Source organism: Aquarana catesbeiana, linkage group LG09 (genome assembly GCF_042186555.1).
Source record: "Aquarana catesbeiana isolate 2022-GZ linkage group LG09, ASM4218655v1, whole genome shotgun sequence".
Taxonomy (NCBI): Eukaryota; Metazoa; Chordata; class Amphibia; order Anura; family Ranidae; genus Aquarana; species Aquarana catesbeiana.
In genome coordinates, this window is record NC_133332.1 from 98,925,731 (window position 1) to 99,069,909 (window position 144,179).

General features: G+C 43.0%; 1 protein-coding gene across 1 annotated transcript; it reads left to right on the forward strand.

Annotated features, from left to right (window-relative positions):
* Positions 1 to 70,138: 70,138 nt before the first annotated feature.
* On the forward strand, positions 70,139 to 119,343 carry LOC141107959 (sphingolipid delta(4)-desaturase/C4-monooxygenase DES2-like). Its single transcript, XM_073599060.1, has 4 exons — positions 70,139 to 70,284; positions 75,301 to 75,425; positions 109,335 to 110,077; positions 115,122 to 119,343. Exons 2-4 carry the CDS (start codon positions 75,344 to 75,346, stop codon positions 115,263 to 115,265), a joined length of 969 nt encoding a protein of 322 aa, XP_073455161.1. The 5' UTR covers positions 70,139 to 70,284; positions 75,301 to 75,343; the 3' UTR covers positions 115,266 to 119,343.
* The last annotated feature ends 24,836 nt before the right edge of the window (positions 119,344 to 144,179 follow it).

Genomic DNA, 144,179 nt, shown 5'->3' on the forward strand with positions numbered 1-144,179 from the left:
CACACTAAATGTAGTGACAGATTTTCTGAGCAGGAGACGGATTCAGGAGGCAGAATGGAGCTTGAATCCAGAAGTTTTTGCAATGGTCACCAGAGCCTGGGGCCATCTACAGGTGGACCTGTTTGTGTCAGAAGAAAATGCACAGCTCCCACTTTTCTTTTCCATACACAGAAACGACAGTTCGCAGGGGATAGATGCCTTGGCACATCCTTGGAACTTTGATCTGGGTTATGCCTTTCCCCCGTTCCAGCTAATTCCGTTTAGTATTGAGGAAAATACAAAAGGAAAAGGTGTCCGTAATCCTGATTGCTCCATTCTGGCCAAAAAGAGCTTGGTTTACCACCGTTCTGCAGATGGCAGTCAAACCATGTTGGCAGCTACCTCTCTGACAAGATTTACTTCTGCTGGATCCAATTCATCACCCGGGTGTGGCCAGACTAAGCCTCACTGCCAGGTATCTGAGTAGCAGTTGTTAAGGGGCAAAGCTCTGTCCGAACCCTTAGTAACCACTTTACTTTCCAGTAGAAAAACAGTAACTAGAAACAATTACGCTAAATAGTGGAAGATCTACAACTCTTGGTGTCTCGTTCGACAAATAGAACTGTAGAACATTTGGTGTCAGTATTAGAATTCCTACAAAATGGCGCAGACAAAGGCCTTGCAATCGGCACACTTAAGGTGCAAGTGGCCGCATTGGGAGTTTTTCTGGAGAGACCAGTCTCTTCAGAGCCCTTGGTCACGAGATTTTTTTAAGGCACTTACTAGATCTAGACCAGCTCCAGCTAAGCATTTTTCCAAATAGGATCCATCAGTAGTCCTACAAGCCTTCACAAAGGAACCTTTTGAACCATTACAAGCGGTATCTCTAAGAAATCTAACCTTTTAAGACTTTATTTCTAGTTGCAATCACATCGGCAAGGAGAATTGGTGAACTGCACGCCCTATCGGTTAAAGAACCTTTATTATCCATCTGCATAGATAGGAATATACTTAAATCAGATCCGGGGTTTTTACCAAACGTAGCGTCAGTTCACAACAGGCTGCAGGAGATCATCCTACCAACCTTTTGCTCAAACCCATCGGGGGGGGGGGGGAGAAAGCCAATTCCACAATTTGGATGTTAGAAGAACTCAATTACATTACCTTGAAGTAACAAAGGATTTTAGGTCTTCGGTCTTTTTCAGGCAAAAAGAAGCAAGCATCAAAGGGGTCAATTGCTAGATGGCTTAAATCTGCTATTCTGGCAGCCTACAGTACTCTCAGTCGGGGCTATCACCCCCGCCGGGAATTCGAGCACATTCTACCAGGGCTCAGGCCACTACATGGGCAGAAAAAGCCGGTGCCACCCCAGATCAAGTTTGTAAGGTGGCTACGCGGTCAAGTTACTTAACGTTTGTCCGTCATTACAGACTGGATCTTCTGTAAGCAAATGATCAGGCTTTTGGCAGGAAGGTCCTGCAGGCTGTGGTCCCTCCCTAATTGGTAAGTCTTGTTTATCCTCTCAGGTGCTGTCCTGAAAGACTGTAAAGGAAAATTCAAGTTAGACTTAACAGTAACTTGTTTTCCAGGAGGCTTTCAGGACAGCAACAACCCACCCTTATTGTTTGTTTTTTTTGCTGTGACTAACCATATTCTAATTGTGTTCTGGCTCGGCCCGGAGGTTCACTACTACTACTACTACTACTACTACTACGTGGAAAGGAGCCTCCTTTTAAAGTTTGGTGGAGGTGTGTTTCCTGACAAGTGGGAGGAGCCACTCTCTCAGGTGCTGTCCTGAAAGACTCCTGGAAAACAAGTTACCAGCAAGTCTAACTTGAATTTTCAAATTGGTGCGGCACCACAAAGTCGGCGTCACACCAATTTGAACGGTATTATTGCCAACAATAGGGTGCAACTTGTCATGCGATTTGGACCTGTCAAATCGCACAACAAGTCGCACCAGCGTGAACGGGGCTTAAAGTACTTTTTACTACGTCAAAATATGTAAATATTTTAATGGGTACAGGTTCACTTTAAGAGTGTGATGAAACAGAAAAATAGCTCTGTCCATGGTTTTCTCAGTTATTGTCCATATGCTGATTTGTGAAAAATACACAAATCAGCTTTTTTTCATGTTTATTAACCACTTCAATTCTTATAACCCCCTTCCTGCCCAGACCAATTTTCAGCTTTCCGCGCTCTCACACTTTGAATGACAATTACTCAGTCATGCAACACTGCACCTAAACAACATTTTTATAATTTTTTCTTTTAGTGGTATTTAATCACCACAGGGTTTTTCTTTATCGTACATCATAGGACACAGAGCCTCAAGTAATTACTTAGTGGGTTATGGGCCTACCTTCAGGTGTTGACACTGGTATAACCAATACAGGAAGTTGACTCCCCTATATAACCCCTCCTCCTTCCAGGAGTCCTCAGTTTTTTCGCCAGTGTCTAAGGTGTTGGTCACAAGTGAAGATGTGCTCTGAGAAGCTCTAGGGAGGGATCCATGCTGGATTTAAAAAACCTCCACAACTGGATCCATCCTCGCCACTGAGGCCATAGGATGGTACCTGGGCCTCGCATTGAAGAATAAGGTTTTGCCTGTAAGCTTCTCTTTGAGAGCTGGACCCTAGGAACTAGGACTCTTTTTGGTTTTTCATATTACCTAAAGTTGTTCCTGAGGGGTGCTATAGGTCCAAAGGAGCGGAACCCCTATTAAAAAGGGCCCCAGTCTTTGAAGGTTTAACTACGCTGCCCGCCGTGATGGGTGATAGTTGGATCAGTCTGTTAAATCAGCAGTATCCTGCAGCGAGGGGAGAAGCCTAGGAACTGTAAAGTCCACCTATGCCTTTTTCTCCTCTATCTATCTATATATATATATATATATATATATATATATATATATATATATATATATATAGATAGATAGATAGATAGATAGATAGAGATATATATAGATATATAGATATATATATATATATATAGATATATAGATTAGTTTATGAACATACAAAACCAGCCATTTGCATTTTTTTGTATAAAGTGAAGTCTTCCTTTAAAACTAGGAGCCTAACAAACACTGCTGATAAAAATTCCCCTCCCCCTCCTCCTGGAGAGGTGCGGTAACAGCTGACACTTATGTGTAATCAGGTTCTCACCTGAGGCTTAACACAGACGCTCTCAGTTCATATGCTGAAGACAGAAGTCTGTCACGCTAAGAGACACAGGAACGCTGGGCATGTAAAGGTGTGTAAACGGGCATTTCCAGCACAGGAAATATTATGGTACTCAGCATCAAAGGCTGATCCTTATGGTGACATTGTTTTCTTTTGCTAAAACTATTGTTCAGCAAATACCATAATTTGTTAAAGTGCCTTTGCTGTTGTGCTTAGCACATTTGATTTCCAGTGTACCACAAAGGTACCAACGATTCCACCCCCAGGCGCTGTGAACTCCAGTCATGCCTCCACACTGTCATCCTCTCCGGAGATACCTGACATGGCAAGCCAGGGTGAGTCATTGGAAGCAATTGGTGGTGCAACTGCTTCTCACACTTCAGCCCCTGTGTATGTGACTGAAGATGCATTCTCCTCTGCCCTGTTGGGCTTAGAAGGAATATTAGCGGCTTTAATTGTATTCTCTATCCAAGAGGATAGGAAGCATACTAGATCCCCCTCCCCCACCTCAAACCCCTTTTTCCAAGGGAACAGTGGGCACAGGATGAGGTGTTATCCTCAGGTGATCACGGGGAAAAACAAGCCAAATTTTCCTCTGCGGAGGAAACAGTTGATGAATCTTATGCAACCTCATAATCTGACAGATTGATGGTACAAACTCTTACAGAGAGAGTTCATTCCACTTTTTATACTACTTCTAACAGAGTAAGCTGAAAGTCCCGGTCCCTTCTTTGGTTTTGAAAAAAAAAAAAAAAACAACCCTTTTTACAGAGCTTATTTATGCTGAATGGGATCATCTGTATAAGCATTTTTTCCCTCCAAAGAGTTTCTCAGTTCTCCTTTATGGAGGAAAAATTCACAAAGGTTGGAAAGTACCAGCAGTAGACGCTGGGGTTTCCAGCATCAATAAAGATGCATAATTGCAATGGCGCTATGTTATGCCATAGATGCCATAAAAGACCCTATCCACCAGGTGTCTCGCCTTGCGCTTGTGCTAAAGCACATGCTTGGGACCCTGTGGTTAAAAGGGTTGGTCAGCCGAAGCATCTTGCAAAAAGGTGTCTGACTAGTTTCCCTTTTCATTGGAGAAGGTTTGGTGAAATATATCCAAATGATTTCTAGCAGTAAAGCTCTTTTGTCCAAAAGAAGGTATAAATGTGCTTTTATTTAAAGTGAAGCCACAACAGCTCACAGGTTAAGTACTCTGACGGCCAGTGCAGCCATGGGAGACTTCCTGACAGACATGGGTTCAGATCCACATGTCGGCGTTCACTAGTGAAGGAAAATCACAGTAAAATCACGCAACTTTGGGGTTGCAATAGTGGAAAATGAGCCTAAGGGGAGAAAATATTCAGCCCCTGTATACATGATTGAAAATGCGTTTTTCCTCCGCCCTGCAGGGCCTAGAAGGAAAATTAGCGACTTTAATCGCATCCGCTACCCAAGGATTGGAAGCGTGTTGGATCCCCCACCCCCACCTGAGATCCCTTATCAAGAGAACAGTGGGTAGAGGATGAAGGATTACCCCCAGGTAATCGGGAAGAAAGGCAAACCGAGTACTCTCTGCAGAGGAGACAACTAGAGTTGAACTTTTTTTTTCAGCCTCGCAATCTGAGAAATTGCTGGTACAAACCTCTTACAGAGATGATTTGTGCCTCTTTCAGGCTACCTCTAGTAGAGTCAGCTGATAGTTCTGTTTTTTCTTAGGTTCCTTGGAACCTTCACTGCCTTTTTCATGCGTTTCCTGTACATGTAAAGAGCCACACAGAAATTCAACAGATCCATTCTAGATCTAAAAGAATCTAAATCAGTTCCTGAAGATCTGCTCCTTTCTATAGAGTCGATCAAGTCAGTAGTTTGTATCCTGCAAGGAGGAAAACTTCTGGCGCCTATTGGCATCAGGGATGCATATCTGCATGTCCATATATTTCCCGCTCACCAAAGGTTTCTGCGGTTCGAAGTAGAACAGCAGCATTTCAGTTTATAGCCTTGCTCTTCGGGCTAGCTACAGCACCTCAAGTGTTCACAAAAGTGCTAGCCCCACCTGTAGCCAGGTCAAGGGCACAGTTAAACAGTCTTGGCATACCTAGACGATCTATTGCTAATAGACCAATCGCTGTTCGGAGTAAGTTGTACGCATTACAACCAGTTACCTGGAAAGGTCTGGGTTGCGTACTCAACCTAGTAAAGTATGCAATAAAATCGCTAAAAAAGGGGTGCAGTATTTGGGTCTGATCATAGATACATCCCAGAAAAAGGGTCTTCTTGCCCAGAGAAAAAAAAAAAAAAACACAACTCCATAAAAGAGTTGGTGCTGATGGTCAGGTCAAAAGGAGGTCCCTCCATTTGCCTTTGCATGAGGTTGTTAGAAAGGATGGTGGCTTCATTCGAAGCAGTTCCCTTTGCCAAGTTCCATTCGAGACTGTTGCAAAACAGTATTCTATTTGCTTGGAACAAAACGATCCAAGCTTTGGACTTGCCAATGCGGCTGTCCCCAAGGGTGTCCCAAAGCCTCAATTGGTGGTTACTAAAGAATCTCCTAAAGGGTAAATCCTTCAGACCACTTATCAGGAAATTGGTAATGACAGAGAAGACAACTGTCCAAGGACAGTGTTCAAGAACCGAAAGAGCCTTGCCCATCAACATCCTAGAGATTCGGGCAGTGCGTCTGGCTCTAAAAGCCTGGACTTCCAGGTTAAGGGATTGTCCCAACAGGATCCAATCCGTCAATGCCACGGCTGTGGCCTATATCAATCACCAAAAGGGGCACCAAGAATCTCTCAGTGCAGAGAGAAGTGAACCATATTTTAACTTGGGCAGAAAGAAATATTCCGTGCCCATGGGCAGTCTTCATTCCGGGCATAGAGAATTGGCACGCGCACTACATGTGCCACCAGCAGATTATTCCTAGAAGAATGGTCTATTCACCCCAACATGTTTCGGGCTGTTTGTCAAGGATGGGGGACTCTGGATATAGATCTTCTAGCATCCAGTGCAACATAAAGTTAGTCAACTTTGTGTCCACAACAAAGGATCCATTCGCATGCAGAACAGATGCGTTGATACTGTGGGATCAGCTTTTACTGATCTATGCATTTCCCCCTATTCAGTTGCTGCCTCGACTTCTTTGCAGGATCAAGCTGTTAGGAAAACCAGTAATTCTGGCAGCACCAGAATGGCCCAGAAGGTCATGGTATGCAGAGGTCGTAAAGATGGCAGTGGTGGATCTGTGGTCCCTTCCACTAAGGCCAGACCTGCTCTCACAGGGGCCGATATTCCATCCTACTTTATGAATGCTAAATTTAACGGCCTGGCTATTGAGATCCACGTTCTGAAAAGACGTGGGCTTTCCAGGGCAGTTATTTCTACTTTAATGCTAGGAAGCCAGCTTCTAGAGCTATATATTATGGAGTCTGGAAAGCTTATGTTTCCTGGTGTGAATCCAAGGGTTGGCACCCTCGGAGATATATTAGAGGCAGAATTCTTGCCTTTCTACAAGTAGGCGTAGAGATGAAGTTGGCCCTGAGTACTATTAACCTCCCTGGCGGTATGATTATTTCGGATTTTAGGTGCTGAAAGCGGTACAATTAATTTGCATGGAAATTTGGCATTTTATATTGTAGGCCTGTAATTCTTAACAATAACACACTTAAATCTGTCCAAACAAGAGTCTAGTAGATATCACGGGTATGATGCAGTTTGAAACACAAAAACATAAATTATAATATAATAAATAAATATAAATAATTAAAAAACAAAAAAATATAATAATAATAAAATAAATTTCCCCACGATTCACTATCGCTCAATTCTGCAAGTGTTCTAATTTACTATCAATGTTTTCTAGCTGGTCTAAAGCCACTTTTGACATAAAGGGATACTTTTTGGTTGCTATGGACAATCTCCAGTTTCCAAGCAGAAAGAACAGTATATATAACATAAAACTGCATGCAGGGCATGGGCCAAAGCACTGGGGACAAAAGTGATGTGAAATAATTTCATACAGTACTGTAATCTGTAAGATTACAGTACTGTATGTGTTATGATTTTTACATTTTTTTTGAATTTGCAGCCAGGCTCTGCCCCGTGCGACGCTCGCAGGGAACGGAGCCTGGTACGGAGAGGCTTCAGAGGAGACGGAGCCCGCAGACACAGCGGGGGACATCGCAGGATCCTGGGGACAAGGTAAGTAACACCGCACCAGGATCCTGCAATGTAATCCAGAGTGTGGCTCGGGGTTACCGCTAATGGGACTGAAATTTAACCCAGAGCCACACTTGGGATTACAGCCACACTTGGGATTACCATCAGGGAGGCTACGGGCCAAGTCTCAGCCTTATCAATTTTATTTCAAAGACCACTTGCTACGCATTCTTTAGTCCGGGGTTTCATGCAAGGAGTGATGCGGATTATTCCGCCAGTTAAATCACCCTTAAGCCCTTGGGACTTGAATTTAGTTTTGTCAGTGTTACAAAAACCGCCATTCGAACCATTACAGCATGTTCCCTTAGTCCTTCTGACTAAGAAGCTGATATTTTTGGTTGCTATATCCTCAGCAAGGAGGGTTTCAGAGCTGGCTGCTCTTTCCTGTAAAGAGCCATATTTGGTTATTCATGAGGACAGAGTGGTGTTACGCCCTCGTCCAGGCTTTTTGCCAAAAGTGGTTTCAGGCTTTCATCTGAATGAAGACATTGTCCTGCCATCGTTTTTTCCAAAACCATGTTCCAAGGAAGAAAAGTCACTACGTTGTCTTGATGTGGTGAGAGCAGTGAAGATCTATTTAAAGAAAACTGCTCAGATTCGTAAGACTGATATCTTATTTATTCTGCCAGATGGTCCTAAAGGACAGGCAGCATCAAAATCCACTGTGGCTAGGTGGATTCGGCAAGTTATAATTCGAACTTGTGATTTAAAGGGAAAGATTCCCCCTTTTCAAGTTAAGGCGCACTCTACCAGAGCTGTTGGTGCTTCTTGGGCAGTGCGTCACCAGGCCTCCAGATCTGCAAGGCCGCGACTTGGTCTTCAGTGCATACATTTACAAAAGTTTATCAAGTAGATGTAAAATGGAATGAGGATATCGCTTTCGGGCGCAGTGTGCTGCAAGCAGCAGTATAATTCCTCAAGGTCTGGGGGTGCCCTACGGGTTGTGTCTCCCTCCCCTCAAGTAGCATTGCTATGGGACGTCCTACTAAGTAATTACTTGAGGCCCTGTGTCCTATGATGTACAATAAAGAAAATAGGATTTTTAAAACAGATTACCTGTAAAATCCTTTTCTTGGAGTACATCATAGGACACAGAGCTCCCGCCCTTCTGTTTTATGGGGTGAGAGTATATTGCTTATATTGCTTGGCTACAAAAACTGAGGACTCCTGGAAGGAGGAGGGGTTATATAGGGGAGTCAACTTCCTGTATTGGTTATACCAGCGTCAACACCTGAAGGTAGGCCCATAACCCACTAAGTAATTACTTGAGGCTCTGTGTCCTATGATGTACTCCAAGAAAAGGATTTTACAGGTAAGCTATTTTAAAAATCCTATTTTTATTCTTTGCGATTAAAAAGTAAAGTAAAAAAAAAATAGTGAAAATTTTGAAAAAAAAAACACTTTTTTTGTTTCTATTATAACATTTGGCAAATAAGTAATTTCTGTTCATAAATTTGGGCCAAAATTTATACTGCTACATACCTTTGGTAAAAATAACCCAAATTCATGTATATTATTTGGTCTGTGTGAAAGTTAGAGTCTACAAGCTATGGTGCTAATCATTAAGAATTGATCACACCTGATGTACTGACGGCCTATCTCATTTTGTGAACCCCTGAAATGTCAGGACAGTACAACTACCCCCCAATTTTTGGAAAGTAGACAGTCCAAGGTATTTAGTAAGGGGCATGGTGCGTTTTTTTGAAGTTTGTATTTTTTTTTCCCCACAATTCTTTGGAAAATTTTAAGAATTTTTTTTTTTCTTTACACAAAATTGTCATGTTATTTCTCACACACAGCATAAGCATACTTCCAATTACACCCCAAAATACTTTCTGCTACTCCTGAGTATGGCGATACCACATGTGTGAGACTTTTTCACAGCCTGGCCACATACAGCATGCAGGGAGCACCATCAGGTGTTCTAGGAGCATAAATTACACATCTAATTTCATTCCTACCTATCACACTTTTGAAGGTCCTGGGGCACCAGGACGGTGGAATTACCCACAGAATTGCCCCATTTTGGAAAGCAAATGCCCCAAGGTATATTCTTTTTAGGCATAATAAGTCTTTTTTGAACATGTCTTTTTCTAAAAGTTTTTGGAAAACGTGGAAAGTAAATGAAAACTTATTTTTTATTTATTTTTTTACACAAAGTTGTCAATTTTTATAAGATTTTTCTAACACATAGCATGTACATAGCAAAAGTTACACCCCAAAATACATTCTGCTACTTGTCCTGAGTATGGCGATACCACTGTGAGACTTTTACACAGCCTAGCTACAATAGAAAGGCCCAACATGCAGGGAGCACCATCAGGAGTTCTAGGAGCATAAATTAGGCTTTTCGTTTCCTGACAACCTATCACACCTTTGAAGGTCCTGGAGCACCAGGAAAATGGAAACACTCACAAAATAACCCCATTTAGAAAAGCAAACACCCCAGCGAATATTCTGTGAGGCATGGGCTGGTGACAGGTACTCGGGTACCCTGATGGGCCCACGGGGGTCCGCAGCAGCGGCGAGAACCGGAGGACATCTTTTGACATCCACTCGGAGAGAGGAGGTGTTCAAGCTGGTGTCATATTACTATGGCCTGGTATGGAAGTGGTTAAAGTAGAAGTAAAGGCTGAACCTTCTTCCTTTTTTATTTTGGATCGCGAAAGGAACGATTATGCCATCTGTGTACCGTTGTATAGATTTTACTTCACTTCCTGTCCCATTGCCAAAACAGGAAGGAAGATGAAATCCCTCTAAAGTGAAAAAATCCCTGGTTGACACCAGATCTAGTGTCACCCATGGAAGTTTTCCCCGCTATTTTGGCGACAGCCCAACATTTGTGATTTTCTTTAACTTTCAGTGATATTGGTCACCAGGACATAGAAAAGGTGAAATTCCCTAACGAAGGGCATAGATCGCAATAAAATCTGGCAGAATGTTCTAATCCCACCCCACTCTATCCAAAAGTTGTTTGCCTTATGCTTTAACCACTTGCCTACTGGGCAGTTTCTCCCCCTTCCTGCCCAGGTCAATTTTCAGCTTTCAGCGCTGTTGCACTTTGAATGACTATTGCACAGTCATGCAACACTGTACCCATATGAAATTTTTATATTTTTTTTTCGACACAAATGGAGCTTTCTTTTGGTGGTATTTATTCACCGCTGGAGGTTTTATTTTTTGCTAAACAAACGAAAAAAGACAAACCATTTTGACAAAAAAAATTTTTCCTTACTGTTATAAAATTTTGCAAATAAGTAATTTTTCTCCTTCACCGATGTGTGCTGATGAGGTGGCACCGTTGGGGCTGCACTGATAATCAGGACACCAATTATCAGTGCCCTGATTATCAGTTCGATGTCCCCTGTCACACTTGCTGGTTATCGGCTCTTTTCTCCTCTCCTCACGCTGATTCAGATTCTGTGATTGGCGCTTTACCCCGATCTGTTATCAGCTGTGTCCAAAGTACACAGCGATCAAAGCACGCCGGATGGGTACTGCACCAGGCATGGGGGGGGGGTGTGATTCTAGGAGGATATAAATAGACACCCTCCCAAAACTGGACGACCGCGTTGTAGCCGTCATTTGGTTATATAGCGTGGTTAAATCAGGGGTGTTTCTCTTTTTTTTTTTTTTTTTTAAATGCGTTTACACTTATCGAACACATGCAGCCTGAAGGAACAGTTTGACAATGTCTCTTTACTGGACTTTCATACGTTTTAACTTCTCAAAGGAAAATCTCCCACTCTTCCCAGTCACGCCTTATTCATGTCATCAGTTTTCAGCAGCACCTACTATATATTTGTGAGCAACTTTCTTCAAGGATGAAGCACCGGAAGGGCAAAATTAGGACCAAAATAGCTAAAAAGCACCTTAACCACTTCAGCTCTGGAAGGTTTTACCCCCTTAACCACTTGCCGACCGCCGCACGACTATATACGTCGACAGAGCGGCACGGGCAGGCAAAAGGACGTATATGTACGTCCTTGCCTGCCCGCGGGTGGGGGGTCCGATCGGACCCCCCCCCGGTGCCTGCGGCGGTCGGCAAATCTCCCCCGGCGATCGGAGGTGAGGGGGAGGCCATCCATTCGTGGCCCCCCCCTCGCGATCGCTCTCAGCCAATGGGATCATTTCCCTGCCTCTGTATTGTACACAGAGGCAGAGGAAATGATGTCATCTCTCCTCGGCTCGGTATTTTCCGTTCCGGGCCGAGGAGAGAAGACTGCAATGTAAGTGCACCAACACTACACACACAGTAGAACATGCCAGGCACACTAAACACCCCGATCCCCCCCCCGATCGCCCCCCGATCCCCCCCCAATCGCCCCCCCCCCCCCCCTGTCACAAACTGACACCAGCAGTTTTTTTTTTTTTTTTTTTTTTTTTCTGATTACTGTATTGGTGTCAGTTTGTGACAGTTACAGTGTCAGGGCAGTGAGTGTTAGGCCCCCTGTAGGTCTAGGGTACCCCCCTAACCCCCCCTAATAAAGTTTTAACCCCTTGATCACCCCCTGTCACCAGTGTCGCTAAGCGATCATTTTTCTGATCGCTGTATTAGTGTCGCTGGTGATGCTAGTTAGGGACGTAAATATTTAGGTTCGCCGTCAGAGTTTTATAGCGACAGGGACCCCCATATACTATCTAATAAATGTTTTAACCCCTTGATTGCCCCCTAGTTAACCCTTTCACCACTGATCACTGTATAACCGTTACGGGTGACGCTGGTTAGTTTGTTTATTTTTTATAGTGTCAGGGAACCCGCAGTTTATTACCGAATAAAGATTTAGCCCCCTGATCGCCCGGCGGTGATATGCGTCGCCCCAGGCAGGGTCAGATTAGCGCCAGTACCGCTAACACCCACGCACGCAGCATACGCCTCCCTTAGTGGTATAGTATCTGATCGCATCAATATCTGATCCGATCAGATCTATACTGGCGTCCCCAGCAGTTTAGGGTTCCCAAAAACACAGTGTTAGCGGGATCAGCCCAGATACCTGCTAGCACCTGCGTTTTGCCCCTCCGCCCAGCTCGGCCCAGCCCACCCAAGTGCAGTATCGATCGATCACTGTCACTTACAAAACACTAAACGCATAACTGCAGCGTTCGCTGAGTCAGGCCTGATCCCTGCGATGGCTAACAGTTTTTTTGGTAGCATTTTGGTGAAATGGCAAGCACCAGCCCCAGGCAGCGTCAGGTTAGTGCCAGTACCGCTAACACCCACGCACCGTACACCTCCCTTAGTGGTATAGTATCTGAACGCATCAATATCTGATCCGATCAGATCTATACTAGCGTCCCCAGCAGTTTAGGGTTCCCACAAACGCAGTGTTAGCGGGATCAGCCCAGATACCTGCTAGCAACTGCGTTTTACCCCTCCGCCCGGCCCAGCCCAGCCCACCCAAGTGCAGTATCGATCGATCACTGTCACTTACAAAACACTAAACGCATAACTGCAGCGTTCGCAGAGTCAGGCCTGATCCCTGCGATCGCTAACAGTTTTTTTTGTAGCGTTTTGGTGAACTGGCAAGCACCAGCCCCAGGCAGCGTCAGGTTAGTGCCAGTAGCGCTAACACCCACGCACGCACTGTACACCTCCCTTAGTGGTATAGTATCTGAACTGATCAATATCTGATCCGATCAGATCTATACTGGCGTCCCCAGCAGTTTAGGGTTCCCAAAAACGCAGTGTTAGCGGGATCAGCCCAGATACCTGCTAGCACCTGCGTTTTGCCCCTCCGCCCGGCCCAGCCCAGCCCACCCAAGTGCAGTATCGATCGATCACTGTCACTTACAAAACACTAAATGCATAACTGCAGCGTTCGCAGAGTCAGGCCTGATCCCTGCGATCGTTAACAGTTTTTTTGGTAGCGTTTTGGTGAACTGGCAAGCGCCAGCGGCCTAGTACACCCCGGTCGTAGTCAAACCAGCACTGCAGTAACACTTGGTGACGTGGCGAGTCCCATAAGTGCAGTTCAAGCTGGTGAGGTGGCAAGCACAAGTAGTGTCCCGCTGCCACCAAAAAGACAAACACAGGCCCGTCGTGCCCATAATGCCCTTCCTGCTGCATTCGCCAATCCTAATTGGGAACCTACCGCTTCTGCAGCGCCCGTACTTCCCCCATTCACATCCCCAACCAAATGCAGTCGGCTGCATGAGAGGCATTTTTATGTCCTCCCGAGTACCCCTACCCAACGAACCCCCCCCAAAAAGATGTGTCTGCAGCAAGCGCGGATATAGGCATGACACCCGCTATTATTGTCCCTCCTGTCCTGACAATCCTGGTCTTTGCATTGGTGAATGTTTTGAACGCTACCATTCACTAGCTGAGTATTAGCGTAGGGTACAGCATTGCACAGACTAGGACACACTTTCACAGGGTCTCCCAAGATGCCATCGCATTTTGAGAGACCCGAACCTGGAACCGGTTACAGTTATAAAAGTTACAGTTACAAAAAAAGTGAAAAAAAAAAATAAAAAAACACAAACAAAAATATAAAATAAAAAATAATAGTTGTCGTTTTATTGTTCTCTCTCTATTCTCTCTCTCTCTATTCTCTCTATTGTTCTGCTCTTTTTTACTGTATTCTATTCTGCAATGTTTTATTGTTATTATGTTTTATCATGTTTGCTTTTCAGGTCTGCAATTTTTTATACTTTACCGTTTACTGTGCTTTATTGTTAACCATATTTTTGTCTGAGTACAGCATTCACGACTTTGAGTGGTTATACCAGAATGATGCTTGCAGGTTTAGGTATCATCTTGGTATCATTCTTTTCAGCCAGCGGTCGGCTTTCATGTAGAAGCAATCCTAGCGGCTAATTAGCCTCTAGACTGCTTTTACAAGCAGTGGGAGAGAATGCCCCCCCCCCCCCCACCGTCTTCCGTGTTTTTCTCTGGCTCTCCTGTCTCAACAGGGAACCTGAGAATGCAGCCGGTGATTCAGCCAGCTGACCATAGACCTGATCAGAGACCAGAGTGGCTCCAAACATCTCTATGGCCTAAGAAACCGGAAGCTACGAGCATTTTATGACTTAGATTTCGCCGGATGTAAATAGCGCCATTGGGAAATTGGGGAAGCATTTTATCACACCGATCTTGGTGTGGTCAGATGCTTTGAGGGCAGAGGAGAAATCTAGGGTCTAATAGACCCCAATTTTTTCAAAAAAGAGTACCTGTCACTACCTATTGCTATCATAGGGGATATTTACATTCCCTGAGATAACAATAAAAATGATTAAAAAAAAAAAAAAATGAAAGGAACAGTTTTAAAATAAGATAAAAAAGCAAAAAAATAATAAAGAAAAAAAAAAAAAAAAAAAAAAAGCACCCCTGTCCCCCCTGCTCTCGCGCTAAGGCGAACGCAAGCGTCGGTCTGGCGTCAAATGTAAACAGCAATTGCACCATGCATGTGAGGTATCACCGCGACGGTCAGATCGAGGGCAGTAATTTTAGCAGTAGACCTCCTCTGTAAATCTAAAGTGGTAACCTGTAAAGGCTTTTAAAGGCTTTTAAAAATGTATTTATTTTGTTGTCACTGCACGTTTGTGCACAGTTGTAAAGCATGTCATGTTTGGTATCCATGTACTCGGCCTAAGATCATCTTTTTTATTTCATCAAACATTTGGGCAATATAGTGTGTTTTAGTGCATTAAAATGTAAAAAAGTGTGTTTTTTCCCCAAAAAATGCGTTTGAAAAATCGCTGCGCAAATACTGTGTGAAAAAAAAAAATTAAACACCCACCATTTTAATCTGTAGGGCATTTGCTTTAAAAAAATATATAATGTGTGGGGGTTCAAAGTAATTTTCTTGCAAAAAAAAATAATTTTTTCATGTAATCAAAAAGTGTCAGAAAGGGCTTTGTCTTCAAGTGGTTAGAAGAGTGGGTGATGTGTGACATAAGCTTCTAAATGTTGTGCATAAAATGCCAGGACAGTTCAAACCCCCCCAAATGACCCCATTTTGGAAAGTAGACACCCCAAGCTATTTGCTGAGAGGCATGTCGAGTCCATGGAATATTTTATATTGTGACACAAGTTGCGGGAAAGAGACAAATTATTATTATTTTTTTTTTTTTTTGCACAAAGTTGTCACTAAATGATATATTGCTCAAACATGCCATGGGAATATGTGAAATTACACCCCAAAATACATTCTGTTGCTTCTCCTGAGTACGGGGATACCACATGTGTGAGACTTTTTGGGAGCCTAGCCACGTATGGGACCCTGAAAACCAAGCACCGCCTTCAGGCTTTCTAAGGGCGTAAATTTTTGATTTCACTCTTCACTGCCTATCACAGTCTCGGAGGCCATGGAATGCCCAGGTGGCACAAACCCCCCCCCCAAATGACCCCATTTTGGAAAGTAGACACCCCAAGCTATTTGCTGAGAGGTATAGTGAGTATTTTGCAGACCTCACTTTTTGTCACAAAGTTTTGAAAATTAAAAAAAGAAAAAAAAAATTTTTTTTTTTGTCTTTCTTCATTTTCAAAAACAAATGAGAGCTGCAAAATACTCACCATGCCTCTCAGCAAATAGCTTGGGGTGTCTACTTTCCAAAATGGGGTCATTTGGGGGGGTTTTGTGCCACCTGGGCATTCCATGGCCTCCGAAACTGTGATAGGCAGTGAAGAGTGAAATCAAAAATGTACACCCTTAGAAATCCTGAAGGCGGTGATTGGTTTTCGGGGTCCCGTACGCGGCTAGGCTCCTAAAAAGTCCCACACATGTGGTATCCCCGTACTCAAGAGAAGCAGCAGAATGTATTTTGGGGTGCAATTCCACATATGCCCATGACCTGTGTGAGCAATATATCATTTAGTGACAACTTTGTGCAAAAAAAAAAAAAATAAATAAATAAATTGTCACTTTCCCGCAACTTGTGTCAAAATATAAAATATTCCATGGACTCAACATGCCTCTCAGCAAATAGCTTGGGGTGTCTACTTTCCAAAATGGGGTCATTTGGGGGGGGTTTGTGCCATCTGGGCATTTTATGGCCTTCAAAACTGTGATAGGTAGTGAGGAGTAAAATCAAAAATGTACGCCCTTAGAAATCCTGAAGGCAGTGATTGGTTTTCGGGGCCCCGTATGCGGCTAGGCTCCCAAAAAGTCCCACACATGTGGTATCCCCATACTCAGGAGAAGCAGCTAAATGTATTTTGGGGTGCAATTCCACATAGGCCCATGGCCTGTGTGAGCAATATATCATTTAGTGACAACTTTTTGTAATTTTGTTTTTTTTTTTTTTTTTTTTTCATTATTCAATCACTTGGGACAAAAAAAATGAATATTCAATGGGCTCAACATGCCTCTCAGCAATTTCCTTGGGGTGTCTACTTTCCAAAATGGGGTCATTTGTGGGGGTTTTGTACTGCCCTGTCATTTTAGCACCTCAAGAAATGACATAGGCAGTCATAAATTAAAGACTGTGTAAATTCCAGAAAATGTACCCTAGTTTGTAGGCGCTATAACTTTTGCGCAAACCAATAAATATACACTTATTGACATTTTTTTTACCAAAGACATGTGGCCAAATACATTTTGGCCTAAATGTATGACTAAAATTGAGTTTATTGGATTTTTTTTAGAACAAAAAGTAGAAAATATCATTTTTTTTCAAAATTTTCGGTCTTTTTCCGTGTATAGCGCAAAAAATAAAAACGGCAGAGGTGATCAAATACCATCAAAAGAAAGCTCTATTTGTGGGAAGAAAAGGACGCAAATTTCGTTTGGTTACAGCATTGCATGACCGCGCAATTAGCAGTTAAAGCGACGCAGTGCCAAATTGTAAAAAGTGCTCTGGTCAGGAAGGGGGTAAATCCTTCCGGGGCTGAAGTGGTTAATGACCAAAGCACTTTTTTCAATTAAGCACTGCACTGCTTTAACTGGTAATTGCGTGGTCATGCAATGCTGTGCACAAACAAAATTTGCGTCCTTTTTTTCCCACAAATAGAGCTTTCTTTTGGTGGTATTTGATCACCTCCTGCGATTTTTATTTTTTGCGATTTTAAACTAAAAAAGACCAAACATTTTGAAACAAAATTATATTTTCTACTTTTTTGTTGTAAAAAAAAAAAATCCAATAAACAAAATTTTAGTCATACAAAAAAAAATTCAATAAGCGTATATTTATTGGTTTGCGCAAAATTTATAGCATCACACCGCATTGGGACGCGTCCAAGATGCACCTACCTTGGGACACTTTGACATTTTTTCGTCTGTCACTGAGCCCATATTTCAAGCTCCAACAACAGCTTGTGCCACATACCTCGGTCTTCTTTTCCTGATGCCGTATACGCATTTAAAAATTTGGTTCATCATTATAGTCTGGCGCTCTGCAACACCTGATTAAATTTATTCACCTCTAGTGCTTCCTCAACATGGAACCATTCCAGTGGAATCAATATCTTTGTAGATACATCCAAATCTCATACCCTGATGAAGGTATCTGAATAGTGAATACGGGAAACGCGTCTGGCTTCAGGGCACACAACCCCTCTGAGTATTTAGGATGAATTGTATTTGTGCATATTTCTTCTTGTTTTCTATGTGGTGCATTGTATGTATCTTTGTTATATGTTAATGACACATGTTTTTTTTTTACTCTATATCATTAAAAGATATGTTTTATTATTGAGTTGGTGGCCGTGACCACTATAGATCGCTTTACCAATGCATGGAGTTTATGTTACAATTTCCTTTGGAGTGTTTTTTTTTTTTTTTTTGGCCTGCTTTTTTTACACATGTGAGTGCAATGGTGTGCGATGGTTTGAATTCTTAATAAATTTGCTGCACTTTATCACACTATTTGGAGCATTTTTTCATTTTCATGTGGAGCAATCACTTCTTGAGGAAAAGGATTTGTTGCATTTACGCTCACTATTTGGAGATCACGTTTTGGAATCTGGAGATCACATTTTAACCCCCAATAAGTGTGGGTTGAGGCGAGTTATGCCAAACACGAGAGTGGGAGGCAATTGTAGCTGGTGAGTGCAAATCTTTAAGTGGTAGTGGAAGCATAAACACTGAGGTGCGGTGGAAGATCACAAATAACAACCAAGAATTTTCATTTTAAAGATTTTTTTTTAGACCATTCATCGGAATATTCATAATTTATGAACTTTGTCAACGCTTTATTCATTATTTTCACATATGTCACAGGGTGTGTTGTTTTCATTATGTGATATGATGTGTTTGCTCACAGTGTTCACCAATAACTTTTTTTGTTAGAATATATTCACATGATATGAACTTTAAGTTTTAGATTTCATTTATCATTTTCACATCTGCCACAGGGTGTGTTGCTTTGAACATTATGTGATAGGATGTGTTTGCTCACAGTGTTCACCAATAACGTTTTTTGTCAGATCACATTCATATTGGGTTTTCAATGAGGGTATTATTGTCAATATTCACACATATACTTTTACTGTTCATTTAGAATGATCATTGCTTTCATTAGCACATTTTTATTTTTCATTTTTATTTTTTTTTATTTATTTGAGCGCTACTATTTATTCCACTTATCTCTAGAGGTTTAAATTCAGTCACATATTTGTTACATATTAAGTGGCAGCTATAGTTTATTTAAATTATACTTTTTTTTAATTATTCAGAAGCGCAGTGGAGGTATCACAGGGTGTAGGGCATTAGCTTGTGAACTATCTGAGGTCGTCTACTGCTAGAATTACTGCACTCGATCTGACGTTCGCGGTGATGCCTCACATGCATGGTGCAATTGCTATTTGTCTATGACATTAGACAGATGCTTGCGTTCGCCTTTGCGCGCAAGCACAGTGGGGAACAGTGGTGCTTTAAATTTTTTTTTTTTTTTTTAAATCATTTTTATTGTTATCACATGGAATGTAAATATCCCCTATGATAGCAATGGGTAGTGAGGTACAACTTCCATTTTTTTTTTTTCAAATTTGGGGTGTATTAGACCCTAGATCTCTCCTCTGCCCTTAAAGCATCTGACCACACCAAGATCGGTGTGATAAGATGCTTTCCCAATGGCGCTGTTTATATCCGGTGAAACTGAAGTCACGAAATGCTTGTAGCTTCCTGTTTCTTAGGCCATAGAGAGGATTAGAGCCATTCTGGGCTCCGATCAGCTCTATGGTCAGCTGGCAGAACCACCGGCTGCATTCTCTGGTTTCCTGGTGGGACAGGAGAGCCTGAGAAAACCATGGAAGACGGCTTGTAAAAAGACTGCTTGTAAAAGCAGTCTAGTGGCTCATTAGCCAATAGGGTTGCTTTTACATGAAAGCCAACCGCCGGTGGAAAAGAACGATACCAAGATGATACCTAAACCTGCAGGCATCATTCCGGTATAACCATTCAAAGTCCAGCAACATACCAGTGGTCAATCTGTGGTATGTCCACTATTAGAATACCGCCCTGCATCCACCCATGTCTAATGATGGGCATACATGCACAGGAACCTAACAAATTCCTCCATTCACATCGATCGAAGTGGATGAAGAAATCTCTGCCAAGAAAAGTAAATAAAAATATATGCCAAAGCATAGGGGCAATCCGCCCCTATGTCCACCCCAGCCCCTATGCTTTGGCATATATGCTCTTTTTTTTTAACTGTTGTGGTAAAATCACCTCCTACAGCGCTGGAGTTACTGATTTGCCTATCATGAGAGCAAACCCTGTTGCTGTCAAAATAAATAAATCCATGCTGCAGCTGAATGGCATACCTGCAAAGAAAAGTATGGCTAACAATAAAACACAGTAAAGTTTAAGAGTAAATTTTATTATATGCAGCTGCTGTAATTCCTCGGAATGGCACTTGTTGCCCGTTCCGATATTCAGTCTCATCAGGGATGCCGAGTCCTCCAAAGGACTTATTTCACAAAGTTATGCCATGCTTCTACAGTCCTACCTGAGTCGGCATCCCTTGAGAGTGATGGATCGTTGGGAAAGGGATGTTGGTCATTTGGAGGGTGAACAATGGGAGGAAGCCTTTTAGGCTGTGGTCACGTGCTCATTAAATGTTTTTCGCAAAGGTTAACTCAACTGTATCTCCTTCTAAGGGTGTATTATACTCCTCATAGACTCTACTTGATGGGCCTGAGATCGGATTCTACTTGCACAAGGTGAAGAGGGACCATGGTGACCTAATACACCTTTTGTGGCGGTGTCCGAAACTCCATTCCTACTGGGCAGGGGTGATACGCGGGATCAATTCTGTGTTCCAGGTGGTCCTTCCTAGTGACCCAAAAGCCTGCTTACTGGGTGTATTGGAAGAGTACGACTGGGAAGTGTATACTAGGGGGCTACCCTCAGAGTTTTGTTCCAGGCACGCAAACTGGTTAAGGTACACTGGAAGTCGGAGGCTCCCCCTACTGTGAGGAAATGGATCAAGACTATTGGTGAGTTGTTAAGAATGGAAAAGCTTACATACCAACATAGGGGAAATGAGCATAAATTTGAGAGGATATGGGCACTGTGGTTGGATGTTCTGAGGCTTGCTCAGGAGGATTTGACCATGGATAGGCTACTTCAACTCAATGTTGGCTAATTAGGTATATTCCTGCAAAGTATATTATTAGACTGCTAGAGTGGGGATTTTTAGTATGGTATAAAACTTATTGCAGTTTGGTTCCTCTGGTCAGGCAAGTTGCATTGTTTTACTGTATTATCGGGCTTATTGGATTGTTAACATTGACCTTGGGGGTGGGTGTATCTCCAATGGGCTTTACATGGATATGTACAATTGGCAATGTATGTTGATGTATCTTCAATAAAAATCTGTTGGATTTAAAAAAATATATATATAACTGTAGAATGACATGCCTGGAAAGCAAACACGACAAAACGCAGTAACAATAAAAGATTATTTCTTAATTTTTTTTTTTTAATTTTACACTTTTATTTGTGACTGTAAAGGTTCCAGGTTTGGGTCTCTCAAAATGCGATGACCATCTCATCTTTCAAGACTGTATGAATATGTGCCCTAGGACTGTGCCGTGCTGTACCCTATGCTAACATTACAATAACATAACATTACAATACAGTAGTGTACAGTAAAATGGCGTCTCTGCAAAGCAAACAATGGTTAACAAAAAAACACAGTAACAATAAAACATTACAGCATAGTATAAAGTACAGTAAAACAGAACATTTCTCAATAAAACGACAACTATTGTTGGCTTTTTAATTTTTATTTATTTATTTATTTTACACTTTTATTGTAACTATAAACGTTCCATGTGTGGGCCTCTAAAAATGCGATGACCATCTGACATCTTTCGAGACCCTGTGTGAAAGTGTGCCCTAGAACTGTGCCGTGCTGTACCCTATACTAATACGCCACTCGTGTGTGTGTATGTGGTAGCGACAGTCCCCGATGCAGAGACTAGGTTGATCAGGACAGGAGGGTAAAAAATAGCAGGTGTCACGCTTAAGTCCGCGTTTTCTACAGACACGACATCTTCTTTGGGGGTGATCTTTTGGTAGGGTTACCAGGGAAGACATTTGGAAAATGCTTCTCATGCAGCCGGCTCACTGCATTTGCATTGTGAAGTTGGGCCACAGCATCGTCTGAAAAAGGGCTGTGATCTCTTCCTGGAATTTTAGGAAGGACCCAGTTCGTCCAGACACTTTGTATAGCACATGAGCATTGAACAGAGCCGATTGAAATAAGTACAGACACCTCTTTGTACCAGCGTCTGGCCTTACGGGCAATTAAATACAACGCAATCATCTGGTCATTGTCAACCCCTCCCATTTTAAGGTTGTATTTGTGGACACAGAGGGGCTTCTCCACACCAGTCGCCCAAGTAATTTGGACTGTCGTGTCTGTGTGAATGGAGGACAGAATGGAAACGTTACGGTTGTCCTTCCATCTCACGGCAAGCAATTCCTCTGACCTCAAGCAGGCTCCCCCCCCCCCCCGTCTAAGTCGGGTATCTACAAGCTGTTGGGGGAAGCCCTGGCGATCAGCTCTCACGGTGCCACATGCGCCAATTTGTAATTGAAAGAGGTGTCTAAAAAGTGTCACACTTGTATAAAAGTTGTCCACGTATAAATGGTACCCCTTTTTGAACAAGGGTGACACCAAGACTCAAACCATCTTGCTGCTGCTCCCTATGTAGTCTGGGCAGTTGGGGGGGGGGGGGGCGACACACTCCTATCTTTTCCCAGGAAACAATATGTATAGCCTGTTGTCCTGTCACAGAGCTTATACATCTTGAACCCATATCTGGCAGGCTTGCTGGCAAGAAACTGTTTCAACACAAGGCATCCAGAAAATTTAATCAGGGACTCATTAACGCAGACTTCTTGATCGAGAGGAAACAAGGCTGCAAACTGTTGGTTGAAGTAGTTTTCGAGGGGCTGAATTTTGTGTAGCCGACGACAGCATTGTCATTGAAGTGCATGAACTGCAAGATTTGCTCTAGCCCTGGCCATGCAAGCAGAGAACATGGGCATATGGTCAATTGGGAGAAAAACAAGATGCGCCAAAAACTGCAGCAGGAGTTGCAACGAATTGTATATGTAATTAAAATCAGCCAAGTGGCTACTCACACAAATATAAAGATCAATAGGCATATAACAGTATAATACTGTAGTCACTCAGCGGGTCCCTGGTGGATGGTGGTGTGTAGATGTTAACACGAGAGGAGAGGAACAACCGGCCGGACATCCGTCTTGTCTCAGAACACGCTCAGAGTCGCATCGAAAGTGACGTCAAAACATGGAGATAGCGTTTTAAAGCACCCGCTTCTTCATCAGATCTAAAGACTATTGATCAATAGTAGCGAATGTGAGTAGCCATTTGGCTGATTTTAATCAAATATACCATTCGTTGCATCTCCTGCAGCACTACAGTTTTTGGTGCACCTTGTTTTTCTCCCATTGTTCCTCAAGAGACTGCTTCGCTCTCAGGGGAGCTGCCACTAATGCTAGATATGTATACTTGTGACGAACGTGGGTGTCAGATCCCTGCCCTCCTCGCTAACTCATGATGAATGACCAGCCAACCTCACACCATGCTGTCACTTGCGTAACAATGCCACTCTCAGCTGCGCCCAGCACAAAGATCACAATCTAGGTGCCAGCAGCCTAATGCCGCGTACACATGGTCGGACTTTTCAGCTACAAAAGTCCGACAGCCCGTCCGACAGACTTTTGGCGGACTTTCAACAGACTTTCTAACGACCGTACTTGCCTACACACGATCACACCAAAGTCCGACGGATTTGTACGTGATGACGTACATCGGACTAAAATAAGGAAGTTGATAGCCAGTAGCCAATAGCTGCCCTAGCGTGGGTTTTTGGCCATCGGACTAGCATACAGACGAGCGGATTTCTGGGTCCGGCGGAGTTACGACGTAAAGATTTGAAGCATGTTCCAAATCTAAAGTCCGTCAGATTTGTGACTGGAAAAGTCAGCTGAAGGTCCGGTGAAGCCCACACACGATCGAATTGTCTGCCGGATTTGGTCCGTCGGACAAGTCCGGTCAAAGTCCGACCGTGTGTAAGCGGCATAAGAGCGATTGTCGCTGGGCTAATTATGCAATTAACCCTTTAACCACTTAAGCCCCAGACCATTTGGCTGCCTAAAGACCAGAGGACTTTTTACAATTTGGCACTGCACTGCTTTAACTGGTAATTGCGCAGTTATACAATGTTGTATCAAAACGAAATTTGTGTCCTTTTTTTTCCCACAAATAGAGCTTTCTTTTGATGGTATTTGATTGCCTCTGCTACTTTCATTTTTTGCGATCTAAACGGAAAAAGACTGAAAATTTTGAAAAAAAATGATATTTTCTATTTGTTATAAGAAAAATCCAATAAACTCAATTTTAGTCATACATTTAGGCCAAAATGTATTCAGCCACATGTCTTTGGTAAAAAAATAAATAAATAAGCGTATATTGGTTTGCGCAAAAGTTATAGCGTCTACAAACTAGGGTACATTTTCTGGAATTTACACAGCTTTTAGTTTGACTGCCTATCTCAATTCTTGAGGTGCTAAAATGGCGGGGCAGTACAACCCCCCCCCCCCCCCCCAAATGACCCCATTTTGGAAAGTAGACACCCCAAGGAAATTGGTGAGGCATGTTGAGCCTATTGAATATTTTTTTTTTTTTTTTTTTGTCCCGAGTGATTAAATAATGACAAAAATAAAAAAAAAATTTGTTTACAAAAATTTGTCACTAAATGATATATTGCTCACACATGCCATAGTTATATTTGGAATTGAACCTCTAAATACATTTTGCTGCTTCTCCTGAGTACGGGGATACCACATGTGTGGGACTTTTTGAGAGCTTAGCCGTGTACAGGGCCCCGAAAACCAAGCACCGCCTTCAGGATTTCTAAGGGCATACATTTTTGATTTCACTCCTCACTACCTATCACAGTTTTTGAAGGCCATAAAATGTCAAGATGGCACAACCCCCCCAAACCAAATGACCCCATTTTGGAAAGTAGACACCCCAAGCTATTTGCTGAAAGGCATGTTGAGTCCATGAAATTTTATATTTTGTCACAAGTTGCAGGAAAATGACAAATTTTTTTTTTAATTTTTTTTTTGCACAAAGTTGTCACTAAATGATATATTGCTCAAACATGCCATGGGCATATGTGGAATTACACCCCAAAATACATTCTGCTGCTTCTCCTGAGTACGGGAATACCACATGTGTGGGACTTTTTGAGAGCCTAGCCGCATACGGGGCCCCGAAAACCAATTATTTCACTCCTCGCTACCTATCACAGTTTCAAAGGCCATAAAATGCCAAGGTAGCACAAAAACCCCCTAAATGACCCCATTTTGGAAAGTAGACACCCCAAGCTATTTGCTGAGAGGCATGGTGAGTATTTTGCAGCTCTCATTTGTTTTTGAAAATGAAGAAAGAAAAGAAAAATGTATTTTGTTTTAAATTTTTATAACTTTATGACAAAAAGCGAGATCTGCAAAATACTCACCATACCTCTCAGCAAGTAGCTTGTGGTGCCTACTTTCCAAAACGGGGTCAGGGGGGACGCGGGGTTGTGCCATCTGGGCATTCCATGGCCTCCGAAACTGTGATAGGCTGTGAGGAGTAAAATCAAAAATTTACACCCTTAGAAAGCCTGAAGGCGGTGCTTGGCTTTTGGGGTCCCGTACGCGGCTAGGCTCCCAAAAAGTCTCACACGTGGTATCCCCGTACTCAGGAGAAGCAACAGAATGTATTTTGGGGTGTAATTTCACATATGCCCATGGCACGTTTGAGCAATATATCATTTAGTGATAACTTTGTGCAAAAAAAAAAAGATTTGTCTTTTTCCCGCAACTTGTGTCAAAATATAAAATAATCCATGGACTCGACATGCCTCTCAGCAAATAGCTTGGGATGTCTACTTTCCAAAATGGGGTCATTTGGGGGGGTTTGAACTGTCCTGGCATTTTATGCACAACATTTAGAAGCTTATGTCACACATCACCCACTCTTCTAACCACTTGAAGACAAAGCCCTTTTTGACACTTTTTGTTTACATGACAAAATAATTTTTTTTTTTTTGCAATAAAATTACTTTGAACCCCCAAACATTATATATTTTTTTTAAAGCAAAGGCCGTACAGATTAAAATGGTGGGTGTTTCATTTTTTTTTCACACAGTATTTGCGCAGCGATTTTTCAAATGCATTTTTTTGGGAAAAAACACACTTTTAATTGTAATGCACTAAAACACACTATATTGCCAAAATGTTTGATGAAATAAAAAAGATGATCTTAGGACAAGTACATGGATACCAAACATGACATGCTTTAAAATTGCGCACAAACGTGCAGCAGTGACAAACTACATACATTTTTAAAGGCCTTTACAGGTTACCACTTTAGATTTACAGGAGAGGTCTACTGCTAAAATTACTGCCCTCGACCTTCGCGGTGATACCTCACATGCATGGTGCAATTGCTGTTTACATATGACACCAGACCGATGCTTGCGTTCGCCTTTGTGCGAGAGCAGCGGGGGAAGGGGTGCTTTTTTTTTTTTTTTACCTGTCACAATAGACAGTGACAGGTACTCCTTTTTTATTTTTTTTTTTATTTATTTTTTTTTAAAATTGGGGTCTATTAGACCCTAGATTTCTCCTCTGCCCTCAAAGCATCTGACCACACCAAGATCGGTGTGATAAAATGCTTTCCCAATGGCGCTGTTTATATCCGGCGAAACCTAAATCATGAAATGCTCATAGCTTCCAGTTTCTTAGGCCATAGAGATGATTGGAGCCATTCTGGTCTCTGATCAGCTCTATGGTCAGCTGGCTGAACCACTGGCTGCATTCTCAGGTTCTCATGGAAGACGGGGGTAAAAGCAGACTAGAGGATAATTAGCCGGTAGGATTGCTTTTATATGAAAGCCGACTGCTGGCTGAAAAGAATGATACCAAGATGATACCTAAACCCGCAGGCATCATTCTGGTATAACCACTCAAAGTCCAGCAACATACCAGTACGTTGCTGGTCCTTGTTGGGCATATATTGTATTTTTTTTTTTTTTTTTTTTTCATGCAGCCTGTTGGCTGAACGAAAAAAAAAAAATTGATCGGTGGGTATGCCCACCATTAGAATACCTCCCTTCATCCACCCACTTCTAATGGTGGGCATACATGCACCATTTTGTTTTTAACTATGGTGGTGAAATCATCTTCTACAGAGCTGGAGTCACGGCTTTATGTATCGTGGGAGCTAACGTTGTTTGCTGAATGGCGTACCTGAAAACAAAAAAAATGGTTAACAATAAAACACAATAAAACATTGCAGAATAGAATACAGTAAAAAAAGAGCAGAACAATAGAGAGAATAGAGAGAGAGAAACCAATAAAACAACTATTTTTTTTTTTTTTACACTTTTATTTTGTAACGGTTCGGTTCCAGGTTTGAGTCTCTCAAATGCGATTGCATCTTGGGAGACCCTGTGAAAGTGTGTCCTAGTCTATGCAGTGCTGTACCCTACGCTAAAACCCCACTAGTGTATGGTAGCGTTCAAAACATTCATCAATGCAAAGACCAGGATTGTCAGGACAGGAGGGACAATAATAGCGGGTGTCACGCCTATATCCGCGCTTTCTACAGACACAACATTTTCTTTGGGGGGCTTGTTGGGTAGGAGTACTAAGGAGGACATACGGAAAACGCCTCTCATGCAGCCGGCTTACTGCATCTGAACTGGGAAGGTGAGGTGGAACACCGTCTGGAAACAGAAGGGCTCTGACGATCTCTTCCTGGAATTTAAGGAAGGATCCAGTCCGTCCTAAAGCTCTGTATAGCGCATGAGTGTTCAGCAAAGCCAATTGAAATAAGTATACAGACACTTTTTTTGTACCAGTGTCTTGCCTTACGGGCAATTAGGTACGGCGCCAACAACTGGTCTTAGAGGTCCACCCCTCCCATATTTTAGTTATATTCGTGGACACAGAGGGGTTTCTCCACAACACCAGTCGCCATAGGAATTTGGACCGTCGTGTCTGCCTGAAGGGAGGACAGAACGAAAATATTCTTATTATCCCTCCACTTCACAGCGAGCAAATTATTACACTTGAAGCAGGCTCTCTCCCCCAGCCTAAGATGGGAATCTACAAGCTGCTGGGGTAAGCCTCGGCGATTAGGTTGCACGGTGCCACATGCGCCAATCTGATGATCAAACAAGTGACTAAAAAATGGCAAGCTCGTGTAATAATTGTCCACATACAAATGGTACCCCTTTCCGAATAAGGGTGATACCAAGTCCCACAAATTTTGCCAGCGCTCCCTATGTATTCTGGGCAGTTCTCTGGCTTTACATGACTATCTCTTCTAGGGATGAGCTTCGAGTTCGAGTCGAACTCGTGTTCTACTTGAACATTGGCTGTTCGCTGAACAGCGAACAATTTGGGGTGTTCGCGGCAAATTCGAATGCCGCGGAACACCCTTTAAAAGTCTATGGGAGAAATAAAAAGTGCTAATTTTAAAGGCTTATATGCAAGTTATTGTCATAAAAAGTGTTTGGGGACCTGGGTCCTGCCCCAGGGGACATGGATCAATGCAAAAAAAAGTTTTAAAAACGGCAGTTTTTTCAGGAGCAGTGATTTTAATAATGCTTAAAGTCAAACAATAAAAGTGTAATATCTCTTTAAATTTCGTAGCTGGGGGGTGTCTATAGTATGCCTGTAAAGGGGCGCATGTTTCCCGTGTTTAGAACAGTCTGACAGCAAAATGATATTTCAAAAGGAAAAAAGTCATTTAAAACTACTCGCGGCTATTGCATTGCCGGTCCGACAATACACATAGAAGTTCATTGATAAAAACGGCATGGGAATTCCCCACAGGGGAACTCCGAACCAAAATTAAAAAAAAAAAATGATGTGGGGGTCCCCTTAAATTCCATACCAGGCCCTTCAGGTCTGGTATGGATATTAAGGGGAACCCCGACCAAAATTAAAAAAAAAAAAAAAAAAAGACGTGGGGGTCCCCCTAAATTCCATACAAGACCCTTATCCAAGCACGCAACCCGGCAGGCCGCAGGAAAAGAGGGGGGGACGAGAGAGCCCCCCCCTCCTGAACCGTACCAGGCCACATGCCCTCAACATTGTGGGAGGGTGCTTTGGGGTAGCCCCCAAAACACCTTGTCCCCATGTTGATGAGGACAAGGACCTCATCCCCACAACCCTGCCGGGGGGTTGTGGGGGTCTGCGGGCGGGGGGCTTATCGGAATCTGGAAGCCCCCTTTAACAAGGGGACCCCCAGATCCTGCCCCCCCCCCCTGTGTGAAATGGTAAGGGGGTACAAAAGTACCCCTACCATTTCACTAAAAAACTGTTAAAAATGACAAGAGAGTTTTTGACAATTCCTTTATTTAAATGCTTCTTCTTTCTTCTATCTTCCTTCATCTTCTTCTTCTGGTTCTTCCTCCGGTGTTCTCGTCCAGCATCTCCGCAGCGTCTTCTACCTTCTTCTTCTCGGGCCGCTCCGCACCCATGGCATGGGGGGAGGCTCCCGCTCTTCTCGTCATCTTCTTCTCTTCTTCATCTTCTTATCCGGGCCGCTCCGCACCCATGCTGGCATGGTGGGAGGCTCCCGCTGTGTGACGCGTCTCCTCTTCTGATGGTTCTTAAATAACGGGGGCGGGGCCACCCGGTGACCCCGCCCCCTCTGACGCACGGGACATGATGGGACTTCCCTGTGGCATTCCCCGTGACGTCACAGGGAAGTCCCGTCAAGTCACCGTGTGTGAGAGGGGGGCGGGGTCACCTGGTGGCCCCACCCCCGTTATTTAAGAAGGGTCAGAAGAGGAGACGTGTCACACAGCGGGAGCCTCCCACCATGCCAGCATGGGTGCGGAGTGGCCCGGAGAAGAAGATGAAGAGAAGAGCGGGAGCCTCCCTCCATGCCATGGGTGCGGAGCGGCCCGAGGAGAAGCGGATAGAAGACGCCGCGGAGGAGATGCTGGACGAGAACACCGGAGGAAGAACCAGAAGAAGAAGAAGATGAAGGAAGATAGAAGAAAGAAGGAGCATTTAAATAAAGGAATTGTCAAAAACTGTCTCTTGTCATTTTTAACATTTTTGACCGTTTTTTTTAGTGAAATGGTAGGGGTACTTTTGTACCCCCTTACCATTTCACACGGGGGGGCCGGGATCTGGGGGTCCCCTTGTTAAAGGGGGCTTCCAGATTCCGATAAGCCCCCCTGCCCGCAGACCCCCACAACCACCGGCCAGGGTTGTGGGGATGAGGCCCTTGTCCTCATCAACATGGGGACAAGGTGTTTTGGGGGGCTACCCCAAAGCACCCTCCCAGTGTTGAGGGCATGTGGCCTGGTACGGTTCAGGAGGGAGGGGGGCGCTCTCTCGTCCCCCCCTCTTTTCCTGCGGCCTGCCAGGTTGCGTGATCGGATAAGGGTCTGGTATGGATTTTTGGGGGGACCCCATGCCTTTTTTTTTTTTTTTTTTTTTAATTTTGGCGCGGGGTTCTCCTTAAAATCCATACCAGACCTGAAGGGTCTGGTATGGAATTTTAGGGGGACCCCCACGTCGTCTCTTTTTTTTTTTTTTTTTTTTTAATTTTGATTCGGGGTTCCCCTGTGGGGAATTCCCATGCTGTTTTTATCAATGAACTTTTATGTGTATTGTCGGACCGGCAATGCAATAGCCGCGAGTAGTTTTAAATGACTTTTTTCCTTTTGAAATGTCATTTTGCTGTCAGACTGTTCTAAACACGGGAAACATGCACCCCTTTACAGGCATACTATAGACACCCCCCAGCTATGAAATTTAAAGGAATATTACACTTTTATTGTTTGACTTTAAGCATTATTAAAATCACTGCTCCTGAAAAAACGTCCGTTTTTTAAAACTTGATCCATGTCCCCTGGGGCAGGACCCAGGTCCCCAAACATTTTTTATGACAATAACTTGCATACAAGCCTTTAAAATTAGCACTTTTGATTATTCATGTTCGTGCCCCATAGACTTTAACGGTGTTCGCATGTTCAAACAAACTTTTTTCCTGTTCGCATGTTCTGGTGCGAACCGATCAGGGGGGTGTTCGGCTCATCCCTAATCTCTTCCCTCATAAACCATAAAACTATATGTATAGCCTGTGGCCCTGTCACAGAGCTTACACATCTTGACCCCATATCTGGCACGCTTACTGGGAAGATACTGTTTGAAAGACAAGCGGCCAGAAAATTTAATCAGGGACTCATCAACGCAGACAACTTGATGGGGAGTAAACAGGGCTGATTAAACGTTAGTTGAAGTGGTTTATGAGGGGCCAAGTTTTGTAGAGCCGATCGTATCCAGGGTCTCCACGAGGACGACAGAGTTCATTGTTGCCGAAGTGATGAACCGCAAGATCTGCTTGTATCGCACCCTGGCCATTGAGGCAGAGAACAGGGGCATATGGTAAATTGGGTCAGTGAAACAATATGACCACAACGTACTGATTTTAACTATGCCCATGTCGAGGGATAGGCCCAGAAAGGTCTTAAATTCAATCTCTGGCAACGAAGGACTGGGGATTAGGGGCGATGAATTGATCAGCATACAAATTACATTGGTCCACAATAGATCTATAGCGATCTTCCGTGAAAAACAGTGAATAAAAATCAAGTGACGTAAAATCAACTGCTTGCACCTGAATTCTGGGTTGGCCAGTGACTGGGGGAAGTACGGGTGCTGCAGAAGTGGTGGGCTCCCAATCAGGATTGATGCATTCTGCAGGAAGGACACTATGGGCACGATGGGCCTGTCTTTGTCTTCTTGGTGGCAGTGGGATACTACTTGTGCTTGCCACCTTGCCAGCTTGAACTGCTCTTATGGGACTCGCCACATCACCACGTGATACTGCAGTGCTGGACGTACGACCAGGGTGTACTAGGCCGCTGGTGCTTGCCAGTTCACCAGAAGGATGAGCGGCACTAGTTACTCTCTGCTCCATACGAGAGCCCTGCGGTTTTTGCACCTCAACAGCAGAAGAACGGGGTCTGGTATGCCTGACCCTGGCAGGGACCACAACTCTGTCGTCGGTGCTATCTGTCAGGGAGCCGCTGTCGTCTACAGGATTGTATTCTGAGCCTAAATCTGACAGATGAGTGGCTTCCTCTTCACTATCTGTCATGCTCAGAAACGTGTAGGCCTCTTCACTGCTGTACCTTAGATTTGCCATTTTGGGCTCTAAATTTACTGGTACAGTAGTGAGACTCACAGGGAAAAAAGCTCCTAGGCTGTCAGCAACTGTATCAAATGCTACCAAAAAACTGTTAGCGATCGCAGGGATCAGGCCTGACTCTGCGAACGTTGCAGTTATGCGTTTTAGTGTTTTGTAAGTGACAGTGATCGATCGATACTGCACTTGGGTGGGCTGGGCTGGGTGGAGGAGCAAAATGCATGTGCTAGAAGGTATCTGGACTGATCCCGCTAACGCTGCGTTTTTGAGAACCCTTAACTGCTGGGGACACTAATATAATTCTGATCAGATCAGATATTGATCCGTTCAGACACTACCACTAAGGGAGGTGTATGCTGCGTGCAAGGGGGTTTGCGATATGGCACTAATCTGATGCTGCCTGGGGCGACACAGACCCTAACTGACCCTAAAACCTAACTGATATCACCCGCCAGGCGATCAGGAGGTTAAACCTTTATTTGGTAATAAACGGCGGCTATAAAAGACAAACTAACCAGCGTCACCCGTAACACTTATATGGTGATCACTGGTGAAAGGGTTAACTAGGGGGCAATCAGGGGGTTAAAACCTTTATTAGGTAGTAAGCTGACGGTGAACCTAAATAACTAACAGGCTAACTAGCATCACCCGTGACACTTATACGGCGATCAGAAAAATGATTGATTAGTGACACTGGTGAAAGGGTTAACGGGGGGCAATCAAGGGGTTAAACCTTGGTTGGGGGGTACTATAGACCTAAAGGGGCCTGCCACTAATTGCCCTAACACTTATAACAGTCACAAAATGACACCAATGCAGTGATCAGTAAAAAAATGAAAACTGCTATTGGTGTCACTGTGGCAGGGGGGTGATCGGGGAGTGATTTGTGTGCCTACCTGTACTGGTGTTAGTGTGCTGTTGGTGCAAACTCACAGCGATGTCTTCTCTCCTCGGTCGCCGGAACGAAAAGGCTGTGTGAGGAGAGATGACATCACTTCCTCTGCCTCTGTTTACAGTTTTAGAAGCAGAAGAAGCTTCTCATTCGTCAGGAGCGATCGCGAGGGGATGGCCATGAATTGGTGGCCTCCCCCTCAGCAGGGATCGCTCCTGAAACGAAGCCGACCGCCGCAGGAATGGGGCGGCCCGAGCGGGTCTGCTGCCCAGTGGGAGGCAGGGACGTACAGGTATGCCCATATGCCTGCCAGTGCCATTCTGTCAACTTGTATCATCGTGCAGCGGTCGGCAGGTGGTTAACTGCCACCACTGACGTTCGTTTAGGAAGGGTCAGGACTTCCATCAATTTAGCAATACCAATTATGATTTCAGAATAAGCGTCTGTAACACACACTGCCACCACAGACAGGTCTGCTCAGAGGCCTTACTCTAAAACCGTAGCACTCTTCAAGAGGTGGGTTCATTTATAGCTTGCATTAAGAGCTTTAGAGACCAGGTTAACACTTTTCAACATAAGGGTTTAATATGAAAAGGTAAAAGTTGGTGCAAATAAAACATTTACAGAAAAAAGTTGTTTTAAAGAGATAACGACAATATACAGCCACAAAGAAAATAAGGTAGAATCGGAGAAGCAGAATACTTGCAATTAATGTCCGAGGGTTGATCAGAGTTCGATCGATGAGCTGGGTAATCGTTTCTCAAACTTGGCAGATGTTCTAGTTTACCTAGGAGGAATAAGGGGTACCAGTGGTTTCCCATATGATCTGACATAGGGGTGTCTGGGCTTGAAATGTTACAAATCATCTGAGGAAATATGTCCATATTATGGCCTATGCTATTATTACTTTGGAAGTTATGAAACATGCTGAAATTTCATACTTATTCCACTGTTTAAACTTTATGTGCACTAAGGTATTTACGACCGGTATCTGCTGGTTCTCTGAATTGAGAGGGTGACAGTTTTACGATGGGACTGGACATGCTGCCAGGTCAACATTAGCTGTTTTTACAGTCCTAGCTTGGTTCTGCTTTCTCTGTTGATAACAGCTCCTTTTGAAGGATAAAGCCTATAAATTCCTGAATGTTCTCAAACAACATGGCCACTAGCTACAGCTTTTCATGTGTTCAGTACGTGATATCATTACAATACTTCCTGGACTTTATAGACTTATGTGTTATCAGTGTGTTTCGGTACCCTCTCGTGCGCCATTCTGTTTTTGTCATATGGTGAATTGGGTCAGTGGACCAAAATGACCTCAATTCACTCTTTTTAGTAATGCCCATGAGGAGGGATTTGCCCAGAAAAAGGTTTTAAATTTGGGAACTGTAATAGGTTTCCAGGCAAATCCTCTGGCAAGGGTCAAATTTGGGTTGCGGCGATTAAATTGACCAGCATATAAATTGCTTTGGTCCACAACAGATCTGTACAGATCTTCCATGAAAAACAGCTCATAAAAATCAAGGTAAGTAAAATTTGTTGTTTCCACCTGAATTCCGGGGTTGCCAGTGAATGGGGGAAGTACTATGGGCTCTACGGGCCTGTGTTTGTTTGAACTCTTGGTGGCTGCGGGACACTACACTGCACCAACTTGAATAGCACTTATGGAACTCGCCACATCACCAAGTGATGCTGCAGTGTTAGTTTGTCTACGACCAGGATGTACTAGGCTGCTGGTGCTTGGCAGTTCACCAGAAGGTTGAGCGTTACTAGTACTAGTACTGGCTCTCTGCTGCATGTGAGGACCCTGCGGAGTCAGGTACACCTGACATTAGCAGGGACCACTACTCTGTGGTCAGAGCTGTTTGTCAGGGTGCCGCTGGTCTCTATAGGTTCCTATAGTGAGCCTGAATCAGATTGTGATTCTGATAGTGAGGCTTCCCCTTCGCGCTCATCCGTCATGCTCAGTATCCTGTAGGACTCTTCACTAGTGTACCTTTCGTTAGACATTTTGGCCACTAAATTTATAGGTACAAGTAGTGCAGCTCACAGGTAAAAAAAAAGCACCTGGTTGTCAGACTGCTTCAATTGCTACCAAAAAAAAATTAACTGTTAGGTCCCTTTCACACTTCAAAGTCACGTGATTTTGCAGCAAAATCGACTGTGGATCTGACTTTGCCCTGCGACTTGAAGTCCGACCTCAATGAACAGGGATCCGACTTTGATCCCAGACCAATATGGTATGAATCTTTAGGGAGAACTCCACGCCACTTAAAATAAAAAAACGGCATGGGTTACCCCTCCAAGAGCATGCCATGCCTTTCGATCTGGCATGGATTTTAAGGGAAACCCCCACGCCAAAACGGTGTGGGGGTCCCCCCCAATCCATACCAGACCCTTATCCGAGCACACAGCGCGGCAGGTCAGGAAAGGGGGTACTGGGTCTTCTCCGCTGTCTTCTCCCTCTGTTCTTCTTCCGATGTTGACTCAACACCCTCTCCCGCTCTAATGCTGGGTGTACAGTGTGCCACTACTTATACTGGCATGGGGCGGGGTCACGTGTGAGGTTATCAGGAGGCCCCACCCCCTCATGTCACTGCTCAGGGCATGATGGGCGGTGACATCACAAGGGGCGGGCCTCTGGTGACCACGCCCCATGCCAATATAAGTAGTTGCACACCGCGCTCCAGGCATTCGAGCGGGAGAGAGCATCGAGTCAGCATCGGGAGAAGACAGCAGAGAAGACCCAGCAAAAGAGCGACAAGATAGCGGAGAAGACCCAGCAGAGGCAGAAGACAGCGGACAGAGGGAGAAGAACTGTAGAGGGCTAGAAGACATCAGCGGAGAAGACCTGGAGAGGGGAGAAGAACCAGCAGAGGCAGAAGATGTCAGCGGAGGAGGCAGAAGACGTTGCCAGAAGAAGTGGGAAGGGTCCCCGGAGCTGCCTAATAAAACACAGAACACATGTTTTTTAAAGTAATTTATTATTTTAAATCAAATCCTTTTTATTAGTTATATGAAAACAACATTGACACAATACAGACAAAACCATAAAAATAGAAATCACACCAAACCAAAACCAAAAAAAAAAAAACGCTCGCATCCTCATCCAAAGTAATTTATTATTGACACTTTTTTTTTTTTTTTTTTTTTAGGTGAATAGGTAGGGGTACAATATACCCGATACTCATTCACATATGGTGGGGGGGCCAGGATCTGGGGGCCCCCTTGTTAAAGGGGGGCTTCCAGATTCCGATAAGTACCCCGCCCGCAGACCCTGACAACCGACGGCCAGGGTTGTCGGAAAAGGACCTTATCGTCATCAATGTGGGGATATGGTGCTTTGGGGGTGGGGGGAGCAGAGCCCCCCCTGCCCCAAAGCACCCACCCCCCCATGTTAAGGGCATGCGACCTGGTACGGTTTGGGGGGGGGGGGGTGCTCACTCGTCCCCACCACCGTTTTTTTCAGCGTGGGGGTTCCCCTTAAAATCTATGCCAGACCGAAGGGCCTGGTATGCTCTTGGAGGGGGTACCCATGCCATTTTTTTTTTTTTTTAAATTGGCGTGGCATTCCCCTTCAAGATCTTCAGAGCACAAGTCCCATGCCAAAGTCGGATCAGTTAAGATTGCGATCCGACTTTGATCCTACTTCATCCCATTGAATATGACTGAAGTCGAACCAAAGTTGGACCAAAGTAGTGCAGGGACTACTTTTTAAGTCGGCATGACTTGAAGTTGTACTAATATAAATGGTACTTATTGGAAATCATGGGGAACGACTTGTCCTACGATTTGAGACTGCAAAGTCGTATGACAAGTCCTACAAGTGTGAAAGGGGCTTTAGCATTAGCATGGATCAGGCGTGACTATGCTAATACAAAAAAGAAGGGGATATTTGCACTAACCAATCAATGTATACAAAAAATATATCTGCACAAGTGATGAAACTAAATAAAGCGTGATTAAATGATGCACCTCTATAGGTCAAATACCAAAACCTAAAACCAATATTAACCACTTCCCTACCCGGCCATAGTATTATGACATCCACAGATGGGATCTCCCATCCTGGGTGGACGTCATATGACGACCTGGGCTTCCCGGCCGTCTAGGGGGCGCGCGCCCGCCGCGTTGCTCGGGACCCGGTGCGTGTGCCCGGCGGCCGCGATGTCCGCTGGGTACCCGCGATTGCCCGTTAACCGGGCCGGACCGTGGATCTGTGTGTGTAAATACACGGATCCACGTCCTGTCAGTTGAGAGGAGACCGATCTGTGTTCCCAGTACAGAGGAACACTGATCGGTCTCCTCCCCTTGTGCGTCCCCTCCCACTACAGTTAGAATCACTCCCCTAGGAAACATTTAACCCCTCGTCTCCCCCTAGTGGTTAACCCCTTCCCTGCCTGTCACATTTATACAGTAATCAATGCAAATTTATAGCATTGATCGCTGTATAAATGTGAATGGTCCCAAAAACTGTGTCAAAAGTGTCCGATGTGTCCGCCATAATGTCGCAGTCACGAAAAAAAATCGCGATCGCCGCTATTACTAGTAAAATAAATAAATATTTTTTAAAAATGCCATAAATCTATCCCGTATTTTGTAGACGCTATAACTTTTGCGCAAACCAATCAATATACGCTTATTGCGATTTTTTTTTTTTTTTTTTTTTTTTTTTTTTTTTTTACCAAAAATATGTAGAAGAATACGTATCGGCTGAAACTGAGGAAAAAATTTGTTTTAAAAAAAAAAAAAAATTGGGATATTTATTATAGCAACAAGTAAAAAATATTGTTTTTTTTTTTCAAAATTGTCGCTATTCTTTTGTTTATAGCGCAAAAAATAAAAACCGCAGAGGTGATCAAATACCACCAAAAGAAAGCTCTATTTGTGGGGAAAAAAGGACGTCAATTTTGTTTGGGTACAACATCGCAGGACCGCGCAATTGTCGTTTAAAGTGCGATAGCGCTGAAAACTAAAAATTGGTCTGGGAAGGAAGGGGGTGAAAATGTCCTGTATTGAACCGGTTAAAAAAGGAAAAAGATGCACAAAGAAACCACTACAAATAACAATAAATATTGCTGTGAACAAATTCTCTAAAACATGATAATATGAAAAATTGAGTGGTGTATCAAAAAGCAAATAGTCCATGTGATTAAAAAAATAAATGAATAAAACCAAAAGTGAATTATCAAAAACAGAATATCCCAAAATTATCCTTCAAAATTTAGGAGATGCAAAAGTTCTTCACTTAATCTCGAAAAGCAGGATATTCATTCGAATCATCTGGAATACGGAGCATAAAATGCAAATACAAACTGCTTACCAGATCGTTGGATCTCAAATGATAGAGATCAGAAGCGCTTGTGCATTAGCCTGCCGGCAGGTGAACTCCACAGTTATTGAAAGCAGAGAGGAATCCACCTGTTTATCCAGAAATCAGCAAGGACAAAACTTCACTCTCCGGGACACTCTCGTAAAAGCCAGGATCTGGGTATTCTCATGTAAGGAGGAATACAAGAGGGCTTCATGGTGCAGTATGTTCCAGCAAAGGTATTTATTTAAAAAACAAATCATACAAAGTCCATAAATTCAAGCGGGTAAGAAAAGCAGGTTTGAATCAGCCGCAGTGTCTAACAGTCAGCTGTTCAGCGTGGTGATGTCACAGGCTCATGCTCCATCCAACATGTTTCCCCTTAACAGGCATCCACTGGGAACGGAGATCACTTTTGGTTTTATTCATTTATTTTTTTATATCACATGGACAATTTGTTTTTTTGATACATCACTCAATTTTTCATATCATGTTTTAGTGACTATGCTAATGCTGCAGTTTTGTGTGCTGTGTTTTGTAAGAGACAGTGATTTATTGATACTGCACTTGGGTGGGCTGGACTGGACAGCGGGGCTAAACGCAGGTGCTGGCAGGTGCGTGGGCTGATCCTGCTAACGCCACTTTTTTGGGAACACTATACTACTGGGGACGCTAGTATAGATCTGGTCAGATCAAAGATATTTATCCGCTCAAACACTATACTAGTAATGGAGCTATATAGTGTGTGTGTGTGTGTGTGTGTGTACCTGGCACAAATCTGATGCTGCCTGGGATTTACACTCTCACAATCTGATGCTAAAACCTAACTGATGTCACACGTGACACTAATACGGTGATCAGAAAAGAGATCTGTACACTATACTAGTGACCCTGTGACAGAGTGAAAGGGTTTACTGGGGGGTGATCAGAGCGTTAAACCTTTTATTAGGGGGTTAATGGGGGGTACCCTAAACCTATCTGGTCCCACCACTAACTTCCCTAACGCTGTTAAGTGACACCAGTACAGCAATCAGTGAAAAATCTGAAGACTGCACTTGGTGACAGGGAGTGGAAGAGTCAGCTGGGGGGGGGGCACGATCAAGGGGTGATCAAAGGGTTAAAAGTGTGCCTACGTGTACTGGTGTCAGTGTAGTGTTGGTGTACCCACAATAGATGTCTTCTCTCAAGTTGGAACTGAAAAGGGCTCCATGAGGGGAGATTACATAATTTCCTCTGCCTGTGTGAACATTACACAGGAGGAGGACAGTTTTTCTCATTGGCCAGAACCGATCAGCAGGTCCAGGCCAGAAATCATTGGCCTGGGCCTGTAGACTGATTGGTTCTGTAACAAATCTGATCACGGGGGGGGCACGAGCGCCATAACGGTATAGCGATTTGCACAGCCCAGCCCCCTTGCCGCAGTATATCTGCGGCGGGTGGTCGGTAACTGGTTAAGAATGAATTGTGAATTGCTACTACATCCACCAAACCAGATATCGATATTAGTTTATCAAAAACTGTGTCAAATGTTGCACTATTTTTATGTTGCCCTTTTTTTACAATAAAAAAAGTTGCTAAAAATTAAATTTTATTACTCAGACAGGTACGTTATCTATATCTGTGATCATAACTTATCTGCCTGACTTTTTCGGCTCATCGGCTATCCTTTATTGTTTGTGTATTTTATATGCGGCCCAATACAATTAATCTTCAATGTGGCCCAGGAAAGTCAGAAGGTTGGACACCTCGGCTCATTCCCCCTTCTCCCAGATCTTCAGAGTGAGTTACTGGCATGTACCTGTAGGCTCATGAGACCTGTTTCTGTGGGAACATTCTCCTGGAAGTCAAGGGAGGGGACATGCAGTTTATTTACTTTACATTAAACTTGTAAGTCGAAACTATGGTTGCTTGGTTTGGGCAAGGAAGCTGGTCAGCCAAGATTCAGGAGTATCACCAAATTGGGCCAATCTAGGTCAAATCTCAATTTACCTATTTTCATATGTGTGCAATACAATAACGATGCAGGCTGTGCTCTGGATATGGAAATGCCCTGTAACACTTGCTTGACTGCGGTGCCTTCTGCTGGCCTTCATGTGTCACTGTTGTTGCAGTAATCCTGATAATTTCTAAGCTTTGAACAGGAAGTCCCTTTTAGCAGCGTTTGTTATTTTTTCATTTAAAAACTATATTTTTACAATTTAACAGCTTTTCTGCACAACAAGGTATAGCAAAATGATCTGTAATACTTTATAAAGCATATTTTATATAGGATTGCAGCTTGATTTATGAATTAAATCATTTGATAACTCAAAAGTAACATTACACCATTAATTACTTCTTAGGTACAGTATATTTATTTTAGGCGGCAGACTGGTAGATCTGGCATAGTTGTTTTAACCACTTCAGCCCCAGGAGAATTGGCCCCTTAATAACTAGAGCAGTTTTTACAATTTGGCACTGCGCTGCTTTAACTGGTAATTGCGCGGTCATGCAATGCTGTACCCAAACAAAATTTGTGTCCTCCCCCCCCCCACAAATAGAGCTTTCTTTTGATGGTAATTGATTGCCTCTGCGAAAATTTTGGAAAAAAAAAAAGATATTTTCTACTTTTTGTTCTAAAAAAAAAAATTATCCAACAAACTCAATTTTAGTCATACGTTTATGCCAAAATGTATATTTATTGGCTTGCGCAAAAGTTATAGCGTCTACAAACTAGGGTACACAGCCCACCTTTAACTAAAGCTCGCCGACGCCCCCGCCCCCCCCCCCCTTCACAGCTCACACTTCTCCCTATCCACAGCTCACCCCCCCCCCCCACCATCCACAGCTCACCCTCTCCTCACCCCCCCCCCCCAATCAACAGCTCACCCTCTCAACCCCCATCTGCAGCTCACTGTCCCCCATCCACAGCTTACCCTCTCCCCCTTGTCCACAACTCACCCCCCCCATCCTCAGCCCTCCCTCTGCCCACGGCCTCCCCATCCACGGCTCACCCTCTCTCCTGTCCACAGCTCACACACCCCCTCTCCTCACCTCATTCCACAGTTCAACTTCACATGCGCCTCCCCCCTCCTTTTTTACCCTCTGTCAGCATGTCACCTCCCCCGCCGTTCACCTCTTCACCCCCAGCTCCCCTACAGCACTCCTAAGTCTGTACAACCCCCCCCCCCCTACCCACAGCTCTTGCTTTGAACAATCTAGCCTCCCCCCCAGCTCTGACCTCTGGAGAACATCCACAGCTGCCTCTCTGCACAATCGTCCTCCCCTCTTCCCTCAGCAGCTCTCGCCTCTTTACAGTTTTAGCAGTGCAGCCGGCTCCCCTCTATTAGGCAGGGTGGGCTTTTTTTTTCAGCCTAGTGCAGTCTCTGCTTTGCAGCTCCGCCTTTCAGATCTGTGTAGCACAGAGCCGAGGAGGCGTGTCAGATCGATTTCATTTGGCTCGGTGCTACACAGATCTGACACACAGCGGGAAGGGACTGCAGCTTCCTCCGGAATCCCTATTAAAACAATGCTGGCAGTTACAGCGTTTGGACTCCGAGCACCCATCAACATATGTGGGGCAGGTGCCCTGGGTACCAGTGCTAGCACACAGAATGTCGGTGGAGGAAGTGCAGTAGAACTTCCTCTACTGGTTTCTGTGTTATGTGAGAGGGGTGGCGAAACGGCATTCCGCCACGTTCATAGTTACATAGTCGGGTTGAAAAAAAGACACATCTAGTTCAACCAATAAAAAAAAAAAAAAAATCATACTATCCCATATATCCAATCACCCACAGCTGATCTACAGGAAGGCGAAAAACCCCAGCAAAACATAATCAAATTTGCTCCAGCAGGGGAAAAAATTTCTTTCTGACCCCTGAGAAGCAATCAGATTTTCCCTGGATCAACACTTTACATATAAATGTTAGTACCCAGTTCTATCAGTGGTGACCTGTCCATAGGTGTGCACGTTTTTTTATATATTAAACATTCAATTCAATGCAAGCCCCGCCCACTTTGCACCCCATGTTGCTGAAGTTTAAAAACACGCCATTCCTTTGTGCTGGTTTGTGCCGCAAAAATAAACGTTTGTGCCGATTTGGTTTAGAAAATATTGTGCGTTTTTATAGTTGCTGAAATCCCGCCCACTTTGCACCCATGTTGTTGAATTTTAAAAACAAACACGCCATTCATTTGTGCCGCGCTTGTGCCACAAAAATAACCGTTTGTGCCGCTTTGGACACTAGGCAAGAGACATCCCTCTGCGATACGTCTCTTCAGTTGAGTTTTGCATGTCTCGGATATAACAAGTATGCCTCTGTCATCAATCCCTTTTCGATTTGCTAAATGCAACAACTGAAATTGAATGAATGAGCTTCCTTGCATCATCCAGTGAATTTGATTGGAGAAGTTGTGCCATTGCTCTGAGGTAGAATTCTCTCACTTTGTTTCCTTTTTTTTCATTAGGCATTCCCATCGGCTAATGAGCTTATTACAGTGTGCAACATGAATTCTTTTCAATCTTATTTTATTGAAAGGTGAGAGAAGAACAAATGTAATAATCACGTTACAGTAAATTATAGATATGTAGCTTGCATAGTGCAGTGACATTAACATATACAAAGTATGTGCAATATGAGACTTCCTGTCTTCAGTATTCTCAAGGGAGTAGTAATGAAGCACATTATAGTCGCACATCACGCGAATGATAATATATGGGCAGATTCCAACATAAAGTTTAGCTCCAACTATGAGAAGAATTCAAATATAAAGTGGTCCAATCAAAGCGGGATGGGATGCTCTAAGGATTTCTCATTATGCTAAGATATAAAGCTAGTTCATGGATCCAAATTTCACATAGGACCGCAGTCAGATGTTCGGGTATTTGCGTCAAGGTGGGAAGGAGAATATTTAGGGAAAAGGAAAGAAAAATGCCACCAAAAGAAAAGAATGAGGGTGAGGGGTCACTCCAGCATGACTATCTAGTAGATGAGGTTGAGTTATCTTCAGCCCATATGGTAAAGTCTTCGGAGTAACCAAATACTGACCATGAAGACCAAGTGATGGAAAACTGTTCCTCCTTTCCAGTTTCCTGGACCAACAGATGCTCCAGATCTCTTATCCAATCTACTTCAGTAGCCCAATTCCCAGGGAAGGAATGTCCGTCGATCTCCAATGATGAGGAATCACCATCCTAGCTGCGGCGAGGAAGTGTCGCGGGATATCTTTTTTAATTGACTTGAGGGGCCCTGGGATCATAGATAAGAGGGCTACCTCTGGTGTGGGCTTAGTTGAGGTCGCCATCAGCCTGCAGTATAAGTCTAAGACTCTTTGCCAGAATTTCCGGATAGGAGGGCATTCCCACCAAATGTGGAGCATAGTACTTCTAGAGGACAGACATCACCAGCAGGCATCTGGCAAAGAAGGGTTAAAGTGTTGTATAGTCACAGGGCATCTGTACCATCTTGTCAACAGTTTAAACCCTTTTTCTTGAGTCTTAGTTGCTAGAGAAATCTTGTGCGTCAGGATGAAGCTTTTTTGCTAATCAGCAGGTGAGATAGTGTTGTAGGTCTGCTTCCCATTTCTGCATGTATAGTGGAAGGTCAGGGGTAGAAACGTTGAGTAGTAGGTAGTACAGTTGGGACACTACATGCGTCAGCGGATGGGGCTGTAAAAGCATCTCGTCGAAGCTTGATGGGTCAGATAGGATATCTGATAAGGAAGAAAAGGTATGGAGGGGTGTCCGTTCTTAAAGCTAGGTCCACACGAAGGACCTGAGCCAGGTGTCTATGGTCCTCCCCTATTTTAGGGTCCGAATCTCTTCCCACTTGCAGCTGGAGGGAAAGCCGGGGGCCCAAAGAAAGGCGTCATAGGACTCTGTGGTTTAGATATACTACCAGATGAGACCAAACGGTCCCACAACTGAAGTGTCTGACGAGTAAGATCAGTAGACAGCGTGGCTTCTTTACGTTGAGCCATAGGGGTCCATGGCAAAGCACAGAGATCAATCTTATTTGACACTCTAGTTGAACTCAATCTATGATACGAGTGAGTACCGCCGCCTTGTAGTATACAGAAGCATCTGGGACCCCAGCTCCTCCCCGGGCCTTCGGAAAAATCATAGTATCATATCTTATCCTGGGACAGTCCACCTTCCATATAAATTTGGAGAAAATCTGACGAAGTTTCCTAGAGAACGAAGTGGGATTATAGATCGGGATGGTTTGAAAGAGGTATAAGAACCGAGGGAGAACGTCAATTTTCAAAGCATTCACCTCATCCCAACCAAGAGAGTCGTTTGGAATGCGTAGGTTGTTAGATCCCCTTGTGTTCTGAGAAGCAGAGAGGTAAAGTTACTGGAAAAGAGCTGAGATGCATCTGTAGGAATGTGAATTCCTAGATAACGAATAGCAGTGGAACCTGTCTTGAAGGGAAAGGAGGACGAAAGTTGTTGAAGGGCCCCGTTTGAAAGTGAAATATTGAGGATTTCCGACTTACTTTGGTTAACGTTGAAGTAAGTTACTTCTCCAAATCTCCGAAACTCCTGTACAATTGAGGGCAGGGATACTTGCGGTTGGGTCACGAACATTAGCAAGTCATCCGCAAAGAGGGCGATTTTAGTATGAACAGGACCCACGTTAATACCGTGAATGGCTGGGTTGTTCTTAAGGGTGATGGGCAGATGTTCCATGACGAGAACGTAAAGGGGGGACAAGGGGCATCCCTGTCGAGTTCCATTATGGATAGTAAACATTGGGGATGGTGATCCATTTAGTCTAATTCTAGCAGTGGAAGAAGAATAGAGGGGCCTTTTTCTGGTGATCATATTGTGGCTCAATCCTATCTGCTGCAGAGACAAGCGGAGGAATTGCCAGTGGACGCGGCCGTAGGCCTTCTCTGCGTCAACTGAGAAGGCACAAAGGGATATCGCGGGTGCAGGCATAGTCAGTGAGGAGAAGTGTTTTCAGAGTATTGTCTCGTGCTTCTCGTCTGCTCACAAAGCCAACCTGATCCAAATGTATTAGGCGGGGCAACAATGGCTGCATTCTATTAGCCAACACCTTAGCAAACGCCTTCAAATATACTTCTATCAACGATATAGGCCGATCGTTCGCACGTAATGTCGGGTCTTTGTCCGGCTTTGAGATGAGAGAGATATGCGCTTGGGATGAGAAGAGGGGCAAATTGTAGAATTTTGGAGTAAAGCCTTCAGGGCCCGGACTTTTGCCAGATGGGGTAACAGCGATGGCGCAAGCAACTTCATCTTCCGAGAACGATGTTTCAAGATCCTCATTAGTTTTGTCATCTAGTGTAGGTAATGCGGTTTGTGAAATATAGGAGGCCTTAGCTTCTTCCGTGGTGGAGGTAGAGTCAATAGGGCTTGCAGCAGGTATGTTATACAGGGATTGATATAAATCCCTGAATATCTGGGCTAGCTTAGAAGGTGAGGAAACGGTTTCCCCAGATTTGTCCTGGATGTGGGATATAAAAGTGCAAGGTTGTTTCGTATGTAGGGTACGGGCTAACTATCTACCACATTTGTCCTGAAATTGATATTGATGGAAGTTAAGTTTATCCGCAAACGTACAATTCCCTAAGCTGGGTGTGAGCGGAAGAAACCTCTAAGCGTTTCCACCATTGGAGAGCGCTTGTGTGTAGTCTCTAGTGTCCTAAGCTTATGAACTGTGGCATCTATTGCAGCTGAGCGTTTTTTCTTCAGATGAGCTCCCATTTGGATGAAGCTGCCCTGCAAAACCTGATGTGATCCGCAAAAAAATGAGATATGGTCTCCAAGATCCGCGTGACGCACTCTAGGTCCGTGACTAGTGAGTCGTTTAACCGCCATGTCCATTATTTCACTGGAGTGGAAGGGATCAAGAATGTCAGATATATGGGAGAATGGTCGGACTAAACCATAGGATCAATTTCACATTCCGGGGACCAGTCTAGACAGCTATGGTCGATTAGGAAATACCGTATTTGTCGGCGTATAAGACGCACTTTTTCCCCCTTTTAAAATCGGGGGAAAATCATGTGTGCGTGTTATACGCCGATATAGGCTGCCACCGAGGGGAAGGAGGGGACGAGAGCTGCCTAAATAGAGCCGGATCTCCTGTGTACTCAGCTTGGCTCGCAGTCACACTGTGTCCTGCCCCCTGGACGGCTCCTAGCATGGATGTCCCGGGATTGGACCGGCGTTATGTCCATCATAGGATCCGGGCCAAGGGGCGGGACTGGGCATGACGAGTACACAGGAGATCCGGCTCTATTTCGGCAGCGCTCGTCCCCACCTATCCCTCAATGGCAGCATATATAACGGCAGTGCTGCAGGTGGGCACTGATTAGGATGCAGATGGGCTCTAATCGGGCTGCATTGATGCTCACTGACCATTATTTTGCTTCAAAGTGGTTTATGTTAAAGGATTTGAGGCTTGTCTCTGTGCTGTTTGGCGTATTGTAAGCGGGATACTTTGAGGCATTTGTGTAGTGATGGCTTTCTTCTGGCGACTCGACCATGCAGCCCATCTTTCTTCAAGTGCCTCCTTATTGTGCATCTTGAAACAGCCACACCACATGTTTTTCAGAGAGTCCTGTATGTCACCTGAAGTTATTTGTGGGTTTTTCTTTGCATCCCAAACAATTTTTCCTGGCAGTTGTGGCTGAAATTTTAGTTGGTCTACCTGACCGTGGTTTGGCTTCAACAGAACCACTCATTTTCCACTTCTTGATTAGAGTTTGAACACTGCTGATTGGCATTCTCAATTCCTTGGATATCTTTTTATATCCCTTTCCTGTTTTTTATACAGTTCAACTACCTTTTTCCCGTAGATCCTTTGACAATTCTTTTGCTTTCCCCATGACTCAGAATCCAGAAAAGTCAGTGCAGCACTGGATGAAAGCTGCAAGGGTCTGTCAGGAGTCCAGAAACTCATTGACATATATATATTTATATTATATATTATTACACACACACCAAACAGATTGCAGGTGAGGATGGTTACCTTTTTTTAATGGCCATTCAAACCCTTTTGGCTCAACTTGTGTGCATGTTATCAGGCCAAAATCACCAGGGTATGTAAACTTTTGATCAGGGTTATTTGGGTAGTTTCTGTTGTGATTATGATTTAAAAAGAGTAAACACAGTTGATTGATAATAAATGGATTCAGCCAAACACTAACCATGAGTAAAAAAAGTTTTTTAGTTATCCATTCATATTCTCTGAAAAATGGCCAAGAAATCATAAATTCTGCCAGAGTATGTAAACTTATGAGCACAACTGTATAACGCACAATATCTCCGAAACCGAACCGGCACAAACACTCATTTTTGCGGCGCAAACGAATGGTATATTTTTATTCAGGTTTTACAAACATGAAGTGCCAACTTCACACAGCTGCAATCTGCACTTCTATACTGTCTTTTTGGGGGTCATTACTAAAGCCATCTAGATTTTTATTTATTACAGGTACATACTGTATATAGCGCCAGCAATTTACCCAGCGATTGTACATTCACTTCAGTCCCTGCCCTCAAGGAGCTTACAATCTAAGGTCATACATACACACACTAGGGCCACTTTAGAATGGAGTCAAGTAACCGACCAGCATGTCTTCGGAGGAAACACACGCACGCACAGGGAGAACATGCAAACTCCAGACAGGTAGTGCTGCGGTTTGGATTCAAACCAAAATCATTTTCTTTGCTGCTTCTGGAAGCACAGGTAATTGGAACAGGTCACTTGATGTAGATTTATGTTACAGCTAGACTTCACAGTACTCTCAAAATTCTGCACCCAGTGGAGCATGTGACCCAAAAACAAACTGTTAGCAAAGGAAATGATATATAATTCCCATCCATATGTATTACATATATGTTTGTGGTGCCAGCAGTCGGGTATGTGCAATGTTACATTAGCCACTCAGGGCTGTACACATGCTGCGTTTGCAACGTTTTGCTTCATGGCTGCAGTAAAAAGTAAAGTGGTTCTAAAGCCTAAACATATTTTGTCCGTAAATGCATTCCTTGCATTAAGGTAAAAAATGTTTAAGCATCAGCATTCCCCCTCACCCCCCCCTCCTTTACTTACTTGAGCCCTCATTCGATCCAGCGCTGTATGCGTCTGCAGCTCTTCTCACTTCCGGGTCCTGCTGGCTTTGCTGGGGCACCAGGAGCCATTGGCTCCCAGTGCTGTCAATCAAAGCCAGTGACGAGGGAGCTGGGAGTAGGGGCCGAGTCTTGCTGTCTGTGTCAATGGACGCAGTAGCGGGGCTTGGAAGCAAGCATGTACGAGTGCTTACCATGGGGGTACTGGACAGAGGAGGAGCCAGGAGCGCCAACAGGGGACCTGAAAAGAGGAGGTTCGTGTCCGCTCTGTGCAATGCCATTCCACAGAGCAGGAAAGTGCTGTCTAGACAAATTTGTAATTTGTAGTTTTTACCTTTTTTTACAATCGTTTTTAAACATGTCTCATACACATTAAGCGTATGGGGCCAGGCTGGACCCACCCTGCAACCACATCTAATCCACACAGTTGCAGGGTGGTGATGCAGCATTTACAGGGTTAAGAGAGGCAGTGAGGAGGTGACATCTAGCCCCAGCTAGCCTGTCAAACACCACTGAAATGTGATCCACTGAAGATCACTTTTCAGAGGGACAGTAAGGGCTGCCACACATTTGTACAAGCCTGAAGAAATAAAATTGCATTAATGTGAGGTTTTCGTGGTTACTGTTCTTGGATAGGTGTTTTAACGGTAAACAGAATGAGATACATAAAGATTGCTCCAAGATAGGAGTACATACTTGTCTGAAATATTTGTTTAACGGATAAGGCATAATAGAAAGGAAGTACAAGGTAAAACAAGCTCTGAAATCAAAGAAAAGCTTGTTTTGTGTTTGAGCTGGGATTTGAGTGCCACTCAGATGAGCAGTGCCAAATCTTACAACACTGGCTGCAAAATTATTTTACTCCTAAGCTTTGCATCCCTTGGCCAAAACCTCACTAAGGTAAATAATTGCACAGTAAACACACTGAGCATTAAGCACACAATGCACAGTGGTTGGTAAAATAGTTCTCAAAAGTTGACCGCATAAGAGCAGCATTGTCTTCCCTTTTTTTTTTTTTTTCTTATTTATTTATTTATTTTTTCTAACACTTCAACCAAAGAAAGATTACTTTGTTGTCTATTTTATACTATTCAATAAACCTGAAGCCCTCGTTGAATGTGGCTTTGAAATCGTGCAACTTCAACTGAAGTTGAAGCACGATTTCAAAGCCGCATGTCAGTGCGCCTTCAGGTGCGACTTGGTAGACATCCGTGCAGCTTCATGCACAAATGTCTTTACAAGTCGCACCCAAAATCACCGAAAGTAGTGCAGAAACTACTTTTTCAAATCGATGCGGCACCGCAAAGTCAGCTTCGCACCGATTTGAACAGTGCCATTGCAGACAATAGGGTGCGACTTGTCATGCGATTTAGTCAAATCGCATGAAAAGTCGTCTCCGTGTAAATGGGGGGGGGCTAAAGACCTTTTTTTAACATGGAACTGGAGCCAAAACATTTTATTGTTTGGATAGAGCAGAGTAGGGTTGAAGCCTGTTAGCAACACAACCTATCTGTGTCCACATATTCTATATCCTGTCCTGGAGACAGTTGTCTTACAGACCGGAACTGGGTGGTATTCAACCCCATGGAGACAATATTGACAGATTCTAATCCTCCTTCACTCTATCCTCCATTATTATTCCTTTTTTTTAATTTCACTAAAGCTGGATACACACTATACAATGTTTGTTGTTTGATTTCCTTTAGATTTACCAAACCATGTAGTGCAAGGGCCTGCCTGATTGCATACAAATTGAAAGTGTTTTAGGTTTGACCTCATATTATATGGTTTTGGTAAATCTAAAGGAAAAAATCTAAAGAAAATGTTAGTGTGTATGACCCTTTACCCAAGTACTTTTTTTTTCTTGGGTCGGGGGAGAAGAGTTGTAGAACTTTTAGGTAGCCAATTGCAGATTTGTTCTGCTCAGTATATCCATATGTTTCTAGATTGTAAGCTCTAACGAGCAGGGCCCTCTGATCTCTCCTGTATTGATTTGTATTGTAAGTGTACTGTCTGCCCCATGTTGTAAAGCGCTGCGCAAACTGTTGGCGCTATATAAATCCTGTATAATAATAATAATAATTCCTTTCTCCTTTGACATGTCATAGTACATTTTTGGTACTTTTTAAGGCAACACTGTTTCATCTTTTAGGCTAAATTCACACATAAGTGCTTCTTTACCATTCTTTTGGAGTTGAATTGCAAGTCTCAGAGCTTTGAGCTACAAGCTAAAACCCTCAAGTGTCAACGGGGGCTTATAGTTATTGAAAACATAGAATTTAAAATGAGTTTTTGAGCACTAAGAGTTTTTCTTTTTGTTTTGTTTATTCACAGAAAAATTGTTTTGGGCTTTTTTTTTTTTTTAACTTGAGCTTCAGGAGGTTTTACCCTCTTCATGACCCCGACATTTTTTGCTGTTTAGCACTGCATTATTCTAGCTGGCAATTGCGCGGTCATGCAACACTGTACCCAAATTACATTTTTATCATTTTTTTTCCCACACAAATAGCACTTGCTTTTGGTGATATTTAATCACCACCGGTGTTTATTTTTTTGCAATTAAATTTTTTAATATTTTGAATAAAAAAAACATATTTTCTACTTTGTTATAAAAAAATACGCAATCAAATTTCTTCATAAATTTAGGCCAAAATGTATTCTGCTACATGTCTTTGGTAAAAAGAAAAAATCCCAATAAGTTTTATATTGATTGGTTTGTGCAAAAACAATGGTGTATGTATGTATATATACTGGAATTTTACGAAGCTCTGACACTCTGCTGGTAATGGCTGTGATCAATGACTTATAGTGGGACTGGGACTGTGATAGTGTAGTGGGCAATCTGGCGCTAGCTGTCATTGGGTGGGGGTGGGGGGGATACAAACTAACACTGACCTCAATAGTGACACTAATATAGTGATCAGTGATAATACTGTCACTGTACTAATGAATAAAAGAAAAAAATTACTGCGCTATCAAAAAAACAAAAAAGAAGCTACATACGAATGTGACAAAAATTCATAAATGGAAGTGGGTAAAACAAATAATGCTATAAATCTATGCAGACATATGAAATACATATATATAATGCTATATAGGTGTAAAAAAATCCCAATAATAAACAATACAAATCAATAATGAATCCAAAATAGGTCAATCCCAAAGGGTGATAGGTACACCACAAGAGAAGGAATGTTCATGTAGGGAGTCAAGGGCACCACAAATGGGGATTTTCTTCTTGTAAGGAGTCAGGAACATCAGGTATGATATTATCGGCAAATACCACAGAAGAAAGTAAATGGGTACTCTTACCGGAACCAGTGGACCTGGATGTCGGCGACACCAGGTCAAACAGGCATGGATAACTGACGTCTCAGTGTAACAGGAGCGATCCAAAGGAATCCTGCAGTATCCGGCAAGGGGAGTGGAACAGACACCAATGTCCACAGTGATCAGGTATTCTCCCAATATAATTAGAACGACAGAGCTGAACCATGGATGGCCAAATGAGTGCATCAGGCAGACTCATGATGGATAGGATATATAAAAAGAAAAAAGGGCTCAATGGTGCAGATCAAAAAACAAATTGGATATTTATTTTCATAAAACCAGCATACAATTAAAAATGTGATCACAAATAAAACAAAGCAATGTGGAGAGCGGAAAAACCAAACATTCCTTCACTTGTGGTGTACCTATCACCCTTTGGGATTGACCTATTTTGGATTCATTATTGATTTGTATTGTTTATTATTGGGACTTATTTACACCTATATAGCATTATATACATATATATGTATTTCATATGTCTGCACAGGTTTTTTAGCATTATTTGTTCACCAGCGCTACATTTTTACCCACTTCCACTGTGCTAATGACACTGGCTGGGAAAGAGTTAACATCTTGGGGCAATCAAAGGGTTACCTGTGTGCCTAACAATGTGTAATGCCTGCACTTTTTTTGATTCGGCACTGCGTCGCTTTAACTGACAATTGCGCGGTCGTGTGACGTGGCTCCCAAACAAAATTGGTGTCCTTTTTTTCCCCACAAATAGAACTTTCTTTTGGTGGTATTTGATCACCTCTGCGTTTTTTTTTTTTGCCCTATAAACAAAAAAGGAGCGACAATTTTGAAAAAAAATGCATTATTTTTTGCTATAATAAATATCCCTAAAATATATATAAAAAACGTTTTTTTTTTCCTCAGTTTAGGCCGATACGTATTATTCTTCTACATATTTTTGGTAAAAAAAATAGCAATAAGCGTTTATTGATTGGTTTGCGCAAAAGTTATAGCGTCTACAAAATAGTTTTGTGGCATGTTTATTAATATTTTTTTTTTTTTACTAGTGTTTTTTTTACTAATGGCGGCAATCAGCGATTTTTATCGTGATTGCGACATTATGGCGGATAGATCGGACACTTTTGGCGCTATTTTGGGACCATTCACATTTATACAGTGATCAGTGCGATTAAAAATGCATTGATTACTGTGTAAATGTGACTGGCAGTGAAGGGGTTAAACAGGAGGGGGCACTGCAGGGGTTAAGTGTGTCCTAGAGAGTGATTCCAACTGTGGGGGGGGGGCAACGTGTGACACGACACTGATCACCGTTCCCGATTACAGGGAGCGGTGATCAGTGTCAGTGTCACTAGGCAGAATGGGGAAATGCGTGTTTACATCAGCATTTTCCCGTTCTTCCTTTCCCGTTCTTCCTCTCTGTGAGACAATCGCGGGTATCCCCGCGGACATAGAGTCTGCGGGACCCGCGATCACACTCATGGAGTTCGCGGCAGGGTCGCGTGCACGTTGGCGCGCATGTAACCACACGGCGGCAAATTTACAGGGATGTACCTGTACGCCCATTTGCCTGTCCGTGCCATTCTGCCGACGCATATGTACATGCGGCGGTCGGCAAGTGGTTAAGGCAGACTAAGGACTAGTAGAAAAGTAAAACAAAAAGTGTATAGATCAACGACCAAAGTTTTATTCGTATACTATCTAAAACAATAACCATCCGGTCAGTATCGAATCACAAGATAAAAAGCTTGACATGATGACATAGACCTTTTTTTTATAGAAGAAAGCATCCTAAAACTTGTATATGCTGGAGCACCAAAATGGCCTATATGAAGTAAAAGGCCAGTCCTAGGAGGTGTTCACAAAACAATCCAACGCATTTCGGAAATAAATGTATTTTCCTTCAGGGGGAGAGAAGGGTGCAAAGATCTACAATATAATAGTACAATAATTAAAATCAAGTATATGGTTATTGCAATAAATAGGCAAGTCCTAATATGGCAGGCAAATGCTACATACTTACAAAAAGTCATCATAGATAAGGAGACCGTATGTATAACAATGGAGTGTTGCAGTAAATGCAAAGAGCACCCGCACGTACAGGGACCGTATATCACAGTAGGTGCGTTTCACCCACTTTGGAAAGTCTGCGGGTGAATATAAATATCAAAGTTAAGCCGTGCTGGAAAAAAAAGATTGAAATAAACTGGAGCACTGCAGGGAGGGAGGTAAGGCATTTACTGTGCCCACAGGGGTCTGTTCTACTGTATGTGAACTCAGATTCTGCCAGCAGAAAAAAAAACCATTTAGAAAGGAGTCATAATGAAAGCCACACTGCCTTACACACAGTCATGGGGGTTTGTCAGGATTACACACAAATAGTGACAACTAAGTGTGGCCTCTTTTCCTGGAACTTACTAAAGCATCTTATGATTCTGTCTGTGTCCTCCCCACCTTCGTTAAGTGATATTTCAGATGCAGTCAAATATATTCTGGTTGGTAAATAGGAAGGAAGCTTAGAGCAAAGGTAAGTGTGTCTCTTCATTATGAATCGCGAGTGAATTAGGTTTTCAGGGTCCATGCCCACTGGGCTTAAAAAAAATGTCAGTTCTTTTGGCAGAAAAAAACGCTTATATAGAGTGTTGTTAAGGCATTTAGGAGCATTTTGCATTTTTTTTTTTTTTTTTTTGTTTCTGCCAGAAAACACCTCTCAAAAACACAAAGCAGAAGTTTTTTTTTTTTTATTCTGCCTCTAAATGCTGAGCTTAAAATATACCGCTAAATGTCCTAATGTGCACACATAGGACAACATTCTGCTTCTACAGGCAACACAACTCTTGTAGAAGCAACATTTTTAACACCTTCCTGCCTGGCCTATAGCAAAATGATGGCCAGGGGGTGGGGGTTGGTGGTGGGTTTCATTGTTCTGACTGGTAATTATATGACGTCCTCCAGAACAAGCTGCTTGGACACATTGCATCTCCAATCGCGGTAAAGAGCCTATGATGTAGGCTCTTTACCATGTGATCAGCTGTGTCCAATCAGCGCGTGAGTAGAGGAGAGCTGATAAGCAGCTCTCCTGACAGGGGGGGGGGGGGGGTCTGCGTGAGAATCAGTGCATTGATTATCAGTGCAGTCCCATCAGCGATGCCCGTCAGTGCCACCTATCGGTGCTCCATAATAGTGCCGCCTATCAGTGCCCGTCAGTGCAGCCTCATTAGCACACATCAGTGCAGGAGAAAAATTACTTACAACATTTTTTTTTTTCCTGTAAATTTTCAGTAATTTTTCATTGGTTTAGCAAAAAATAAAAACCTCAATGGTGATTAAATACCACCAAAATAAAGCTCTGTCTGTCTCAAAACAAAGTGATAAAAATGTTTTTGGGTACAACGATGCATGACCGCAAAATTGTCAAAAGTGCGACAGCGCTGAAAGTTGAAAACTGGCCTGAGCAGGAAGGGGGTGAAAGTGCCCAGTATTGAATTGGTTAAGCCCAGTGCGCATGGACCCTAAAACTGGACTGAACCGAAAATTGTTGGTGTTATAGGACAGGTTTTTCTGGTACCAGAACAGCGAAAACGGCATTTGCTGTTATAACTATGAATCCCATATATCAAGTGTGTCTAAGGGCAACTGTGTTTCCAGGAGCAAACATTTAGATTCCTCACATTATTTTCCAGCCTGCACTAGAAGTGTGATAGCCATAAGCTCTTATGCAGCAAGAGCAGCCTGAAGCCTGACATGTGGAGAGCGCCTGCCAGGTCTGTATAGCCTACACGGGCAGGCTATGTCTGAGCTAAGCAGATGGCAGTCTGTATGTGTGTAGACAGCAGGTCCAGTCTGGATATTGAAGGAGGAAAGCTGAGACTGAGGCAGCTCTGTCCTAAGAAGCAATAGGCAGAGTTGTGTGACAAAATAGTTGGGTGGCTGAAATACGTGTTATGCTAAACAACCCTTCAGAACACTGTGTTTGGATGGAGAAACGCCCTAAGGGCTCTTTCACACACTGATGTCCGTTTTCAGACTCCGCTTGCTCAGCAGGGCTCAACCTGTTGAGCCCTGCTGAGCCGAAGGATGACAGGTCTGTCTCTGCTCACTGTGCAGGGATGGACCTGTCAGAGCCCTGCTGTACTCTATAGGGGATCGGATGAAAACGGTCCGATAACTGACAGGTCGGCATGTGTAAAAGGACCCTAAATCTCACCCACACTTCTCACATAAATTTTCAATGTATGCAAACTCTATCGCAATTTTTTTATATATACAAGCACACTTTATTTCCTCTAAATCACCAATATATGTATAACAACCTAGTATCATGTTTATATTTTATCCCAGTCTTGGCACTTGAATATTGGTAAAGGCATGTTAACAGAATATTGATCCATTCAGATTTAATCCCATTCTGGGCACATCAGGAATTGCCATGTATGATGAATGAACACATCCACTTGTGATATACAGGATATACAATCCCTTTTGTATTCCAGTCTGGGCACCTGAATATTTAGCACAGGTCTATAAACAGGACATTGGTCCACTTAGTATTCACAGTCCTATGCACTTCCAATCTGAGTGGACTGGTAGTTGTCGAGGTATTCACTGAAAATTAGATACCTTGGTATGTGGATACCAATACCATTTCATATACATTCAAAGTTGAAGGAAATCTATTCTGTCTATTCAGAGTTCTGTCTGTCGGATGCTTTGCGGCTTCTTTTCTGCTCATTCCTTTGATTTACTTTTGATTTCCAAGGACTACATATCCCATGATACATTGCTGCCTGCAAGCAATAAATACTGTACTGACACCTCCTAAAAACACTTCCTCTCAGCACCTCTGTAGTTCAGAAAGCAGGCTCTGTGAAATGTCACACAGTAGTGCCTACTCACAAATCATAGTAAATATGTGTCACTGAATTCAAGGAAGAAAATGTTTGAGGATCTTCACAAAGTTAAAGTGGTTGTATACCCTTTATTTATTTTTACCTACAGGTAAGCCTATAATAAGTCTTACCTGTAGGTAAAATTAATATCTCCTGAACCTGTATGGTTTAGGAGATATTTACCTTGCATGCAGCTGCTGACGTCAGCGGCGCATGCGATGTGAAGGTTCGGCAGACGCTTCCCCTTGCCGGGAAGAAGACTCCTGCGCACATTCCTAAAGTGAAAAAAAAAAAAAAATTAGAGAGCGTGATATGTAGATGGGGCTTAGGACTATTTCACACCTTGTGCGGAGACTTGTGTTTAATCTGCACAGATCAATGCAGGCTTGCTGCTAGGGCTCATAGAAAAGAATTATATTCTGCGTGCTTTGTTTACACTACACCACTGCCCTGAGGGTTGTAGTGCGTTGAGTAAAAATGCAGACATGCTGCATTTTTTCCACAGGGCATTAAACCCACATCATGTCACCACGGCACTGCTGCATTGTATGGAATGAATGAAATGGCATTTGGCACATTAAAGTAAAAAAAAAAAGGTAAATTGTGCTTTGCATTGTAAAAATGCAGGGCACTGCCTGTACACAAGATACCAGGCTGCACATTAAATTGGTATGAAAGAGCACATATAGGAACAAAAAAACTTTGTTTCATTTATCAAAGCAGAATTTTACCCATAACTAGTGGCAGCTGGTGGTATATTTTCTGTGGGTGGCGGCAAAAAAATATGGGCTTCACGGTGGCTTCCCCTGCGTCTCTTCCCTTCTCCTCGGCGGCCAATAGGATCGCTTCTCCTCTCGGCCAATCGGGTGACGGGTCTCAGGACCAGTTTCCTGATTGGCTGGGAGGAGACTCAGGAAGACGAGCAAATATTAATTTGCTATTGTCATACAACTGGATGGGTTCAGGGTGCAGTGCTCTGCGCCCCAAGCCCACCCTTTTTTGAAGCCAATTAGAGCCTCAGATTCGAATCGTGCTTCTAAAAAAATATAGAAAAACCATTGAAATCCATGCATCCGGCACCCTTCATGTAGATTAGGGGCCAGGCGCATAGATTAGGGGGGCAGCGCCCCCCCTGCACCCGGTATGGCCGGCCTGCCAATGCCCATAACAAAAAAATACAATTCTTTAGCTAGGAACATACATTCCACATTAATAATTATGCTAACAAAATTGGTGTGTGCTGTAAATTACCCCCAGCATTGCTCCTGTTTTTTTTTTCTTGCTGGAGGCTGCCATTTTCCTGAAACCCAAAGCCCCTGAACAGCAGAAAATCATAAAGCGGAACCAAACCCATCATTTTAACAGTTTCATAACCGTTCCATTCCTGAAATGCCGAGATTGCTAACTGTCAATTTGCTTGTTTCTTCAAACTGTCAAACCATCAAAGGCTGGTTTCATGACTGGTCACATGTGCAGCACCTTGGCTGTAAAGGATAGGAGGGTTTCGTTCTGCTTTAAGGCTGTCAGCATATCGGCCTCTACAAATTCGTCAGTGCCTAAAAATGGAGAGCAACTGAGCATGTGCAGAGCAGGGTGAGACGGTGTATTACTGGATTTTAAACAATATAGGTGCTTATTTTAAATATTTTACATACAGTGGGGACAGAAAGTATTCAGACCCCCTTAAATTTTTCACTCTTTGTTATATTGCAGCCATTTGCTAAAATCATTTAAGTTCATTTTTTTTCCTCATTAATGTACACACAGCACCCCATATTGACAGAAAAACACAGAATTGTTGACATTGCAGATTTATTTTTAAAAAAAAACTGAAATATAAGTATACAGACCCTTTGCTGTGACACTCATATATTTAACTTGGTGAGAGAGGTAAAGAAGAACCCAGAGATCACTGTGGCTGAGCTCCAGAGATGCAGTCGGGAGATAGGAGAAAGTTGTAGAAAGTCAACCATCACTGCAGCCCTCCACCAGTCGGCAGAGTGGCCCCACGGAAGCCTCTCCTCAGTGCAAAACACATGAAAGCCCGCATGGAGTTTGCTAAAAAAACACCTGAAGGACTCCAAGGTGGTGAGAAATAAATTTTTTTGGTCTGATGAGACCAAGATAGAACTTTTTGGCCTTAATTCTAAGCGGTATGTGTGGAGAAAACCAGGCACTGCTCATCACCTGTCCAATACAGTCCCAACAGTGAAGCATGGTGGTGGCAGCATCATGCTGTGGGGGTGTTTTTCAGCTGCAGGGACAGGACGACTGGTTGCAATCGAGGGAAAGATGAATGCGGCCAAGTACAGGGATATTCTGGATGAAAACCTTCTCCAGATTGCTCAGGACCTCAGACTGGGCCGAAGGTTTACCTTCCAACAAGACAATGACCCTAAACACACAGCTACAATATTGAAGGGGTGGCTTCACAACAACTCAGTGACTGTTCTTGAACAGCCCTGACTTAAACCCAATTGAGCATCTCTGGAGAGACCTAAAAATGGCTGTCCACCAACGTTTACCATCCAACCTGACAGAACTGGAGAGGATCTGCAAGGAGGAATGGCAGAGGATCCCCAAATCCAGGTGTGAAAAACGTGTTGCATCTTTCCCAAAAAGACTCATGGCTGTATTCGATCAAAAGGGTGCTTCTACTAAATACTGAGCAAAGGGTCTGAATACTTAGGACCATGTGATATTTCAGTTTTTCTTTTTTAATAAATCTGCAAAAATGTCAACAATTGTGTTTTTCTGTCAATATGGAGTGTTGTGTATACAATGAGGAAAAAAATTTACTTAAATGATTTTAGCAAATGGCTGCAATATAACAAAGAGTGAAAAATTTAAGGGGGGTCTGAATACTTTCCATCCCCACTGTAGCTATACCTGCAAAAGGGACCATCTTTAACTGCACTTAACTGATTACTTTGAACGACAGTTGTAATTTTAATACATTCGACAGTTGGGTTACTGTTCATTTTTGACTCCCACTCTTTAAATTCAATAGGTAGGATAATCCGCACTTAAAATATACAAGTTACCAGATGCATAGGATGAACCTTTTGAAGTATTCGGATAGTCTTTGATGCGCCCACCTGCTTGTTCGCAAAGGAATAATGGGCTAGGTTGAATTTTAATGGATAATCCTCAATGTTTCTTACATAGTTACATAGTAGGTGAGGTTGAAAAAAGACACAAGTCCATCAAGTCCAACCTATGTGTGTGATTATGTGTCAGTATTGCATTGTATATCCCTGTATGTTGTGGTCATTCAGGTGCTTATCTAATAGTTTCTTGAAGCTATCAATGCTCCCCGCTGAGACCACCACCTGTGGAAGGGAATTCCACATCCTTGCCGCTCTTACAGTAAAGAACCCTCTACGTAGTTTAAGATTAAACCTCTTTTCTTCTAATTTTAATGAGTGGCCACAAGTCTTGGTAAACTCTCTTCTGCGAAAAAGTTTTATCCCTATTGAGAGGTCACCAGTCCGGTATTTGTAAATTGAAATCATATCCCCTCTCAAGCGTCTCTTCTCCAGAGAGAATAAGTTCAGTGCTCGCAACCTTTCCTCATAACTAATATCCTCCAGACCCTTTATTAGCTTTGTTGCCCTTCTTTGTACTCGCTCCATTTCCAGTACATCCTTCCTGAGGACTGGTGCCCAGAACTGGACCGCATACTCTAGGTGCGGCCGGACCAGAGTCTTGTAGAGCGGGAGAATTATCGTTTTATCTCTGGAGTTGATCCCCCTTTTAATGCATGCCAATATTCTGTTTGCTTTGTTAGCAGCAGCTTGGCATTGCCTGCCATTGCTGAGCCTATCATCTACTAGGACCCCCAGGTCTTTTTCCATCCTAGATTCCCCCAGAGGTTCTCCCCCCCCGTGTGTAGATTGCATTCATATTTTTGCCACCCAAATGCATTATTTTACATTTTTCTACATTGAACCTCATTTGCCATGTAGTCGCCCACCCCATTAATTTGTTCAGGTCTTTTTGCAAGGTTTCCACGTCCTGCGGAGAAGTTATTGCCCTGCTTAGCTTAGTATCGTCTGCAAATACAGAGATTGAACTGTTTATCCCATCCTCCAGATCGTTTATGAACAAATTAAATAGGATTGGTCCCAGCACAGAATCTTGGGGAACCCCACTACCCACCCCTGACCATTCTGAGTACTCCCCATTTATCACCACCCTCTGAACTCGCCCTTGTAGCCAGTTTTCAATCCATGTACTCACCCTATGGTCCATGCCAACCGACCTTATTTTGTACAGTAAACGTTTATGTGGAACTGTGTCAAATGCTTTTGCAAAATCCAGATACACCACGTCTACAGGCCTTCCTTTATCTAGATGGCAACTCACCTCCTCATAGAAGGTTAATAGATTGGTTTGGCAAGAACGATTCTTCATGAATCCATGCTGATTACTGCTAATGATATCGTTTGTATTACTGAAATCCTGTATATAGTCCCTTATGATCCCCTCCAAGAGTTTACATACTATCGATGTTAGGCTAACTGGTCTGTAATTCCCAGGGATGTATTTTGGGCCCTTTTTAAATATAGGAGCTACATTGGCTTTTCTCCAATCAGCTGGTACCATTCCAGTCAGACTATCTGTAAAAATTAGGAACAACGGTCTGGCAATCACTTGACTGAGTTCCCTAAGTACCCTCGGATGCAAGCCATCTGGTCCCGGTGATTTATTAATGTTAAGTTTCTCAAGTCTAATTTTAATTCCGTCCTCTGTTAACCATGGAGGTGCTTCCTGTGTTGCGTTATGAGGATAAACACTGCAGTTTTGGTTACTGAAGCCCCCCGATTCACTCGTGAAGACTGAGGAGAAGAATAAATTCAATACCTTCGCCATCTCCCCATCCTTTGTAACCAGATGTCCTTCCTCATTCTTTATGGGGCCAATATGGTCTGTCCTCCCTTTTTTACTGTTTACATACTTAAAGAATTTCTTGGGATTTTTTTTGCTCTCCTCCGCTATGTGTCTTTCATGTTCTATCTTAGCTGTCCTAATTGCACCTTTACATATCCTGTTGCATTCTTTATAAAGTCTGAATGCTGAGGATGATCCCTCAACCTTGTATTTTTTGAAGGCCTTCTCCTTTGCTTTTATATGCATTTTTACATTGGAGTTAAGCCATCCAGGACTTTTGTTCACTCTTTTAAATTTATTACCCAATGGGATACATTGGCTAATGCCCTTATTTAATATGCTCTTAAAGCAAACCCATCTCTCCTCCGTATTCTTTGTTTCTAATATTTTATCCCAGTTTATGCCTTTTAGCAAGGTTTGTAGTTTAGGGAAGTTGGCTCTTTTGAAATTCAGTGTCTTTGTATTACCTTTATGTTTCCTATTTGTGTGATTTATACTGAAACTAATTGACCTGTGATCGCTGTTACCTAAATTGCCCCGTATTTCCACATCCGTGATCAGGTCTGTATTGTTGGTAATCAGTAGATCCAGTAATGTTTTATTTCTAGTTGGTGCGTCTACCATCTGACCCATAAAATTGTCCTGCAAGACATTAAGGAACTGGCGAGCCTTAATTGAATGCGCGGTTCCCTCCGCCCAATCTATGTCTGGATAATTAAAATCCCCCATTATGACAACACTTTCTTGACTAAATAGAGTTTTGAATGAACTGTGGGAGTCTCATATTACTTCCTAAAGAGCAAAAGTTATCAGTGACAGCCTGGATGAGTAAGAGTCAGTGACACATGTATGTAGAAGACAATCCCATGACTTCATACACTACGTGCTGAAATTCCTTCAGCATTGATTCGGCCTACGTGCACTGCTATACTGATGTGAAGCACAGCAAACATCTCTAACAACCCATACAAGTATAGTATCTAGTTCAGTGTTTCCTAACCACACTCACAAAGTACACATTGCATTGACCAACAGCAACCTTTACACATATACAATAGCAAGACTATGCCCAGCTAGGCAACACAAATCTGTAATAAAATAAAGGTATAAAACATTTCCTATCTAAACTTCTTTTGCCATCTGTTAATAATTTGCTTACACATCCCCATTGCTTTTATAAAGTGATCTGAAAAAGAGCGAGTCAGTTTTTTAAAGAAAGACATTTGAGGTATTACAGAAAATTAAAGGAAGGTTCAAGTGACTTAAACCAAACCTATTTTAACGCCCAACTCCGGGCAAATACAAAATGATCCCTTGCAGTGGGGCAGATCCACTGCAAGATCATGGGGGAGTGGAAGATCAGGTAAGTATAACTGATTCTCCTCCTGCCTAGACAAAATGAGCCATTAACTCTTCCAGTCCAGGCACAACCCCACTGCAAGGGATCATTTTTTATCTGCCCAGATTCGGGCTTTAATGATATGACAGTATTACAAAAAATTAAAGCTCCACTCTAGCCAAAGGTTTAATAGTTTTAAAACGAGTGTGGAAGAGTCTCTGTACTTACATATTTATTGTCTTTTACCTTTTTGATGGGTGTCAGACACAACAAGATGAAGGGGACGTAACCCACAAGAGAAGAGCTATTGTGTTCTCCCGGGGGCGTGGGGGGGGGTGCCCATACATGGTTCGAATATCAGACGGTCCCTGCTGAACCAGCCAAGATTTGAACCGTCTATGACCAGCTTAAGCCCTTCAAAAAAAAAACATTAAAGTATATGTAAACCCTAACATTTTAGCTTCTCTTATTTGCTCTTTTTAGGTCAGTTAACTATACCATTTGAATGTGTTTTTTTTTTTATTATACGCCGGCTAGATTGGCCCTTTTTTTCACAACTTACTCTCCTCTCTGTTTTCGGGGATGTTCACAAGAAGGTTTCATAGCACATATTTGGTGATCATGCCTGAAGGCATGCAGGTTATGAGTCAGAATTTATACCCTTCTTCGTAACTTATTTCATGTTGACCTCAAACGGGACAGCTATGAAGCCCTTACTGGCAAACCAATTGTTGAATTGCTACGCCCAGGACGGCAATAGGCCCTACATCTCTTTACTACAACTAAACTAACCATTGCAAGGGCAAGGAAAACTCCCATGCTTAGCTTTGGGGCTGTCAAAAAATGGATGAATGATGTCATGGTTAACTAGATGTTGACGGCCATCCTCTCAGATACACATGACAAATTTCTTTGAGTTTGGCAATCGTGGATTACTTATTCTCAGCCCTCTCGGTTTGACAGTACGGAGAGGAGAGCAGGCTGAGTTTTCAGCATAGCTACAAAACTGACCACGGTGTGCTCTCCTGCTTGACTGGCAGGGACTCCAGGGATTTCACACAAAGGAAGCAATACAGAGAGAACGGGATACTTTCTCGTACACGTACATGGTACAGTAGGCTCATATCAGGAATATAAAATGTTGGGGTAACAAGGGCTTTAATCCCATTTGTTTTGCTGTTGGTATTATTGTCTATTTTGTATATTATCTTTTCCTGGTTGCAGAAAATAAAATCTCACTGGAATGTTTGTGTGTGTGTTGTCTCATACTGTTGGGGACTCCTTGCTGCGTCGTTTGGGGTGTGACTGTATTCCATTGTTCTATTGTGTCAGTCTGCCTTGGGTATTATGGGATGTGTATGTAGATTAGCTGTCAGAGCGGAGGGGGGGAATTCCTCCAACAGCTCTCCCCGCTGATTGGACAGTCTACTGATAAGAAGTTTGAATATCTCTGTGTACCTGTGTTTCAATAAACAGTTCATGTTAAGCAACCAAAATTAGTACTGCCTAGTTATTGGTTGTCAGTGGTTTGGAATATCTGATTTCCTATATTCAGACTGGAGAAAGCGGTATATGACGAAAGCACTCAGAGTGTGGGACGTTTCGTTACACTGGTGGCAAGCAGTGGGACGCTTCCTGAAGTCTTGGACATCCAAACTTCCACTGGGATCCAAGATCAGGTTGGCAGACTTCGGTCACCCCAGCGGAGATATGGACCTGGCATCAGAGTTCCTGGGGCTGCTGCGGATCATCCTTTCAGCATATTAAAGGACTGTGTCTGAGGATGAATACCTGGAGCTCAGGCAGCTGATTCGGGTAGGACTCTGGATTGGAGCCCTCCAGGTCACTGGTATTACACAGGGCAAGTGCTTTCCAACCCCAGAGCACTGGGCCAGTGACCACCGGGCTTAGCGGATGACATTCCTGGGAAAGCGGCCCCAGGAGCAATGGGTGACTGAGTTGGACAGGCTGGTCCAGCAGGAGATAGAGCTGGACAATCGTTATCGGGCTCTGTTGGCTCAGCACCAACAGCAGCATCTGTGGAGTTACCACAAACGTCTTCACTAGCTGAAGTGCTGACAACTGGACAGAGGGTCCCAAGACCTCTGCCCTACACTTGCGGCAGTTCCGGAGACCCAGGGTGAGAAGGAGATGTTCACTTCCCAGCAGCAGATTAGGAGAAGGGAGAGGAGGTGTTCATCCTCCCTTCCCAACAGTTGGCAAGGGTGGAGGCAGCAATCTTTCCTCCCCAGCAAAGATCAGTGCACCTGGGAGACAGTACCAGAGTCATGTCGTTCCAGCAGACAGGTAAAGGAGATGGAGCACCCGGCTCCCCTTCCCAGCAGCAGACGGCACCCCAGAAGGATGCCACCAACCCGGCAGAAGAGCTGGCAACAGAGCAGAGTGCTGCTGACCTCTGCCCTCAATTAACAAAAGATGCAGTATCCACTTGTATACTCCAGGGATGCTGGGCAGTCATTCTAGATCCCCAACAGCATGATGAAGTGAGCCCAGCCACCCTGTCTTCTTTCCAGCGGCTGAAAGGACTCCAGGGAGAAGGGCCAATCAGCACTTCTCTCCAGCGGCGGGTATGTTTTCTGAGAGAGGCTGAGGTTGGCTGGGTGAGTAATGCTATGTTTGGGGTACAGTGTGGATACCGGCAATGGGGGACTGGAACTACTGACTAACTTCAGAGTCAACCCATCTGGGGTCTCCTCCTTAGTCCCCTGCCGCAAGGGGAGATGTGTGACGGGAGTCACTTTGGGCGAGGGGCACGTGGAACCCAGAATCCCTTGGAGAGGTTGGGAAACCCTTGCTTCAGCTCCCCTATGCACCTCCTATGTCTAAGTTACCCTGTGTTGATTAGGGGCACAGGGTGACTGAGAACCCCAGTCTGATCTGTACTAATCGGACTTACTGTATGACCACATTGGAATGGTGTGTGTGTGTGTGTGTGTGTGTGTGTGTGTGTGTATGTGTATATATATATATATATATATATATATATATATATATATATATATATATATATATATATATATATATATATATATATATATATAGTGTGTATGTAATATATATATATATATATATATATATATATATATATATATATATGAGTGTGTGTGTGTGTGTATATATATATATATATATATATATATATATATATATATATATATATATATATATATATATATATTATAGTTATAGGTGAAAAGCAAAGGTGCGGTTTATTTATACTATATGCAGTGAAAAATATAGCAGCAAAACAATAAGAAACATGAAAAGAAATCCTGGTCAACTGAACCGCTTTTTTTTTATAGGTCTTAATGAGCCCACTTACTTCAGCTGGGCTCATTAACTCTTCCCCTGCAGGCCTCCCAGTACTCCCCCTAGTGGTATAAGTCGGCATAAAGGCTGAATCTAGGGCATACATATTTTCCATCCTGGATGCAACCAGGTGATTTTACCTGCCTGCTGTCACAATATATGTATGTATGTGTGTGTCTCATACTGTTGGGGACTCTTTGCTGGATCGTTTGGGGTGTGGCTGTAGTCCATTGTTCTGTCTGCTGTGGGTATTATGGGATGTGTATGTAGATTAGCTGTGAAGGGGGAGGGATTCCTCCAACAACTCTCCCTGCTGATTGGAAAGTCTACTGATGAGAAGTTTGAATATCTCTGTGTACCTGTGTTTTAATAAACAGTTCATGTTGAGCAACCAAAATGAGTACTGCCTAGTTACTGGTTGTCAACGGTTTGGAATATCTGATATCTATATTTAGACTGGAGAAAGCAGTATATGACGAGAGCACTCAGAGTACGGGACGTTTTCGTTAGATTATGTGAATATCCAGCAACGTCGTACAGCCATTGAAGAGGAATGGACCAACATTCCACTGGCCACAATCAACAACCTGATTAACTCTATGCGAAGGAGATGTGCTGCACTGCGTGAGACAAATGGTGGTCACACCAGATACTGACTAGTTTTTGGACTCCCCCCAATACAGTAAAACTGCATATTTTGGAGTGGCCTTTTATTGTGGCTAACCTAAGGCACACCTGTGCAAAAATCATGCTGTCTAATCAGCATCCTAATATGCCACATCTGTGAGGTGGATGGATTATCTCCGCAAAGGAGAAGTGCTCACTAACACAGATTTAGACAGATTTGTGAACAATATTTTAGAGAAAATAGCCTTTTGTGTACATAGAAAAAGTCATAGATCTTTGAGTTCAGCTCATGATAAATGGGGGCAAACAAAGTGTTGTTTTTTTTATATAATTTTGCTCAGTGTAGTATGGTAAGTGAGCATACAGTGCCTTGATGACAAAGTATTCATACCCCTTGAAATTTTCCACATTTTGTCATGTTACAATTAAAAATGTAAATGTATTTTATTGGGATTTTATGTGATAGACCAACACAAAGTGGCACATGATCGTGACGTGAAAGGAAAATGATATGGTTTTCAATTTTTGACACAAATAAATATCTGAATAGTGTAGTGTGCATTTGTATTCAGCCTCCTTTACTCGGATACCCCTAACTAAAATCTAGTGGAACCAATTGCCTTCAGAAGTCACCTAATTAGTAATTGGAGTCCATCTGTGTGTAATTTAATCTCAGTATAAATACAGCTGTTCTGTTAAGCCCTCAAAGGTTTGTTAGAGAATCTTGGTGAACAAACCGCATCATTAAGGCCAAGGAACACACCAGACAGCTCAGGGATAAAGTTGTGGAGAAGTTTAAAGCTGGGTTAGGTTATAAAAAAAAAAAAAAAACATCCCAAGCTTTGAACATCTCACGGAGCATTGTTCAGTCCCTCATCCGAAAATGGAAAGAGTATGGCACATCTGCAAACCTACCAAGACATGGCTATCCACCTAAACTGACAGGCCGGGCAAGGAGAGTATTAATCAGAGAAGCAGCCAAGAAGCCCATGGTAATTCTGGAGGAGATGCAGAGATCCACAGCTCAGGTGGGATAATCTGTCCACAGGACAACTGTTAGTCGTGCACTCCACAAATCTGGCCTTATGTACGAGTGGCAAGAAGAAAGCCATTATTGAAAGAAAGCCATAAGAAGTCCCCTTTGCAGTTTGCGAGAAGCCATATGGGAGACACAGCAAATATGTGGAAGAAGGTGCCCTTGTCTGATGAGACCAAAATTAAACGTTTTGGCCTGAAAACATAGACTGGGCGGAGGGAACCACGCATTCGTCTAAGGCCCACCAGTTCCTAAATGTCTGGACAATTTCATGGGTCAGATGGTAGATGCACCAACTAGAAATAAAGGGTTACTAGATCTACTGATCCAACAATACAGACAATTGGCTTCAGTAGAAATCACACAAATAGGAAACCTAAGGGGAATATAAAGACACTGAATTTCAAAAGGGCCAACTTCCCTAACTACAAACCTTGCTAGAAGGCATTAATTGGGATAAAATCTTAGGAACAAAGAACACGGAGTTCTGTGCTGGGACCAATCCTATTTAATTAGTTCATAAACGACCTGGAGGATGGGGTAAACGGTTCAATCTCTGTAATTTGTGGACGATACTAAGCTAAGCAGGGCAATAACTTCTCAGCAGGATGTGGAAACCTTGCAAGAAGATCTGAACAAATTTAATGGGGTGGCAACTACATGGCAAATGAGGTTTAATGTATAAAAATGGAAAATAATGCAATCTATACACTAGGGGGAGAACCTTTGGGCGAATTTAGGATGGTAAAAAAACCTGGGGGTCCTGGTAGATGATAGGCTCAGCAATGGCATGCAATGCCAACCTTCTGCTAACAAAGCAAACAGAATATTGGCATGTATTTAAAAAAGGGATTAACTCCAGGGATAAAGCGATTAATTCTCCCACTCTACAAGTCTCTCTGGTCTGACCGCACCTGCAGCATGCTGTCCAGTTCTGGGCACCAGTCCTCAGGAAGGATGTACTGGAAATGGAGCGAGTACAAAGAAGGGCAACAAAGCTGATAACGGGTCTGGAGGATATTAGTTATGAAGAAAGGTTGCGAGCACTGAACTTATTGTCTCTGGAGAAGAGACACTTGAGAGGGGATATGATTTCAATTTACAAATACCGTACTGGTGACCCCACAATAGGGATAAAACTTTTTCGCGGAAGGGAGTTTAACAAGACACGTGGCCACTCATTAAAATTAGAAGAAACTACGTAGAGGGGCAAGGATGTGGAATTCCCTTCCACAGGCGGTGGTCTCAGCGGGGGGGCCTCGATGTTTCAAAAAACTATTAGATAAGCACCTCAACAACCGCAAAATACAGGAATATACAATGTAATGCTGACATATAATCACACACATAGGTTGGACTTATGTCTTTTTTTTTTTTTCAACCTCACCTACTATGTAACTATGTAGCTATATGTAGTGGAAAATTAACATTGCACATCACCCTGAACACACCATCCCCACCGTGAAACCTGGTGGTGGCAGCATCATGTTGTGGGGATGCTTTTCTTCAGCGGGGACAGGGAAGCTGGTCAAAGGTAAAGGGAAGATGGATGGGTGATTTTTTTACAGGGCGATCTTAGAAGAAAACCTGTTCAAGTCCGCAAAAGACATGAGACTGGGGCAGAGGTTCACCTTCCAGCAGGAAAGCGACCCTAACCACACAGCCAGAGCTACAATGGAATAGTTTAGATCAAAGCATATTCATGTGTTAGAATGGTCCAGTCAAAGTTTAGACCTAAATTCATGTGAGAATCTGTGGCAAGACTTGAAAATTGCTGTTCACAGGCACTCTCCATCCAATCTGACAGAACTTGAGCTATTTTGCAAAGAAGTATGGGCAAAAATGTCACTCTCCCTAGATGTGCAAAGCTGGTAGAAACATATCCAAAAAGACTTGCCGCTGTAATTGCAGTGAAAGGTGGTTCTACAAAGTATTGACTCAGGGGGGCTGAATACAAATGCACCCCACACTTTATTTACAACCATTTATCATTTTCCTACCACTTCACAATTATGTGCCACTCTTGTGTTGGCCTATCATAAAAAATTTACGTTTTTTTGTTTCAAAGCATTGACATTTCCAAGAACACAATTTTTTTTCTTCCTGGCCTGAAAGGCAGGAACATTCCAATAAAAATCTTCTAGGCAGTTGGCAACTATTCAGTAATAATATTATTCGGCACTATCTTGTCTGTTTACAGTCCTGTACAATAGAGACTAACAAAAAGAAGCAGCATGACATGACTGAGTGCATTGATTTTCATTAAATTCCTGAAGCTTGTGGCTGAACAGGTTGAACGGGGTGACAGGTTGCAGAGCTTAACATTGTGCTGGGGAGTATCCAGGGGATAAAGAAGCTAACAGGTTCCACCTGTAGTCGCATGTGTATCTTATCTGTAATAGAGTTTTTCTATTGACACAGAGGGCGTATTCTGGGGACTATTGGTAAAACAGGTCCTCCCTCTCTGGTAACACTGCCACACACCTTGTCACTCTCCCCTCTTCCTCTTTCCTTCTCCCTACTGGTTAGAGACGGCACCTAGACCAGGCTATATAACAGGTAATGTCCATATACAATGTAATTTCTGTCATTTTGTGGGAATTGTGCTTGCTGCATGACTTTATCTGCAAGAAGTTTGTCTTTTTTTAGAATGTTACATTTTTCAGACTGCCAACTTTTGCAAATGAGAATTAGGTGATTTGGGGTTTAGGTTGTAGTTACATCATGTGGTCAGTTTTAAACTGAATGGAGTTGCCGATATTTAAAATTTCTTGGAACCAAAGCTGGTTACTCACAGTAGTGTCCTGGACTACAGTACCATTCTGGCAAATTATTTACTAATATGTGAAAAGAAAATGCTTTTTATTTATTTATTTATTTTTAGCACTCTTGCATTTTAAGTGCTTTTGTAATGTGTTACTGGAAGAAGCCAAAATAGCACAAATCGATAGGTTATCTTTATAAATCAATTTGCTAAGGGGATTGAAAGTTAATTTAATTTGAAAAAGGGGATTTTATTGTGAAGATTATCAATATTCAAAATCTGTTTTTTTTTTTTTTTTGTTTTTTTTGTTTTTTTTAGAGACCAGTTAGTATTAGGTAACCATGAATGAAGTCATATGTTATCTAATTCTAGATAAGAAATGTAAAGTGTTTTTACTGGATTTTTTTTTTCAGGTGCACATGTAAAAAAAAAGAATTTACTTTATGTAAATCTTGCCAATATGTAATGAGAAAATTTGTTGTTAATTGATGTTAATTTGTAATTCTATATTACATAAGGACATCCACATTTGCATAATTAAATATGAAGGCTATTCTTTCCGGTGCTACACAATCGTGTTTTAAGCTGGTTTGCCACTATGTGCAGCCATGGGGCACAGCAGGGGGTATGGCACATTTTGGACCTAAAACTGAGCCAATGACACACAAGACCCTTCTGTGAAGATGTGTGTTTCAAAACTCCTTATATACCCCTGGGGTAAAAATCTAATAGCATGTTATTTATGGTATTAAGGTTTGAACATGCACTACAGAGTCAGATTTAGCCGTTTTGATAGATAACCAGTGTTCATTTTTACTTCAAATTTTAGATTTAGTTTTAGTCATAGCCTTTTTGAATAAAATGCCATTGTAGTTTTAGGCTACTTTCACACTGAGGCGTGCGGGCGCCGGCGGTACAGCGGCGCTAAATATAGCGCCGCTTTACCGCCGTTTTAGCGGTGCTAGCGGGGCAGTTTTATTCCCCCGCTAGCGGCCGAAAAAGGGTTTAAAACCGCCCGCAGCGGCGCTTTGCGGGCGGGTTTGCAGCGCTGCCCCATTGTTTTCAATGGGAAGGGGCGCTTTAGGAGCGGTAAATACAGTGCTCCAAAGATGCGGCTTGCAGGACTTTTTAGACCGCCCTGCAAGCGCACCGCTCCAGTGTGAAAGCCCTCGGGGCTTTCACATTGGAGTGCATTGAGCAGCTCTTTCGGGGCGCTTTGCAGGCGCTATTTTTAGCACTTTAGCGCCTGCAAAGCGCCTCAGTGTGAAAGGAGCCTAAGTCATATTTTAGTCATCTGAATTGTTTTTGTCGACTAAAATAGTGTTATATTCATCTATGAAATTAACACTTGCTGAGCAAGTCTTTTCTTGCAGTTAGATGCAAGTGTCAGCTAAGTTTGCCTAATACGTCCAAAGAAGATCAGGATGACATGTTCTTCCCATATGCTAGTGTCGCCAACAATATTGATTATACTGTATATGTTGTATACAAGGTTTATCTATCCCCTGCTTGACTACAGAAAATGTGATGTACAGTATGTTCTCCTCCTAGTTGTCATGAGAGGTGCCCAACTTCAGGCAGATTTTGTTCACATTATCTGGTGTTGCCTAGTTATATTTCATTTTAGGAGACAGGTAGTTTTATCTTCTAGCCACCATATTACAGCTTCCCATCCCTTGCACACGTGAAAAATGCTTATTTGATATACCGGATGAAAACCACTGGCTTTTTTATACAGTAAATGCATGCTCCTGAGGAAAGCCCTATTTAAGGCTTTAGCTATTAGACGAATGAATCTTAGAATCATCTACAACTGTTGGTAGCCCTGCAAATACATATGTGAAAAACAACTTTTCAAAAAGCTGGCACTTTGCATTGTACATAGTCTACTGGCACCTACATTGCTATGTCTAGGCTTCATAATGTAATTCAGCAGGACTTATGCTCTGGTTTTTGGTAAACCACAAAGTCTGAGCGAGAGTTCAAGGAAGAAAGGGGGGACCTTTTGGATTGCAGCAGTGTTTTGAGACCCTAGTAGTATTTGCAGGCACCTGGTGCTGTGTCCTTTTTTTGATTCTGAACACTGTATTATTTTTAAATTACACTCAGTTTGTTTGCAGAGCATTAGCAAAAATTTTTTAAATTTAATTATGGGCAGACAATAAGTGTATCCTGGATGTTTAAGGTGGAAAGCGGCAAAAGCAGAATGCGGCAAAAGCAGAACATGTAAAGATTGTATCATAAAAAATAAAAATATGTTTTGTGGGTTCAAAGGGTCCCCCTTCATCAGGGCTTAGTACTGTTGAACACAGAGTGTACTGGAGTGATCAAATTGGATGGATCCTAAAGGGTAATTTTGTATTAGCGCTTTGGATGTCAGTTAAAATGGTTGTAAACCCTTACAGACCACTTGCACCTACAGGTAAGCCTCAATCTAGGCTTACCTGTAGGTTAAAGAAATATCTCTTAAACCTACACGGTTAAGGAGATATTCTCCTAAAAACGGGCACATATTTCTACGGCACAGGTGCACTGAGCACTGCCATTAGTGAAGGCGATCATGCCGTCACTGACGGCTCCCGCGCACATACGTCGGAGTGACGTCATCGCTGCTCTGGCCAGTAACAGCGCCGGAGCAGCGATACTCGGAAGTCACTCCGGGTATCATGGCGACAGAGGAGGTGAACGAGGGTCACTTCGGGGGTTTCGATCTCAGGTAAGTCATTCATAATGAGCTAGTATGCTATGCATATTAGCTCATTATGCCTTTGTCCTGCTGGGTGTTTCTTTTTTTTTTTTAGAGAGCGTTTACTTCCTCTTTAAAGAGGGGCTCCTTACACAAGTGTGTGTGTGTGTGTGTGTGTGTGTATATATATATATATATATATATATATATATATATATATATATATATATATATCTGTTATATAAGTATAAGTATATATAAAAAAGATTCTGTGAGTCTCCTCTGATTTATAAATTGCCTAAATGGCACCGTGAAACAGCTGCAAGCAGTAAACACGTCTCATAAAAAGATGCAGATAAAAGCAGAACTAAATATATACGCTGCGCTTTCAAATATATTCTTCACATTATATATATATATATATATTGATAACCAAAGTGCAAATATGCGTGTGAGTCACACACCGTGATACATCCAGTAACTAGTGACTGCAAAAAGTGACAATAGTGCAACAAATAGTTATAAACATAAAAATGAAAATAAATAATCACACTAGTAAAAAAGTGCTATAAGGTGCACCATTATTCCACCATCCAGTCCTTTTTTACTCAACCGAGGTATAGTGCTGACGGGTCCAGGAGTCTGGTTAAAACTGCAGAGCCCCAGAGGTGGTTCACAGGCGTGTATTGACGAAGCTTAAGTGCAAAGTCACACGCTCAGAGGTGAGTGTTTAATACCTAGGGGGGAGCACCTGAGAGTGATCACTGTGGCTTGCTACACAGCAGTTTCCAAATCGCATGGATCACTGTGGCTTGTTTTGGATTATCTACACAGCAGTTTCCAAATCGCATGGACTTTTGAAGCACTTTTGAATTGAAATAATTGGATGACACATATGCACATAGAAGCATATATATGTTTTAGTGGATTGAGTCCACTATATATTTTTATGAACACTATATGATTTTATGAACAATAATTTTGATACAACCAATCACCATATGGTTGCACCTTTTATAGCACTTTTTACTAGTGTGATTATTTATTTATTTTCATTTATATGTTCATTTTTAAGTATTCATAACTATTTGTTGCCCTATTGTCACTTTTTACAGTCACTAGTTACTGGATGTATCACGGTGTGTGACTCACACGCATATTTGCACTTTGGTTATCACATATATATAATGTGAAGAGTATATTTGAATGTGCAGAGTATATATTTACTTCTAAAGAGGGACTCCTGTCTCCCCACCAAAAATTTTAATACAAAATACTGTAACTGCTGACTTTTGATTTAAAGTGTAAGTTCACCTTAACAGAAAATCTGTAAGGTCAATTTACACTGGACACCCTCCCCGCTGCACCCGGTCCCACTGACCTGGAGTCCCACAATCGCCTGTTCTGACACATCGGGTCGCCGCTTTACCGGTCCGGGGATTTGAAATCCTAGCAGTTTTCTCTCCTCTTCTCCAGCACTGACAGGACGGGCTACGCGGGTTCTCATTGGTCGGCGCCTGCCCATGTGATGGTGCCCACCAATTAGAATGCCTCCTATACGTACTTTTACCAGGTACATTTAGGAGATTAAGCCGAGGGGATTTCCAATCCGGACCAGTAAAGCGGCTGTCCGAAGAGTTGATCGCCTGACTCCAGGTCAGTGGGACCAGAGGGGGCGGGGTTCAGTATAAGTTCACCTTACAGATTTTTTTTGTGAAGGTGAACTCACCCTTTAAGGACACTTACCTGTCCAGGGATCCAGCGTCCTCACCCAAGCCAATTTTTTAATGGACTTCGAGTCCAGGTGCCAGCATCATAACTTAACTTAAGGGAAATTGGCAGTGAAGCCTTGCAACCTGAAATGTGTCCCAGAAGGGTGTGGTGATCCGGGCAGACATGGGAGCGGGTACCTGTTCTGTTCTTTTAGAAAAACAGAATGGCAGCACTAATGTGTACGCGGCTGTGAAAGCAGAGCATAAAAAGAGCCAAGCCTCCCAGGAATTAAACATACTGTATACAATATTCATGGTAATTGTTAATACATTAAAGATGTATTGGGATTATAGGAGTAATGGGGTACATAAAAGCATACTAATCTGTGTGTATCTTTGCATTGATTCCACAGGTGACAACAATCAGCCTTCTGCGTGGTGTAGGGTGAATACACCATGGGTAATCGGGTGGTAAGGGATAACTTTGAATGGGTGTATACAGATCAACCACACTCTGACAGAAGGAAAGAGATTCTGGGTGAGTATTTTGTGTATGGCCTACTCTTTACAGGCATGATATAACTGGTGAAATAAATGACTCAAGAGGAGTAAACCTTTCATAATGTGTTAACATGCTGTGCGTTACTGCTATTAATCTAGGCAGTTTAAACTGAGGATGTGTTGGAAGAATGTATAAGCAGAGGTTTCCTTTGGTGAAAACCACATGTTGAATGAATTATCAGATATAGCAGGGATATGCAATTAGCGGACCTCCAGCTGTTGCAAAACTACAAGTCCCATCATGCCTCTGCCTCTCGGTGTCATGCTTGTGGCTGTCAGTCTTGCTATGCCTCATGGAACTTGTAGTTCTGCAACAGCTGGAGGTCTGCTAATTGCATATCCCTGAGATAGAGTTATAGGCCATCTCAACTTGTTCTCCATTTTTCAACCTATCCAATCCTCTCTTTTGCTCAGTGAGATGGAGACTGATCAATTTTCTTTTCTTCTTTTTTTTTTTTTCCTATACCCCCAGGCTCTTTTTTTTTTTTTTTTTATTTTAGCTTTTGGCAGCACTGACACTAAAGTCTGCAGTCATACTCAAGTGGACATAACAAGTTTTTATCATATCCTCATCGGAAAGGAGTGTGATAATTTAGAGATGGAGCGAATCACAAATAGGATGATGCCACTTCGTGTTTTGTTTACTACTTTTTCTTTCTACATGGCTCAAAGGAAGTGGCATGTTATAATTACATAGTTCTCCAAAAAACAAGCGTGCAACCATTAATTATTCAGTGAAGGTGATTAAACACAAGCATACAAACTCCTATAAAGAAATATATAGTATTGTGCAAAAGTGATACAATAAAGTAAAAAAAATGCTACCAAAAAACAGTGGTGTGCACCATCAACCTGTTACAAGGACCTAAAGCAAAAGTACTCTGATATATACCGTATTTATCGGTGTATAACACGCACCCCAAGTTTAGGAGGGAATTTTAAGGAAAAAAACTTTTTAAGGAAAAAAAACTTACATTTAAATTGCCATCAATGCAGCCTTATCAGTGTCCATCTGCAGCCTTGTAGTGTCGTTTACATCCTTGTCCAGTGTCATTTGCAGCCTTTCAGTGTCATTTGCAGCTTTGTGTCATTTGCAGCCTTGTGTCATCTGCAGCCTTGCCCAGTGACACTGCCATTTTTAAATATGGCGCCACCGAGACTCTCCGCAGCTCTCGGCTGCTTTCGGCTCCTCTCGGAGGCCTGTGGACGGAGCCGAGCGGCGCCGACATTCATACATAGCCGAGTGTACCCGGCTAGGTTCAGGTAACTCTGCTCACAATCACACCCAGTCCCTGTGTTATGTCCATCTTAGGGCGGGACTGGGCGTGACTCTGAACGGAGCTAGCGGAACCTAGCCGAGTACACTCGGTTATGTATGAATGTCGGTGGCGATCGCTCCTCCGCTCACAGTCAGCGGGGGATCGGCATATAACACGCACCCACGATTTTCCCCTGATTTTAAGGGGAAAAAAGTGCGTGTTATACGCCGATAAATACGGTACATCTCATCTCATTCCCATCTCTCCTGATTACTGAGTTTCTCCATACTCACATTGTCATTTTTATGGACTTTGCTTATATATTAGCTTACTGCTAGGCGAGAGTGCTACCCACTACACCACTGTGCCGCCCCTGAATTAGTTGTGCTCATATTCCTCTCTCCTGGACACGCTCCTACAGTTGTCTTTGTGTCACATTTATTGTATGACTGTATAAAATTCAAAATAAAGAATAAAAAAAAAAATTAAACCCATTTATTTAATGGTTTTCCAAAACAATTGCATTCAAGGCATGTTATGAATGATTGTCACAAGTGTTTGTGCTCTCAACCGAACTGTCAAGCCATCAAATGGTTGGTGTTATAACTGATCACATGTTCAGTGACATTTCCCCAATGGTACACAAACTGCAAAAAAATAAAAATAAACTACCTGGGATTTAACCCTTTATAATTTTATCCAAAACAAAAAATGGCCCTACTTATAATTTAAAGCGGAGTTCCACCCAAAAGTGGACCTTCCACTAATTTGTCTCCTCCCCCCCTCCGTTGCCACATTTGGCACCTTCCGGGGGGGGGGGGGGAATACCTGTTTTGGTATCCTGTTCCCACTTCCGGGAGTTTGGGCCATGGCGAATTGCATCAGCAGCTCGACTCCCTCCTTCTCCCCCCACAACCGGGCCAGTAAGAGGGCAGAGGTGCCTAGTGCATGCGCAGTAGGTATCCGGCGTGAAGCCGTAATGCTGCACTGCCAGGTTCCCTCACTGGCAATGGCAGCAGCAGCCCCCGACAGCTGATGGAAACTGCAGCTGATTGACAGCGTGGCTTCAAATTTACATCCTGTCGCTGAGTTTGTGCAGGCACAGAGAATCCTACACCATTGGCAACTGTTGTGCTGGCTGTGGAGGGGTCTAGAGTAGCTGATTGGCTGACTGTTCTGGCCACTTTGCAGAGAACATTTCCCTTCTCTGGGGTAAATTAGCCAAAGCCAACTTTTTTTTTTGTAATAGCTGACTTGTCAAGGAATCTTATCAAATACCAAATATAGCAATTGTTTGCTATATTTATTTTAAGGGATAGTTTAAATAAGAAATCTAGATAAATTGCAAGTTTCTCAGGCAGTATATCTGTGTGAGAGAAACTACACTGAGCAAATATTTTCAGCAAAAATATTAATGTTTTACCTCAAAGTATTTTTTTTTAATATAATGTCCAAAGACATACAAAGGTGGTCTTTTATGCACATGCAAACATGACCTCCTGGGGACATGTCTTACAGCGGACATTAACATAAATGTGTATGATCCACTTGCCGATAATAACCTGTTCAAAAAGGTTATAAAGCCTAAACATTTTTTTACCTTAAAGCATTCTTTGCATTAAAGAATAAGTTCACCTTTGGAATGCATTATATGTTCCACCCGTTTTTTGGGTGGAACATGTAACATGCTCCAGCATCCGCAGCGTCTCCTCCCTCTCCCCCCCTTGTGACAGGGGGCCGGGGATCTACTCTCCACACCCTCTGTCACAATTTAAAAACAGCATGGCCGTACAGGGCTCCACCCACATGGTCGCGTCATTGATTCACTGTTTCCTGTGAATTAATTCCTACAAGCACCTCTGTTGAGCGCTCTCGTAGTCCATTGATCTTCCTGCTCTCAGGTAACTGCTTTACCCGTACAAGGTAAGAGCAGACAGCTATGCTGAGAGTCTGCAGGGGCCTGAGAATGCACCTGTGATCTGCTGATCATGGGACCAATGCACTGCAGGCTCATTAGAAAAAAATAATAAATGCACATTTTTTGCAGGAAAAAAAATGTGTATTTATTTTAACTTTTTTAAAGGCCAACTTATCCTTTTAAGGTAAGAAATGTTTAGGCATCAGCATTGCCCCCTTACTCCTCCTTTTACTTACCTGAGCCCTCATTCAATCCAGCGCTGTGCGCGTCTGACGCTCTCCTCTCCCCTCACTTCCTGGTCTCACTGGCTTTGCTGAGGCAGTGGGAGCCATTGGCTCTTGTTGCTGTCAATCAAAGTCCGTGATGAGGGAGGTGACAATAGACGCAGACAGCGAGGCTCGAAAGCAAACCCACATGAGTACCCCCTTAGGAAGTGGCTTTCTGTGGGGGCACTTGGTGAAGGGGAGGAGCCAAGAGCACCAGTGGGGGACCCAGTGGGGTGTCTTTTACTACCACAGCCTTGAGATTGTCACTCTAACTGTCCAGAATAGGTTGTTTCAAAGGACAACCATCTTGTATTTACAGCTAGCTTAATTTAGACATGTGTTCTTTGCTGTATCACAGATCACAATTTGCAGATTCTCCCCCTAGTGCAGAGGTAGTCCAGCCTAAACAGGCCATACACTATAAAAGGTTCTCTCAATCAGCAACACAGGCTGATTGGGAGAAACCTATTGATTCCTCCATCCATGCCAAGCACCATGGCTAGAGGATCCTTCCATGCCAGCTATTGTATTCAAAAGGTATTAATAGAGGGGTGCTGGATATGAGCCCAATTGGCAGCTCATCAATCCTCCAGGAAGGACAGACATCCACGTTGAGAAATCCAACTGTAATAGGTCAAAGAGCACCAAATGACAGATCATTGTGATACCAATATCTTTGTCATTCAACTGGTTGTAAGCAGGGAAAAGGACAGCCGATGCCTTTTGGTGGCCACACAATCCCCCCTTCATCAGAGCTGGGTAAAATGGCAGAATCTTAAATGGATTCAACAATACACCTAAGCAGACTTATCTGCAGGCAGAGGGTATTATAGACCACAATCAGTGCTGGTATTCATGTAAAAGTAGCAACGCTAAAGTTGGGACCAGCAGAGCACCTACTGTACACTTGTTACCAACAAACACTAACTGAACAGAAAAATTTGTTTGCGGAATAAAATGGAGCAGAGGTCACCTTTTGTCCAGGGATGGTGTAAGGCAGCGTTGGACAATTCAGCAGAATCTTTCCATTGTAAATGCTTCTTAAGCCTGTTTATCTAGTTTCTTCTGAAGTCTCTGGCAACCTGGAAATCTGCTAATAGATTACTTTTATCGGATTGCCACCCATTATTCTGTCAGTGTTTCTTAAACAGGGTTCCTCCAGAGGTTGCTAGGGGTTCCTTGAGCAATGAGCACTTTCTGCCTCTCAGATTAGTAACCACTGACAGCAATGATCTTTTGCTATCAGTAAGCAGGGTGTTCTTCCAACTGACAACAAATATCCTTCCCGATGTCTATCATGCTAATGTACCGTGAGCTGTAGATATAATAATGATTAGCGGGGGTTCCCTGATACCTAAAAATTAATTTCAAGGGTTCCTCAATGTTCAAAAGCTTGAGAAAAGCTGCCCTGTGTGTTTTTCAAGCAGTTACTCTTTCATGAGTGAGCAAATATTTTCAGATCTGAATGGTAGCCTTGCACTAAGGTCTCATTCACACGGTCAATGGCACATTTCTAAATGCATATAAATGAATGGGATGGTTTTTCAGTGATGCCATTCACATTATGTGTTTACCTGCATTTAATTGTGGTCATTTTAGTTGAATTTAGAGAAAATAGAATTCTGTGCATCCAGGATCTGATTGGACACTCTAAATGTGTGTAAACGCATTGAAATATGGCTAGGAAGAACAAGAAATGGCTGGACGGCCGCACTCCATTGAGACACCTTTATTGAAGTCAGATAAAATCCAAGTACAGTAGTCATACGATCACATCAATCACAGAGGAGAAGGATAAGACAAGGCTTACATGTTTCACACCACAGATGGGCGCTTAATCATAGAAATGTGGCTAGACCTGCTATGCAGGTGACATGGCAGGCAATTGTCACAGATCCCTGCAGCTTGTACAAGTTACGTTAAAGTAAGCATGTCACAAACCTGGACATATGATGAAAGAAACTCCATAAGTAAGGTTACCTTTAATGAAAACTGCATGTCATAACTATTAGGCTACTTTGACACTGAGGCGCTTTATATCTAAAAATAGCACCTGCATAGCGCCTGTAAAGAGCCTCTCCTGTGTCTCCAGTGTGAAAGCCTGAGTGCTTTCACACTGGAGTGATGCGCTTGCAGAACGGTCAAATAAATAAGTTCTGCAAGCCGCATCTTTGCAGCACTGTAGAAGCGGTGTATACACCGCTCCTAAAGCACCCCTACCCATTGAAAACAACGGGAAAGCGCCACTGCAGCGGTGCTTTACGGGCAATTTTAACACTTTTTTGGCCGCTAGCGGGGGTTAAAACCACCCCGCTAGCGGCCGAATATCGCCGCTAAAACGTCAGTAAAGCGGAGCTAAAAATAGTGCCGCTTTTCTGCAGGCGCCCGCCCGCCCCAGTGTGAAAGTAGCCTTAGAGATGCAGCTGAATTGATGCACATTTTGGTTTTTCATGTAGAAGTTGTGCTTGATCCTGCCACCCACTTGAGCGCTCTAGCTTTTCCTTGACCCTTCGGTTCACACTGATGTGGTGCGGGATTCACAGCAATTCCTGTGCATTTCCCACACTGTAACACAACTGAAATCTGTTAATGCGAACCTCTGCGGGTGTTAATGCTAACAACACCCTAAAAAAACGTTCACAAAACGCAGTGCGATTGGCTGAATCAGATTGCATAGGTGTAAACACTCATGCGATTAGATGACAGTGCGGCAAAAAAAAGGTGCATGCAACTTTTTAATTGTGGGTGCAGTGCGATTTGAGCCATACAAAATGAATGGCCTGTAAATTGCACTGTGCTACTAATGTCACAAACTGACTGAGGGAACTCCCTCAGCCTGGATGTGTATGTGAATTATACCTTAGAGCAACAATAGTAAATAACAAAAAAAAAAAATTGTAACAACACAAATGTTGGGTATTGCACCTTCCAGTGAGGTAATATATGAATGACTACAATGTAGCAAAAAAGTTCATTGAAGGAAGACAAAGAAAGTCCTGCAACATAAATATATGTGTATGCTTCCTGGGTAAGTTAATCCTTTCTCTGTGAACCAGACTCTTGTGATAGAATGAGAAAAGGTGGCCGCTTACCAGATCCGTGGGACCCCTATCATGGGGGTCTTATGGGCTCATAGAGTATCCAGGAACAGCTGATAAGATCCTCTTACTCAGTCATCCATCCACCCGGGATCCTCCACTGGCATCAAGGTAGCGGTGTAAAGAAATCCCATACACTGGAGCAGCTGATCGGATCACACAGACTCACTCCTTCACAGGCACTGTTTAGTTCTATGCAGCCGGACTGTCTTCAATAATGACTCTCGCCGTATGTGAATTAAAAAAGCAGGAGAAACTCCATAGTGTAATAGGCAAAAAAGCCTGAGTGCTTTCACACTGTAGCGATGCGCTTGCAGAACGGTCAAATAAGTTCTGCAAGCCGCATCTTTGCAGCACTGTAGAAGCGGTGTATACACCGCTCCTAAAGCACCCCTACCCATTGAAAACAACGGGAAAGCGCCACTGCAGCGGTGCTTTACGGGCAATTTTAACACTTTTTTGGCTGCTAGCGGGGGTTAAAACCACCCCGCTAGCGGCCGAATAGCGCCGCTAAAACGTCAGTAAAGCGGAGCTAAAAATAGTGCCGCTTTTCTGCAGGCGCCCGCCCGCCCCAGTGTGAAAGTAGCCTTAGAGATGCAGCTGAATTGATGCACATTTTGGTTTTTCATGTAGAAGTTGTGCTTGATCCTGCCACCCACTTGAGCGCTCTAGCTTTTCCTTGACCCTTCGGTTCACACTGATGTGGTGCGGGATTCACAGCAATTCCTGTGCATTTCCCACACTGTAACACAACTGAAATCTGTTAATGCGAACCGCTGCGGGTGTTAATGCTAACGAGGGAACTCCCTCAGCCTGGATGTGTATGTGAATTATACCTTAGAGCAACAATAGTAAATAACAAAAAAAAAAAATTGTAACAACACAAATGTTGGGTATTGCACCTTCCAGTGAGGTAATATATGAATGACTACAATGTAGCAAAAAAGTTCATTGAAGGAAGAGTTCATTGAAGGAAAAGGTAATATATGAATGAACTCCATAGTGTAATAGGCAAAAACAAAGACATGGCCGGCATCCAAAATGTTAGCAGAAAATCAAAAAATATGGAAAGTTTTAGCGACACTGCTGCATTCAGGCTAGTCAGCTGCTATGTGGTGACATCAGGTTTCTTGGCTTGGAGCCCTAATATCCCCAATTAACTTAAAGTGGTGTTCCACCCAAAAAAAAAAAAAAAAAGTAATGAATGTGCCTAAAAAAAATAAAAAAAAACACATTTGGAAAATTTTTTTTTTTTTTTTTACTCACCTCTAAATGACTGTTGCTAGGGGGTCCCTCGTAGTCTGCCTCCTTCAGTGCCTGGGATCTTGACGTCACTTCTCCTCAGCTCAGGAAGGGCTCAGCTCTGTCCCCTCCCTCTTGTCAATCATCTGGGACACGTGACAGGTCCCAGATGATTGGGCGGCCAATCACGAAGCGCGGCACCACTCGCGCATGCGCACTGGGTGCCCAGCTGTGAAGCCACAGCCGGGCAACCCAAGTTACAGTGCCGGCACCGCCGAACGGAGGGGGAGACGAGTGGGGCTTCGATCCCTCGCATCACTGGACCCTGGACAGGTAAGTGTCTGCTTATTAAAAGTCAGCAACTGCAGCATTTGTAGCTGCTGACTTTTTTTTTTTTTTATATTGGGGTACACCACTTTAATTTACTTAATATAAATTGAAACAGGCTCCATTCACACCTGAAAATCTCAAAACTGCAAAATGTTCTACATCCAAAATCCTATGTACTTGTTTTTAAGAATGCAGCGCACCACAATGCACAGTGGTGTATTGCTGTACTTTGTGGTGCACGGCAACGTACATCAGGTAACAAGGGTGCGCTTTGGTGCCATTAAGAATAAACGGCACCACAACAGCCCCAATATGTAACGTGTGCATTAGTACCCATATTCCTGCAGCACAAAAGTTCAAAGAAAATTTAAAGCTAGCCATACATGGTTTGACATTTTGTCTGGTTCAGCAGGGACAGGCCAAATTTTGATCTGTGTGGCCACTGCATATGAGCACTGCACAGGAGTCAACCGATTGACTTTTGTTCAACCACCCTGCCCAATAAAAGCCACTCGATCAGTGCTGCAGGCGCCGGTCTGTGAATTCTGTCAGTGGGGGAGTCTCTCTGCTATCAGAATACAGTAGCGCAGCACGGAGGATTCCATCATCAACCCTGATTGTGTGAATGGGGGAATCAGTTCAGTTTTTTTTCTTTGTTTTTCTTTTCTTTCAGCCTGCTAGCTGAACGAAAAAAAAAAATGGAACAGTATATGGCCAGCTTAAAGCAAGGGTACACATGGGCCGAATGTCAGGGGGCCTTTGCCTATTCAAAAAAAACGTCTGACATTCGGCCCGTGTGTATTTCAGTCAAGCATGCTGGAAAACCAGCAGCCAACCGACTCCCAATCAGCGCCCTTAGCTAATGGAAAGAACCTGTAGTTTAGCTTAAGGCACACAAGTATAAAGGCTACCCAGACAACAATGGCTGTTGTAAGAGCATTCCAGAATAAACAGATACTGTATATTACCTACCTTAGCGCTTCTGCAAACATAACAGAGATGATTGCTAGTTGGTCGTTAGGGTAATGACCATTAACAACAAAGACAGACTGGTTTTCATATAAAGGGATCATTTTATTTCTCATTGCTGTGCTTAAGTTGATAGCCGTTTCCTAGATTGTATACTATATATGCATGATAGTATAAATTAGATATTTTATTTTGGGTGTTTACAAAGTACCAATAGTTTCTTACAATCTAATGTCCTTGTGGCAGTTTATACAAGCAAATGCCCAATCACACTCAAGCCAGTATGGATGGTAGGTAAATAATATAACCGTATGTTTTGGAGGAAATCACACCTCCCAGATGGAAGGTACACAAAAATTGCAAAGTCATATACACTTGTGAATAGCTCCATTGACATATACAGTATCTCATGAAAGTGAGTACACCCCTCACATTTTTGCAAATATTTTATTATATCTTTTCATGTGACAACACTGAAGAAATTAATTTTTGCTACAATGTAAAGTAGTGAGTGTACAGCTTGTATAACAGTGTAAATTTGCTGTCTCCTCAAAATAACTCAACACACTGCCATTAATGTCTAAACTGGCAACAAAAGTGAGTACACCCCTAAGTGAAAATGTCTAAATTGGGCCCAATTAGCAATTTTCCCTCCCCGGTGTCATGTGACTCATCAGTGTTTCAAGGTCTCAGGTGTGAATGGGGAGCAGTTGTGTTAAATTTGGTGTTATTGCTCTCACTCGCTCATACTGGTCACTGGAAGTTCAACATAGAACCTCATGGCAAAGAACTCTCTGAAGATCTGAAAAAAAGAATTGTTGCTCTATATAAAGATAGTCTAGGCAATAAGAAGATTGCCAAGACCCTGAAACTGAGCTGCAGCACGGTGGCCAAGACCATACAGCGGTTTAACAGGACAGGTTTCACTCAGATCAGGCCCTGCCATGGTCGACCAAACATGTTAAGTGCACGTACTCGGCATCATATCCAGAGGTTGTCTTTGGGAAATATGCGTATGAGGGCTGCCAGTATTGCTGCACAGGTTGAAGGGGTGGGGGGTCAGCCTGTCAGTGCTCAGACCATACGCAGCAAATTGCATCAAATTGGTCTGCATGGCTGTCGTCCCAGAAGGAAGCCTCTTCTAAAGATGATGCACAAGAAAGCCCGCAAACTGTTTGTTGAAGACAAACAGACTAAGGACATGGATTACTGGAACAATGTCCTGTGGTCTGAGACCAAGATAAATATATTTGGTTCAGATGGTGTTAAGCATGTGTGGCGGCAACCAGGTGAGGAGTACAAAGACAAGTGTGTCTTGCTTACAGTCAAGCATGGTGGTGGGAGTCCCATAGTCTGGGGCTGCATGAGTGCTGCTGGTGTTCTGTCGAGAAGTTCCCCCTATCGAAAAATGCCTGGCCGGAACTGCGCATGCGTAGCACATGCGCAGAACGGAGCCTCAAAACAGCTGAGTTTAAGATCAGCTGTTGTCTCGTGTTGCCGAGGCACGTTCATGTAGGTGAGGGACGGATATTTACATGAAGAGGGCAGATATTTCAATGATGGGCAGTGCTGGGGGCGGAATTTTTATCGATCGCCAAACAAATCTGCTAAAGAAATATTTATGTAATATAGAAAAAGCTGCCCTTCAATTGACTAAACACGCCCTGCAAGCGTTCAAAATGAATAGCAGATAAAGATTTCTTTTGCAGATTTCTTTGCCCATCGATACAAATTCCGCCCCCAGCACTGCCCATCATTGAAATATCCACCCCCCTTCATGTATATATCCGTCCCTCACCTACATGAACGTGCCTCGCCCACGCAAGACAACAGCTGATCGTAAACTCAGCTGTTCTGCGGCTCCGTGCGGCGCATACGCAGTTCCACCCGGGCACTATTCGATAGCCGGGCACTTCTCGACAGAACACCGGCACTGGGGAGCTACAGTTCATTCAGGGAACCATGAATGCCAACATGTACTGTGACATATTGAAGCAGAGCATGATCCCCTCCCTTCAGAGACTGGGCCACAGTGCAGTATTCCAACATGAATACAAATACACCTCCAAGATGACCACTGCCTTGCTAAAGAAGCTAAGGATAAAGGTGATGGACTGGCTAACCATGTCTCCAGACCTAAACCATACTGGCCATCTGTGGGGCATACTCAAACAGAAGGTGGAGGCGCGCAAAGTCTCTAACATCCACCAGCTCCGTGATGTTGTCATGGAGGAGTGGAAGAGGACTCCAGTGGCAACCTGTGAAGCTCTGGTGAACTCCATGTCCAAGAGGGTTAAGGCAGTGCTGGAAAATAATGGTGGCCACACAAAATATTGACACTTCAGGCCCAATTTGGACATTTTCACAGGGGTGTACTCACTTTTGTTGCCAGCGGTTTAGACATTAATTGCTGTTGAGTTATTTTGTGGGGACAGAAAATGTACACTGTTATACAAGCTGTACACTCACTACTTTACATTGTAGCAAAGTGTAATTTCTTCAGTGTTGTCACATGAAAAGATATAATAAAATATTTACAAAAATGTGAGGGGTGTACTCACTTTTGTGAGATACTTTATTTGACAAGAATATTTCATCCCTCATTCCTACCTTCATGCCTATTGTGCTTGATTTGTCTGACACTAACTGAACTACCTTAAAGAGACCCTGTTGCCAGACCATTAATTTCAGCTACAATCTTCCCACAAAATGATTTGTACATTTCACATACTTTATGCATGTTATTTCCATGTAAAAGCTCTCCTTGTGTAGGCATTTTAAAATGAATGCTGGGTGCTGCCATCTTGGATGTGATGTTCGGAGCCACAGCAGGCTCAGAGCTGTCCAGGTCAGGAACACCAGTAGCAGGGTTGCCAACCGTCAGTAAATTTACAGGTAGTTTGTAAAAATATGTGATTTTTAACTGTCTATATTTTTCAGGGACTGATGATTTGTCATGCTGTGTTGACTTTTTAAGTGTAAACCAGTCAAATTACTTGTTATGGGTATTGTCAGTGTGTCCATATTGTGTTGACACTGTTTAAAAATTGTTTGTCTTATGCCGTGTACACACGAGCGGACATTTCGACGGCTGAACTCCGAAGGACTTTACGACGGACTTTCGACGAAACGGACTTGCCTACACACGATCACACCAAAGTCCGACTGATTCAAACGTGATGACGTACGACCAGACTAGAATAAGGAAGTTCATAGCCAATAGTTGCCCTAGCGTCGGTTTTTGTCCGTCGGACTAGCATACAGACGAATGGATTTTTCGACCGGATTCAAGTCCGTCGGAAAGATTTGAAACATGTTCTATTTCTAAAGTCCGTCTGATTTTTCGACAGTCCGGCGGATTCGTTCTGTCGGACCTTTGCTGTCAAAGTCCGGTCGTGTGTACACGGCATTAGTTTTTAATAGGAGTTCTGTCCATGTTTCAGGTTGTCAGTAACAAATGTGCCCTGTAAGTAAATTTTCTATGTGTAGCCATGCCCCCTTAGGGGTTGCTGTGTGTAGTGGGTCACCCGTCGCCCAGCCAGACATCCATCCCAGTCACTCAGACAGAAAACCAGTCCATTGCTTGTTTTGTTTTGTTTTTTTGAGGGGGATTAAACTTGGATAGGGATTTGGGAATTATGGGGGGAGGGGACTCTTCTCTCTCCAGCACAAACACTTGCTGGTCATCGTTTCCTCCTCCAGCACTTCACTTGCTGCAGACTGTCACTCATCCAGACTAGCTAGCACCACATGGGTAGCTTGACACTACTTCAGCCAGGCTTCAATAAACTGGCTTTTGCGGGCAGGCGCCATGGGCCACTGTGGTGTAGAATAGTTCAAGTGCGAGCTGTCCTCTGCTCAGCTACTACTCCCAGATAGCTCTCTTCAGGCCCTGCCAGCCAGCCTGGTTGCAAAGATCCCTTTCCGCTGCCCTTTTCCACAGTCCTCTCTCCACTGGTTCTGCACCCATCTCTCAAACTGCAATCTCCCAGTTCTCTCAGGTGTGCCTCCCCAGTCCTCCCGATTGTGCTCACTCACCAGCCCTCTTGGCTGTGACCTGTAGACCTCCATGAAGACTCTTAGAGTGTTCTCTCCTGCTCTCTCATGTGCCTCTGGTTCCAGAATCTCTTCACTCCTCCCGGGTGCACCCGAGCCCCAGCCCAGTCCCCCCCACCCCACCCTCAGACTGGGGAGCTCCCTGTGGGCCCGACAGCCTCCACACTCTCTCACTTCATCTCTTCCATCCCCAGCTGGGCTGACCCCAGATATTTAAGGAGGCCTGCCCCCTGCCAAACCAAGCTGGGGATTGGTCATGGGATTGCAGGCACCAGGCAAATATCCAAGCAAACATGTAAAGAATAAAAAACAACCAACAACCATTTATTGGATTAAAATTGGCCATGGCCTGGTTTATTGGTTTAAACAAATTATTTAATTAAAACATCAATTTTCTTCACATCAAATAATATTTTCACCAAAATTATTCAAAAATAAACCATTCTTAGCCCAGCCACTCAGACTCGAGCTGACTCAGCATTCATCTTTACCATTTCCTTACATCTCCCAACCGACAGGAGGGTTGTCAACTGCAGCCCTCCTGTCAACACATCCCCAAACCGCGGCCGACTCTATGCATGTTTCCATGTCTAGTTTAAATATCTCTAAACCTACATCTGATAGGTGGATTCCATCATGTCTATACAAACCTTGCAATCCTCCTGCAAGCTTGTGATAACGATATGAGATTCCCAAAGTTGGAACAAGAAATCTTTCCAAAGCTTTAGTCACTCTTTTACGCACTTTCTCAAGTGGCTTAAAAATAACACATTCTAACCATCTCAATCTAGGTATAATTTCTGAAAACACTAAAACTATATTTGGAGAAGCTACTCTAAGAAACTTAAATGTCTCCTTCATATTGGTAATTAACGCAAAAGTTTTAAGTTCTCCAATGTCGTTCCCACCAAGGTGAACAATAAGTATATCAGGAGCAGGAAAGAAAACCCCATACCCCTACTTCCATGCCAGTAAATGCGAAAAGAAGGAACCAGGCCCAGATTCTCCGAATAATTTCTAGTTGCTGCTCTTTTCTGTGCCCAAAAAATAAACGAATGGCCCACAATCCATAATGTACGACGATTACCTGAAATAAAACAGCAAATCAATAAGGACGAATATACAGTTTTAAATGAGTTTGAACTCCATCTAATTATTTTATTTTAATGGCTTTTTCTCCTAAACCAATCCAAGCAGATTCAGTAGCTGCACCAATTAGAAAAGAATGGGTTGTTATCCTGATATGACTCAATTTTAGATGTGTCAAACATTTTTGTAAAACAACTGAAAATTTATAAATAGTCAACGGCGAAGCGTCACTGTGAATAAAAAATACATTTGAAATATCCGGCCATAAGCCAAGATATGATTGTATAATTTTAACTGGGCAGATGTTCTCATCCTTACACTTCTGTAATGTTATCCAAGATCCCATACCTAAAGCATCAGTCTTGCTAAATTGTAGAAAAATCCTCAAACTGTCCTCGAGTAATATGATGTTCGATAATAAGATACCCGACCTACTAGCCTTTGACTGAGGTAAAATTTCAGAAATTCTGAATGCGGCATAAAATGCCATTGAAAAAACTGAATTAAAAAGAATGGCTTCATATTTAGAAGAGCAAATCATAAATGTAGCAACACCAAGTTGATCTAAAATATCTGGGGTAATTGGGGATATATTGTCCTTTTTCAAATTTGCCTTTCTGTATCCCTTTAGGGCCTGTCTCACTGAGAAAAACTATGACATGCAGGCAGGCTATAAAGGTGTAGAAAAAAGGAAACGCCAGATAAAATTTTACTAATATGTGACCATGAATATTTCTTTTCCATGAAATATCGAAGAAATAAAAGCACAAGATGTTCTGAATATGCATTAACTTGAATGGAGGAGAAAAATGTTTGTCCACAGTAGCAATGCATAAGTGTAATTTTTCCAAGTAGAATCAGCCACAAATTGTTTAATGTTCTGAAAGATTAAATCAGATTCCATAAATGTGAAGGGCAAGACACCCCGACTAGATCCGCCTCTGGCATTAACGAGAAAAAACGGTCCACCTGTAGACGAGAGAGCGCATCAGCTACTACATTAGTCTTACCTGGAACATACTTGGCCTTTATCCAGATGTTCATCTTCAAGCACAGAAAGGCCAAATAACGTAAAATTGAAACCACCTGAGGAGACTTGGATGAAAGACAATTGACTGCGAAAGCTACTCCTTTATTATCTGTACCAACTAATAATCTTTTATTAGAAAAATAAGAACCCCAGACCTCTATAGAAACAATAATAGGGAACAATTCAAGCAGTACTATATTTTTGCAAAAACCTTGATGGCCAAGTGGATTCGCACCAATGGTTTTTCCAAATTGACCAAAATCCCACCGAGCCAGCTACATCAGTTGCTAGGCAGATTTCGCTGTCCGTAATAAAATCTTGCTGCCACAAAGCTTTCCCATTAAAATGTTCTAAAAAGTTTAACCAAACCAATAGATCTTCTTTCATGCCGGATGTAATTCGAATATATGCCGTTGGATTCTTTAATCCGGAAATTGCCGCATATAGCCTCCTTGAAAAAACTCTTCCCATTGGAAGAACCCTGGATGCGAAAGCCAATTGGCCAGAGATTGCATTTCTTTTAAAGTTGCCTTCCTTTTTCTGATAAATAATTGCCTGAGCCTATAGCATCCGAAACTTTGTAGCCATAGTGTCCAATGTTATACCCAAAAACTATATACATGATGTAGGAAAAAACGTTTTCTCTTCCTCCAAAGGAATCCCTAAATAATCGCAAACTAGATAGAATGATTGTAATAAAGGCAATCATTTGAACCTGCTGGACCCAAAAAATAAAAAATCGTCTAATGTATAGAAAACTGTGAATCCGCAACTTTACTTACGACCTATTCTATGAAGGTTGAGAATGCTTCAAAATAAAAGCAAGAAACTGAACAGCCCATTGGCAGGCATTTTTCAAAATAAAACTTATCCTCAAAAATTATACCCAAAGAATTAAAACATCTCGGATTTAGCAGAAGAAGACGAAAGGCAGACTTTATGCACAGCTTCTGAACTCCCGTCTCAAAGGATGCATATGTTACAGAAGATAAATTCAAATCTATTTGGTCATTTTAAAGAAGTGCCAAAAGGAAAAGACAGGTGATGAATGAGATGGAATTCACCTGGTTCTTTTTTGGGAACTATACCCAAGGAGAAACTCTAAAATCCTTAAAAGGGGGAATCAAAAGGACCTTCCATCCTACCAGCCCTAACCTCCTTGACTAATTTATTCTTTACCACAAGCTGTAATTCTGCTAGCAATTTTTAAATTAGCAACCATTGCACAACCAGAGCCCTCAAAAGCTGGTAAAAAAAACGACCACTCGTAGGTAAGGCAAGACATTGCCGGATCCAGTCCTCTCCTCCTGCCACCTCTGCTCGTTCCAAGAGCTGCCTCACCAATGTCTTCATGTCGCCAGAGAGGACTACAAGAGGCGGCAGTAGTATAGCTCTTTTGCCTGAAGCTCCTTGCGCTGTCTCTTCTTTGGCGACTGGCAAAAAATCCTGTAAAGCAGCTCTTTATATAGGCCTAAAAAGGCCTTCCAGAAGGTTCTGAAAGTACTAACTTAGTAATACCTACCTGACCTGAACGCCTTCCAGAACCTTCTTAATCACATGACCCTGACTGGCCAATTAAATTGAGCCCTATTCAGAAACCTTATTGACTAAAAATGCAGACGCCATGGTCCCATGAGGAAAAGGGGGACCTAAAAAGGCTACCCCCTTTTTTCTCCCCAGGGCTCTTTAAGATCCCACCGGCAGCTCCACCTCTCTTCCCCTCCTCTCCTTCTAGAAAATGCCAGAAGGAAAAGGGAGGTAACTGAGAAGTAACACTGCCTGTGAGTCATTAGCTGCTGCCCTGAGCCACTCCCAGCCCAGAATGAAAACAAACAGGCCTGGCAGCCAGCTAGGCCTGCCTAAATTTACCTACACTACCAGAGAAAAACCTCACTCTAGCACCTCACTAACTAGAGGGTGCTACATATGTTTTGTCAGTAAAAAAAAAAAGTGCTTCAGGAGGTTGGCAACACTGCCCAGTAGACTCAGAACTGACCCTCTAAAATTCCCCTTTGTCTCCTCTTGTCTGCTACATAAAGATTGTGTAGGGAGGGGAGAAGGAGCTAGGCAAGCACAGACAGTAATTAGAATCTCCCAGAAGAGGAGATAACTATGATGTATATTGTACAAGGTATAGAGGGGTTGTATCAGGGAAGTCAAATTAGCTAGCAAGTTCAAAAGCACGTTACAAGTAAAAACATTAATGGAAAGGAAAAATCAGTCAAAAATTTAAAATACTTGATTTTTCAGTGCTTTCACCTGCATTTTGTTTAAGTTGGTGACAGGGTCTCTTTAAGACTCTTATAACAGGATACAGTTGGGGAGGGGAGACTGATAAGATCTCTTTGTAGTGAGGAATGTACAAAGCCTGTGGACTAATCATGTTTTGTATGACAGGTCAAAGTACCTGCACTACATACAAATTATGGAGCCGATTCCTTGTATGTCACAGATGTACCTGATGCACGTGGGAAAATATTTGCTTATCCTGCAGAAAAGAGCCCATAATGATAGGCAGTGACAGGGTTGGGCAGCATGTGACCATTTAGCTGATAGTAATAAGGGATAGTAAAAGTGATCCTTTAGGGAATAGAAATACAAGAGTCAAAAGCAACTTGTTTTAAAGATGCAGACCCTGCGGCTGTCATCTTTTACAAAACAAGTATGCATGTATCGGGTGTCCCAAAACATATCTGGATGTGGTCTTGTTTCTGGAGGGGGACTCGCTAAAAGGTAAAATGAAGATTGGATTGTCATTTAACAAGGGTCAGCAACTACTGCTCCCATACTTATACCTTATTTATTACAGGTATTTAAAAAGTGGTGACAATTTACACAGCCGTTTACATTTATTGTACAATTACATCAGTCCCTGCTATCAAGGAGCTTACAAGGTCCCTACCTCATGTGTGTGCATGCGTACATACATTCACATATTAGGGCCAATTAAAGGATACGTTCACCTTTACAAAAAATAATAAATGCACATTTTTTGCAGGTAAAAAATATGCATTTATTATTTTTATTTTTTATCTTGTTAGGATACAGGCAGACAGATACAACCTGATAGGAAACTCACCTCAATGAATTACCTAGAGCGATTAAACTCTCCCTTGTAGTTCATTGAGGACTACAAGCCGTCGGCTACAAAGACAGTCGGTAAGGCTCCTTTCACACTGGGGTGGGAGGTGCGTCGGCGGTAAAGCGCCGCCATTTTTAGCGGCGCTTTATCGTCGTTTTAGCGGCGGTACTCGGCCACTAGCGGGGCGGTTTTACCCCCCACTAGCGGCCGAGAAAAAGTTAAGAACCACCATAAAGCACCTCTGCAGAGGCGCTTTGCCGGCGGGATATCCACGGTGCCCCATTTATTTCAATGGGCAGGAGCGGTGGAGGAGCGGTATACACACCGCTCCTTCACCGCTCCAAAGATGCCGCTAGCAGGACTTTTTTGACCGTCCTGCTAGCGCACCGCTCCAGTATGAAAGCCCTTGGGCTTTCACACTGGAGACACAGCAGCTGCTGTTTCAGGTCAGTTTGCAGGTGCTATTTTTGAAAGTGTGAAAGGGGTCTAATTGTAGTTTTCCCATTCACAGAACACTGTCAATCAATAACACAGCCGGGCGAGTGGAGCCCTGCATGGTCGCGCTTCTTGTTAGATTGTGACAGCGAGCAGGGGGAGAAGACCCCAGCTAGCTCTCAAAACGGTGTTTCGGGGGGTAGATGTGGAGGGACGGTGCATTTGTTACATGTTACACCTCGATTATGGGTGTAACCTGTTACAAAATGTGAACTTATCCTTTAAAGCAGATCTAAAGTCAGCGATACTTACCTCTCCTTAAACCCTAAGCACTAAAAATAGCACCTGCAAACCGACCTGAAACAGCCGCTGCTGTGTCTCCAGTGTGAAAGCCCCGAGGGCTTTCACACTGGAGCAGTGCGCTGGCAGGATGGTAAAAAAAAGTCCTGCTAGCAGCATCAATGGGGCACCGCTGCTATACTGCCGGCAAAGCCCCTCTGCAGAGGCACTTTGTGGTGGTTTTTAACCCTTTCTCGGCCGCTAGCAGGGGGTAAAACCGCCCTGCTAGCGGCCAAATACTGCCGCTAAAACGACGGTAAAGCGCCGCTAAGAATAGCGGCGCTTTACTGCCAACGCACCTCCCGCCCCAGTGTGAAAGTGGCAAGTCCCTGGCACCAGGATCTTCTACCTGACTTCTTCCGGGGGGGTGTCCTCATTGGCCAGCATGTGATGACATAACTCCTGTGTATGCACAAGGGTGCAATCATCTTGGCACCCAAGACCTGTGCCAGAATGTAAACTGAGCTGCATATGCACACTAAGTTTTTTAAGCTCCCAGAAGCGGTTATTAGCATGTTTTTTTTTTATGCTCCTAGAAGCTAAATAGTGTTATCCTATGTGGCCATGCACAATACTTTAGGCTATTTTTTGAGCTTCAGTGTCTAGGAGCAGAAGAAAAAAAATTTTGGAGCGTTTTTCCAGCAGAGAAAAAAACGCTGAATGCTCCTGACTTATCTAAATGCTACAAACATTTTTTTTTTTTCTTCATGTACTACAAAAATGTTAATGCTTCTATATGCTACAAAAATGCAACTAGAAGCTGGCACAAAAAATGCTATTAGTATTTTTCATCCAGCTCTTTTTTTTTTTTTTTTCCTATTTTGTTTGAGCTTTTGAAAAACGCAGCATGGAGCATAAAAAAAGACTATGAGCAGGAAAATAGGTTTATTTTATTCTAGAAGAGACATTGCATGTCTTCTGTAATAAAGAGCCTGCCTGCTCACAGCTTTTTTAATTTAAGACTTTAATCCACTTGAACCAGCCAAGATTCTATTGCTAAAAAAAAAAAAAACAAAAAAAAAAAAAAAAAACAGTAGGGGATCCGTCCTCTGTCTAGGCGAACTGGATCGGAAGGGCATTCAGGTGATTCGGGTGTAAATGGACAGCAGGTCCATCTGCAGAAACTGAGCAGACACGAACCTGTCTGCCCGCTGATCCCCTGCTGAGCAAATCACATTCTGTGAAAAGGGGCCTAAGGAAGGAAATTCAACATTCAATATATGGCCATACATATATTGACTGTCACTTTAATCCATACAAGTGATGGCCCATTATAGAATTTAACTGCAGGCTACAGAATGTTACCTAGTGTTACCTGTTGTTGAAGTACATACTCTATATATTGACAACTAGTCACACCCAGCAATAATCATTAGGAGCTAAAACTTATTTCAGTGGCTTTGTTCCACAGAATAAGATAGTGACCAGAGAGCATCCCTTTTCTTTGTGATTTGTCTCCTGGTAGTAATGTCCCGAAAATTATTAGCACACACAGGAATATCAGGTGTATATAAAGCTAGTTTCCAGTTCTCCAAGGTTAATTATTGACTGCAAAATGCTAACAAGTGGAAAAATACATGATCTAATGCCATTATATGCTCAAAATGATGTTTTATAAGGTAGTAAAATAGAAGGGTTTGGTGGGCAGTTGGCTGGTATAGTAATTAGATATTGCGGCCATACAGTGCCTTGAAAAAATATTCATATACCTTTAAAATTTTCCACATTTTGTCATGTTAAAACCACTCTGATACCCATAACTAAAATCTAGTGGAACCATTTGCCTTCAGAAGTAATCTAATTAGTAAATAGAGTCCACCTGTGTGTAATTTAATCTCAGTAAAAATACAGCTGTTCTGCGAAGCCCTCAGAGGTTTGTTAGAGAACCTTAGTGAACAAACCGCATCATGACGGCCAAGGAACACACCAGACAGGTCAGAGATAAAGTTGTGGAGAAGTTTAAGGCAGGGTTAGGTTATAAAAAAAATATCCCAAGACTTGAACATCTCACGGAGCACTGTTCATTTCATCTGAAAATGGAAAGAGTATGGCACAACTGCAAGCCTAGCAAGACATGGTTGTCCACCTAAACTGACAGGCCGGGCAAGGAGAGCATTATTTAGAGAAGCAGCCAAGAGGCCCATGGTAACTCTGGAGGAGCTGCAGAGATCCACGGCTCAGATAGGAGAATCTGTACACAGGACCGCTATTAGTCATGCACTCCACAAATCTGGCCTTTTTTTAGAAGAGTAGCAAAAGAGAGCCATTGTTGAAAGAAAGCCATATGAAGTCCCATTTGCAGTTTGCGAGAAGCCATGTAGGGGACATGGCAAACATGTGGAAGAAGGTGCTCTGGTCAGATGAGACCAAAATTTTACTTTTTGGCCTACAAGCAAAATACTTTGTGTGGCGGAAAACTAACACTACACATTACCCTGAACACACCATTCCCACCGTGAAACATGGTGGTGGCAGCATCATGTTGTGGGGATGCTTTTCTTCAGCAGGGACAGGGAAGCTGGTCTGATTTGATGGGAAGACTGATGGCGCCAAATACAGGGCAATCATTGAAGAAAACCTGTTAGAGTCTAAAAAAAGACTTGAGACTAGGATGGAGGTTCCACCTTCTAGCAGGACAACGACCCTAAACATACAGCCAGAGCTACAGTGGAATGGTTTAGATCAGGGGTATGCAATTAGCGGACCTCCAGCTGTTGCAAAACTACAAGTCCCATCATGCCTCTGCCTCTGGGTGTCATGCTTGTGGCTGTCAGAGTCTTGCTATGCCTCGTGGAACTTGTAGGTCTGCTAATTGCATATCCCTGGTTTAGATCAAAGCATATTCATGTATTAGAATGGCCCAGACCTAAATCCAATTGAGAATCTGTGGCAAGACTTGAAAATTGCCGCTCACGGACGCTCTCCATTCAATCTGACAGAACTTGAGCTATTTTGCAAAGAAGAATGGGCAAAAATGTAACTCTAGATGTGCAAAGCTGGTAGTGACTTGCACAAAAGACTCGCAGCTGTAATTGCAGTGAAAGGTGGTTCTACAAAGTATTGATTCGGGGAGCTGAATACAAATGCACGGCACACTTTTCACATATTTATTTGTAAAAAAAATTTTGAAAACCATTTATCGTTTCCCTTCCACTTTACAATTATGCCACTTTGTGTTGGTCTATCCCATAAAATCCCAATAAAATACATTTACGTTTTTGGTTGTAACATGACAAAATGTGGAATATTTTAAGGTGTATGGAGAATTTTTCAAGGCACTGGAAATGTTGAAGCTTTTTTATAGTCTGTAAAGACAACTTTACAGTTGATTGTTCCAATAATTGGAGCATTATAATTGTCTAAACAGTCACTTGTGTATAAAATTATAGAAACTGAAACTCTACCCTGTTAGGCCTATTCGGTAAGGCAGGCCATAGACGATGCAATTTTATCGCATACTAGAAATCCGACATGCTAGTTGTACTCAAGACGATCGATAGCTCGACTTGGGTACAATCAGCCTGTCCATACATAGATTGAATCTCAGCCGATCCCTGCTGAACTGGCTCCAGATTCGAACCATCTATGGCTGGCCTAAGACAAGTGATGTGCAAGATGCAGTAACCCAAATTAAAAAATGGAAATTCATCTTTGTTCTGATATGATCAATAAAATCTGATTTTTTAATATTTTTTTTTCCAGTGATTTTCTGCACATTGCCTTTGCTGTCTTCACTGCCCTATATTATATAATCCTAAATAGGTTTTTTACTTCCATGCCAGCACCTGTAGCTCTTTATATTCTAGATTGTGTTATGTAAACCTCTGCAGACGCTTGCAATAGCGAGTCTAAGCAGGCTGGTTGATGCTAAGGGGCAAATGTACTGGAACCTGTGGGCTGCTCAACCTCAGCCAAAACCGCATAAGCTTCGATTATCCAGTTTAGAAGGGACGCTCAAAATTATTAGCATGTTGTGCAACATTATTTTTTGGCAGCTTGTACAAAGCTCTCCTGGTTGTAAACACAAAGCCTGTTTCATGCAGGGACAGAATTGGCAATTATGGACAGCAACAAATATGAAATACCTTCATGAATTACTAAGTACCCATGAACATGACAATCTCACATTATTACTTGCCTGTGAAAAAATTAATTTACATCTTATCGACCAATCTTCACTGCAAAACCAAATAAAAGGGCCATTTGTATACCCCAGGAGAGTAGTGAGGAGATTTGAGACTTCTTTTACCATAAAGATTTATTAAAGCAAACAGATGACATAATTTATAATATTTTTTGTGTGGTGACTAAAGCCATAGCAGAGCAATATAATTTATATGTGATCTCAGTTGGACCCAAAGGCCAGAACCCACACCACATGCATTAACTGACATCCCTGAGAAGACAGACCTCACAAAAGCCGACCTTGTGATATTGGGAATCTAAAAAAATTCAGTACAGGAAATTGTTATAGGTCACCTAAAGGGTTGGCAGCACTGAAGTCAAAGCTGAACCACTGCTTACCAGGCCAACTTTGACCTTCCCACATACATGTAAAAAAATCAGCATTTCTTTTCTTTTATTATTAAGCAGATGTCTTGGAGAATACAATGGTGGGTGTTGCAGTTTTTTTATGTTACACGGTATTTGTGCAGCAGTTTTTCAAATGCAAAATTTTGGGAAAAAATAACTACTTGCCTACTGGGCACATTCACCCCCTTCCTGCCCAGGACAATTTTCAGCTTTCAGCGCTCTCACACTTTGAATGACAATTGCGCGGTCATGCATTCCCTCCCCCACAAATAGAGCTTTCTTTTGGTGATATTTAATCACCGCTGGGTTTTTAAATTTTTGCTGAAAAATAAAAAGGAAAAAAAAAACAAAAATGTTGAGATAAAAAAAGGATTTTGTCATAGATTCTGCCAGAAAATATTTTAAATAAGCAATTTTTCTCCTTCACTGATGTGCGCTGATGAGAAGGTGCTAATATGCGGCACTGATTTTGGGTACTGATAGGTAGCACTGATAGGCGGCACTGACTTTCATCATTGATGGGCACAGAATGACCTCACTGATGGGCATCACTGGGCACAAATTGGTGTCACTGGCACAGATTGGCATTACTGCTGGGCACTGTTGGGTCTGCACTGATAATCAGGTTACTGATTATCCGTGCCCTGATTATCTGTATAGGTCTCCACTTTAAGGAGATGACGCTGATTGGCGCTCCTCTCCTCATACCCCGTCAGTGTGAGACGAAGAGAGCCGATTACCAGCACTTCCATGTTTATATGTGATCGGCTGTGATTGGACACAGCTATTCACATGGGTATAGAGCCGTGTCATCGGCTCTTTACTGAGATCGGGGTTGCGCCGTGTCCCAGGACACAGCACGCCCGCGATCGCCGCACTGCACGCCGCCATGGGCGCAATCACGGTGAGACTGAGCGACGTCATATGACATCGGCCCAGAACAAGAGGGGATCCTGCCTGCTGTCATTTTTTTCTATATGGCGGGCAGGAGGCGGTAATGAATTTTAGTGAACACAAACACAATATAATACCTAATGTTTTAGTAAAATCATAAAGAATATGTTATATTGTAATATGTAAATAGATACCTAACATGTCACACTTTAACCGCTTCAATACAGGGCATTTTCACCCCCTTCCTGCCCAGACCAATTTTTAGTTTTCAGCGCTGTCGCACTTTGAATGACAATTGCGCGGTCATGCAACATTGAACCCAAATGAAATTTTTATGTTTTTTTTTTCCCCACAAATAGAGATTTCTTTTGGTGGTATTTGATCACCTCTGCGTTTTTATTTTTTGCGCTATAAACAAAAGAAGAGCGACAATTTTGAAAAAAAAACACAATATTTTTTACTTTTTGCTATAATAAATATCCCAATTTTTTTAAAAAAACTAATTTTTTCCTCTGTTTAGGTCGATATGTATTCTTCTACATATTTTTGGTAAAAAAAATCGCAATAAGCATATATTGATTGCTCTGCGCAAAAGTTATAGCTTCTACAAAATAGGGGATAGATTTATGGCATTTTTATTATTTATTTTTTTTACTAGTAATGCCGGTGATCTGTGTTTTTTTTCATGACTGTGACGTTGTGACAGACATATCGGACACTTTTGACAAATTTTTGGGACCATTCACATTTTTATAGCGATCAGTGCTATAAAATTGCACTAATTACTGTGTAAATGTGACTGGCAGAGAAGGGGTTAACACTAGGGGGTGATTGAGGGGTTAATTATGTTTCCTAGGGAGTGTTTCTAACTGTAGGGGGAGGGGACTCACAAGAGGAGAAGACCGATTGGTGTTCCTCTGTACTGGGAACACACCATCGGTCTCCTCTCACCTGGCAGGATGTGAATCTGTGTGTTTACACACACAGATACACGGTCCTGCTCGGTTAACGGGCAATAGCTGCCGCCGGGTACACGCACCGGGTCCCGAGCAATGCGCTAGCGGCGCGCACGCCCTAGACGGCCGGGAAGCCGAGGACGTCATATGACGCCCAACCAGGATGGGAGATCCCTCCTGCGGACATCATATGACTATGGGCGGGTATTGAGGTGGTTAAGATTGTGTATGCCCGTGGAACAGCCCCAAACTACGGTACCTAAAAATCTCCATAGGCAACAGTTTAAAAGCCTTTATAGGTTACCAGTTTAGATTTACACAAAGTCTGGTGCTAGGATAATTGCTCCCATTCTGACGTTCGCAGCGATACCTCACGTGTGGTGCGATCATCAATTACATATGCGTGTGGGATTTGCGTATACGTTTGCATTTGCACATAAGCACGGGGGGATGGAGCACTTTTAAAACTTTTCTTTTAATTTTATTTTTTTTATTTAAAACTTTGTTTACACTATCCCTTTTTTTAAATTTAATTTTTGTTTTAATTCAAATGTATTGCTATCACAAGGGATGAATAACAAGGGCTGTGACAGGTCCTCTTTATAGAGTGATCTGGGGTCTATTAGATTCCATATATCTGGCCTCCAAAGCATCTGATCAAACTGAGATCGGTCTGATCAGATGCTTGTACAAGCTGGTAAACTAAAGACCTGTAACTGGAAATGACAAAATCCTCGTTTCTGATCTCACAGAGAGGGAGGAACAACGTAATTTCTTCTGCTCAGTCCACAGGATGCTGCCGGTCAGAGTGGTCTAGGAGGGAGAGCACCCCCTTCCACCACCTGTAGAATTGATCTAGTGGCTGTATAGCCAATTGAATCACTTCTACGTGAAAGAGCATCCATGGCTGAAAATCTTGATACCAGGATGAAGCCTGTAGATACAAGTATTATCTTGGTATAACCACTTCAATCCGAAGATGTCCTGTAATGTCCGCCCGGGGGGCAAGTTAGTTAATACACAGCTAAGTATAATACCTGTCATATCTGTCAAAGGATTTTCTGCAATTAAGCAACAAAGCAATGCCACCTTCCTGGCCGCAGCTGTGCTGCCTGTGATTAGACGGTGAAGGAGCATGAACAGTATGATGAAGTTATCTTTCTGTTCTCTCCCTGTTCTGTCCTTCAGCCAGCATGTGTCTTAGCATAAATGTAGGACATTTGATTCACACCTAGTATTGCGCCTCCTTTTTACATTCTCAGTGCTACTATAAAGCGCATTTTAATAGGCTTTAAATACATAACACAATTTTTTTCTGTTAATTGCTTTATTAGATGTCACTCATTGCTTTTAGGAAGGGTCACAATTCACATATCTCCCTGGTGTCACAAGAGCTGCTACTTGCTCGCTGTAGGCTTTTAGTACCATGCACCAAAAACTCAAGGCATTGTGCTGGCAGCACCAAAAACGAACACACCATTTTTGTTTTATCCAGCTGTATTTACTAGTGTAACTGTTAACATCCAAGTAAAAGATATCACACCAACATGTCAGAGAAAAAAAAACTCAAGAACAGAATCCCTGAGTTTGAAAAAGGATCATCCCCTTGTGTCAGCGCTTTGCTGAACCACCTTTTGCTTTAATTACAGCCTTTAGTCAGGTGGGATATGTCTCTACTAACTTTGCACATCTAGACTTTGCAATATTTGCCCACTCTTCTTTGCAGAACTGCTCAAGTTCAGTTAATTTTGATGGTGACCATTTGTGGACTCTAGTCTTCAAGTCATTCCACAGATTTTCAATGGGGTTTAAGTCTGGACTCTGACTTAGCCATGCAAGGACATTTACCTTTGTCTCCTTCAACCACTGTGTGGTCATTTTTGCTGACTGCTTTGGATCACTGTCATAGTGGAAGGGAAACTCCTTCCCATTGACAACTTTCTGGCAGATGGCAGAGGATTTTCCTCAAGAATTTGATGGTATCTTGCCCCATTCAATTTTCCTTCTATCCTGACAAGTGCTCCAGTCCCTTCTGCAGAGAAACACCCCCATAAGAGGATATTACCACCTTCATGCTTTACTGTAAGAATGGCGTTATTTGGATGGTGAGCTTTATTGGATTTCCTTCAGACATATCGGTTGGTGTTGAGACCAAACTATTCAATTTTAGTCTCCTCTGACACCATAACGCCTTTTTCCATGTGGCCTCAGAATCTTCAAGGCACGTTTTAAGGTGGTCAGATTAAGGTGTACAGCCTTCCCAGAAGAGTTGAAGCTGCTGTAGCCGCAAAGGGTGGGCCAACTCAATATTGAACCCAATGGACTAAGACTGGGATGCCATTAAAGTTCATGTGTGTGTAAAGGCCCAATACTTTTGACTGTGTGTGTGTGTGTGTGTGTATGTGTATATATATACACACACAGTGCCTTGAAAAAGTATTCATACCCCCTGAAGTTTTCCACATTTTGTCATGTTACAACCAAAAACGTAAATGTATTTTATGTGATAGACCAACACAAAGTGGCACATAATTGTGAAGTGGAAGGAAAATGATAAATGGTTGTCAACATTTTTTACAAATAAATACAGTAATACCTTGGGTTACGAGCATAATTCGTTCCAGATGCATGCTTGTAATCCAAAGCACTTGTATATCAAAGCGAGTTAGGATTTTAAAAAAATATATAACTCGTCTTGTGAAACACTCGTATACCGCGTTACTTGCAAATCGGGGTATCACTGTATGTGCAAAGTGTGGTGTGCATGTGTATTCAGCCCCCTTTACTCTGAAACCCCTAACTAAAATCTAGTGGAACCAACTGCCTTCAGAAGTCACCTAATTAGTAAATGGAGTCCACCTGTATGTAATTTAATCTCAGTATAAATACAGCTGTTCTGTGAAGCCCTCAGGTTTGTTAGAGAACCTTGGTGAACAAACCACATCATGAAGGCTAAGGAACACACCAGACAGGTCAGGGATAAAGTTGTTGAGAAGTTTAAAGCAAGGTTAGGTTAATAAAAAAAAAAAAAAATATCCTAAGCATTGAACATATCATGGAGCACTGTTCATTCCATCATCCAAAAATGGAAAGAGTATGGCACAACTGTAATCCTACCAAGACATGGGCGTCCACCTAAACTGACAGGCTGGGCAAGGGGAGCATTAATCAGATTAGCAGCCAAGAGGCCCATGGTAACTCTGGAGGAGCTGCAGAGATCCACAGCTCAGGTGGGAGAATCTGTCTACAGGACAACTATTAGTCATGCACTCCACAAATCTGGTCTTTATGGAAGAGTGGCAAGAAGAAAGCCATTGTTGAAAGAAAGCTATAAGAAGTCTCGTTTGCAGTTTGCGAGAAGCCATGTGGGGGACACAGCAAACATGTGGAAGAAGGTGCTCTGGTCAGATGAGACCAAAATTGAACTTTTTAGCCTAAAAGCAAAATGATATGTGTGGTGGAAAACTAACACTGCACATCATCCTGAACACACCATCCCCACTGTGAAACATGGTGATGGCAGCATCATAGTGTGGGGATGATTTTCTTCAGCAGGGACAGGGAAGCTGGTCAGAGTTGATGGGAAGATGGATGGAGCCAAATACAGGGCAATCTTAGCAGAAAACCTATTAGAGTCTGCAAAAGACTTGAGACTGGGGTGGAGGTTCACCTTCCAGCAGGACAACGGCCCTAAACATACAGCCAGAGCTACAATGGAATGGTTTAAATCAAAGCATATTCATGTGTTAGAATGGTCCAGTCAAAGTCCAGACCTAAATCCAAGTGAGAATCTGTGGCAAGACTTGAAAATTGCTCTTCAGATGCTCTCCATCCAATATGACAGAGCTTGATTTTGCAAAGAAGAATGGGCAAAAATGTCACTCTCTAGATGTGTAAAGCTGGTAATGACTTGCACAAAAAGACTTGCAGCTGTAATTGCAGCAAAAGGTGGTTCTACAAAGTTTTGACTCAGAGGGGGCTGAATACAAATGCACGCCACACCTTTCACATATTTATTTGTAAAAAAATTGGAAAACCATTTATCATTTTCCTTCCACTTCACAATTATGTGCCACTTTGTGTTGGTCTATCACATAAAATCCCAATAAAATACATTTACGTTTCTGGTTGTAACATGACACAATGGGGAAAATTTTAAGGGGTATGAATACTTTTTCAAGGCACTATGTGTGTGTGTGTATTATATATAAAAGAGCCTGTTTAGTTGCCCCTAGTATAGTAACAAATCACACACTTTATTTGCTAGGAGCAGATGCACAAGTCTTGGTAATTCCCCCATTATACTGAACGGCCTTAGGCTCACCATACATGTTACGTTCTCTGTACAAACAACGTCTGATTTACTAAAACCATGTAATATATGAAGACCCACTTAATCTATACAGTCAATTTGTACCCAACCAGGTAGGACCTTGCACTACATAGTTGTTAGTAGATCTAATTATTGTACGACCAGATTGAAATGTGTGGGGAACTTTTAGCCTCATGAAAAATTAGCAACAGAGTTATTATTAGGAGTATTTTTTTCTCATAGAAATGCTCTCCTTGCATTCTTGTCAGTATCACTAAGAAATACCTTTTTATTGCACACAATTGGAGTTCTACTCATACCATTAAATTAGTTCGCAGTTAGCGGGAGCAAGAGCCGTACACTAATGCCCTGTACACACGGTCGGATTTTCCGATGGAAAATGTCCGATCGGAGCGTGTTGTCGGAAATTCCGACCGTGTGTGGGCTCCATCGGACATTTTCCATCGGATTTTCCGATACACAAAGTTGGAGAGCAGGAGATAAAATTTTCAGACAACAAAATCCGTTGTCGGAAATTCCGATCGTGTGTACACAAATCCGACGGACAAAGTGCCACGCATGCTCAGAATAAATAAAGAGATGAAAGCTATTGGCCACTGCCCCGTTTATAGTCCCGACGTACGTGTTTTACGTCACCGCATTTAAAACGATCGGATTTTCTTACAACTTTGTGTGACCGTGTGTATGCAAGACAAGTTTGAGCCAACATCCATCGGAAAAAATCCTAGGATTTTGTTGTCGGAATGTCCGAACAAAGTCCGACCATGTGTACGGGGCATAAGAGCAAAGCAGAACTGCAAGGCAATACAAATGGCAAGCAGCAGAGATTGGAGCTAACACAAATTGACAGCTGTTGCAGAACTTATGAGGGCAGTAGTATTGGGTGGGAACAGACACTGCCTGAAAGACATCAGGCTAGAGCCATGTTACGGATCAGTGGGAGGGACAAGTATGCTTCAGCTGTGCTGGGATTCTACATACACTGACAGTGGTGGGTGGGATTTCATGCAGTCAGGAGCATAGCCGTGCACAAGGGGTGTACAATGTGTGCCTGGGCATAGCCTAATCACTACGTGCAATGCCGATTCCCCCTACTTGTGGGGGGGCAACATGGCTTCATCTGTGTTGCCCCACCCCGCAGTGCTGCTGGCTTTCCTCCTGTCCTCTACCCCCAGCTGCTCAGGGGGATGTTTTGAGATGGAGAGTGGTGGGAAGGAGCTAGTAAATATGTCATTTACCAGCGCTTTCCTTTTCTAAATGAACCCAGTGAACACACTCCCTCATTGTGTTGCTTGATTACTGAAGCATAGCAAACTGTTTGCTATGCTTCAGTTTGTGAAAAAAAAACAGGAAGCCTCTCAGCACAGAGCACTTCCTTTTCATTCACTGTCCAGTGCAGCCGAGGCTGCAGAGAAAGGCGTGTGTGTTCGCGCTTTGAAGCGCACACCCTAATGTAATAGGCTGCGCACACCTATGAGCATAGGATAAAATACATCAGCACTGGTGCAGTGGGCGGATACTGTAGAGGGGAAGTGGTGGGTGGGTTTTCTGAAGCAGGAGAGCAGTGGCTGAGAGGGGGGTGTGTTTGAACATAGGTGCTCGGGATGTAGAGAACTCGCTCTACTAACAGTTTTGGTGTCCTGCAGGACAAGTACCAGGAAGTCATGAAATCGTTTTCTATAGAATAAACTGGAGACAGGAAGTCATGAAGGAGCTTTCTATAGAATAAACTGGAGGCCGAGGTAAAGCCTAACCTTGAACATGGAGAAAGCTTTTTCATGTCTGCAGTTGTGTACATTATTAATATATTGGTACATAGGCAAGGTGTAATTTATTAAAAGAAAAAGTAAAGTAGCCTTTAATTTTACTAAGCTCAGATCAATGGAATGTTAATTCTGATTGGTTACCAAGAGTAACTGTACCACGTGCTTGTTTTACCAGTGGAGGTTGTGTAATTTTATTATCATTAAAATGGTACTGTCAAGTTCAACATACATTTTATGCAGATAATTGAACAGTAGTAGGATGGATTCAGAGACCCCTGATCCATTGATATTCCTCCATCAGGGATAGAAATACTTTTGACATCTTAAAAAAAATATCAAGAAATTATTGTAAACCAGGGGTAGGCAACCTTAAAGAGGTGGAGATCTACTTGAACATCGAGATCACCATCAGGGATAGCCTCGGTCCAAGGCTGTGGCAGGCATTTTTCAAAGTACAGACCTTAGTGAAGGACATTTCAAATTAAAACCATCAAAAAGCACTCTGTCTACGCTCTGGTCTAGTTCTACAAGTACAAATAAGTTTAAAATAACATTTAAATAAAGACTGCTTGTGGTATGAGATTGTATGCATGGCACACGGGACAGTTTGAGATTGAACGGGCAGCCGCGGACACCAGTATCCGTGTGCGGACACCTTGCCGATCCCTGATCACTGGGCACAGTGTCTCCTCACACCAGATTTAAACCTCTAATTGCCGTACTACTGTTTTGCAATTATGTTCATTGCATGGCAATCATAGGTTTAAATCAGGTGGTAAGGAGGCAACATATTGCCGCCTTGCCATCTGTTACACACACTGATCACTTTACAGAGGAGCAGCAGTGCCTGCTGCACTTGTGAATGGGCCCTTAGTTGCATTCGGCAGCGGCACCCTTAGGGCTCGTTAACACATAAAGTACGGGGGGGTACTAAAACCCTGTGATTGAGTTTACCGCCCCCAACCCCTACCCCCTTTTTGCTGCTGAGGCAGCAGCCAAAGGTGTACACATGCCTCAGCAGGAATTAAACCCCCTGTTGAATTTGGTGGGTGCTACCGCCTGTCAATCGCAACCTATTCACGTAAACAGGGCCCAAGCTTCTGCAGGGTCAAAGGGGTTAAAGCAGGTTGTGAGAAAGCAACACAATGCTGCCTGCTTTAACCCCTTGTTTGCTGTACTTCACAAGATTGCAGGGCATTTGCAGAGTGGCCTCATTCACTTGAATGGGTCATGCTTGGCAGGTGCTACACCCACCAACCATGACAGGGCATACTCCAACCAACTCCTACTGTGACATGTACACCCCTGGCCACTGCAGCTAAAGGGGGTGCTGTTGGGACGGGCTTTGTAAAAACACGGCTTAACTATGGGGTTTTACTAACCCCCCCCAACTGCAAATGAACCCTTACTGTTCTGAGCCCCCTATAAGGCTGCTTTCACACTGATGTTCTGTGGTTTACTTGCACCGTGGGTGCAGCACAGTGCTTTTGCGACTTTCCTGGGTTAGTTGCGCTTTGCCATAGACTTCTATCCTGCAGGTGTGGTGCACTTTCTGAAAGCATATCAAAACTCCTGCATTCAGAAATTGCACCAAACCCACAGGATATAATAGAAGTCAATGGCTAAGCACAGCAAACCCGCAGGAAAGCTGCAGGTACACTGCACGGCACTCGCGGTGTGGGTAAATTGCAGCACATCAGTGTGAAAGCAGCCCTATACTATAATGCCAAGTCTCTTGCTTCACACTGACCTGAAGGTCTCCCTTTTTTCTTGCTGCTGGCATCACTCTGGAGACCGCTAGCCGAGATCAGAGATTGAGTGCATTCGGTATTATTCTTCATGGGACAGGAACCAGAACTACATAGGAGGCATCGGCTTAGGCTGCTCCCTACTACAGCTCCAACTTTACAAGTCCCTCTGCATTACACTCTGTTTGAGGCTCTGGGATGACGGGTCAGCAAGCCCTGACCGCGATCTACCAGTCACCTGTCCACGATATACTGGTTGCTGACCCCCATTGTAAATCTTATAAACTGGCTTTTGCAAACTTCACAAATAATATATCTATTTAGGTGGATTCAATAAAGAAAATTGAGAATTGTAGTAAGCAATCAGAATTCATCCTTTAGTTACCTTCATTAATCTAAAATCTGACTGGTTGCTCCAGTTTACTGCTTTGATACTTTTTGCGCTGTTTTTTCAATATGGCCATATTTTATTCATGTATGTCTTTATATGTTGGCTAAAACAATTAATTTTTCCTGTTTTTTTTTTTTTTTTTATCATTTCAGCAAAATATCCACAGATCAAGAACTTAATGGGACCTGACCCGCAACTTAAATGGACTGTTAGTTGCATGGTGCTTGTCCAAATCCTTTGCTGTTACCTTGTTCGTGATCTGTCCTGGAAGTGGTTGATTTTTTGGTCCTATACTTTTGGTGGTGTGATAAACCATTCACTGACTCTTGCCATTCATGACATTTCTCACAATGTGGCATTTGGAAACAAATCAGCCCGTTGGAACCGTTTCTTTGGCATGTTTGCTAATCTTCCTATTGCCATGCCATATTCAACATCCTTCAAAAAGTACCACATCGATCATCACCGATATCTTGGAGGAGACATCTTGGATGTGGATATTCCCACTTGTTTCGAGGGAAGGGTTTTTTGTACTCCTGTACGCAAAATAATCTGGATCATTCTACAGCCGCTACTCTATGTCCTACGACCTCTCTATGTGAATCCCAAGCCCATCACCCATATGGAGGTCATTAATGCCATTGTTCAGTTTTCGTTTGACATGGTGATATATCATTTGTGGGGGCTGAAGCCTGTTGTATATTTACTGGCTGGGTCTATTCTGTCAATGGGTCTGCACCCCATATCTGGGCATTTTATTGCGGAGCACTATATGTTTCTAAAAGGCTATGAAACGTACTCTTACTATGGACCACTCAACCTGCTGACCTTCAACGTTGGCTATCACATGGAACATCACGACTTTCCCAGCATTCCTGGAAGCAAACTTCCAGAGGTAAGACCATTCATTTATATCTACCACAGTTTTCTATAGTAAAGAACTCTATATGTATTACATGTGCAGTTTAACTAACTGGTACTTAAAAGTCCTGGCAGAAAATAACAAGACAGCCCATATGTATGCAAAGTCTGAAAGAGATCCAGTTCACTGGCTTTAAAATGTGGCCTTTGACCTGCATTTTTTAAGCACTCTGAATGCCAATACAAGCTTTGCATTGCTATGCTGTGCTTCAGAAATAATGCCCCATGTCGTTTCTTGGTGCTTTGCTGCATCTCAAAGCCACCATAGGAGTCTATGTCCTCGTTAAACTTGTTTTGCTGTCTGAAGCATGATCATAATTCAGAACGCTTTTCAGACAGGAATAGACAAGCTTTGAGGAGGCATTGTATTTTCTCATTGCCTGTTTTAACCCCATAATTACCAGACAGTGTATAAATGGATTTATATAGGCTAAAGCAAAGAACAAATTGGCTTCTATGTGCCGTATCACGTTCCATTCTTCCACATTCACCATAAAAAATTAAGCGTGATAAAAATTTGCAAGATTTTTCAATATTTATAGGTCCAGGTTTAATAATTCTGGCTCTTAAAAGCGTATGACTGTCATGGTATTACCTCTGAACCTGTACAGAAAACAAAAGCCACATTATTTATTTTATTTTTTTATCTTTTTTTAAGTAGTGACAAGTAACAGAGAGAACTATATACACCAATAGTATGAATCTATAAGATGATTATCTGTTTTAGTGGATCTTTGTTAGCCACTGTCTGTTACTATTTTTATTTTTATTTAATATACAGTGCCTTGAAAAAGTATTTATAATCCTTGAAATTTTCCACATTTTGTCATGTTACAATTAAAAATATAAATGTATTTTATTGGGATTTCATGTGATAGACCAACACAAAGAGGCACATAATTGTGAAGTGGAAGGAAAATGATAAATGTTTTTTTTTTTTTTTTTTTTTATTTTTATTTTTTACAATTAACTATCTGAAAAGTGTGGCGTGCATTTGTATTCGGCCCCCTTTACTCTGATATCCCTAACTAAAATCTAGTGGAACCTATTGCCTTCAGAAGTCATCTAATTAGTAAATAAAGTCCACCTGTGTGTAATTTGATCTTAGTATAACCCTTTTATACTCCATCTAAAATAAAATAAAAAATTTGCTTAAGCATTGGCCTTATGCAAACTGGATGTTTTTACAGCTGCTGTTTTGGGCTTCAGATTTTTTTTTTTTTTTTGCAGCCAGTAAACTTCTTAGCCATAGGCGTGCGCACAGGGTGTGCTAAGTGTGCCTGGGCACACCCCTAACCCCCTGCTTTCTGGCTCCCCTTGTCTCCCCCCTGCAGTGCTTCCAGCTTCCTTCCTCTCCTCTCCCACCAGCTGCTATGGGAGATGTTTCAGGATGGAGAGCAGGGGAAGGGGCCAGTAAATATTTCATTTACCAAGCCCTTCTTTCTCTAAATCCTATACAGATTGCTCCTGTGTTCATTCTTAACTGTGCATAGTAAACTATGTTTACTATGCTTCAGTTTGTGAATGAACAAAAAGCTGCTCAGCACAGAGCACTTCCCAGTCATTCACTGTCCAGTGCAGCTGAGGCTGCAAAGAAAGGGACTGAGGAATCGCTGTCCTCGGTTCCTTTCTCCGTCTCAAAAAGGAGACATCTAGTATCTGTTTAGACCCTTGACATTCCACCAAAGCCCCCCATTGGGGCTCCTAAAAAAAATATAAAAGAATAATAAAACATATTGTAAATAATAATAAAAAAATTAAGTTGTAAAAAAATAGTAAAGACAAAAAACTACTTACACCATCCACTGCCCTACTGACACCAATCTCTGCTCTACTGACACCGTCCACTGCTCTGCTGATATACATGCACATGTGTTTGTTCTCTGGGGTGCACACCCTAATGCAATAGGCTGCGCACACCAATGATCTCAGCATGTTATCCTGTGCCCATGCTCACATAGGCTGTTATCAGTGTGTTTTTGGCAGGGGTGTTTTCTGTCTGGAAAAAAAAACAGAACTAGTGGGATTTAAGAGGAGTTTTTCAGCTGTAAAAACGCTCTAAGCCCAGGTTCACACTGAATGCGTGTTTGAAATTGTGCGAGATTCAAATTGGCATTTCAGCCTGACTTTGGGGGCGATTTGAGAGGCATCTGTGCGGGTTCATGCACAGATGCCTATTGAAATCTCCCCCGAAGCCGCCAAAAGTAGTGCAGAAACTACTTTTGGGAATCAGTGCGGTGTCGCACTGATTCGGATGGTGCCATTGCCGGCAATAGACTCCGATTTGGCATGCGATTTGACATGTCAAATCGCATGCCAAATTGCCCCAATGAGAACATGGGCTAACTCTGATAAAAACTGAAAAACACTAAAAAAGTGAATAATCTGCGTATCAGCGTTTTTGAGCCATATGCTTTTGTGGGAGTATAGTTCTGCTAAAAAGTGCTGAAAAAACGCTACTGCAAAAAAGTTGCAAAACTCATTCTACAGCTGCAGCTTTCTACAAGGAACGTTACTGCCGTTTTTATAACATCCAGTGTGCATGAGGCCTTTTAAAAGGAGTTTTTCAGCTGTAAAAATGCTCTAACGCTGATAAAAGTTGAATGAAATGCTGAAAAACTTGGCTATTCGGCGTTTATCTGCATTTTTGAGCCATTAGCTTTTGTGGGAGTATAGTTTTGCTAAAAAACGGTACTGCAAAAAAATGCTGAAAAACACTACTGCAAAAACGCTGCAAAACTCATTCTACAGCTAAAGCAAATGGCATTTTTAGAACGACCAGTGTGCATGAGGCTTACACTTACACAGCATTTCAGTGGTACACACTGAATCTGGCTTTCCTGCTACCAATTTGAAGTCTTAAAGTGACTGTAAACGATCACCTTGTAAAACAACCCCTTCAGTTTAAAATGGGCAAAACATTTGTGTAACAGATAGATATAAAAAATAAAAAAGAATTATAATATGTTTTATTTTTTTCACTTTTTTGAGTGATCACATTCCCTCTGTTCTCAGCTGCATAATATCAGGGGAAGGAGAAGCAGCAGCACCCTGAGCTTTCTAGTGAATGGCTGTGCAGAGGGGGGCGTGTCAGGACATGTTTGATCATTGGAGGAGAGCACACGGAGTTCACGGCACAGCTAGAGAATTGACCACGATGTGCTCTCCTGTTTAGTGTGATCATTTTTTAATAGGAAAGCAAAGGGAGTGGCAAGCGCACCAGGGATTTGACATAAAGGAAGTAATACAAAGACAATAGGATAGTTTTTCATACAAGTACATGGTACAGCAGACACATATCAGGAATATGAAATGTTGGGTTTACATATTCTTTGATACTCCTGATTCTATAAGGGTAGTCTCGGTACTTCTAAGTCCTGCCTAATGTGAGGGAAATAAGAAGCGTGGCAGGAAGAAAAAGACCCCATAATGAATGTGGCACTGTATGTGCACAGTACTCTTTACCACAGTCCCTTAAATACTAACCAGTGGGTGATCACCCCCCCCCCCCCCACCACCACCACCACCATGTTAGAATAAACCTAATTATCAGCTTTGACAACCTGACCCTTTTAAAAAGTGTACATTTCATAGTTTCATTATTAAGCAGTTACATGATCAGTGTACATTCTGTGGATTTGACCAGTAAGACTTGAACTGCTTTGTTGCAGTATCCATATAAAATATACAAATGGCTTTTTGATAGATCTGCAAGTTGTGACCCTTACTTATAATGAGCTCACATAGGTAGGGCATCTGGCTGTAGGTTTTAAATCGTGGTTACCTATTAACTTCAGTTTCTAGCAGACCAGGCTCCAAAGTTCGGTTAAGGATTTCTGTAGGACAGGTTGGTCAACTGATAATTGATTTGGAATTTTCGTTAACACATTACTCAAATACATCATAAATGTGCAGGTCACATGGAGTTCAGTTATGACACAATCCCTCGTGATTTCATACTATTTCCCATGTTTTACATTTTTCCACTCCTTGTAAAACCGGTTATTTAGCAAAAACTTTAGCAAAAAAAAAAAAAAAAATCATCTGTCTTACATTTCCTTTCCTGTCATATATTTCTTGCTGCCATCTTGTCCAAGCTTCCATTTTCTTAATAGGCCTGGTGCACAAAAGCAGAATGCATGTAGTATTTTCATTACCATGGGTTATTTGTGTTCTTAGCTATCGAAATTATGACTTTTTACAAAAAAAATTGTCCTTTACAGTGCCTCACATTGTAGTGGGTTTTAGATTTGTTTTAGATTTAAGGACTATTTGGGGGTTTGTAAATGGCAAATACAATTTGAGAATTGCTTGTTTAGAAAATGTACTCTCTCAGCCCTGATGACAGGGAATATCAGGACCTGAGCAGTGCAAGCACTAGTAAGGCAAATTAAGACCACCTGAGCACACATTTTGTAGGTACTTCTATCTAACATACATAACTATGCCTGCATTTTTAACCCTTACAAAGTTTTCTAAAAAGTAGATAGTATTTTATGCTTGTGTAATCATTAGGGCAGTTGTGCAAGAATGAGACACACATAATTACCCTCCATTTCTAAGAAACACACACAGCTCTTCCTACAGTATTGAAAGGAATGCACAGTGGTTTTACATATATTTTCTGTATTTATTAAAATCAGGACAAAAAAAAGAACAATATTTAAAAATATGTATTTTCAGTTTGGTGAATATTAGCTATTAGCTAACAGAGCTCAATGGCTCAAGCTGAAACCAAACACACACACACACACACACACACTCCAGACAGCTTATGCTGTGCTTCTTTTTTTATTTATTTATTTTTTTTTTTTTAACATAATCTGTAAAGGCTCTATCACTCTTCAATGTTTATTTGTAAAACAAAGGTTTTTTTTTTTTCATTGGTTAAAAAACATACATTAGTTTTAAATCATTTAAACCTAAAAAACAACAGCAATTTCAAGAATATTTTAGCATTTGAATGTTCAAATCTTTTAGCACTGTGTCATTATTCCCTCTGTTTTCATCACTTACAGGTACGTAGAATAGCTTCTGAGTATTATGACACCTTACCTTACCATACATCGTGGGGACGTGTGCTTTGGGACTTTGTATTTTGCAAGGAACTGGGACCTTTTTCCCGTGTCAAGAGAGAATGTGAATTGGCAAAGAAGGAATAACCGTCATTGGACAATTAAATATTAATTTATTTCTTGGTTAATACAGCAAGTATGTTCATTTTCATGGTTATAAAGTGTTATGTGATTCAGCGTTCCCTAGACAGGACTACATGTGCATTTCCGGAGCCTCTTTATTTTCACACGGAGTACATTTCCTGGTCCCTTGTCTTCTTTCTGTAGGAGGCCATGAACGAATAAGTAAAACATGTTGAAGTGCTAGGGGACTTTTTAAAATTTCTATTAATTTTTGTAATTTTTGTTGTTGGTACAGACACAAATCTTAATGAACAGAGAGTGTTTAAAAAAATCTGCATGTATCAAATATACATACGTAAGCATTGATAGTTTAGTGTTATTTGTGTTTCCTGGCCATATATGCCAAGGAGGCAAAGACAAAGAAAACTAAATTTATTTTGCCTACAAGACTCTATTAATGTAGTTCTGCTCATAAAAAGGAAATGAACGTTATGCTCACTGATGCCAGCACCAATGCAAAACCAGCTTTACAGCTTTAGAAGATTCACAACCTATAGTCTCCATGATTAAGCCCTTTGTGGGTGAAACGGGTTGGAGCAGGAAATGGACAGGCGAGACCATATATTGTGAATCCTCTAATTTTTTTAATTAAAGCTGGTTTTACATCTATGACAGAATCTATGTGCAGACCAGTCATTTCTACTTGACAATCGGAACAGCTGAGCCGGGATGTGCTCTTGGGTGTGCACGTGATGGGAGCGTTAGGTTCATGGAAAGAAGCAAGCTAATATTGATTCTACATATTGCTGTATTTCTGCTGCTGTCTACATAAGTCTTGCGATGAACCAGTTGTCCTCTTTTACTAAGTAGGTCATTATGTGGTCTTGTGAGGAGGTGAGGGAAGTTGCACTTTACCAGATCTATTGGATCAGTCATAGCTCTCCCCACTGTTCAGCTAATGCCCACAAACTACCCATTTCTGCTCTCGTCTATGCATCCTACGAAGTGGTGGTCCCACAGAGGTCTATGTGGATTTCCTGACTGCCGAGAGCAAAGTGCAGAAACAGGAAATCTTCAGGTAATAGTGGAACAGCTGCAAGTGCTGTGACTTTTGGAGGAGCAGATGTAGCAGATTATTTCGCAGGGCAACGTGCAACCTTCACTTTCCTTCCCCAGGCTTGAAAAAAACAAAAACTTTTTTTTTAATATAATGCCTACTTTCTCAGAGCAGAGGTATTCGCTGAGAATCTGTCACAGTACCATATCTCATAGCACATAAGTATAACAGTCATGCTTTTTTTTTTTTTGTTACCCATTCCCCATTTGATCAGCAATGTCTAATCCTCCTAGTTTTCATTTCATTCCCTAGAGTGCACCTGTCATTCTGACTGTAGCTAGTGTGGCAACACTTAAGGTATATCTTTGATCTCAAAATGTTTTTGTTTTTGTTTTGGATAGAGTGGGAAATTTTTAAAGTAGAAGTATAGGCAACATTTTTTTCATTTTGGGTAAAGTAAGGGAGAGTCATAACCCTTGTCAATTTTTTCTTTTGCCATCTGCATCCCATTAGGGAGATGTACCTTCTTTTTCTGTCCCATATCCAAAACAAGAAGTGAAAGAAACACCCTACAATTTAAGGGAATCCCTTGGGGCCCCCCAAAGTCACCAGAACTAGTGTCCCTATTGGAAGATTACTTTTCTGAGGGCAGCCCAAAATGTTGGATTTTCAATGATGACGGTAAACAGGACAAATAGAGAGGGTGACTCTACCTAACCAGGGCACAGACAGCAAAATAAACCTAATAGGTGTTCTAATCCCTATCCACTCTGTCCAAAACTATAAAAAAAAAAACTTTTCTCATTAGTTATATTTTAAACCCCTGTCAGGTTGGTTTTGTGGCTGTTTTATTAAGGACATTTCCCTGAAAAAAAAAAAAAAAGTCAGGAACTCTATAAAGTAATGAGAAATTCCCCTCCTTTTTATTTTTTTACAGATGTTACTGGCACAGATGCCCCCAACGCCCTCTCTATTTCTGCTCAAGTGATAACAATACATTTTTCTGTCCTGGTGACAATAATCATCAGGGCGAATAGAGTGAATCTTCCCAGCAAGGACACAGACAAAAGAAAGACAGGTTTCAGCACTTCCTCATGCAATTAAAAAAAAAAAAAAACCTTCTGGCTTTAGATATATGTTAACTGGCTGTTCCCAGCAGCAGTAAGGCCCACCTTTCCATAGCATTGTCTGGGCAGAGATCAAAGTATTGCAACATCCTACTGATGGGTGGAGGCCTATGAGGCAAGGCAAGAAGGTTTCCTAGTTTGTGCCATTTGAGACAAAGTTCTTAACTCACTTCATGAAAGGAGCAGTTCTGGTTGCCTTGTATATACAGTATAAGCAGTTATTTTCTGCAGTCAACCAAGCAATCATTATCAAGTGCTAGATTGCAGGATTAAAGATGAAAGTGGTGTTAAACCCAAAACCAAAAATGTAATATACTGCAGTTTACCAATGATTGGATGCAGTGGCTGTATAAGTTTGGTTTTTTTTTCCCCTTTTTTTTTTTCTTTTTTTTTTTTCTTTTTTTTTTTCTCCATTTTCCCCTCATTGACCTGGCCAGTAACACACCACCTGTATTATACAGACACTGGACAGCAACATTGTCAGTTGCGGGGGTTAGATCTACTTGTAGATTTAGATATGCTAACTAAACGAAACCAAACTCCAGCTCACACTTTACAGTTACAGAAAACCGCTTTTTTTTCTTTTTGGGATAAAGGTTTTTACATAAATAAAAGCTGATTATTTTAAGCACCCCTGCTTGTGTTAAATGGGTTGTCTCACCCCTGTAACTGCAAGAGAGCTTTTCTGTTGAAAAACAAGGGACTTACTGGCTGGATCACCAGATGAAAATAGAAAAGAGAGCCTAAAAAAGGGAAACCAATGCAGCCATCACATCGTACGTATGTGCCATTGCTTCAGTGCACATGTGCTGATGACGTAGACACATGCAAATACAGGGGATATCATCTAAACCGTGCAGGTTTAGGAGGTATCCGGGGTAGCTACAGGTAAGCCTTATTATAGGCTTACCTGTAGCAAAAAGTGGTCTGTAAGGGTTTACAACCACTTTAATACTGCTTGAAATCTATGTTAAACTGGAACTTGGGTTTTCTTTGGTGATTCAATCCAAATATACCCAGCTGACTTGTATATCTTAAACATTCCAGTGCCAAGATCTCCCTGAAATAGTTAATAGCTTCACCCTTCTACTAATCGGGGGTCATTCTCTTGTAAACTGAATGCCCATTTATACATTTTCTTTACATTATGCAGAATCCGGAGAGTGACACCAGCATGCAATATAAAAGACTGGTAGGTGATTCACTTGCTAGCAAACCCTTACAACTGAAATTCCAGATTTAGATGGACTTGAGCTATAATGGAAGAGCTTCTGGTTCCTAGAGAATTAGTTGCTATTCTTATATTGAATAGCTCACACAATAGCAGTTTACAATGTGTAGCCTTAAAGTGTACCTTTTACTGGCACACATTGCAAAGTTAAAATGCACACGTTGGGGTAATACTAGAACATCGTTAATACATGCATATAATCCAGCCACCCATAGGTGTCTGCATATATCTTCTTTCCTCTTCAAGTGCATCTTGGCACCCTAAAAATCCAAGGCATTCAACTCTGCTAGATTCTACACTTCTAGCAGTATTGAAAGCCTGCCCATTATAGCTGTGGGCCAACAGGAGGGCGCCTTCAACACTACAGGGAAGTGTTGAGTCTTGCAAATATAAGCACAGGTTTTGTGGTCTTTCAATGCACTTCAAAAGTCTTCAGGTATGTGCAGGCACCTCCTAGATTTTTTATTTGTTTACCTGACAGATATACATGAAGTTGGTATGTCCATTATGATGTGATTTGACACTGAATATAGGTTGGTGGTAGTTTTATCTAAATTTGTGTTTATATTTTTGCTGTGTGTATATGGTATTTTTGTATATTTTGAATTTTTAAAAAAGAGACGTTTAAGATTGTTAAATTTAATTAAGATTGTTTCTAATGTGAAGTAAATGTTTTCACATGCTGCACTCTTTGTGTTGTTTACTGCCTGTACCTCTCTGTAGATATTTTAGGCCATGTACACCAAAGTATTACAATGATATTCTTGACAAGCAAACTCAAGCAATCTAGCAAAGAGAGCTGAAAAAATGTGAAAAGATACTTTACTCTGCACCACCTTATGAAAAGCAGCTGCATTATAGGTTGCAGATTGCCCTAAATTCCTCATTTATACGTATTACCCTTTTCCTTCACCTGGGAGAGTACCTATAGTATATAAAAAAAAAAACTAGGATGTATGCTTCTGTGTCCACCTTCAAGATAAAAGGCTTTTAAAGGACACGTACAAACTTGTCAGAGGTTATAATCCTTTCCTATGCTATCAAACTCAAAATAAAAAGTTTACCAATTGCGCATACATACAGATCATTCATACTGCAACCTTAGAGAGCAGCTTCACCTTTGATGAAGTCTTCCTTTCATTTACCCCATCCCCTGAGTGCAGCCCACCTGGTAACATACTTTATGCCGCGTACACATGATCGCACATTCCGACAACAAAATCCATTTTTTTTTTTCCCGACGGATGTTGGCTCAAACTTGTCTTGCATACACACGGTCACACAAATCTTGACGGAAATTCCGATCGCCAAGAACGCGTTGACATACAACACGTATGACGAGCCAAGAAAAATGAAGTTCAATAGCCAGTGCGGCTCTTCTCCTTGATTCTGAGCATGCGTGGAACTTTGTGCGTCGGAATTGTGTACACACGATCGGAATTTCCGACAACAGATTTTGTTGCTGGAAAATTTGAGATCCAGATCTCAAGTTTTGTTTGTCGGAAATTCCGACGAAAAATGTCCAATGGAGCCTACACACGGTCGGAATTTCTGACAACAAGCTCCCATCGAACATTTCCCGTCGGAAAATCCGACCGTGTGTACGCGGCATTACCTTTCTCCCTGATCAGTAATGTTCACTCTTGCTCAGTGCTGCACATCCCTTGCAGAGAAAACCTTCAGCCATCTCCTCTTCATAATGTACATGCATGTCATGACCCTATGCATTCCTATAGGAGAGCCATGCTCATGGTGGTCCTGCGAAGTACATCTGTACCATAGGAATAAATTGAGTCACATACAGTATGGAGAGGATGCAGCTAGAGGTTTTCACTGGGCACACAGAACAGTGAACATCACTGAATTAGGGGAAGAAGGGTAAGAATGTTACATCAGTGAGCTGAACTTAGGGGGGGGATTCAAGGAATTAATTAAAGGAGTCTGTTAAGATTGCTATATGAATGATCTGTGTATATGGGTCATTGGTTAGTACACTCCCATATTGGCTAAGGATGGAATTCATATAAAGCTGGGGGGCAGGTGGATCTAAAAACATTTTTTTTTTTTTTTTTTTTTTTTTAACTTTAGGTCTGCTGCACATTACCAAAAACTCACTAGTATGAATGGGCCTAAATGATTTTTAAAATATACACATGTTGCATGTTCCATCCATTTTTAGGGTGGAACATTTATCATGTTCTCCCCGCTGCTCTCTCTCTCCGTATGAAAGACGTTCCCTGTACTAGCTGCCACTTTTTGAACAGTGTAGATGTTCAGTGATCCGCCCACGTCATTCATTTACAGAGCTCTGTGTATGAATGAACTACAAGTCCAGACATCCTTTGCGGCTGTCGGCCTGTAATTCTCAATGAACTACCAAGGCGCTGTTGAGCTTTGTGGTAGTTCATTGAGTCTTCCTGTCAGTGTGAAACTGCCTGCACGTATAATGTATGGGGGAGACCTGCATGTTATCAGCAACCTGCTAATCACTGGTGCAATGCTTTCCAGGCTCCGAAAAAGAAAAATCGTAAATGCACATTTTTTTTCCCCTGTAAAAAAAGTGCAATTTTTTTTTTTTTTTTAAACGTGAACTCATCCATTAATGCAATACAACAAAAATCAGTGCGCACCAACCTGCATTAACATACCCAGCTTCTTAAGCTATATTTACATGGGCAACTGCGAATAGCCACGAATGGCTGTGGACTCCACTGAGCTGTTATTAAAGTGTACAGGCACTGCAGCCACAGCTACCCACTCACAGGTGGCAAAAACAGTTGCAGAAATCAACGGATTCCTGCTGCTGTCATTGATACCAGGGCTAGTTGCCCATGTGTCTGTAGCCTTAGCTTTTACTCAAACTTCCTCTGGAGCTGCCAGATTCTTGGGGTTGCATTTGAGCCAAGTCACAATGAGTAAAGCCGAGTATAAACAGACTGAAAATTGACTGCTTCAGAAGGATTCTGCTGGATTTTGCTCTGTGTGTACCTGTGTCTGACCAGTTTCTGTTAAATGGTCCTGCTGAGCAGCTGGCATGATCAGTATATTCATATTGGAGGGGGGCTCTGAAGTCCCTGCTGTCGGAATACAATAGTGCAATGGGTAAGATCCCTGCATGCACACATCACTTGTGTTGATGCGGAAATTTTTCTTTTTGCGGTATACTGACGGAAGCACTCAAGCGGAGTGTGGGACGTTCCGTGACACTTTTCATTTATGTCCTGGTCACAAGAGAACAAAAAAACCCTCTGTGTATACCCAGCTAAAGATGTCATCTATATCAAGAAATCAGCAACCACATCTAGTACTTGTACACTGAAGAATCGATTAGTGATCAAAACTACCATCAATAAATGAGTAGTGTGTGCTTTGATGTAGCAGGTGTCAGTTACTATGTGACACTCTCCTAATTAACCATTTGGCTCCTAGTATCTTGAATTCTATATAGCATACTTGAACATTATAGCAGACTTGCCTTCTAGCACTGACAGCTTCTGACTCCCTGTGGCCACTGCTTCCAACTTTTCCACTTCTTACAGATCAACGTCTCTTTGCAGCAAAGGTTGCTTTAAAACAGGGGTGCCCAACCGCTGGCCCACGGGTCACATGCCCTCTAATGTGGCCCGCCACCTCCTGCTCTGGGATGGCGGGTCAACAAGCCCAGATTGTGGGTTCCGCTATCACCGAGCATTAGTGAGAAGAACAGCTGGCACTAGAGGAAGCAGAGTTGATGCTTCCTGTATAGTGCCGGCTCCTGTCACAGGTGGAATGATACCAAATGTACTTCGTCTGTGACAGGAGCAATATAGGAAGCATCGGCTCTGCTCTCTACTGCAGCGCCATGCTTCCTTTAGGGCCGGTGTTCTGCCGAGAACTGTCCTCCTATCATAGAGATACCGAAAGTGTCCGAAGTTGATCAGCTGACCATCAGCTGTACACGGCGCTCGGGCACTTGTTAGTGATGGCTTTGCAAGAGGGCCCCTCGCGGGCTCGCTTCGCTCGCCACGCTTCGGGCTCGCTTCGGGCACGGCCTCGCTGCGCTCGGCAACTATTTGTTCTTACTCTATGTCCACTTGGATAGTAGGGAATGAACCTGGACATAGGGTAAGAATAAAAGCACAGGCGCCGTGTACAGCTGACGATCAGCTGTTGAACTTCGGAGACTTTTGGCGTCTCGTTTGTCCTCCGTACTGCGCCTGCGCAGTACAGGGCGGACACTTTTGGATAGGGGACTGTATTCGACAAGACACCGGCTCCTGTCACACTGATACTCAGAGATGGTGGGTCGGGTACCAGCCAGCAGTATCAACCAGCCCTGGAGGACAGCTAGCAGCAGCCACCAGCCATACCCGCCTGGGGGACAGCAGCAGCCAACGATACCTGCAGGAATCCTGAGGAAGAAGGGAAGATTGAGGTCCGTTGAAGTGCAGGTAAATTGCAGTGCATCAGTATGAATGCAGCTATAGGCACATTTCACCTGATTGGTCCGATCGGGTCTGTCTTTCAGGTGGACCCCATCGGACCCTCCATTCATCTCTAAGGAGTGACAGATGTAAACAGACTTGTGTTCATTTACACCTGCCTCTCTCCAATCCCATAGGCTTAAAGAAAAACAGAAGGGGATCTGTTCCCTTTCTGTCTGGACAGATAGGACTAGAAGGCCCATAGTGTAGAGAGGGCTCTGTGTCTGCTCTGCATATGTGGAGTGGACACGGATCTGCCCACTCCACTCATTGTGGCCCATGACCAGTTACCGAGTCGCTAAGGTGGCCCTCACTCCTCAAAAGGTTGGGCACCCCTGCTTTAAAACCTTGGGCTCCCAGATCTTATTTCAAGTCTTGCTTTTGTGCCAAATAACATTTTGCATTTGCATTATGCAGTACATATTTTTATAGGGAAAGGTGACTCTTTCATTTTGTAACATTTTGATTTGTTTTATATTTATTTTAAAAAATTTTGATATGAAGAAAGTGTGAAAAAAAATACATTTTGCACTCCTTATAACGAAACATTCCAAGCTATGTACTCCAGAATATAAGCAGCAACGCCTTCTGACTTTAAGCATAATATAGGATAAGTTCACCTTTCTGATCATGTTAAATGTTACACCCATATTTAGGGTGTAACCGAGTGTTTCTCAATTCCAGTCCTCAAGGCGTACAAACGGGTCATGAATTCAGGATTTCTCTCAGATGAAACGGCTGTGGTAATTACTAAGGCAGTGAAACTGATCAAATCACCTGTGCAAAATAACGGAAAGCCTGAAAATATGACCTATTTGGTGCGCCTTGAGGACTGGAATTGAGAAACACTGATGTAACATGTTTAGCATCTCACTGCTCTTCCCCCGATTTCTTACTCTCCCCCCCCCTCCCCGACAGCATGCCTCGGATTTAGGGTTGTCACCTGTACAGTTTTCTCCCGATCAGTCCGGTTTTTGCATGTTGTGTTCGGGTTTACTTCTGCCCCAGACCCGGACACATCATTCACATGGACTGCACCGAGAGTGACATGTCTCCCATCTCCCTGACAGTAGCTTGGTTCAGCAGAGTAGAGCACAGTGTCAGTGTATCAAAGCGCCCCCCTGCCCCCCCTCCTTCTTTTTCTCTGGTCTGTACACATGAGGAGGAGGAGGAGGAGGGGGGAGCAGGGAGCTGCTGATATCGGGTCTGTAGAAAGTTTGTATTATGCTCTGTAGATGGAGGAGGGAGGGGGAGAGAATGGCTGGAAAGGAGGACAAGGTAGAAAATATGTGGAGTAGGGTTAGGAGGATATGTGCTGGAGGGGCTTTGGCAGGAGGAAGGTGTGCTAGAAGTGTGGATTGGATTTGAAATCTGACAACCCTCCCTAGCACTATCTCTCTTCCATTACAAAGGACCCCTCCACCACATATCCCCCCCCCCCCCCCCCTTTGCACTGGCCCTCTTCTCTCACAAAGTGCCCCCCCCAGCACATATCTGAACCCCCCCCAAGCACCCCCAGCACATATGGCCACAGAGGCTGCATATGATGGGCACAGTGGCTGTATGATTGGCACAGTGGCTGTGTGATGGGCACAGAGGCTGCATTTAATGGGGCACAATGAGGCTGCAATTGGTGTTTTTTTCAGAATTTTTTAGTTTGCTTGCGCCCCCCCAAAAAAAAATTTTGAGCACCAGCTGCCACTGCCCCCCAGCAAATATATAACTCTCCCCACCCCCCTGCTAGCACTAGCCCTCTCTCCAGGACATATCTGACCCCTGCATTCAGTGCAGAGCACTCACAATTCAGGCACACGCACTGTTTGATGTGCCACATTACTACTAATTTTCAGGCCACCAAAAGTGTCCCAGGTCTTTTATAATCTTATAGCGTATACCCCCCCCCCAAAACAAAAAAAAAATGCCACCGCCAAAGTGTTCGGGTTCGGCTTGAAGAAAAGGTGGCAACCCTAACGGGATTTTCTCCTTGCATCGGCTGTCGCTATATAAAAAGAACAGGTCTCTGCGGGCCTCCGCCGACATGGCTGTGTCATTCATTTACACAGTTCTGTGAATGAATGAACTACATGTACTGTCAGTCTTTGTGGCTGACGGCTTGTAGTTCTCACTGAGCTACCAAGGCGCTGAGGAGTGCTCTAGGTCAGTGTTTCTCAACTCCAGTCCTCAAGGTGCCCCAACAGGTCTTGTTTAGAGGCCTTCCATTATTTTGCACAGGTGATTTGATCAGTTTCACTGCCTTAGTAATTACCACAGCTGTTTCATCTGAGAGCAATCCTGAAACATAACCTGTTGGGGGTACTTGAGGACTGGAGTTGAGAAACATTGCTCTAGAACAGTAGGTAGTTCATTGATTTTCCTGTCACTTAGAGCCCTTGCACACTGGGGCGGGGGGCGGCGTCGGCGGTAAAACGCCGCTATTATTAGCTGCGTTTTACCGTCGGTATGCGGCCGCTAGCGGGGCGGTTTTACCCCCCGCTAGCGGCCGAGAAAGGGTTAAATACCACTGCAGAGGCGCTTTGCCGGCGGTATAGCCGCGCCGTCCCATTGATTTCAATGGGCAGGAGCGGTAAGGGAGCGGTATACACACCGCTCCTTCACCGCTCCGAAGATGCTGCTGGCAGGACTTTTTTTACCGTCCTGCCAGCGCATCGCTCCAGTGTGCAAGCCCTCGGGGCTTGCACACTGGAATGAAAGCAGCGGCACTTTCGGGGCGGTTTGCAGGCGCTATTATTAGTGCAATAGCGCCTGCAAACCGCCCCAGTGTGCAAGGGCTCTTAGTAACTGCCTGCCTATAGTGGAGGTATGGGCAGACAGCTGCACAGACAGTCTGCAGGAGCCTGGCATTATACCTGCGATCTGCTGATCCTGGGTGCAATGCTTTATAGGCTTCTAGAAAGAAAAATGCATATTTTTTTTTTACCCGTCAAAAAATGTGCATTCATTTTTTTTTTTTCTTTAAAGGTAAATTTATTCTACCTCATGTAACAGAATCTCTAACCTCTTCTGGTCTAATGAGGTCCTTCAAGGCCAAAGATAGCTGACATCCTTCAATATGTAGTAGGTTGTGAGTCATAGTGGGTGGGTGCAAAGGTGGTAAAAGTCATTAGGCGCCACACACATCTTGGATGCAAAAGAGGTTTTATTTAACAGTTCTTTTTATATTTTTCAAAGGAAAGAGGTTAGGGCTAGGACACACTTAAGTAGTTGCAATTTTAAATGTCAAACTCCGAGACTTCAATAGGAGGAGAGCCGTACAGGGAAAGGCCCCAGCAAGGTGCCACTTCTGCACATGCAGGATTGCTGTCTCCTATGGCAACAGTACTTAACAGTTCTTAATTCAAACGTAACAGTTCTCTCAGATTTACTACAACTTCTCCTTGTAGTTCTTTAGCCCCTTGAGCTCCTAGTCTCTCACTGGACTCTGATTCACAGACTCTGAATCCCATGAGCTCCTCAAGGCTTTTGCGGGGGTATCTCCCTCAAGCGTCACCCACGTTTCCCTGCTGGGTCCCTAGCTTGGCATTTTGGATACCTTCAAGCTTCACCTCTGCTGACCAGCTCGGTCCCTGGCTTGACACACAAGGCTGCTCTGCAAGTGCCACCTCTGCTGGTTTAGTCCCTGAATTTATCACCGCCTGAAGTTTCCCGATTCTCCACCGTGCCCGTTCGGTGAGAATACTGCTCCGGTACTTGCTTCAGTTACTCACTGTGGTTCCCTGGTAAAGGTGGTTGGTCCCTTAGTGGCGACAGCTTCCCTTCTACCTCTGACCACAACAGGTTCTACAGCTGGCAGAACCGTCACTTCTGGTTGGACTGCAAGCCGTAATAGACCCTCCCACAGCCTGGCAGCCAAATGCCCCCGGGATAGGCCCAATCTCTGGCCTAGCAGCCCAGGGCAGATAAAACACGTCCACCCAGACGGCAGTCCGGGTGGCACAGAACAGAGATCACCTGACTCCACCTGAATATATAGGCTCTCCCAGCAGGCCAAGGGGTTCAACAAAACCCCTGCCCATTGGCTGAGATACCCCATATACCCATAACCTGACCTTGAGTTGTCCTTCTCAACCTAATCCCTCCAAGTGCCCGGCCACCTGGTGATAGAAGAGAAAAGTACAACCAGGCCAAACTTAGGGAGAAATCAATGGATCTCTAGCAATTAACTACAGAAGCTACTCCTGACAAGGAATTTGGTGAGGAGCTCCCTGACTAAACCCCAGGGTGCTACACTCATAAGAGTGTTTTTATATAACATAATGGATAGGTAAAGTACAAAGTCAAAGTCAGTCTTGTTTCCGAAAACTCTTTCCCTTTCATGATGCATGTACAGTAGGTGGAAGGCGTCTGTTTGCAAAAACTGTTGTAGCACTAAGAAAAATATGACTCATTTAAACATATGGGAGTTTATATGCCGCCACTGTTTGCACAAGATTACTATTATAAAAAAGTGTAAATTATATTGTGCTGGTTTCCATGAGCGTCTGATAATCAATCAGAATGACGTGCTTTCATTGTGTTATCTAGTGTATTCCGTCCCCTTGGAGGCCTGAATGGTGTGTCATGTAGGCATCTCTCTCGGAGTTCCAATGCTAGCTGTGAAACAAGAAAGGAACATTACAGAGATGACAGCATGTACAGACAGTTCAGTCTGTTCCCTGTTGACCAAAAGACAGTTCATGGAAAAAGTTTAGGAAAACAAAATCTGTAGAGACTTTTGCAGCAGTCGGGAGATTCATTCAAAAGACACAAGACAACACATGGGCATGTTGTTACTCAAGACAACTTTATTTCATTCTGTTTGTTCTCATGCCACTTAAGTGTGTGGCAAATTGCATTTCTTTAAACTTATGGTAAATTCTGAGGTTTTTGTTACTTTATGATGCCTGGTTGTAATAACGTTGCTGATGAAACCCACGTGCCTTCACAGCCTGTTGCTCCCTGCTGAAGGGAGTCTCTCTCTTTCACATTTAAAAATGCATAATCATGTGGCTCTTACAATTTAAAGGCCAAGTTCACCTTTGTTCAACTTTTTTTTTTCTTCTAAATTCCAGCTCCCCTATGTACCAGTAAAGCATTAATGTACTTATTTTGCAAAAATAAAACCGTTTTCCATTAATTTTACACAGGTTTACCTAACGGTCTTCATAGCGGTTTAAACACACTGCTTGATTACTTCTTCCTTACTTTCTGGTCAGACTTTAGGTCATGACACAGGAAGGAGTTGACCAGCTGATCTCATTAGCACACACCCTGCATCATCTACCCTCAGCTGGTCAACTCCTTCCTCTGTCATGACCTAAAGTCTGGCCAGTGGCATCACTAGGGTTGGTGTCACCTGGTGCGGAAAAAATTGGTGTCACCGCCCCCCCTCCACCAACTATAGTCCCTCCTCAGTACAGACCCCGTCCACTAACTACAGACCCCCCTCTCTCAGTACAGATCCCCCACTAAGTACAGACCCCTCCCAACAGTATAGACCTCCCACCTCAGTATAGACACCCCCTCAGTGCAGACCCCTTCCATCAGTATAGACACCCCCTCAGTGCAGACACCCCCATCAGTGCAAACCTCCTCCATCAATATAGACAACCCCCTCAATCAATATAGACAACCCCCTCAGTGCAGACCCCCTCAATCAATATAGACACCCCCCTCAGTACAGACCCTCTCCATCAATATAGACAACCCCAAGTGCAGACTCCCTCCATCAGTATAGACACCCCCTAAAGTGCAGACCCCCTCAGTGCAAACCCTCTCCATCAATATAGACAACCCCCTCAGTGCAGACCCCCTCCATCAATATAGACAACCCCCTCAGTGCAGACCCCCTCCATCAATATAGACACCCCCTCAGTGCAGACCCCCCTCCATCAATATAGACAGCCCCTCAGTGCAGACCCCCTCCATCAGTATAGACCCCCCTCAGTGCAGACCCCCTCCATCAATATAGACACCCCCCTCAGTGCAGACCCCCTCCATCAATATAGACAACCCCTCCATCAATATAGACACCCCCTCAGTGCAGACCCCCCTCCATCAATATAGACACCCCCTCATTGCAGACCCCCTCCATCAATATAGACAACCTCTCCATCAATATAGACACCCCCTCAGTGCAACCCCCCCTCCATCAATATAGACACCCCCTCAGTGCAGACCCCCCTCTATCAGTTATAGATGCCCCCTCAGTGCAGACCCCCTCCATCAATATAGCCAAACCCCAGTGCAGACTCCCTCCATCAGTATAGACACCCCCTCAGTGCAGACCCCCTCCATCAGGGCTTTGGTCTTTGGTCCGCTTCATTGAGGGAGACAGCTGGCGAGACATGAGGGATCAGTGCAAGGGTGCGGACCGTGCGTTGTTAGCGGTGCCGCTGCCCACAGGTGTCACCCCTCTGGCGGGTGTCATCCAAGTGCCGCATGCACCCCCCCGCCCCCCCCAGCGATGCCTCTGAGTCTGACCAGGAGGTAAGGCAGAAGTAATCGAGCAATGTGTTTAAACCGCTATGAAGAGAGTTGGGTAAGCCAGTTTAAAATTAATGTAAAGCTATTTTATTTTTGCAAAATAAGTACATTAATGCTATATTGGTACATAGGGAAGCTGGAATTTAGAAAAGAAAAAGAAAAAAAAGTGATCAAAGGTGAACTTAGCCTTTAAAGGAGAAGTCCAGCTTAAACTCGTTTGGCTGGGCTTCTCCTATGGGTCACAGGAGTGCAATCTGTTTTGCACTCCTGTGACTTGTTTTCAGCAGAGAGCGGTCTGAAGTTCGCTCTCTGCTGACGTCACCAATATCAGTCAAGGCACCACATCATCCAGACCCTGGGAGTCTGGATCCGCCAGGTGCCTGGACTAATAGCCATCTCAGCCTCTCAGCAAGCCGCTGAGACAGCCGCCCCCCCCCCCCCCCCCCCCCCCCCCCCCGTCCACAGATCAGTGCTCCAGTGAGCGTGGAGGAGCAGAGCAGGAGAGCTGCTGATTGACAGGCAGCATCTCTCTGCTCGGGGAGCTGAGAGAACCGAGCCATCGCTGATGTTCGATCGCTTGGTTCTCAGTGAAGAGGCACCGGGGGACAGATGCAGCATCGGACTGATGCTGCATCCACCTAGGTAAGTATGAATCTGCAGTAACCCTGATTCCCATACTTCTATTTTAAGCATGTTTGAGTTTGAAGCCTGTTAAATTGTTAGCAGCTAGCCAAGGTTAAGGTACCATGGTGCAGTGGTTGGTGGGCTGGGGCTGGTTTTCTCTGTCAGCCGCAGTATTTTTACTTCTTGTGTTGAGTTGAGTTAACTAAAAAAAGTTGAAGATCAAGTTCTCTAACAGTCTCTTGTGTGCCTTGCATTTTTGTTGGGAGCCTTTATCCAGGGTGCTCTGAGCGAGTGGATTTGAGAGAGAATGTAGGCTTGTAGACCTTTGCAGTAATTGAGTAATTCAATTTGCCATCATCCACTCATAACAGGTGATGGCCCGTCAAAAAACAATCCATTTTTTTATTAAGGAATAATAATAATAAACCCCTATTTTATATAGCACCTTTTAAAAGTAGCTTCTCAAAGTTTTTTTACAAAGTAAACATAAGAAATACACAGGATGAAACAATGGGGGGAAAAAAGGGACAATTACGTGAAAGCTTGTCTAAAGAAAAAGGTTTTAGATTTGAATGAGTTTAGAAAAGATGACTCTTTGGAAATGAATTTTAGAGTTTTGGAGCATAGCAGGAGAAGGCTCTGTCTCTCCTCCAGTGGCAGCTGGTGCTCAAAATTTTTTGAAAAAAAATCATCAATTGCAGCCACTGTGCCATCAAATGCTGCCACTGTGCCATACGCTCCCACTGTGCCCATTAAACGCTCCCACTGTGCCCATCAAACGCTGCCACTGTGCCCATCAAACGCTGCCACTGTGCCCATCAAACGCCACTGTGCCATCAAACGCTGCCACTGAGCCAAACGCTGCCAGTGAGCCCATCAAATGCTTCCAGTGCGCCCATCAAATGCTGCCAGTTTGCCCATCATATGCTGCCAGTTTGCCCATCAAATGCCAGTGTGCCCTTGAATGCCCCCAGTGTGAACCCGCCCGCTCGCCGTCTGCCTGGCACTTACCCTGTCTTGGGGGGGCAGCAGGTGACGGCTACGAGTGGGGTCCTCCATGCATCTCCTGCCATCCTCATCTCCCGTCCTCTTCTCCTGATTGGCGTCCAATAGCGGCGCCTGTCGTTTCAGCAAATCAGGTGACGGGTGACAGACCCGAGCACCTGATTGGCAGAGAGGCAGTTTAGTCATTCGCTTTTCTAACAGCTGAGTGACCTGCGAGCACCATGCATGGGTCACTTTTTTTGAAGCCTATTAGAGCCTATGGCTCTAATCAGGTGCTTCAAAAACACCCCCCCCGCCACTGTAATTCAGGCGCCCTGCGCCGGAAAGGGGGCCGGGTGCCTTAATAGGGGGTGGCAGTGGCAGTCAACTCCCTGTCCGCCTTTAGGCAATCTTTGAAAACTAATTTAGTCAGCGAAGCAAAACCCACCTCCACCTAAGAACTGTACTTGAGTTACCTCCATCATATCATCCCCTGCAGCTATTACCTTTTGTACCACCTTCCTTTATATTGTAAGCTCCATAAGCAGGGCCCTCCTATTACTTCTATATTGAACTATATTGTAATTGTACTGTCCCCCTTTATATTGTAAAGCGCTGCGCATACCGTTGGCGCTATATAAATCCTTTATTATAATAATAATATTATTTAAACCATTTTAGAGCCAATTCTGAGACTCCAAATATGGTTTCAAGGAATAAGATCCCTTGTCCGTTTAATATTTTGCTGTCTGTGTCTATTCAATTCCCGTCTAAGAGGAGCAACAGGAATTGCAAGGAAATCTCTAGAAGGTGAGGGGAATTCTCTTCTTAGACAGCTGTCTCAGGAACAGTTGTCCCCATCAGAAGATGTACCCTCACCTCTTGTTCGAGTGATGACTCTAAAATTTTGGATTGCCATCTTAATTCTTGGAGACAAAGCTTCAAAAAAAAAAAAAATGGATAGTGTTTTCAAAACATAATGTTTTGGCATTGCATACACGTTAATATTGATTTAATGTGCTTATTTGCGCCATGACTAGTGGAGAATATAGGAAGAACCTCAGCTATATTACAGCTATAATACTAATGACAAATTATTGCTTACTTTGACTAGGTAAGTCTTTGTTTCCTATTGTAGTACATTTGCATAAAAGTTCTGATTCATTCCTTGCTATTGTATTTTAGATGTACACTCCTACAGTGCTTATTATTTAGGAACAAGTGAAAGTATTCAGTCTCACTAGTAATTTCAGGCCTGGCACTTGGCCTAGCAGGTGCTGCGAGCATTCATTATTTGTTACCATTATTACCATTAAAGAAAAAAATTAGAGAATTGCCCCAGGGATTTTGCGGGTGAGAGGGGGGGAAAAGAGGTACATAAAGGGTAGTGATCAAATGGTAATGATTGATTGGTATGGATCAAATGATCATAAAATTGTAAGAAATGTATACTTTATTCAAAAATTAACATAGTAAAAGTTAAAAACAATAGATATGTCATACAACTAATACACCAATATCATGTTAATGAAGATTCTAATCAAAGAAGCACACGCATACATGATACGTATTAGTGACCCAACATGTTTCGGAATTTTCTAGATGTAATTCCTTCTTCAGGGGTTTCCTGTGAAGTTGTATGATATAATCTGAAAAGTACATACATAAAATATACCAATCAAGATAATTTCGGTGTATCAAGATGAAATATAAATAATCAGGGTACATGGAAAGGGGGCTTTGGGAAGACAAAATGAAGAAATAGTTGATGATGATAGAAGAACTTACTAGTACACACAGCTGTACTTGTTATATACATGTCTCATAGTGATGTGGCACAGGTACAAAGCGAGATCCTCATCCTCACTTAGAGTTTTTTCCCATTCCCTCAGGTACAGGTTGGCGCAGCCAGGGGAACAACAAGTGCCCATGGCTATACCCTGTACCTGGAGGAAATATTGGCCATGAAAACTAAAAACATTATGTCAGAGTATGAAATCAAGTGCCAGTAATATGAATTTGTTAAACGGTTTCTTGGAGGGAATGATTTGTGATAAGATTTTTTGGATACAATTTAGGCCCTTATGTGGAATTGAGCTGTAAAGCGTTTCTACATCGATGGAGACCAGGATAGTACGATCAGTTACCTGGACTCCATCGATGATTTGAAGTAAATGGATCGTATCTTTTACGTATGACGGCAGGGCAGATATGAGGGGTCTTAAATGTTCAACCACTTAAGAGAGATTCTCGGTGATAGACCCATTGCCCGATACGATGGGTCTTCCCGGAGGATCTGTTCTGTTCTTATGAATCTTGGGGAGGGAATAGAACGTGGGAATGACTGGAAATGGGGTACGAACAAATTTCCATAGTTGATTAGTAATTATATTGTTATTAAGTGCTCTGTCAACGAGGATGTAAAATTCCTCGTTGAATCGAGTAATTGTTTCAACTTTAATAGGTTTATACCAGTCAGTGTTGTTCAATATTTTTATACACATTGATATGTATTTATCGTTACTCATCAATACAATATTCCCACCCTTAGCTGAAGGTTTAATAACCAAATCTGGATTGTTGGATAGTTGTTCAAGGGCTTGTTTTTCTTTGGTTGTTAAGTTATCAGATTTTGTATTTGCATTCATATCTTTTAACTCCTGAGTGGTTAATTTTAAAAAGGTGGCTATGCCCTGGTTGGCACTTGGAGGGGGGTAGAGATCAGATTTTTTCTTCAATACAGAGGAAGTTTGATCACTTGATGTAGAGGTGATGGGTAGATTTAGAAGGGATTCCAAATCTATCGTGTCAATAAGATCGCGGGTATCGCTCTCTTCCAAAAGTGTATTAAGATCTTTCAAGGCTTGGGGGGGCGTGGCCGGATGTGATCGAGGCAGCACACATCTCTGCAGAGCTCTGGTTATCCTGGCAGAATCCGTTGATCTGAAGCGATCTAAACCGATTATACACGAGACCAGCTTCTGGGGGAAGGTGAGAGGAATGCAGGGATGCGATCATCAGCCTCCAAAAAGCCGCCAAAGGCTCACACAGAGCAGCGCCAGACCCGCTCCATTAAGGAGACGGACAGAGGCTCCGCCCCCGCCATCTTGTCTCCACAGAACACTGAACAGCGCGCTGAACAGCGCGCCAAACACACGGCGGGCAGGATGGCGCAGGCAAGGGACACAGCAGAGCCGAGCACCGAAAATCACACAGCGGAGGACCAACCGCTGGCAGTGGATACAGAGGCGATTACCAGACCAATTCTGGAAGCCATTAATGCTAGTAAGTCTGAACTAATGGGGAGAATAGATCATTTGTCATCCGAGTGCACGCTGATCAGACATGACCTTGATAAGATTAGGGGTAGGCTCACCACGGTGGAGGACAGGGTCTCCGGGGTTGAAGATACTTCCCACACTCAGGGTACCCACATTACTGAATTACGTGACCTGGTGAGCTCCCTCCAGCAGAGAGCAGATGACGCTAAAGACCGCCAGAGAAGAAATAACATCAGGGTGGTTGGCCTACCTGAGGGAGCGGAGGGTGACAGACCGGTATTGTTTGCTGAGGAATTCTTCATGAATCTACTCTCTTTGAAAGATTTACCCCCCACCTATGTGGTGGAAAGAGCGCATAGAGTCCCCACTGGAAAAAGACCCCCAGGAGCATATCCCAGACTATTCTTGGTTTGGTTCCTGAATTACAGGGATAGGGACATGATCTTGGCAAAATCCAGAAAGTCCACAGAGTTGAAATTTGAAAATGCTAAGGTAATGCTGTTTCCCGATTTCTCGGCAGCCACACAACAACAACGCCGCTCCTTTAATGATGTCAGCAAAAGACTCCGTGACAAGGAGGTACAGTACAGTATGTTGTACCCAAGCAGGCTCAGGGTACAGTACAAAGGCAATGTGAAATTTTTTGACAATCCGGCTGAGGCATGCGACTGGCTGGATAAGGAACTTTCCTAATAGCAATATGCTTAAAGGCGCTGTCTGAATAAGAGATGGCATAAAGAAGATCCAGGACTCTGTTTACACCTGTGGTGCAGGTCATGGAAAGATGCAACTCGCATTTACACATGCTTTATTTATTTATTTATTTTTTTAATCCCCTGTCTGGGAGTACTGATGTTTAATTACTTGGTCAAGAGATATTTCAAAATGGCGAAACTGTTTCTCCTAAACACCTATTTTATCCAATCAAGGAAAGGCATAATCTCCAGCACGTACACTGGAACCCCCGCGCATCGAGGAGAGGAGGAGCCAGGCTTTTATTGGGGATCTCACTGCACTCCAGAGGAATCCGAGTTCTTTTCCCGCCTGACTCTTAAGATAGAGACTCTCGTGTCCAAGTCTCCAGGTTGCGCCTACGTCGGAAGGAATACTGATTTTCATAGCCAATCTACTTATGTGGTTCATGGTTCTTCCTCTGTTTTCCCCCATACATCTTTTTCATATTTTTTCTTTTATGTTTTATAATTAATTTTTCCCATTTATAAATCGCACCCTCGAGAGCCGAGTTCTGTCGGTTACTGCTACAGCGTTGCAGTACAGAAATATCAAAGGTTGAGGATGTGCATACATTGGCCCCTCCACATGTTGTGACCGACACTTATTTGCTTTAAAGCTTCATCTACTGTAAGGGTTGGAGCGCAGAGAGACACTCATAAGCTCACTGCCAAACTTTAGATCGATGCGGCCAGAACTCACCGCAAGTTTTTGTTTTTTGGTTCTTGGGATAAAGCTACATGCCAGACTTTTTTGTGTTTTTTTCGGTTTGTTTTCTAGTATAATAGCAGGGGAGGGAGTTTCAGGTTTCCTTGTCACAGCTCAATTATTAAATAGTCATATAGGTTATACTGTTATTTGGTTAATACGAATATGGAGTAAGGAATTAATGACTAACTGCTGTAGAACTTTAACGTTTCAATATAATGATCATGGCGGATGGATTGAACATTGTGTCCTGGAACGTCAGAGGCCTGAATCATAAATTTAAGAGGGCCTCTGTCTTCCAATACTTAAGGCAATTTAAGCCGCACATAATGTTTTTGCAGGAGACCCATCTAGATGGAAGTAGGGTATTATCTCTGCGCAAACCATGGATACAGAAAACCTTCCACTCAACGTATTCCACCTTTGCCAGAGGAGTGTCTATACTAGTTAGCAATAGGGTTGCCACCTGTCCAGGATTCACCCGGACAGTTCGGGTTTGGAATCATGCGTTCGGGTTTCAGACCGCCTGAAACCCGGACACATTATTCAGACGACACTATGGCATCCCAGCAGGGTTGCTGGCTGCAGTTGTGTAAGCCAAGAGTGTCTGTGACACTCTCTTTCACACTGCCCAAAAGCCAGCACTAACAATTACCCCTCCCCTACACAGACGGGAGAGGTGAGAGGGATTGATCTGCTCCTCTTCCTCCCGACCCTACCCCTCTGTGAATGCGCCCAACTCTTCAATCCCTGGCGCTGTGCCTTATAAAAGGAAAGTGGGGCCAGAAATTTGAAGTCCAGCAGCCTAAGCTACATCTGGAAGAGAGGTGCTGACTGCCAAGGGGTGAGTGAGCTCACCATCCATCCCTGCCTGTGGCTAAAGTCTCACCCCTTCTCTCTCTCCTGCTTGTGAGAGTACACTAGGGTAAATCAGGGTTCTCAGAGCACCCCTTATATCACAGTTCCCCTTTACACCAGAGGCCACAGTGTTCCCCCTTACATCAGAGTCCTCTCCGTATATCAGAGTTCTCAGGGTTCCCAGAGCATCCCTTATGTTAGAGTCCCCAGAGTTCTCCCTTACATCAGAGTCTGCAGAGTCCCCCCCCCCTTACAGTGTAAGGGAATTCTGTGAGTTCAGATGTAAAAGGGGAACTCTGTGGACTCTGATGTAAAGGGGGACTCTTGCGATTACCTTCATTTGATTAGAAATGTTATTCAAATTTTAAAATATATGTATAGTTTATACCAGGGATATGCAATTAGTGGACCTCCAGCTGTTACAGAACTACAAGTCCCATGATGCATAGCAAGACTCCCAGAGACAGCCACAAGTATGACACCCAGAGGCAGAAGGAACTGATGGAACTTGTAGGTTTGCAACAGATGGAGGTCTGCTAAATGCATATCCCTGGTTTATACTATAAAAAAGATTGCTGTGCGACGCTAAAGTGTTCGGGTATGACTTGAAGAAAAGGTGGCAACCCTAGTTAGCAAGGCAATACCATGTAGTATACACCAGGTTATAACTGATCCCGCTGGAAGATATGTGGCAGTGGTAATAGATGTGTATTACAGTCCGTTGCTGTTGGTAAATGTTTACATGCCTCCCCCATTTCAGACCCAGTTATTATATGACATGCTGACCAGTTTGGCTCAGTTTTTACACCTTCCTTTGCTCTTGATGGAAGACTTTAACGCTGTGTTGGACGCAGCATTGGATTCTACCAATCCGAGTAGACCAGGTTCGGCAGACTTGAGAGGGTGGGCCTCGATGGCCGGTTTGGTTGAAATGTGGAGATGGAAGCACCCAACAGCAAGATGCTATTCACACATCTCACTAACGCACAAGTCAGCGGCCAGAATTGACCTGGTTTTTGGGAATGTTGCTATATTACAGTATGTGGATAGTGTTGATTATTTAGCAGGAGGTCTTTCAGATCACAACCCCCTCTCTCTCACCTTGTCCTTTTCGACTGGGGCGAACAGAGGCAGCTGGCGTCTATCCGTCGGCTGGTTACAAAGTGAGCAGGTGGCAGCTCAAATTGAAGAAACCATAAAATCTTACTGGTCTACTAATGTTGGTACTGCTGTTCCACCAATGGTATGGGATGCCTTTAAGGCGGTTGCTAGAGGAGAATGTATTTCTGCTATCAAAACGGCAAGGGTTAATGAAAATGAGGAGTTAAATAACTTGCAACAGAGAGAGAGGGAATGTGCAGAGGCACATGCGGGATCCCCTACTGGGGCCTCGTATGAGTCTCTGCTGGAGGCGAGACGGCGCCTATCCCTGCATATGAAAAGCTTGACTAGTTCTGAGATGACCAAAACAGCACATGCGGTGTTTGCAGAGGGGGACAAGAATGGTAAACTTCTAGCACTGTTGGTGGCGGATCAGCGGCCCATTGCCCATATCCCTGTCATCGGGAATAAGCAGGGAGCTATGATATCCGATCCAGCTGCAATTATGCAGGAGTTTATGGATTTCTTCTCATCCTTATATTCTACAATATCTGAATATGACTCGGAGGCAATGTGTTCTCTGTTAGCGGAATTACCCATCCCGAAACTGACTGCCCAAGACTGTGGTATACTAGAAGCCAAAATAACAGTTAAGGAGATTCAGAAAGCAATATTTGCCTTTCCACCCAATAAGGCCCCCGGGCCTGATGGGTTCCCCATTGATTTTTATAGAGCAAATGTAGAGCAGTTGACAATAAGACTTAACGGGTTGCTAGAGTATTGTTTAGATAAGTCCACCTTACCAAACTCCATGTTGGAAGCCTATATGATCTTATTGCTAAAGCCAGTGAAGGACCCAACGGATTGTGCGTCTTATTGCCCGATAGCACTTTTAAACACTGATCTAAAGATCCTGACCAAACTGTTAGCGACCAGACTAGCTACGGTTATCCCATTAATAGTTAACATTGACCAGACGGGGTTCATGCCAGGGAAATCGACGGACACAAATTTGAGGAGACTCTTTACACATACCCAATTACCATCTGCAGAGTCTGATACCAGGATTGTAGTATCAATTGATATAGAAAAAGCGTTCAATTCTGTGGATTGGAATTATATGTTTCGGGTTTTAGAGATCATGGGATTCGGGCCCCAATTTTGCAAGTGGATATCTGTGCTATATAGGAACCCCAAAGTGGCCATAAGATTGGGTTCAGCAGTGTCTGAGTACTTTGAGGTGGGCAGAGGCACCAGGCAGGGTTGCCCACTGTCCCCATTTCTTTTCTGCCTTAGTCATGGAGCCCATGGCAGTAGCCCTGAGATCCTCAAGGGATGTCCGTGCGATTAAAGTGGGTACAATACAGGAAACCTTGGCCTTATATGCAGACGACATGCTTCTGTTTCTTAATGACCCTGGAGACTCTTTGAGGGCGGTCTTAGATATATTAAATAAATTTGCCCTTTTTTCGGGGCTAAAGGTAAACTGGAGCAAGTCGTCCATTCTCCCGCTAGATGTAAAAGCTAAGGAAGGGGCGAACCCGAACCTTCAATTACAATGGGTGGAATCTATCAAGTATCTTTGGGTAAAAATCACTGCAAAAGTTCAGGACTACTACTCGTTAAATTTACTCCCACTGATAACATTACTTAAACAAAAAGTGCAGGCCTGGACGAAACTGCCTCTGTCCATGATGGGTAGAATTAGTCTCCTAAAAATGAAAATTCTCCCGGTAATCTACTTCCTTAGACATGCCCCGGTTTGGATACCAAAATCATATTTTCGTCAAATAGACAGTATAGTGGGTTCATTTCTCTGGGCACCTAAACCTCCAAGGATAGGACTGAAAGTGCTCCAGGAGCCGAGTGATCAGGGATTACCAGGGAACAGCGATCAGGGAATCTGGCATTACCAGATTGGCATAAGTATTATCTGGCAGGGCAAATGGTGTTCGCACGTAGATGGCTTATGTCGTATGATGGGGATGCTGCCACAGTCCTAGAGGCAGCTTATCTTGGGTCTTACGAGAGTTTGCGCCTAGCCTTATTTAGGGGCATCAAATCAGATTTACCAATCACATTGACGATGCTGGCCACTATTAGAGCATGGGGTATAGCGGTTAAATTAGCATCTCCCAGCTACCAAGGGATTTCCCCATCGGCTCCACTATGGATGAATCACAAGTTACCTCAATTCTACAACTTGCCAGATCCTATGATCTGGGCAGTCAAGGGAATTAAAACAATTAAAGACATTACATCATTTGGTGAACTCCTAACCTTTCCCCAACTAAAATCCAGGCACGACCTACCTAACTCTTATCTCTTTAGGTTTTTCCAGCTTAGACATGCCTATCAGACGCAATTCAAGGCGTTGAGGGTGGAATCCCTGCCCTCGGCACTTGAGTCCATGCTCACAGAGGAGGAATTGACTAAGACTCTCTCAGTAACATATAAGGAATTCTTTAAAACCACCCCAAAGGAAGTAACCAACTGTAGAATGAAATGGGAGGCAGAGGTTCCAGAGATACAGGGTGAGGACTGGGATGACTTATGGACACAACCTTTTAGACATCTAGTCTCAGCAAGGGATAGATTAATACAATTTAAATTTCTGCACAGAAGCTACTACACGCCGGCTAGGCTTGCAAAAATTTATGGAAGTGATTTGGCACAATGTTGGAGATGTTCTTACTCTCCAGCTAATGCTGAACATATTTTTTGGTCATGCCCACCCTTTCAGGATTTTTGGAAAGAAATCACACAGTGTATCTCGGCTCTTTTGTCAGTGCCCATCCCAATGACAATTAAAGTATGCCTGTTGGGCCTGGTGGAGGAGGTGGTTCCATCACGGGCTCTAAGAACGCTACTCACTATCCTTTTATTTTATGGTAAGAAATCAATATTACTAAAGTAGAAGAATAAAGATGCGCCAGACATTAATTCTTGGAAGAGGCTGATCAATACTATGCTGCCTTATTATAAAACTACATATAGAGCGAGAGGGTGTGGAAAAAAGTTTGACAAAGTATGGAAGGCCTGGTGTGAATCGGATACAACGATTGGATAGGGGACAGCTACCGAGGAACTTCTGTGTCTGAGGTTGGATGGCTGATGGGAACGTCTTGAGTTGACATACTATTGTTAATACTTCAGCGATACTCTTACTGATGGTATCCTAGGTCAAGATGATATTTATATACCACTACAAGAAAGTACTTTGTGTTGATCAGGCATACTCCTGCTCATAAGTGCAGATTGTTCTCATTGAGCTGTGACAAGGGGGGAGGGAGGGAGGGAGGGGGAGAGGGGAAGGGCAGAAGGGGTATATGTAATAGAGGTTAGTTGACTACGTTAGTCATCTGTTATGTTAGGCCCTGCGAGGCTGATATTACTGGGCAACTGTCTTACGACACAACCCAGTTGTTCGTGTATCTGATAAAAATGTTTTAATAAAAAGACATTTTCAAAAAAAAAAAGATCTTTCAAGGCTTGACGTTCCCTAAGAGATCGAAACGTGCTTAAATCTACATCAGTCTTATCAAACATGCTCTGTAATTGAAGCTTTCGTGTAAACAAATGTAAATCTTTTATTGTTTCAAATTTTATGATTGGGGCAAAAAGTAAGTCCCCTGGCAAGAACAGATGCCTCCTCTGCTGAAAGGGGATAAGATGAAAGATTGATGATGTTGTATTGGGGGATTGATTGAGATATGGTGGTTCCTACATTGGAGGGGCCGGAGGGGGACCCGAGTTTTTTGACTGGAATAGGCTTGGAATTCGTACATTCTTCAGAGATGTAATTTCTTTTGTATTAGATCCTGAATGAGTTGGAACTGCTACATTCTCAGAAGTCCGTGGGGTTAAAGCTGGTGTTTTGATCGGAGTTTTGCGTGTTCGGTTGCCCTGACTACGCTTAGGTCTCCCTTCAGAGCTATCTCCATCTCTGTGTCTTTTAGGCTTTCTGGTACGTTTAGTTTCTTTGGGGAAAGACTGCGATATATTAGAGGCAATGGAAGAGGTATCAGAGGACTCTGATTGGTAGCCATATTGTGCCTGCTGGCGTTGGTATGTTCTATTCTTAGTCTGTTGATGCCATTTATAGGCTCAGCCTTCATGGAAGGCTTGTTTATTCCGTAGAAATTAACTTTTTTTTTACCAAGTATATTTTTGTTAAAAGATTCAATATGCGTCTTCAATTTTTCATTTAAGCTCAGAATAAGAGGGGTGCGTATATGGCGGACTACCAATAAGAGACATTTAGTCTAAAGAGGAGTAAGGCCAACCCCTCACCTCATCCCAAAATAATAGAGAAAAAAATTAGAGAATCAGCCCAGCGATTTTGTGGGTGAGAGGGGGGGGGAAAGAGGTACATAAAGGGTAGTGATCAAATGGTAATGATTGATTGGTATGGATCAAATGATCGTAAAATTGTAAGAAATATATACTTTATTCAAAAATTAACATAGTAAAAGTTAAAAACAATAGATATGTCATACAACTAATACACCAATATCATGTTAATGAAGATTCTAATCAAAGAAGCACATGCATACATGATACGTATTAGTGACCCAACATGTTTCGGAATTTTCTAGATGTAATTCCTTCTTCAGGGGTTTCCTGTGAAGTTGTATGATATAATCTGAAAAGTACATACATAAAATATACCAATCAAGATAATTTCGGTGTATCAAGATGAAATATAAATAATCAGGGTACATGGAAAGGGGGCTTTGGGAAGACAAAATGAAGAAATAGTTGATGATAGAAGAACTTACTAGTACACACAGCTGTACTTGTTATACAGATCAAAAGCTATGCTTAGTTTCACAAGTAGCACTCCAGATTCCGATCACCAAAATGCTGGTTAGGGATGTTAATATGAAAAGTAGATCGAGATATGGATACATCTATTTGTCATTTAGATAGTGTATAAAATACTTTACATCTATCTATATAGATGGTAGCATCACATCACAGTTCCGTTGGGTGTGCCCGGCCCGTGGGGTCCAGGAGGAACAGCATAAACAAAGTAGGTGCAGGATCCTAAGTGTAAATATAATATAGAGTATATATTACAAAAATATAATATATAACTAAAGAGGTCTGTATATATAAAATACTATGATGATAAAAGCAGGCAGCGCAAGGAGCATGAAAGAAAAAGGATTGTAGTGTGTGTACATGTATATACAGGCAGAGGGGTAATTAAAAATATAAAAAAGGTATGCGTATATAAAATACTATGTTGGTAGGAGCTGGCAGCGTAAAAGAACATGAGGGAGATAGGATTGTAGTATATATGCTTGTATATACAAAAGCAGTGTAATTAAAGCTTGTATAGCATAACTGCAGGATAAGCCAAATTGGGTAGATTAGAGCAAGGATATATACCATGTATAGATGTACTGAACCCAACCCAATAGGGATAAGTTCAATGGATAGTGTGGTGCAACTCTAAGTTTGCACCCCTAAAGATACTACAATCCTATCCATGAAAAGATATGATTTGTTGTACAAATAAAATGTTTTGTAAAGATAATTTGCAACATGGATAAACAAAAAAAAAGGAGTGTACTTACTATATGATTGAGGTCTGAATAGAGATCAAATAGCTCCTTGCTAAAAAGTCAGGGTGTGCAGCAAACAACATGCCGACAACCTGAAATATATAAGCCAGCTAATTATGGGTGGGTGCGAATACCCATGTGAAAATGATGGCATCAAGAGAAGGAAGAAAGGAGGCCGCACCCAGGTTCCAGCGACGCTCCTCCCACAGCTGATCAGAAGTGTCAGCATGGAGGTAGATCATCGCCGGTGTTCTGCCGAATAAGTTCAGCTCGGCGGATAAGTTCCTCACTCTACTGCGCATGCGCAGTACGATCCGGCGGAAATAGCCGAAGCGGAACAGCTGAAAATCAGCTGTACACGGCGCCTGTAAGAGGGCCCCTCGCGGGCTCGCTTCGCTCGCCACGCTTCGGGCACGGCCTCGCTGCGCTCGGCTCTTTTAGATTCCCCCTCTAGGTCCACTTGGATGGTGGGGAAGGAATCTGGACCCAGAGCGCAGGCGCGGTGTACAGCTGATTGAAGCGTTTGAGCTTCGGCTATCTCCAGCGGCTGACAGTAGTTGGTACTGCGCAGGCGCTGCGCCTGCGCAGTACAGGGGAGGAACTTATCCGCCGAGGGAACTTTCTCGGCAAGACACCGGATGCTGAATTCCCTCGGTGCAGTGGCGTCCAGCGTCACCGCGTCAGAAGACGCGATGGCGTCAGATGCCAGAGCGCCG

Excerpts from the sequence above, each read along its gene's own strand:
- LOC141107959 (XM_073599060.1), top strand. The coding sequence starts at position 75,344 with ATGGGTAATCGGGTGGTAAGGGATAACTTTGAATGGGTGTATACAGAT. Across the intron at positions 75,426-109,334 it reads CAGAAGGAAAGAGATTCTGG|CAAAATATCCACAGATCAAG; the intron begins GTGAGTATTTTG and ends TTATCATTTCAG. Across the intron at positions 110,078-115,121 it reads CTGGAAGCAAACTTCCAGAG|GTACGTAGAATAGCTTCTGA; the intron begins GTAAGACCATTC and ends CATCACTTACAG.